At 42.1% G+C, this 144,179-nt stretch overlaps 1 protein-coding gene across 1 annotated transcript; it reads right to left on the bottom strand.

The window, feature by feature from the left end:
- Nucleotides 1–68,335: 68,335 nt before the first annotated feature.
- gabra2a (gamma-aminobutyric acid type A receptor subunit alpha2a) lies at nucleotides 68,336–141,702 on the bottom strand. Its single transcript, XM_058616243.1, has 10 exons — nucleotides 141,575–141,702; nucleotides 141,373–141,446; nucleotides 137,397–137,509; nucleotides 130,457–130,524; nucleotides 82,858–83,078; nucleotides 82,273–82,355; nucleotides 80,739–80,882; nucleotides 80,478–80,630; nucleotides 76,238–76,440; nucleotides 68,336–69,902 (listed from the first exon to the last, which is right to left on the bottom strand). The coding sequence occupies exons 2-10, from the start codon at nucleotides 141,435–141,437 to the stop codon at nucleotides 69,600–69,602; spliced, it is 1,353 nt and encodes a 450-aa protein (XP_058472226.1). The 5' UTR covers nucleotides 141,438–141,446; nucleotides 141,575–141,702; the 3' UTR covers nucleotides 68,336–69,599.
- Between the last annotated feature and the right edge of the window lie 2,477 nt (nucleotides 141,703–144,179).

The following is a 144,179-nucleotide window of genomic DNA, read 5'->3' as shown; positions in this document are numbered from 1 at the left end:
TGTAACATGTGACCTCCTAAGGCTGCATTACTTATTGCATTAAACAATGATACCAAAAACAATAATTTGACACAATGAAATTAAGCTTCCTAAAATTAGATATATTTCATTGTATGACAATATATTCCAAGTTGTTTTTGTCAGTAAGTAAACTTCAGTGATGTGATTTTGATGTGGTTTATGTTATAGGAGCAATGTGCAATAAAGTACATTGTAAAAAAACAGAGTTAAACTAGGGCTTTAACAAAAAAAAAATGTCAGTTGAATTGAATTTGGCTGTTCAACATAACAGTTGGAATATTTGATAGTTGCCTTTCTTTGCTTTTGGTGATGGCAAAATTTAAAAATGTGCATTTGGTCAAAAAGTGAGTATCCTGTTCATAGTTAAATTAAAAAAAGTATACCACAAAGCATTTTTCCAGCCAGGCTGCTATCAGCTGAACAGTCAATCACAGTGGACAGCAGTAGAGGAAGATCTTCCATTATTCCATCCAATTACCTAATTTCCAGAATTAGGATATTGGCTCTATAGTTGCCTAACATGTTGTTCTAGTTCACCATCATCTATTGCAGACAGCATACTTCTAACAGGTTTACCCATCAACTTTGACTTCTTGTACAGAAATGATGAGGAGCATCCTAGTATTTCAGCAGTTTTCGCAATTGTGTGGCCTTGCTTCAGCAGAAATTCAATGTGTGCTCTGGTAACATCAATGGCTGGTCGGCCTCTTTTCCCTACAAAAAGAAAAAGTCAACTAAGTTCAACCCTCCTGTCGTGTTCGGGTCAAATCTGACCGATTCACAACTTAAAACACAAATAAATATTGTGTTTTACATCTGATTGCCTCAAGGCCTTATGATATCCTCCACACTATGCACTTGAACATATAAAAGTGATGATCACCTCTTTCATTGAATTTTGAGTGTTTTAATCAACCTTGTTACACCTGTGGTGTTCCCGGTCAAAAGTGACCGCCATAGGAAATTAATGGGTATCCAGACTATATTCATCCATCAGACAGAAAACATCCCCAAACACACCACCCCAACTCACTCACTCATTCACACACACATTTCAGACTGAACAATGTCTTTATGTGCCAATCTTCCCACGTGAACCACACCTTCCAGACTAATCAATGTATCATCTTCACACAGACCCCATATATATAGCTTGATGTTTGCCTTGCACTCCATTTACTCTGCGCACAATGAGCAGGCGACTGACCAAGCGGTTCTCTGTCGAAGAGGTTCTGGTCCAGCTTTTTGGATGAAGAGGGCACTGAAATTGAACCAGAGATAGAGGAGGATGTCTCGGAAGTAAGAAAACATACACCTGCAAGCGAATGACAGCCTGCTGGCCTGTGGCACTGTTCCACAACATCCTTGATGTGTCTGCTTTCAACGCATATGTGGTGTGGACAGCCATCGACCCAACCTGGAATCAGGGGAAGAGTTTCAAGAGGAGACTTTTCCTAGCAGAGCTGGGGAAAGCTTTGGTGACTCCTCTTATTCAACGGTGCCAGCACATTCCTCGCACACCAGCCTCTGCCAGTCTGGTTAGGAGTGTGCAAGACCCAGCCGCTGCCCTGGCTGCTCTCCCTCAACAAGGACATGGGCAGAAAAGGAAGCAATGTAAGCTTTGTGCCCCAGAGACAACAAAACAAGCCTGAGATGCTGCAAATGTGATGCCTATGTTTGCAAGGCCCACTCTGACCTGAGTGTCACATGCCACTTGTGCATGAATTCACACACACACACACACACACACACACACACTTCATGATGAGTTTGGTCTTTGGTTTTCCATTTATTTATTACATTACATCAGTCATGTCAAAGTCAAATACACAGGGGGCCAAAATAAAAAAAAATGGTACAAGTGGAGGGCCGGGCTGGTTCAATGTTTATTAAAACTCAATTTATTGCACATATTGAACCAATACCAATAACACAGCCTATATTGCACTTAACATTAAATTAAATTAAATTAAATTAAATTAAATTAAATTAAATTAAATTAAATTAAATTAAATTAAATTAAATTAAATTAAGCAAAACATAAATAAAATCAGTTGCAATCTTTTCTCAAGGCTCTTTCAGTAACAAATTGAAAACGTTTTTTCTTCTTCTTTTTTTAACAGGTAAACAGTAAAATGGCAAGATAAATGCAAAAATGAAACATGCATTAAACAAATCAGTGTGCTGCTCTGATCCTCACCAATGCCTGTCTTTTATAATACAATTAGAAAAGTTAGTGTAAACTTGAACAAGTGCAAAACAGTTGTATTAACCTCTTAGGCAAGATTTCCCTGGGTCCATTCAACTGGAGAAATAAATAATAATTCCCTTCAAAGAAATATCAAGTGCAACTTTCTGCTCACTTGTCTGAGGCTGAGCTCGATACTTGGTGTCTCATCTTGAGTACAAGTTCATCAATATTTGCTCGTCAGGCTCTGAGCTGAGAAAATCCTCAGAATTGAGTTCAGGTGTTCATCAGTAAGACGACTCCTATGTGATGTTTTGTTTAGTTTCATCAACGAAAACAGTTGTTCACACAGGTATGTGCTGCCAAACATAGACAGCGTGCGAGCAACTTGGGTGCGCAGCTCAGGCATTGTGTCGGGGATGAAACGCGCAAACTCTGTTTAGAGACCAGCTCGTGCATGGTCTTGCGACACGAAAAATGGGCAAAGTTATTTTTTCGCATCTGCGTTTCCCACAGGCTCAGCTTGGTTTTAAACGCCCTCACAGTAGAAAACATGTCAGAGGTGACATGGCGCCGCCCCTGCAGTAGCAGGTTCAGTTCATTCAGATGGCCAGCGATGTCACACAGAAATGCGACTTCACACAGGAACTTTTTATCACGGAGCTCTGTAGTGTCTTTCCCTTTGCTTTCCATGAACACACAGATATCCTCACGCAGCTCAAAGTACCTTTTCAACACCTTTCCCTTGCTTAGCCACCGCACCTCTGTGTGATAGGGCAGGTCACCATACTCAGAATTTAACTCCTCCAGAAACGTCTTGAACTGGCGGTGATTTAAACCTTTTGCTCTAATGAAGTTAACTGCTCGTGTTATGGTGCTCATTACATGTTCCATTTTCAAAGCTTTGCCACACAACGACTCTTGGTGTATGATGCAGTGATAAGATATCAGCTCACCCGTGCCGTCGTTCTCCTTTTTTCTCTCCTGAATCCTTGCCACCAAGCCACTTTTATGACCGCACATTGCGGGCGCTCCATCTGTTGTTAGTCCCACAAGTTTATCCCATGGCAGCTCCATGTCATTTACACACCCAGATACCTGTTCATACAGATCCTTTCCTGTAGTTGTGCCATGAATCGGACATAATCCCAACAACTCTTCTGTCACGCACAGGCTTGAGTCCACTCCTCGGATGAAAATTGACAGCTGAGCAATGTCCGATATGTCGGTGCTCTCATCCACAGCAAGGGAGTATGCGATGAAATGTTTTCCTTTTCCCACAAGCTGTTCTTTAATATTAGTGGAAAGCTGGTTTACACGGTCAGCAACTGTGTTTCTGCTCAGACTCACATTTGAAAATAGCTGCCTTTTTTCTGGGCACACGACGTCACAAACTTTGAGCATACAATTCTTTACAAAATCTCCCTCGGTAAATGGCCGGGCTGATTTTGCGATCTCTTCTGCCACAATAAAACTGGCCTTGACTGCAGCCTCGCTTTGTGATTTGGCTTTTGTGAACAAAGCCTGCCGGGACTGAAGATTTCTTTTTAACTCTTCTACCTTCTGTAGCCTTTGTTCTATGTTCATATTCTTGTATTTGTCTTTCTGTGCGTCTGTGTGTTTCGTTGAAGTTTCATAGTGCCTTCTTAAGTTATACTCTTTCATAACAGACACGCTGTCTCCACACACAAGACACACAGGCTTTCCTCTTACTTCAGTGAACATGTATTTTGCCTCCCACCTGTCTTGAAACCCCCTGTTTTCAGCGTCTACCTTTCTTTTTGCCATTTTGGGGGAGAGGGAGATGAAAATTGACTGCGATGTTCAGTCTTCCACTGTGACTGTGCTGCTCATGAAGAGAAGACGCGGGATCGCGCTCGCTTGCAGGCACTCGGTACTCGCAGTGCATCTTGGGATTTGTAGTATTCCTACCAGGATTGGCCTGGCAAATGCTAGATCGCTAGCGAACAAGACTTTTATCTTAAAGGATTTCTTCTCATCCCGAAGTTTGGATTTCTTCTGTGTGACTGCAATGTGGCTGAGTGTTGGTGAGTCCAGTGCTTTTGCGGACAATCGTGGGTGCTTTTACCCCACGATTGCGGTTATTTTAACTCCCCGTGGATGTTGGGCCGAGGAGGAGGAATAGCGACTGTTTTTAAGAGTAATTTTAAATGTAAGCAGATTTCACCATCAGCCTCGTTTACCAGCTTTGAGCTGGGTCGCACATTGTTGTGTGCTGTGGTCTATCGGCCTCCCAGATACAATAAGGACTTTTTAAATGAATTCTTGGCTGAAATAATGCCTAAATATGACCGTGTCCTTATTGTCGGAGATTTTAATGTTCATGTGTGTTGTCCTGAAAAGCCAATGGCTAAGGAATTCCTGCACCTCATAGACTCTTTTAATCTTGTGCAGTCTGTGTCTGGACCCACACAGGAACGTGGACACACACTTGATCTTGTTTTGTCATATGGTTTGCCTGTTTTAAAACCTTGAGACCTTTAGATTTTTGACCATGAGAAAGGACTTATGCTGTCAGACGCGAGTGCCGTAGAGCAGAGCGCAAGTGGAAAAAGGACAAACTCCAGGTGTCTTTCCAAACATTAAGGGACTGCTGGCGTCACTATCAGACAACTGTGAAAGATGCTAAAAGAAACCCTTTCTCTGACATTATCCTGTCAAACAGTCACAAGCCCCGTATTTTGTTTGACCTCCTGCATATGACCCCTCTGTCTCTGTTCCTGCACTGCTGTTTTTAACCAGTTTGAACATATGTATTGTCTTTTTTGCAGGAAGTTGTTGGTCGACTGAAGCCCTCAGGTTCTCCAAATGATGCTGTCCCTCCTCGACTACTTAAAGAGGTTTTCCACACTATAGGGCCATCTATTAATCTGGTTTTAAATAGCACTCTGTCCTCAGTTGTGGTCCCCAAACATTCTAAACATGCAGTAGTGCAACCTCTTATCAAAAAACCTGGTCTAGACCCTGCAGTTCCTGCAAATTTCAGGCCCATCTCCAAACTGCCTTTTTTCGCAAAAATCCTTGAGAAGTTAGTCCATGGTCAAGTAATGGCCTTTTTAGAGGAAAATAATATCCTTGAGGTTTTCCAGTTCGGTTTTAAATCACTGCACAGCACCGCATCAGCACGTTTAAGAGTTTTTAATGATGTCTTTTTAGCTACTGACTCCGGTGACTGAAGTCTTTTCGACTTATCTGCTGCATTTGATACAGTGGACCACGAGATCCTGATCTCACGTCTGGAGCAGCAGGTGGGCATCATGGCCACAGCTTTGGAGTGGTTCAGGTCATACTTGGCTGATCAAACTTTCTGTGTCAGCATCAGTGACTCGACATCCTCTTCGGCTCCTCTCACCTGCGGGGTCCCACAGGGCTCAGTTCTGGGCCCCCTTCTTTTCTCTCTCTATCTGCTCCCACTTGGCTCCATTCTTACAAAGTATGGCATCTCGTTCCACTGCTATGCAGATGACAGTCAAATCTACATGCCTATTAAAAAGAATGATGCATACTCTTTTAAATTTTACTTGAGTGTCTTGATGACATAAAGGCCTGGATGACTCTGAACTTTTTAAATTTCAATGACAAAAAGACAGAAGTGATGGTGTTTGGTGGCACCACTGGGACCCTCCAAGTAGATCTGGGCTGCTTGGCACCGCTTTTATCCACTATCACAAACCTGGGGGTTAAAATCGACTCTGATCTGAAGCTTGACAACCAGATCAGGTCTGTTGTTAAATCAAGCTTTTTTCAGGCAGCTGGCCAAAATAAAGCCAATTCTTTCGAGGCAACATTTTGAAATGGTAATTCACGCCTTTGTCACCACTCAGCTGGATTACTGTAATTCACTTTATGTGGGGGTTTGTGCTTCCTCCATTGCCCGTCTTTAGATGGTACAAAACGCTGCCGCATGTCTTTTAACTGGCACATGTAATTTGAGCACATTTCCCCCATTTTAGCCCCACTCCACTGGCTGCCCATACACTTCAGGATCGATTTTTAAATGATTTAATTTGTTTTTAAATCCCTGCATGGCCTTGCCCCGCCCTACCTCTCCGAGCTTCTACATCCATATTCACCCACTCGTTCTCTGAGGTCAGCTGATCAGCTGCTCCTGAGTGTGCGGAAAAGAAATAGAAAAAACTTATAAGAATTTATCATTGCCTGTAATAGTAAATGTTTATGTTTTATATATATTGTATGTCTTATAAGACTTATATGTCTCATACTATGATTTACTCATGAAAGTGGCCCCTTTTGCATTTTTTTCATACAACATAATTATAAGAATTTTGTATGAATCAAGTAAACATTAGATATATTGTTTATAAGGAATGTGCATGGCACATTATGTTTTCCATATATTTTCAATATAATGTTTGTACTTTTTAATTATATGTCTCAGTTATAAAGACATGTGCTTTTTTATACAAATATATGATATTAAATATATGAATTTTGTGTGTAAAGTGTATTAAATTTAAAGGGAAACTATGCTTTCTTTATATTTTTCTTATACAACTGTTATATGTCAACCAATTAAAATAACCATACCAGTACAAAAAACATATACTTTTTATATATGAATATATACAATTACATATACGTTTTTTGTTTTTTTTATGTTTTTTTAATAAGATTCTCATATGTCAGCAAATGCAAATTACCTTTACAGAATAACAAATATATGTTATTTATGTATTAATTTATAACGTCTCATACAAGTTTCTATAGTCAAAAACATATGAATCACATATTAAAATGACATGACTTCATTTGTTACTATACTGATACTGTCTTGGATCACACAAGTTTAAAACTGGCAAGACATGGTTTGCCTGGTCATTACCCAGAACAACTAATTTCACCATATAGTGATATAAATGCAGTCTGTATAGATCTGTTATATTGAAAACATGGCTGCAAACTTTCGAGTCAGCAGTCTTTATTAACAGTGGAACTCTACTGCCTACTATTTAGCATGCTTCACTGATGTAATCTACCAGCACATCTACAGTATGGTGATTTTTTTCCCTGCACACCACATATCTCACAATAAACATGCACTAAGCAGTGCGTAGTATGGTTAAAAGGCTGTACATACTTCCAGCAGACAGTAGTCAGTACCAGTATCTGCTCAGTGTCAGCACCGGTCGGAGCAGGGGCAACCTGCCCGGCCGGCATGGGGGAGAATTAACCCATACGCAGAGACCCGAGGTTGGTGAAACTCAAAAAATGGTCTTTAATTAACATAGCCATAACAAAAAGCGCTGGTCAAAGCAAGCCAGGAACATGAACACAAAAAAAACTAGGAAACACCGAATAAGACTATGACTTTGGACTATGACGCGAAACATACAGTGAAACATGCAGGGAAACAAGCACAAGACGTGGAACAAACATGGGACATCTACAGAAACAAGCACGTGAATCTACAATGACACGACCAAGACAGAACAGAGAGCACGGCTTAAATAGACATGAGGGAGGGGCACAGGTGGAAACAATCAGGGAGAAGACAACCAATCAAAGATTTGGGAAAACAGACAAAGCAGAATGTAAAACTAGAGACAAGACAGACAGGAAGTAGACAGGACAAAACCAGAAGTGACACTACCAAAATAAAACATGAACACCTAAACACAACCATGACCTAATACAAACAGAACCACCACAACATGAAACAGAACAAGACCATGACAGAACAAAAACCCAACCGTGACAGAACAAGATTTGGCCGTCATGACACTCAGGGCCAAAGCCTATATGATACAAACAAACTGTACAAACAAAACAGCTTAATGGAGAGCTGTGGACACAGCAACGTTTTTACTTTTTGACCGGAGCTCGGTAATCTTGGCGTTGATCGTGCTTCCAATGCTGGAGAGCTGGGTCCCTGGCCACTTCTCAAGAGTTGCACCTACATATGAACAAAAACAAACAGAAAACAAGAATGAAAACCTTAGTACAGTAGGCTGAAATCAAGAAAAACACAAAAGTAGAGACTATTGGGGAACCACCTATTGAATCTGAGGTGTATACCTATGTAGATACAGGCTATATAATTAAACTGTAATAACTGTATATATTGTTTTAATCGTACGTACTGTAAATGGCATCCACTTTATTTTTGACTATCTCCTCCGCCTCGTTTGTTCCCCCGAAGATTGCTCACCAGCAGTATTTCTACTGGGAAGACTGCGGTGAGCAGATGTCTTACAAATACTGAAGCCGAATTTGCATTGAGGGCATAGGCCCATGCCAGTTTCTCAACCATGACTCCGGTCCCAGGATGGATCTCAACCTGTTTAGACAAGGACACAAGGTGAGCATTTAAAGTTAGAACATGTATGATTTGTTCAGCCCAACAGATTTTAGACATAAAAGCACATTAGATCTGCCATACTCATTAAAAGGTCTATTTTCTGTGCTGTATTTATTAATTCTTTATAAAACAATTACCTTAGAAGACTGGGAGACAGGCAGTGATGGAGTCAAAGATGCAGACGTGGAACTGGACAGCGTAGATCTGGGCACGGACAGCAGTGAAGTGGCAGATGAAGAACTGTGCCTGGACTGCGGAGAACCTGGGAGGGCCAGCGGTGGTGTGGTAAGCTCCAACCTTGATCTCTTAGGAGATGCAGCCGAATCAATTATATTCCTCATGCTCTGTAGGAGTCCTGGCACATCTAGACATAGTATATCAAAAACAAACAATTAGTTATCAACCTTCTCCTTTGGTCAAAGTAGCCTACTGTTTTTGTTCAAACACTGTTTGAACAACTGACAAATTATTTTGAAATGCTGTTAATTAAAGAGGACAATACGCCATTAAAGCCATCGTAACTCTATCTTACCACTAACAAAGATGACGGTGCCTCTATAGTGAGGCCACCCTCCTCGTTGTTTCTTCCCATGGCGCCATTCAATAACAGCTGAGTAGTTGGAAATGGGATTCCCGTCGTGATCCATCTTGGAATCATCATACCGCCTTATGGCATCAGTTTTGATCTCGCTGAACTTCCCCAAATCCTCCCCTTCACTCCACTGCACCACGGCAAACTTCCTCTCCATGTGTCCTGAAAAGATCAAATAAATTAAATCTTTGCTTAGCTTAGCAATTAATAAATAGAGTAGACAGAAAATATGAATAAGCTAATCATCCTTTTTCGGACAAAAAACACTTCAGGTATCTGCAGGTTTAGGCTAGTTAGATTCAAGCTTTTTTGATTCAGCTCGGAATTAAATTTAAGACAAATGATATATATCCTGAAATACAATTATGTTGTCTAAATTGAGAACACCAAGCACATATTAACCATAATTTCTTCCAAAATTTGATCTGAAATATTTGAAGGAATATAATTGAAAATTGCGCCACTTTGGGTAATGTTAGCGGTTAAAAGTGACTGTTGGGTTAGCTAGCTAAATGAACACTAAAAGAAAATCAATTGTTACATGAATAAATCAAATTTAAGCTACAACATTTTAAAAAATACGTTAATTCACTTACCTCTAACGTTAAATTCCCCCAACGACGTTGTAGAAAAATCTGGTGGCCGCCGCCGTCATGTACAGCCGTTCATTCAAAGATGTAACGTTAGTTGTGTGAGATCTCGCGAGATCTCGGACAATGTCCCTTACCGGGCACCGTACAGTCCTTCTACTGAATGTGAAGTTATCGGTAGCTTGCTAGCGGTAAAATTAGGCTACACAAAATATTACAACGTGTTTACAGCATGGATGCCGAGGACATTGAGGTGAGATCACGTTGCTTCCCCCAGTCCAGTGACTAACGTTAGCTACCCTACAAGAAAGTAACGGTCATAGCTATGTCGAAAAAGAAAACACAACGTTACTCTCAACACGAAAGAAAAAGATTGGTTGAGAGAAAATGTTCCAAGACGTACTTTCACCAGATGGAAAAAAAGGTTTGCGCTAACGTTACATATATTTCTTAATGCAGCTGTAATTAATAATTACAGTGATTCTTACCCCGTTACTGTCGACTGTTTCCTCAGGAAAATCAACAGAACTTTGACTGACATTGAAAAACACACTGCGCAACGACATGTAAGTATAGCGTCGTATCGTGTAGTGTCTTGTCCTCTCTGTTTTACGAGCTTAAGGTAACGTTATACATTTTAACAGTTATGTATAAGATAACGTTACTATATTACTTATAGCCTGCCATACACAATATCATTCAAGCCCTGACATGTGAGGACATACTGCAACAGTTAATAATCTGAAAGGATAGCTTCACCAAAATGTGCACAGCTGGCACAGATGTTTACATGTTGTTTAATCATAACGTAAATGGTGTTTAAAGACCTTAAGGCTGATGTAACATCATGTTGAAACGATAGGGAATGTTACAGGATTTACAGCAACTACTGTCAGCCAGCTATTCACCTCGTTCCAACAACAATGTTGCCAAAGCATCAAAATACAAGTTGTTCAAATATTTTAACAGTATACAATAACAGTAATATGAACATTAATACAACATTAAGATTAATATGTATTGCATACAGTATCCTATGTATGTTTGAGTTGAACTTGTTAAAGTACATCTTCTCTCTCTCTCTCTCTTTCGCACACACACACTCTTAAACTACAACTACTATCTCTGCCTCTGCCCCTACCACATCTGTCCCCCTCTTTATCTTATATTTGTGATGAATAATGGACTTGTGTTCTTCTCAGGAAAGCGATGAAGATGCCAGCCAAAGAGAAGAGCAGAGAGCTGAGCCTTTCACATTAACACAGGTGAGACAAAACTACAGTAATATACAATTCTCTCACTCACTCACTCACTCACACTTAAACTACAACTACTATCTCTGTCTCTGCCACATCTGTCCCCCCGTTTATCTTATATTTTTGATGAATATTGGACTTGTGTTCTTCTCAGGAAACTGTTGATGATGCCAGCCAAAGAGAAGAGCAGAGAGCTGAGCCTTTCACATTAACACAGGTGAGACAGAACTACAGTAATATACAATTCTCTCACTCACTCACTCACTCACACTTAAACTACAACTACTATCTCTGTCTCTGCCACATCTGTCCCCCCGTTTATCTTATATTTTTGATGAATAATGGACTTGTGTTCTTCTCAGGAAAGCGATGAAGATGCCAGCCAAAGAGAAGAGCAAAGAGCTGAGCCTTTCACATTAACACAGGTGAGACAGAACTACAGTAATATACAATTCTCTCACTCACTCACTCACACTTAAACTACAACTACTATCTCTGTCTCTGCCACATCTGTCCCCCCGTTTATCTTATATTTTTGATGAATATTGGACTTGTGTTCTTCTCAGGAAACTGTTGATGATGCCAGCCAAAGAGAAGAGCAGAGAGCTGAGCCTTTCACATTAACACAGGTGAGACAGAACTACAGTAATATACAATTCTCTCACTCACTCACTCACACTTAAACTACAACTACTATCTCTGTCTCTGCCACATCTGTCCCCCCGTTTATCTTATATTTTTGATGAATAATGGACTTGTGTTCTTCTCAGGAAAGCGATGAAGATGCCAGCCAAAGAGAAGAGCAGAGAGCTGAGCCTTTCACATTAACACAGGTGAGACAGAACTACAGTAATATACAATTCTCTCACTCACTCACTCACACTTAAACTACAACTACTATCTCTGTCTCTGCCACATCTGTCCCCCCGTTTATCTTATATTTTTGATGAATAATGGACTTGTGTTCTTCTCAGGAAACTGTTGATGATGCCAGCCAAAGAGAAGAGCAGAGAGCTGAGCCTTTCACATTAACACAGGTGAGACAGAACTACAGTATACACATTTATGAAGTTGGTAATTTGGGATGAAATTAAATTCTCATAAGACAACCACTGCAATGGCAACATTCACACATTCATTTCCGCAGTACATGTAAGTAAGTGTACAGACACTTTCTGTCCTTCCTCTTTTTTGATTCTTTATGTGTTGTGGCTTCCATTAAATGTTTTGTGCTAAGCCCTGTACACCAAAACAAGGTTATGTAATGGAAAAATAAAAACACAGAACCAGATTTTAAAACAATGCTTCTTTTTCTATGATTTTAGGAGTGTGTACCTCAAGCAATAGAAGATGTCCACTCCCATGGACTAACGGAAGGCCAAAGTTGCATCTCGATTCTCTCCTTTGCATTGAGACACAACACTACAGGTGTATTGATGGAAGACTTGCTGAAACTTCTAAAGTTACATTCTGCTGGGACAAGTGCAGTTCCAGCAAGCAAGTATTTTTTGGAGAAACCATTAGCTGGTATTATAGATCAATTTGAACACCATCATTACTGCAGAGTATGTACTAAGTACCTGGGCACTTCACAGTCAAAAGAAGAAACACTTACATGTGTGTCATGTTCCTCATCCATAACAGTAAAAGACAGTTTACAGGAAGGACATTTCTTTATCAGTATTCCATTAAAGGAACAACTGAAAGATATTCTTGAGAATCAGGGCATGCATGATCTCTGTTTTCCTGCTGATGACAGTAGTAGGCATTTTATAAATGATATATGCGATGGCACCTTATATCAGGCCTTGCAGTCAAACAGTGAAGGGGATTTCTTGTCCCTTACATTTAATTGTGATGGTGTACCAGTCTTTCAGTCCTCTAAATTCAGTATTTGGCCAATACTGTGTTGTGTTAATGAGATACCCCCTGAGAGTAGAGATAAGCATGTACTTTTATGTGCTTTGTGGTTCGGTTCCAAAAAGCCAGACATGACCTGTTTCTTCAAACCATTTGTAGAGGAATGTGCCAATCTTTCACAAACTGGTTTTGAGTGGCATCATCCTATTGATCAGTCATGGAAACATGTGAAGGTGCACCCATTGTGCTGTGTGTGTGATGCAGTAGCGAGGCCTTTACTACAGAATTTTAAGCAATTTAATGGTGAATATGGCTGTGGAGTCTGCCTTCACCCTGGAGTGCAAACAAGGAAAGGACAAGGAAATGCAAGGGTTTACACATGTTTAGATGAAAAACCAAGTGACAGAAATCATAAAACCACAGTAGAAATAGGACAAATTGCTGAAAGAGAAGGGAAGACTATATTAGGCATAAAGGGCCCATCTGCTATTGTAGATTTTTCAAAGTTTGATCTAATCAATGGGATGGTCCCTGACTATATGCACTGTGTGTTGCTTGGCGTGTGTAGACAAATGGCGACTTTATGGATGGATTCTAAGAGCAATTCTGAGCCGTGGTACATTGGCACACAAACAGCAATCATAGACAGACACCTCTTGTCTATAAAACCTCCAGGTATTGTTGCTAGAGTTCCAAGATCTCTCACTGAATGCAAATTCTGGAAAGCCCATGAGAGGCAACACTGGCTTCTGTATTATAGCTTGCCAGTTCTGAAAGGCATACTTTCACACAAGTATTACTCTCATTGGGCATTACTGATAGAGGGCATAAGCGTTCTGTTGGGATCTGAATTAAATACAGAGCAGATAAATCATGCCCATGACGCATTAGTGCACTTTGTTGGAGGTGTGCAATCGCTGTACGGGGAAGGGCACATGACATTCAATGTTCATTCACTTCTGCATTTAAGCCAAAGTGTTGTGCATTGGGGCCCATTGTGGGCCCACTCAGCCTTTATGTTTGAAGATTTCAATGGATACCTCCTGAAACAAGTAAAAAGTAGTCAAGCTGTACCACAACAAATATGCAAACGAGTGGTGTTATCCCGTGCTTTTCCCCGTTTAGCAAAACAATTCCTAACAAATGCACCAGCAGAAGTTAAAGATTTCTGTAATGAAATGAGAACCGAAAAGCATCTTGTCAAGAAGTTTGCAATGTTCGTTGAGGTGACTGCCCTTGGTCCACCAAATGTAAGATTAATATCTGTTGGTGATCAAGCTGCCCTCCACACAGTGAAAGAGGTTCCCACAAACTATGTGGTGAATTACTACAAGAGAATTGCTGTAAATGGAGAAGTTGTCCATGGTCATACCTACAGCAAAACAAAACAAAGAAACAACTCTATTGTGCTTTTGAAGGATGGGAGTATTTTTAGAGTCTCCCACTTTATTGACATGGGTAATCAGTGTTTATACGCCATAGGAAACTATGGCAAATGCACAGTGCAGAAGTTAGCCAGAGGTTCTCTTATCAAAACTCCACTGAGCTACATGTCAACTGTCTACTTTCCCACAGGCTTTCACAAAGCCATAAACACTACTCAGGTAGTTAGAACATGTATGTATATTCAGTGTCCACAGTCCAGCTCGATTGTATGTCGGCTACTGAAGACATATTACTGTAAATGAATGATTGTGAACTAAATGTGAATATGGTCACCTATTAATTTAGTTTAAGTCACTGAGCTTGAAAGGAACTAATTGCTGTTACTGTAATTGAATTAATTGAATGTAACTGTGCTGTGATTGAACTATAAGTTCTTTAAATTTAAATTTTAAATATGCAAGTCATATGCTAAGTTTGTGAGCAAGTAAAACTTTCTACAGAATGAAAGGAGTGGGTCTTTTTTAATTTTGTTCTTATTTTGCTTGATATTGAATACACAATTTTGAATATTTGCTGCATACAGAACTTTAAAAGAAAATCTGTGTAATTAAAAATTAATTTTGCCTATTTTATTAGATATAATTTATCATAAAATTATAAATGATAACAATTATTCCCCATGTGTGAGCTAAAAACCTGGGTTTGAGAAAATGCTAACCTTAGCAAAACTTTAACATTCTAATGTTATCAAGTGCCATAAAAGGTTTTTAAAAAATACCTAAAATTCATTTGGTCATCTCATGTCATTTTCATTGTAATTTTATTTTTTTTATATTTTATTAGAAGATAAGGTTATTTTTTATTGTCTGTTTCCTATATGTTGCATCTTACATGTCTTGTAAGTTTTTTATACAACACTTGCAAGATTTCGGTTTCAATAACAATTGCCCAACTCATATAAGTTTGATTTTACACATATCTAATATGGATATTGTATGTGGATTTACTGTCATATATAGTACTTATAGGTTCCCAAATTATATAAGTTTGATATAACAAAAATTTACTAAGGATGTTGTACTTGATTTGACTGTCATATATATTACTTACAAGTTTCAGACAAAACATGTAAAAACTTAGCAAAATTTATCTATATCTTTTCCATATGGGTAAAACCAAGCGGAAGCTCAGAGGGGATCGTGCCTTTGCTGTCGCAGCTCCAAAACTTTGGAATGATCTGCTTCTGCACATAAGACAGGCTTTGTCCTTGTCTTATCCCTCCTTAAAACCCATGTTTTCTCTTTGGCCTTTGACACTTAATGAGAATTTGATTTTTTATTTTTTATTTTATATTATTCTTATTTTAATTTGAATAGAATTTATTGTTTTTTATTGTATGACTGCTATTTCTTATTGTGTTTTTTTATGATTTTTAATTTATTGTAAGCTATTTTATCTCATTTTGAACCTTTTACTTATTATGCCTTTTATTTATTCTGTACAGCACTTTTCATCCATTGTGGTTTGTTTAAAGTGCTTAACAAGTTTCACAGTTTTCAATAGAACTCAGTTAGAATTCAGTTTTGCCTAGTCAAAACTGAATTACAGATATCTCGAATGACAATTTCTACTTTCCAAAATGTAATTGCGACTAGTCAGAAAGACGTTGTTGATATCTACAATGTTAATTCCGGATAGTCAAACTAAGTGTTTAAATGTTAAAAGGGCTTGCCATAGAGTCATGTTATAACAGTATAGTACCTAAGGCAAACAAGAGTTCCAGTCCCTCTTTTTGGAGACGGGCAGTATGCGCAGCGAGTTGTGGTGCATGCGGTTAAACCACTCACACTGACCATTCCCCTGGTGCAATGGTAACTTTTTTGCAGTTATTTCATTTTTGTATGGATTAAAATGGGATAAGGAAATGTTTAACTCAAAATTCAAGTCCCATTTTCTCAAACTTGAAACTGGTCTTTGTGTTTTGTTACAAAACAAACAAACATAATAAATCATGTCCCAGGAGACTATAAAGCTGCAAAAAAAACAAAAAAAAACGAACCTAGACACTAGTCCACTACTCGCCTAACTAGTCAAAGCTTACTTGTGGTTCTCTACCAGTACAGGTACGTTAGCGGGGTTACATATGCATGTCTTTTTTTATCCAATTATTAACTCGATTTGATATGACTTGGAAAGGCACAGTCAAACAACAGGACTAAACTGAATGTCTTCACGTTGACTGACACACACACAGTTTGTCATGGCTTGTTTAACAACTCAACTTTTCTGGTGTACAGATCCAAGTGAGCAGTTGAAAACCTGACAGTGTAAGGTTGATGTTGATGTTTCTTTCTGTTTTCAGTCATGCTGCAGCTTGGATGAACACCTTGCAGACAACCATACATCCTTGCTGTTGGTCAAACCAGGAACAGGATTGACACTTTCTACATTGTTGTGGACAAACAGCTCATCCCCTGCCAAGCAACTAGCTCGTTGGGTGCATTTGATGAACTGTTTAAATCCCACTACGTGTTCAACATGTCATACGATGAGTATTTATTTTTTTGAATAAAAAACAAAACAAAAAGACATGTATGTTTGAATGATGTTATTACTTGATCACTGTTGCTGTTCAACACATTTGAACTTATGATAACTTTATGTAGCCTTGCAGATGACTACAAGAATTTTCAGATTTGGTGACTTGTATGTTAGGCTAGTAAACACAGAATGCACTTGTAATGTGAATGATAATAAACATACTAGAGAAAGTAGAGGTCGACCGATATGGGTTTTTTATGGCCGACGCCAATTCCGATTTTTTTGACATCAGCCTTAGCCGATTGGCTGCCAATGTTTTTAAGCCGATATTGCTTTTTCTCCCTCCCCCCATGCTGACCAATGAATTACAAAGCTTGCACCGAGCCTTGCCTGGTGTTGGCTCAGTACAAAAGCCAGTGTTGCCACACTGGGTTGCCTTTCTTTTCAGCCATTTCTTTAAAAAGAAGAAACAAGAACACAAATTCAGTATTTTTTTATCTCATGCTTACATCTTGAGTTTGTTACGGCCTCCAAACAATTAAATAAATCAATCAGTGGCTCAAATTGGAGACCTCAACATAAAAGAAGGACACCAGAAAGTTATTTATTAACCAACCTTTCCCACAAGGAAATGAACATTCTTTAAGAAAACCATACATACATAATATAAATACTTTACCAAGTAAAGAGGTCAGCAAACCAAACGAGACCTGGAGATGCCGGCCAAACTCAGCAAAATGGAGGGGGGACCAGGCCACCCCCTATAGAGACGTCGAAGCTGGCCCCCCTCCCTGCCTGACAAAACCAAATTATGAACTAAAACTAAGCGAAAAGGTAGGACTGCCGTCCATCCAGGCAAAAATAAAATAACAACTAAATCAAAGAACCAAAGTGACCAAAGATTACTGAAAGGAAAAGGTATTTAACAAAAAATGCTCCAGTTTAAATACAAAGGTATTTAAACTGGAGCATTAGTTAACAATTCTTTTATACCATCAAAAGAATGCTGACAGCTCGGAGACCATTTGCAACGTACTTTTGGGCTCAACAGGTCGGTTAATGGGGCTGTGACGGCAGTTTTTTAGTCGCCCATGAATTACATCACTGGATATACCTACAATATCATCTTGGTCATCCTGGGATTCAGGAGGAGGAACTTTACCTTGTCACCATCAGCAATTCCTACACTGGACAGCTCCGGTGCCAAACTGACCTTTGGACCATCAGAAGGGGTGGAAACAGACTGAGACTCCCTGTCAAAATAAGACTTCAACAAATTAATATGACACAGCCTAACATGCTGTCGACGTTCAGGGGTGTCAATGATGTAGTCTTGATCGCCCACCTTCTTTTTGACTTGGTAGGGGCCACTATAACGTGCCTGCAGAGAAGAGCCAGGAATAGGCAATAAAACCAGCACTTTATCACCGGGACTAAAACTCCTGCTTTTTGCATCCTTGTCAAATCATCTCTTCATTTTGCCCTCTGCAACGATCATGTTTTGCTTTGCCAATTTTACAAGCGCGGTGAAGTTTGAAACGAAAATTTGACAAATAGTCGAGTAGATTTTGAGGTTTGCTATCACCCAGCCACTTCTCCTGCAAGAGTCTAAGGGGTCCTCACAGTGTGTGCAAACACCAGCTCGGCGGGACTAAAGCACACATTCAAAGAGAGGAGCTAGTGGCAACTAGCAGCCTCCAGTTTTTTCTGCCAGGCCATTGCCCGCGTCACGGCACAGATGCCAAATGCCAAATCTTCAGAGTTTTGCGGCAGAGGAAAAGCAATTACCTCTGGATTAATGAGCATTTTACCACCAGCCAAATCATTGCCCAAGAGCAGAGTCACCCCCTCGATTGGGAGAACCCACCCCTTGACCAAATCTGACTCAAGATAGATGTTATGAAGCGGCAGGCCCACACATCGCATATCAAAACCTCTAACGAGGTATGTTTTTGCAAACTTTCAACATCATGGCAACCTGTGTGTTACAAAAAGGTGTGTTTAATTTAGGCCTACATTTATTGAATGTCTTATTAGTCTGTAGTTTGACATGTTATTCAACTGGATAGAACAACGATTAGAACTAATAAAAGTCTACTTGATCATGTTTTTAACCTAAAAGAAACCTTCTAAAATTCTGTGCTGGTGTGATCCAGCTGTTGGTAGACAGATGTTAAGTAGACGAGATCTGCTCAGTACGTCATTAAGGAGATGTTACCTATTTCCAGGAAGAAATGTGAAACATTGTTATCTGAATCAAACCCTGCCAGTTGGACATCAGTAGGTATTTTGATGAAAATAAAACAAAAGCACTGAAACCCTTGATTCTATATGAGTAATAAATCATATATCGTTTTTATTTTATGCACAGCAGACAATTCACAATCCAGGGATTACAGGCGCCTGAGAAATTCCTCACTCTCCAAGGCTTGGTGGAGTGACAGTGGCTGCTGGGGTCACTGTGGATGGTGGGGTCACTGTGGATGGTGGGTCACTGTGGCTGGTGGGGTCACTGTGGATGGTGGAGTCGCTGTGGATGGTGGGGTCACTGGATGGTGGAGTCGCTGTGGATGCTGGGGTCACTGTGGATGGTGGGGTCACTGTGGATGGTGGATTTGCTGTCGATGCTGTTTTGCAGCAGGTTATGAAGTGCTGGACGAAATATTATTTTCTAGCAATGATTTTGATGATGCAAAACTAACAGTGGTAGTGGCTGCTTTTCACACAGTCAAGGTGGCATCTGTATACACTATATCCTAAAAGACAGATAGGAAAGTGATTCAGAAGTTTAAAAAAAACAAAAAAAAAACAATGTTTTTTTAACCCTGTCTGTGAGGCAAATTGTTACATTACTTCTTAGATCAATCATTATTATCAGGGGCATCTATAAAAATGCAGGAATCTTGAAACCTTTTCTCAAAATCTTGATTCTCAACAAGAGTGAAAATAAAATACACATGGACTAAAGATTCTATACACATGAAGTACAGTACACATAGATGAAATGGCTCCAGCATTAGTTTACTTATTTTGAGTTTCTGATACTCAAATGGATGAGTTGAATAGTTTGTTGTTCACAGTTCACAGTTCCATGGTTAGGACAAACAGACATAACATCATATTTCATAATATGTAAGGCTCATGGGGAAATAAAGCCTTTCAGCATTGAAATGAAACAATATTTGATAATATATATGGACTTACCACCGTACTCTTTCCCTGCAGATGAGACACAAGCTTTGTGTAGCTCCCCTTTGTTTCGCAGTCCGAGTCGCATCTCCTCAGCTCAGGGCCTGCTCCAATGGTCAATGTAGTGTTGCTCTATAAGAGAAAATTTTGAAAAAATTGTATTTTGTATTTTTAACATGGGATCAAGTAGTAATGAACTGGACTGCATTTGCCTTTAAGACTTTCACTGTCCTAAAATATATGCAGGCTAACTGAAATAAATCAAATCGAATGACACTGTTGACCGTGATTAAACAGAACTTTTCATTTCTAAACATGAAAAATATTATTCATCATCAAATCTTTTAGTTTAACAATTGTAGAACTGAGGTCACAAGTTTTCAAATTAGCAAAGCGGTGTGCAACTTCTTAGAGTCATTTAAAGATTAAAAAACAGATAAATACTAATATATAAAGAGCATATAGTTTATCTTATATGTTTCTTGGTTGAAAATGAAACCCTCTGTCTCAATGTTATAACCTGTACATATAAATAAAAGAAAAAAGAAAGAAAAGAAACAAACAGACCAGGAAAGTCAGTGGCGCTTATTCAGATGCTAGTTTAAATAGCATACTTTTTTACTTTTACTTTTTACTATTTTTTTTACATATCCTTCTAATTTTGTCGAAAGTGTTGGTGCACTGTTTCGTTCTTCTTCTTCTACTCTTATCTTTTCACTTGCACTACTAGAACCGTCCTTTAATCTCATTGTACACTGTAATGACAATAAAGGTGATTCTGATTCTGATTCTGATTCTTAAGGGCGCACACTTGGCCATAATGTAGCCTGTGCACAACAGGCATCCACTTTGCTTCTCTCATCTACATGGAAGCCGTTCCCATTTTTGCAAACAATACATAATTACAAGGAATAAACAATACATAAATACAAGGAATAAACAATACATAATTATAAGGAAAAATATCACCATGCATTCATAACCTTGTGATTCAGTGAGTGACATTTCTTTATTTACATTTTGTCAAACACAAAAATCAATAGCAAACTGTTCGTAAACGGAAAAAAAAATACAAACGGAAAATGAACAGTTGAAAAGATTTAAACAGAAGAACTAATTCTTTTTCCCTCTGAAAGGCATGCGACACGCGAGGGTCCGGGAGTGTCAATGCGCAATGTGCTCCTGGTGGAGCAGGTGGATGGAGATGGAGTGGGGGAGGAGGAAGCGGCACAACAGGAGCAAGTGGTGCATTTGGAGGCCCACGCTCCATGGCTGCAGCAATCCTCTCCAAACTTGAGGAGATGCACCTGAGAGGCCGCAGCAACATCGCACCCGGTCAAGACGGGCATTAAGATCTTGCCGCATCCCGGACAGCTCCCGCTCCAACATGTCAAACCCGGTTTGCTGGAGCTGCAGGAACGGATGGTCCTCCGGTCTGACGATGCTGCCACGTCCAGTGGGTCTGGATCCTCTCCTCTGTGTTTGCGCTGCTCCCTCCTCAGCTGGCCCGCGCGCACTGCTCCGGAGGCCAGGGTCTTCTTCCTGCGAAGCTGCGTTACATTGTTTTGATTTACTGTATGGCTGTGTTACATTTCATGTGGATAATGATTAAAAAAAATGTCATGAGAAATCTGAAGTTGATTTGTAAGTGTACCTTGACGTCGGACAGCTAGTGTATTGGGTTGGGTGCCGATTTCCAAGCCCCCAAATCCCTCAAAGCTTTCAGCGTTGAGGGTGGACGCAGCGATGTCCTCTGCTGGCGTCAGGTCCTGAATAGAGGTAGATCCACCTCCAGTTACACTGCGTGTCTGATTGTTGCCAGCAAGCTTGGACTTCCCCCGTCTTCTGACATCATTGTAGCGCTTGCGGCACTGGTGCGATTCCTGGGGATGCCAGCCGTAGATACAATTGTTGCGATTTCCTCCCACGCCTGTTTAACTAAAACTAATTTGGGTGGGTTTCTCCCATCCCCATACAAAGCCACTTCTCTTTTACGTCTTTTACGGCCCTGACGAGGATGTTGCGTTTCAGATCGGCAAGATAGTGTCACTCCGGCAGTTTGCCCCGCCCCCTCCTCTGCCGGCCTGCTGGCCCTGATTACACACACCTGCTGACAATTAAGCCATGTGGACTTTAAAAACTCTCTGTTCCCCTGTGTCAGTGCCAGTGTGTTTTCGCCCATGCCTTATCACCCGAGCTCCTTGTCACAGCCACAGATGCCACAAGTTTTGATCCTCTTTGTGATAGTTACGCAACGTTTCTTTTGAAGAGCGTTGCGCTCCCAATTGGTTATAGTTTTTTTATAGCCACGCTTTGTTTTCCCTCTGTAAGAGGATCTGCCTTGTGCTTAGTTAAGAGTGCCAATAAAGACAATAAAAGGCCTCTGCGTCTGAGTCCTCTCTGATCCGTCTTGTCAGATAGAGCCCCATGCCTTTCGAAGGACTATTGTATATAAATAAAGTACATTACCTGTATATTTCTTAGTCACAGAAATATTGTGTAATTGGGCATTTTCAATTGTGATGTTGTTCCCCGTGTAAGTTCTCATTGCTATAACACATTTGATACTGTACCTATGACTGCTCTGCAGAGCATCATTTCACCAAAAGCCAGCTTTTGGCCAGAGCCCTGCCAGCAGAATTGCTGGGCCAAAGAGGTGGTCAACAGGCACAGAAGCATTCGCCTTGTAGTGGCAGATGGGGTGGAACCCCATATTGTTGAAAGATACCTTGTCTAAATTAAGGAAATAATATATTAGAGTATTCATAACACAGTAACAGTGTAATAAACTTGTGATCCTAGAATATGGTATTTAATTAAACCAAATGTACCATTTCATTGTAGCAGGCCTCTTCCTTCATCCTGCTTTCTGCACTTTCCAGCTCCAGCAGAGTGCCAAGGGGCAAATGTATGTGCTCTGGTACGGTGTTCATTTTAGGACATCCTCAGACTCAGGTGTCAGACTCAGAAAAACATCCGTCATCTTCAGACAAAACTGCCTCAGCGTCAGAAAAACCTCTGTCATCGTCAGATAAAACTGCTTCAAACCAAACGGCCTCAGAAAAACATCTCAAAGGAGTCAGGCCTCAGAAAAAACACTGTCAGAAAAAGTGGAGTCAGGTCTCAGAGTCAGATGAAAAAGTCTCAAATGAAAAGTTATCAGAAGCTGAAAAAAATCACGCATCATCACGACATGATACGTCATCAAAATGTGACCGCAATACAACGTAGCCTCATGCGTATTAGCCTACTGTGAGAGTGCGGGGAAAGAAGAAGACAACGGATACAGAACGGTGAGTTTAATATTATGCTTAATACATTTATTCTGTCACTGGCATGTTATATTTGGTGCTTGGTTAGATGTAGAAATTATAAGTGAAGGTAGAAAGGGATCCAATGGTATACACATTGTAGGCAATCGATGTACAGCAAAATAATTTGTTTTTCGTAGGACTACGGTACGTTCAATGAGCTAGGGAAAAGTGGTTTAAACATTTTTCCACCACAAAAGTTCTGAATGACACCTGAACCATTATTTCTGACTTTTGCTAACCGTTTCCCAGTTGTACACTACCTACCAGTAAGAAACCTGCAGTCATCACTGGGAATGTTCCCATTATTCCCAGACCCCCATAAAGACAAATGTGCTATGCCATGATGTAATACCATATAAAACCATTATAATAACACATTACATGAAATAGCAGGTAGTAACAACATGCAACGGCACATTTCTCTAAATAAGTTAAGATAACATCTCATAGCAAATTAATTCAACAACGCTGCAGTTATTGTCCCCTGGGGATTACATTTCAAGTACCTGTCTATCTTTATGTCTGTCTATTATTATTGTGCAATGACATTTGCTTCTTTTTTTTTTCAGTTTCGAGATGTCCACTGACAACAACACTGAAAGAAGTATCCATAAATAACCATGTACTAATGAGGCCCAACTAAGTTGGCGATAACTTCTTACTCTTTTTACTAGGTTAATGTTGTTTCATGCCTCTTGATATCCCACAGCTAATAAGACTCTGATGTACTGTTGATGTGCAGTTATCACCTTAGCAGTCATTTGTTTTGATTGATTGACATTTCAATTCAGAAAATCCATTTGATCCTTTGTAGTATTCGCACCTATATATACAGTATACATATACATATATATATATATATATATATATATATATACATATTGTGACGGCCTCCTGCCTGTGGATGTGTGTATGCGTGTATGGTGGCCTCTGCTTTGTCAAGCTGCAGGTGATGAGCTGGTGGGCGTGGCCAATTCCCAAACCTGTGTTAAGCTGGTCCTTCCTCCTGCCTCAGGCGGTGCCTGACATCGCCTGGCTCCGGAGGGAGAGCGGTGTGCCGCTCCGCCGCAGCCCCTCGTTTTCTATGGTGTTCTCTTTGTTTGCTTTGCCGTTATTTTGGTCCCTTGTGTTAGGGAAATAAATTATCATTTTGTTACTTTTACCTGCGCAGTTCCTTTTATTTGTCCGACCATGAGCCGGGTCGTGACAAATGTGGGGGCTCGTCTCGTTGTCCGTGTGCGCTAGTAAGCCAGAGTTGTGAATGAACTCACGGGAGTTTGTGAATGGAACCGTTTTGGCGGCGTTACTATTGAGTAGCGTGGGATCCCGGAAGTCGCGAGGGCTTGTGTGTGTGGTTTGTATGCCACGGTTTAGCTGTGAACTTCGAAGGTAAATTTTGGGCCATGGTTGTGTTGTTTCTCTGGGTCACTTGGCTTTTGTTGCTGCTTAAAGATAATTGTTTTGTCCGGGCATCCTGATCAGTTAGCCGCTGGGTGAGCAGATCTCGCCACTTTATTATTTTGCCTTTTTTGTTTTGGTCGGTAACCCTGAGGAGGGAGTGCGCTGGCTTTGGGTTGTTGCAGCTGGCCAGTCTCGGTCAGATGTAATTTCCTGCGGTTGGTGTCACTTCGAGCTCGGCAAGCCGACGAAGACTACGTGAGGTTTTGTAAGTATTGTGGTAGGTAGTTAGGGGTTGGGGTGTCTCGGCTTGTGTTTTTTCGTAGCTCCTTGTTTGGGAGTTACCTGGTAAGTAGCAGCAAAAGTAAGTGTCCTGGAGTTTTGTATTACTGTGTGTAGAGTATGGCGGATGTGGCGTTTTTTGTTCAGGCTCCGTCGGAGGAGTTGCTGGATAAGTGCACGCGGGAACAATTGTTTAAAATAGCGGAGCATTATCGTATCGATATCCCAGATAGAAGAGTGAAAGACGCGACAATTCAGAATGTTTTGTTTGCTGCATTATGCGAGTTGGGTATATTGTCGGGTGCTGCGCGTCCTCCCCAGGCCAGGGTGGAGAGTTTGGCTCCACTGGCTGCGGGCGCGAGTGACGTCACGTTTGAGCAGCAGAAAGAGTTACTGTTGTTGCAGTTGGAGCATGCTAAGACGTTGAAGTCAGTTGAAATAGAGAAGCAGATTGCAGTGGAAAAACTCCGCTACCAGACGGAGCAAGCGAAGCTGTCGGTAGAGCAGTCTCGGCTGGAGTTGCTGAGGGCTGGATTTTCGGGTGGAGCCGCCTCGGGAGCGCAGGAGAGTTCCTCCGTTCGTCCCGGGGGCGGAGGTGAGTGTTTTGATGTGCTTGGCAATCTGCGGTTACTTCCGAAGTTTAATGAGCGGGATCCAGAGTCGTTTTTTTCTTTGTTTGAACGTGTGGCTGAGTCACGGAAGTGGCCTGAGTCAGCCCGCACGGTGATGCTCCAGTGCGCACTGACTGGCCGTGCGCAGGAGGCTTATTCTGCTCTGTCGGTGGCTGATGGCCAAGATTATGAGTGTGTAAAGTCTGCCGTATTGAAAGTGTACGAGCTCGTGCCGGAGGCTTATCGTCAGCGCTTTCGTTCATGGAAGAGAGTGGAGAAGCAGACGCACCTCGAGTTTGTTCGTGACCTGACGGGTCATTTTGCGCGTTGGTGTGCCGCGTTAAAAGTGGAGACGTTTGAGGATTTGTCCGAGTTAATTGTGTTGGAGCAGTTCAAAAATTCCATACCTGAAAACATTGCACAACACATTAACGATCTCAAGGTAAGACGTGTGTCTGAAGCTGCTTCAGTGGCAGATGACTACGTGTTGACGCATAAACGCTCTTTTGGTGAGTGGCGCGCGCATAGTGGCAGCCGTGGTGGACCGTTTGCAGAGCGTGCTGAGGCAGCTCTGGGGAGTTATGTTGGTCGTTCAGGTAAATCCGACGCCAGGGAACGTAACTTGAGGGGTTTTGAAAAAACCTGCAGTTATTGTCATAAAAGAGGTCATTTCAGAGCTGATTGTTACGCACTTAAACCCAGGGTTCCCCAGGGGGGTCCCATGGCGCAGCCAAAAGGTGCTTGCTGCGCTGTCTCGTTGCCTCGCGCACCAGCGGTGAGTGAGGTGGGTGTGCCAGCTCGGGGTGAATCCGTGTCTGTGGGGTTGGCGTCTTTTCTGCCGTTCATTTCTGGTGGCCATGTTTCTCTGGTGGGGGGCAGGTTGAAGGTGCCAGTTAATATACTGCGCGACACAGCGGCCTTTGATTCCTTCATTCAGGCTTCTGTGCTGCCTTTTTCCGCTGAGACTCACACAGGTTGTTGGGTGCCTGTTGTAGGTATGGAAATGAATGTTTTGCAAGTCCCTCTGCACAAAATCACATTACACTCTGATCTCTTCCAGGGCGAGATAGCTGTGGGTGTGAGGCCGGCGCTGCCTGTTGAGGGGGTCACTCTGATCCTAGGTAACGGTGCTGCAGGTGAGCGTGTGTGGGGTGATGTGGCCCCGTCTCCAGTGGTTTCCTCAGTTCCCCTGGTGAGGAAGCAGCCTGATGAGGATGAAATAAGTTTCCCCGAAGTGTTCACAGCGTGTGCGGTGACGCGGTCTATGTCCCAACATTCTCCACCAGAGCCGCCTGAGTGTGGCGTATATATATATATATATATATATATATATACACATATATATATATATATACATATATATATATACACACATATATAGTATGTGTGAGTGTGTGTGCCATTAGTACAGATGGAGTTGGTACACGAACAGTCATCTTGTGTTTGCCACACTTAACCTTTTGGTAGATGCAATGATACAGTTTCTATTCTGTAATGGGTTCAAACAGAGGGACATTTGCCTTCTGTTGGTTTCAAATGGACATAAAACAAGGTGTGTTGCTTTACTTTAACATATTTTACTTTAACATATTATTGCTGTTTCTGATGGGCTCTCACAATTTAAGTACAGTCTGATGCTAAAGAGTGTGCTCTTATGTATATTGTGGTTGTTTTGTGACCTAACAGTGACCGACACTTAAGAAGACTATTGAAATTACTGGGGCTGAGGAGGCAAAGCCCACAGAGACCACTTCGAGAAATCCGTGAAGCTGTGCTGGTAAAACAGCCACAGTGACATTACCTTACCGTAAATCCTCAAATTGTGGCCGGGATCTTTTATTTACTTAGGCTACGCAAAGCACAGGCCTTTATTTGGGGTGGACTTGTATTCGAGGCAGACTCTTATTAGGCTTCTGTTTTTTTTAATTCAAGCCTAATTGTAATTTTATTCTTAGAAATAAAGTAAAAGGCTACTCATAAAATAACAACTTGCCAGATAACAAATATTGTAGATCACAGCAAGTTTTCTAACATGCATTTTATTGTGAGAAATGTGTTTCATTCAGAGTGGATTATATTGCTAAATGTTGGGGCTGATGGGCACTGAAATCTTATAGGACTTTGCTTATTTCCCTAACAAATTATATGCAGTGAGACTGTGATGCTGTGACTTGGTGCAGCGTGCAGCGCAGCGGCGTGTGTGTGTCGCTCTGGATGGTTGCCGCGGTGACATCGGTGCCGTTGTATGTGTGGGAGACGAGTGCTCACGCCAGCGTACTGTACAGCGGCAGTGAGTGGCCAGGACGGTGTCGGGCATCGCTCAGGGTGGGTGGCGTTCACGATCAAGATGCTGTTTAGAGGAATGGTTCACGATCACGATGCTGTTTAGAGGAGTGGTGAAATTCGCCAGTGACGTCATTAGTCAACGGAAGTGCATTTCCGCTTCGTAGTGCTCAGGAAGACAATCAAACCCTGCGCTCTCAGCAGTGGCTGAACTGATTGTTATGGACTTTTAAGGCTTCATAGACGAGGTAATGACGCAGATACCAGTGAGACGCGTGAAGACAATTTCAACTCAAACACAAATGAAACTCTAGTTAAGTTTATTTTTTACTAGAGAATAATACTTATCTTTGTTTTTGTTGTTGGTCCTTGATGTTCGTCCTCTTGAAGGTCGTCTTCCTTGGATCTGTTAATACACACAAAATCAAAAGATACCAGTGAGACAATTTCAAGTCAAACACATGAAACTTTAGATACGTTTTTTTTTTAAAATAGAAAATAATACTTATCTTTGTTTTTGTTGTTGGTCCTTGATGTTCTTCGTCAAAAAAAAAGTTAAAACAAATGTGTGTGTGTGTCACAACCGAACAAGGACTTGAACCCAATAGCACGACTCAGAGACAACTTCCAAAAATATTCCAATTTATTGGACAAAGTAACAAATAAAAATCACTCTCAAAAGGAGGAAAAGTATCAACAGAAAATCACTCTATCGAGGAATCACTAGATAAGCAAAAGGCAAAAGTAACAAATTATAATCACTCACTGGGAGGAGACAAAAGGTCTGGGCAAGGTGCCAAATCAAAATCACTCTTCACGAGGAAAAAACTCTGATGGCTCAAAAAGGGACAAAACAAAGTAGCAACTAAGAAAAGCAAAAACCTTACAAACAATTGACGTGGCATGGATTGGCGTGGGTTCTCTGGCATGACAGACAAGACGAACTGACACAGGGTAAAGGGAAGCACAGGCTATATGTGAACTCAATGTAATGGGGAACAGGTGGAAACAATCAGGGCGGGGAAGATAATCAGACTGGGGGAAAACTACAGGGGAAGGGCAAGTTAGCTAAAACAAGAGGAAAGAGAGATGTCAAAATAAAACAGGAAGTCACAAGACAAAAAATAGAAGGCAAAACTAAACATAACTTAACACAACTTTCTAGATATGACAGTGTGTTACCTGGACTTCTTCATGGAGGGTCCAGGTTCCTCCTTCGGCCAGTCTCTTCTCTTGTCGCCGATTCCCTCCCGACCCCCACTCCCCACACAAGACATTATATTACCGGGCCAACACAATTTGTCATTAAACACAACATATACACACACACACGCTATAACCAGCCAATACATACCAATACATGGTCAATCACATATTTACAATCATCAACACAAATAAGTTCGTTAAAAATATGTGAGCAATGGAGGACATGCCAGATGCCTCTACTTGCACCCATACACAATGATCCACATTTGTGGATAATAAATAAATAAATAAATAAATACACATACACAATAAATAGTTCATATAAAAACATGTCGCAGTATGTATTGGCTGGTTTTACACATTCAGAACACAGTACACTGGCTGGTGATAACTGTAGTATGTCTGCAGTACACCAGCTTGGAGGCATGTTTGTGGCTCTGAGATGTAGATGTGATCGAGCAGTGTCTGCTTTTTTTACGTCGTTGCCGTTGTTATTAGTTGGGTAAAGCCTCTGGACTGAAACACCTCTCTGATGGATTTCTTGCCTCCCGAAAGTAGGTCCTCGTTAAAGTCCCCACAAACAATGACAGGCTGGTGATTCATCATGTCCAAACTGTCCAAGAGGCTTTGCAAGTTTGGCAGGAACTTGGCCAGACTGTAACTTGGAGGCTTGTACACAGTCGCGATTAACGCTTTGACTGGTCCCTCAACTTTGACGACAACAAATTCCAGATCTGTGACGTTTTGGATTTATCGACGGGCCTCGGCCCGAAGATTGTTCCGACAGTACACTGCGACCCCACCTCCATCCTTTGTAGCCATGTCTGTGTAGTGTGTGTGTACGACGTGTGTCTGTTACGCGTGAACACGTTGTACCCGTCCAAGTGTAACGTCTGGGGCACAACGGATCCGGACAAATGTGTTTCTGTCACACAGAAAACATCAGCGAGCCTGAGTTCATGATGGGCTCTGATGTCGCCCATGTGACAGGTCAGTCCTTCTGTGTTGTGGTGGATGACCAGTTGGAGTCCAACAAGCATCACGGTCGTCTTTCCGTGCGATCCGGGTCTGGTCACAATGTGTGCGATCGTTCCAAACGTCCCATTGACGAGTCCATCTTCGACGTCGAGATTTCTCGTGACCATGACGCGCACTCCTGCAGCAGCTTGCAAGACGTCAGGCAGGTCTCTTTTGCCGCCCTTGATGGGCTGCGCATAGGCCTGCATGCATCCAGTCCGGGGATCTTTTTTGTAGTCGTCTGACGGAATGTTCACGATGTCTCGGTGGAAGGCAGCGACTGTGGCGGCATTGTGGGCGTCCACCTCTTTGTTCGTCGCAAAAATGTGCAGCGCTTGAGGTGGACAATCACTGACGTCAGCGAAGACTGTGGCGAGCAAGGCTCCGTCTTCACTGGCGAGTGGCTCCATCTTTGGCTTCACCCTAATCCTGTTGAGCAGTTGTGCGAACGCGAAGTCGTCTTTCTGGCGCATGATCTCTGTGAGATTGACCATCTGGAAGTAATCTGGAAGTAAAAGTGATCCAACACAGTCTCCTCATACACGAACAGTGGTTTGGCTTTACCGGGGGGTGGCAACTGGTAAAAGTCTCCCACTGCCAGAACAGACATCCCTCCAAATGGTTTCCTGTTGCCTTTGATCTGCTGGAGTCTCCAGTGGACGTAGGCAAACAGCTCCTTTGAAACCATCGAGACTTCGTCGATGACTAGAATCTCCGCGTTTGCCAGCGTTGCTCTCACCTCGTCCAGTGCATTCCCAAGGCCCTGGTATGGCGGCTTCAGGTTCCTTGGCAGCTTCAGGAGGGCGTGCAAGGTTTTACCCAAGATGTTGAACGCCGCCGTGCCAGTGAATGCTGTGAGCAACACAGTGGGCTGGGACATGTCGGCGAGGTCGCAGATTTTGGGCAGCTGGCACAGGATTTTGGTGGCTTCCTGGTGTATTGACTTGATGAAGTGGGATTTGCCACAGCCAGCTCCGCCAGAGACAAGGTAGAAAAACTGTTCGGGATCGTGACCCCAAACACGTTTCAGGCACCACTCGCGCACAGTGTAGAAGACGGAGGCTTGCGTTTGGTTGAGGCTTTGGTACATTTTGCGCACAAAGTCTGGGCTTTACTTTGGCGCAACTATACCCGGGACGCCTGCGCTGCTCTTGGGGTCGACGTGGTAGTCAGGCACCCCGTCCTTTTCGTCCTCGTCGTCGCCGCGATCAATGTGCTGCCGCTGCTCAATGCACTGCGATCGACTTCAACCTCTGGCGCAAAGGTGTTCCATGCGTTCAGAGTCAGGCCCATCTGTCGCATCTTGTCCAGTGCATTGTTCACTTGCCTGCCATAGCCTTCGTATCGCTTCTGGTTGTTGTCCACGATACTCTTGACTCCCAGATCCCACTTGCGGCCGCTTTTGTAGAAGTGCTCGTACGTCGGGCACGTCTCGCTGGTCAGGTCTTTGTCTGATCGGTGAGGAAAATACAGTTTGAGCAGGCATCTGTAGTGCTTCTCGGGTTGTTTCTTCTCTGAGAAGCGAGGGAACCTGATGACTGCACACTTGCCTTCGGTCCGTTTCTGAATGAAGCCTTTGTCTTTTGGAGAGGAAGTGCTCGTTTGCCTTCAGTCTGGCGGCCGTAGAGAATTCTGTACTCTGAGGCAAACTCTCAGCCAAACACATGAATTCAAACTCAGGTGCAGCGGGTCTTACCTCGTATTTCTCTGGCACACCAGACATCCACACTTCCTCTGCCTCTGGTGACATGTTCTTTAACCGGCTCATCGGGTGACTCATTTTCAGAGCATTGTCATCAGTCTGGACAAAGACAACATTCCGGGTGCATTTCTTTAAAGGCAAGCTGCATGTCCGTGCCACGGCCTCTTGAGCACTGACCTCTCAGTGTTTGGAGTAGGCCTGCATGATCAGCTTCATCTTGTCGCGCTCGTTGACGTTCCTCTTCTTCACGTCACTGACGACTGACTTGAGGTGCTCGGTCATCTCATGCTCAGGTTTGGACAGGTAGGACATCATGTATGCCATACATCTGTAGTCGTCGATGACATACTGGATGTCCATGTTGGCGTTCCATGCCCTGAGCAACACTGGATTGTATGCGTTGATGCAACAATCATTGGGGCGGCGTTTGATGTAAAGCACACTTCCGATTGTCAGATCAAACACAGCATCCAAGTATTGCTGATGAGTGAGATCGCATTTCTCAAGCAGCTCCGTCAAGGTGTCGAATGAAGCATTGGGATCACACAGCAGGTTCCTCAGTGGCTTCAGTTTGTCCCGGGCCTCTCTTTGTTATTTCACAAGTGCGGCCTTCTTTTTGCCAGCACTTTTGGCTTCGTTTCCACGCCTGCTCTGCTCCTCATGGTCATCCTTTCCACCGTCATTGTCATCGTCTTTGTCGTCCTTTTCGTCGGGGTTGGGGGTGTCAGAATGGTTTTGTCCATGGGCAATTTAGGGAACCCAAATCTGCACTCCGCATTGCCCTTCTTGCACGACTTGGAGTGGTTTCTGCTGTGCACTTGCACCTCAGAAACAATTTTGTGCAGCTCGGGGTCCGTGTCTGGGTCGGGCTTCTCACACAATATGTACCGGTCGACGAATCGGTACACATCCTCGTCCATGCATTGTCCCAACACTGGTGCGTCTTTGATCCACACCAGCATGTGAATGTGTGGGCTTCCTCGGGCTTGAAACTCCACACGATAGAAGTAATCCTTCACTTCACCGATGGGTTGAGCAGGAGACATGATCAAACATCCGCATGACAGTGACAGGATTACTCCGGAGAATGTCACACTTGGCGTTCCAGTCCAGCTCAGAAAAATGCACACCTTCACCCTGTTGAGCTTTGATCCCCTCTATGACTTCAGGCCATCTCATTTCGGCAGCTGAAAACGTTAGGAAGAATGTTGGCTTGCCCCCCAAGGGGAAATTGTTTTAACATAGCAGCAATGCAAACAAATATTATAAACATTAAATGTAAAATGTGCAACAGTGGGAAAAAATAGTGCAATAATGAAGGAGTGGCATAATGGAGTGCAATGTCATACTGTATGTCACAGAGAGAAAATGTCCATTGTGCAAATGAGCAATTTTTTTTTTTTTTTTTTTTTGTACTATTACAGAGAGTTATTGTAAGTTTTGATGGCAGGAATGACTTCCTGAATCTGTCCTTGTGACAGCGGAGCTGTCTGAATCTGGAGGATGTGGTGGAGAGGATGATCGGGGTTATCCATGATGGAAAAAAGTTTATTCAGCATCCTCCTCTCCACCACCGTTTCCACGGTGTCCTGTTTGCAGCCGATGATGGAGCCGGCCTTCTTTATCAGTTTGTTTAGTTTGTCAGTTTCACCGGCTCCAATGCTGCTCCCCCAGCACACCACAGCAAAGAACAGTGCACTGGCCACAACAGACTTGTAAAATAACTCCAACATCTCGCTGCATACATCAAAGGATCGCAGCCTCCTCAGAAAGAAGAGCCTGCTCATCCCCTTCCTGTACACAGCACCGGTGTTAGCCTTCCAGTCCAGTCTGTTGTTCAGCCTCACACCAAGGAATTTGTATTCCTCCACCATCTCAATGTCCTCCCCCGGTACTCTCAAAGGTTGTGGAGCTGTCCTCTTCCTCCTGAAGTCCACCACCATCTCCTTGGTCTTGGTCGCATTCAGAATCAGGTGGTTCTCACTGGCCCACTTCACAAAGTCAGATACAACTGTCCTGTACTCCCCCTCTTGTCCATCCCTCATACACCCCACCACTGCAGAGTCATCGGAGAACTTCTGCAAGTGGCATGACACAGAGTCATATTTAAAGTCTGAGGTGTATATGGTGAACAGAGGTAAAAAAGCCTACGGGTCTGTTGCCTTGGGCGGGGGCACTACTAAATATCCCACTACCGTAGGAGATTATTTCCTGTGCCATGTCAGGGGGCTGCATGCAAGTGTCCAGGGCCAACCCGGGTCTGAGCTGCTCCTGTTCACCTGTCGCCGAAGTGGGTGCAACGTCTTCCTTTTCTCCTTCTGAAGCATTGCTCTGCTGGGGCTGTGCAGCAGCTTCAGACTGACTCACCTGTACTTGGTCCTCTTCTTCACGGTCATCGTGGAGACTTTCAAAGGTTGCACTCTCGTCGATATTGATCTCATGATATTCAGAGTGCGTCTCCTTCAGTGTTGCTAGTCCAGCTAGCACATTCTTCATGTTGACTGTGTAGAAGTGTTGATGACCTTTGTACCTGATGTGTCTCTTCAGCTTGACCTGCAGCAGCTGGGCTTCAGGGTTGGGTCTTGGGAGACAGTTGACTGTTGTTTCCACCTCTGACGGCACACACACGACAGCACCGCGTACTGCTCTTTGCTGACCTTTGGGCAAGGCAACAATCTTCGCAAAAGGCAGGATTTTTGCAATCAACTGCCTTTCAAGCACATTCAGATCAGCTAGCTCTGGGGGGATGGGTGCTAACTCCAGCTTGTTGGCTACGGCCATGGATGGCATCTGTCCTCTCGTCAGGTGTCCGTCACAAGTCGGGCAGATCCACGCCTGCAGTCTCTCCTCTGGAACGGTGCAAGGCGCTGAGCATTCGCCACCACACACGTGAACATACTTACCCGTCAAGCAAGCAGATGCCACATGGGTGTTTTTCACATACTTGGATCTGTTGCACTGCTTGACTTGATTGGGAAAAAGGAGTCGGTGGCAGACTGTGCAGACATGTGTGGGTCCCTGGCGAATGGTTTCGCGGAATGCAAATATCGCCACTTCCATCACAAGGTCGACAACAGACTTGGCCGCTTTCTGCTGGAGCTTTATGAAGCGTCTGTATTTAGCTTTGATCCTCTGTGCACGCTGCAACCTGTAACGTATTTCAAAGGTTGACGCCAACTTCTTCCTTCTGTGTTGGGCACAGCTCCGTATATGGTGCAGTCTGAAGTCTGGGTCACTGTGATATCTGGTGTGAAGAGTTTGCATCTTTTTGAGCCTGTACTTCTGGTCACGTGCATACTTTGTTGTGCTGTATGCTTTCTTGCTCTCGCTGACATCAGGATTGGTTTTGTATGTCTGGGCCACATGTTTTTTGTGTCTGCTCTGAAAATCAGGATCTCTGTCTCTACGAGCCATGAATTTCTTCTGTGTGCTCTGAAAATCAGGATCCATTTTGTATCTCCGGACCATGTTTTCTTTCTTTTTGTGTTGAACATGACACTTGGCATAGTACCTCTTGGATGACAACAGTCTCCGTTTGTGGAAGTGACGGTCTTCCACATACTTGGTTTTCGTAGCGTGCTTTTTTTTCCCTCGAAATTCTGGGCAGGTGGCATATTTGGTTTTTTTACTTTGACATTTTCTTGTCCGAGCTGTGGACTTTTGAGGTTGTGCTTGTTCCTCTTGGCCTTCTTTGCATGCTTTGCGTGTAGCTTTCCGTCGCCGTTGTTTACTGAGTTTGGTTACATTTGGTGCTGCCTTTGATGTTTTGTCTTCCACCACATGTGGCACATTAACATCCATTTTTCCTGGCTGTTCTTTACATGTGCTGCTCTCTTGGTCGTGGTCCTCCTCACACATTTTGGGTGCTGCAGATTGAGGTGAGTCCTCCACACTGCTCACTTGGTCTTGGTCCTCCTCACATATTTCGGGTGCTTCAGGTTGAGGTAAGTCCTCCACACTGCTCACATGGTCTTGGTCCTCCTGACACAGTTTGGGTGCTGCAGGTTGAGGTGCGTCCTCCACATTGCTCTCTGTGACATCTGCTGTCACGTTGCTCTGTGGGGGTGGTCGTGGTGGTGAGGCCACTTAAATTTCAAAAGAAAGAGGCACAAACTCATAGCTGGCATAAGCACTGCGCTCCCTGAAAAGCCTGTGGATGTGGTTGACCAGACCATGGAGGTGGGTGAACGTCATCCTAATTGCTCTTCCAGTTGGGGAAGGCAAACCTCTGGCACTCCTTGAATGAGAATCAAACATCCCATACTTTTACATTACATTACATGTCATTTAGCAGACGCTTTTATCCAAAGCGACTTACAATGGAATCAAGTACAATACTTACCTGATCTGGTGCGAAACACCGCAAAGCACTCGGGAGAGACGAGGAGCAAAGCGAGGCTAACATCTCTAGAGAGACACTTCAGCTGTTTAGCCAGGGGCAGCCACCATTGCTTCCTTCCTGGGCTGTTGACTTGTGCCTTCAGATAGCCACACCTCACATCAGACAAGCGTACACCATAGATGTTTTCATCTGCGAGAACTTGGCGGGGCAGTTCTTCAACAGCCAGGTGGTTGCTATGGAACCTTTTCTCGAACAGGAGCTGTTGCTTAATAGCAACATAGAGTGAATCTCCCTGTTCGAGAACTCGGTCGAGGTGAGGTGTGGTGAAGTGCACGTCTTCACTTTGGAAGGCCAGGAAGGTTAAAGCAATGCAGGTACACTGATGATTTCTAGAGAACGACGTGTACCTTGAGTCGTTCTGAGAATGTGTCGCCCTCAGGGAATGCTCCTCCCGCCTGGCTGAAGCCTGAAAAGAAATATGGAGGATTATTATAATTACAGTTATAAACATACATGGTTAAAGAAAGTCCAAACTTTTACCAAAGTAAATTATCCCTCTGCCATAAAAGTGATTTATTATACAGCATTTATTTAACAGTGTTACAGTTTCTTTGCAATCTGTTTTTTATACACAAGTGGCTAATACTCTTCTGTATATTTATTTGTACACCTTTATACACACACTAGATGTGAATGCAAGCATTTGTGTGTGCGTGCATCAACTGTGCATGATGGAAACTTACAATTCAAACTGGGTCGTGGGAGCAGGAGGGTTCATCGTCCAGCAGGATTGATGATTTTCCTGGTGGTGTTCCAGTTTTCATCATCTGATAGTGAACAAAAGCAAGTTTAGAAAACATGGAAGTGACACAGTGATGTCACTGAGCAGGAGGTGAGAAACATACTGTACCTTTCTAGCTGGAGACAGTAAGGGGCTGAGTCCATGTGTCATTGTCCAGGTCGGTGTGGTTGGTGAAGGGGTTTCAGGCAGCTGTTGACACATGATGTTCAATATAAGAGAAATGAAGCTCGCCACCTAGTGTTTTGTTTTAATACATAACCTTTCGTTTAAAGACAATGTGTTGAGTATGCTGCAGGTGTTTGAAATGACTAAACTGTGTCAGAAGAAACATACTGGTTCAACAGGAGCAGGAGGCTGCATCGTTCACTGCGCTGGGCTCTCCGGTGGGTGCAGCTGCCTGAGTCACCTGTGAACACAATAAACCAATGAAACCAAAGGCTTTTAGTGACACAATTTACTCTGTTCATATTTTTACTTGTACACCTTGAAAATACAGAAGTGCATTGCATTCATTTGAAAAAAACAGACCAAAAAATTAATTACTCAGAAAAACAGAAATATTTACTCAAAAAAAAGTTTTGTTTTTATTTTTTTCTAAGTGACTGCAATGTGCTTCCATATTAACACACACACACACACATATACACATATATACATATATATATATATATACACATACATATGTATATATACATACATATACATATATGTATATATATACATACATACATACATACATATATATGTGTATATATATATATATATGTAACCAGGTGAACATACGGGAGTGTGTTTTTTGGTACCCGTTGTGTATGTCACTTTAAGAACCACCTGACAGGGAGACTCGCGAGACTGACCAAAACACGGAAGTCGGGAATCCCGCTAGAAAAATAGCGGTAACGGAATGAGAGGAATGACAGCGGTGTTGTGGGTATGGTCACTGTGAAAATAAGAGAGCTGATTTCGTGCCTCCGTGAGACGAAGTAGCATTAAGTCCATAGACGAGACGGTCGAGTTAAGCGGCTGACCAGAGTGTGCCTGCTTGGGTGTTGCAGAGGATCGGTGAGGGATCGGTTAGCGTTTTATTTCCCTCCGTGCCGAGAGCGGACGCAATACGGCAGCGGGTCAGCGTAAGTCATATAAGTTGGAATATGTATGTGAAATGATTGGGATCGTTCTGTCGTCAGGCATTGTTTAATTTATGAAACTGTTTATTTTGTTTTATCTACCTCACAGAGGGGAGAGAAAGCTGAGTGAGCTGCATCGAGTTTGGGGCCAGGTTCTCAAACTCTGTGTTAGAAGTGAGTGAAGCCATTTTTTAGTTAAAGCAGAGTTGATAAAATTGCATTTCGTTTACAGTTGTTAATTGAATTCACCTATATGGGTTATCAATCAATGCATGTTGTTACTGTGAATTATGTGTTATTGAAAAATTATTGAACTGAGTGTGGCTAGAAATGTGCATTTTGTGTTTCTTGTTTAGAAAAGGAGACAGCCACTACTGTTGTTTGTTTTTTTTAGTGGTAAAAATTTGTAAAAGTGAAGCCAGAGGGAAAACTGAATTTCATTTATTTCAATTTTTGTATATGTCAATGTCACCCTCAAAATTAAACCCTTAATGCTGGGCTTTCTTTTTATTATATAAGTTCAGTCACGGAATAAACAACCCACAGGAAAAATTATTTTAGTGTCTGGTCGTCTCATTCATGATTTGGCCACATTAATTGGTGTCAGAAGTGGGATTCCCTATTTAATTTTGAGATCTTAGTCAGATACATAAAGTATTCAAACAACAGTAGTGGTGAAGATTGGACCGGCGTGTGGTGTCCTTGAAGTGGCTGTGAACTGGTATTCTGCGCCGCCGTCGTCGTCTGCTGGAGGTGCTGAACGTCCGGTGCTTGTCTGGCGTTGCCGTTTCCGAGACGGCAGAATTGAAGGACATTGAACTCAACGCTGACTGTGTCATCTTCCTGCCGTAGAGACATTGAAAGAGACTTGTCAGAATGTCAGAGCACAACGAGGGAGCAGCTGCTCTTAGCCCAGAAGCCAGTGATGGAGAGGACGGCTCTGTTGTCTCCGTGCCAGGGGAAGAAGGTAACCCTTTGGTACAGCTGCAAGTAGAAAACACGATGCAGTAATGTCCAGTATTGCTAACCTGGGTGATGTTCAGACAAGATCTATTGTTTACATTCCAAGAGAAAAACACATTGTTCCGTTTAGTGGTGAACCGGGGAAAGACGTTCACACTGTTGATGAGTTTATAGAGGAGGTAGAGAGGGCAATGAGAGCAAGGGGTCTACGCGATGAGGAACAAATAGATTTTATTCTCTCGCTGCTTAAGGGTTCAGCCTTAGAGGAAGTCAAGCTGTGTATGAGGGGAAGGGTGAGGCAATCCAGTGATCTGTATTCTTGTTTGAGGGAAGCCTTTAGAGAAAAGCGCAGTACTCCACAACTGTTACATGCTTTCTATGCCCGTTCTATGCCATGCACTCTCACAGCTGCTGAATTCTGCCCTCCAACAGTCTTCTGATGCAGTAGCTAACGCACAGGTAGCTCTTAGAGACCAGTTCATTGAAGGTGTGCGCGACTCTGCTCGCCGTGAGCTGCGAAGGCTCCTTAGAGAGAAGCCTGAGTCCACTTTGTTTGATGTGCGTGAAGAGGCAATGATGTGGGCCCTGGAAGACCGCCCCCGGAGCTCACAGGTGGCGAGAAGTAGAAATGTAGTTGCCAGTCCCGATCAGGTTTCAGAGAAGGTGACCTTGACTAGTGACTCACCGACTGACTCGACGGTAACCCTGCAGGAAATAGTTAAGATAATTGCTCAACAGGGTAAAGCTATTGGTGAGTTAACCAATGCAGTTTGTGAGCTCACTACACAGAACCTCAGCTCAGGAGGTGGTTATAGGAGTAGTAGACCTAAAGTCCAGCCTAAATATACAAGTGAGGGTCAGCCAATCTGTTTGCGGTGTGAAGGGGTGGGGCATATTGCAAGACATTGCACTGCACGGCGTAAACCAGGAAGCCAGCCTAATGTTACGCCTTCTCCTGGAGTACAGGGAAACGAGAGCCCTCCATTGCTATGAGTCGGGCAATGCGGGGAAAGTCAGAAGGCTCAGCAACTACTCTAACCAAAGAACGGTTCTTGAAAAATGCTGTAGGTGAGTGTCCAGAGGTAGACATCCAGATAGATAGTGTTTCTCTTAGATGTTTATTAGACACAGGAAGTAATGAAGACCACCTTCATGGAGAGGAAGAAGACATGCACTGCACTGCTAAGTGGCTAAAGTTAACAGCTGCAAACAAGTTACCGCTACCATACTTGGGTTATGTTGAGCTTGACATACAGGTAATGGGGCTTACCATCCCAGAGTGTGGTTTCCTCTTAATCAAAGATGATGACACAAATGAGTCTGACTCATCTCTACCTGGCATCATTGGGATGAATATTGTGAAACGGTGCAGAAGGTTAATGCTTTCGGAGGTTGACACAACCCTATGTGGTGAGTTGGACTCTGTGTGGAGAGAGGCCTTCAATCGAGTGCAAGAAGCAGAGTTAATTGAGAAGATGTCCACAGCTTGTGTTGCAACAAACACAAGGTACATGTACCTGCTTTGTCCGTTGCCACTGTTTATGCGAGGGGCCGTAAAACACAGTCCGAGGCCAGGACCACCATGTTGCTTGAGCCACGGAACACACCGCTTCCTGGTGGGTTGATGGTGGTTCCTACGGTGATACAGTCCAACAATCCTATTTTTCCAGTTCAAGTTGTCAATTTTTTAGCAGAAGATGTCTGGCTTTCCCCCCAGACTAGGCTTGGTGTTCTGAGCCAGTGTCAGTGTGTCGAGGGTGAACCTTATGAGGTAAAGTTTCAACGTATCTCTGCTAATCATGAGGAAGTGGTAATTAACCAGAAAGATGATCGGGGATCTGACAGTCACAAACAGGCTTTACTTGACCGCTTACACTTAGGAGGTACACCGGACCAGCAGACAGAGCTAGGGGCAGTTTTGATGAAGTACGCAGATGTGTTTACAGCTAATGACGAGGACCTGGGATATACCCAGCAAGTGAAGCACGAGATCCCATTGATGGATGACACACCAGTCTCCCAACCTTACCGCCGTATACCACCTAACCAGTACAAAGAGGTTAAAGAGCACATTTCTGAACTGTTGCGAAAGGGAGTGATCCAGGAGAGTTCAAGCTCTTATGCTTCACCAATCGTCCTGGTGCGCAAGCCCAATGGAAGTTTGAGGCTGTGTGTAGATTACCGTAGGCTGAACTCAAAAACAAGACGTGATGCATTCCCACTCCCACGCATCGACGAGAGTCTGGATGTCCTGAGTGGTGCACAGTTCTTTTCAACCATGGACCTTGCAAGTGGATACCATCAAGTTGCAGTACATGAGAAGGACAGGGACAAGACAGCATTCACAACACCATTTGGCCTATACGAGTACCTGCGTATGCCTTTCGGTCTTTGTAACGCCCCTGCAACTTTTCAACGTTTAATGCAGGCCACAATGAATGATTTAGTTTTTCAGATTGTGTTGATTTACTTAGATGACTTACTGGTGTTTTCTCCAACATTCCAGGATCATCTGGTAAGGCTTGAGATAGTCTTAAAGAGGTTGAGGGAGACAGGGTTGAAAGTTAAAGTGGAGAAGTGCCATTTTCTCCAACCTGAGGTTAGGTTCCTTGGCCATCAGGTCTCAGCCCAGGGGGTAGGAACTGATCCAGAGAAGATAAGTGCTGTGAAGCTGTGGCCCATTCCTAGCACTGTAAAAGAGCTCAGGTCATTTTTGGGTTTTTGCAGTTACTATAGGAGGTTTATGGAAGGGTTTTCACAGATTGCAGGGCCTCTCCATGATGTTGTAACTGCCTGTGTCAGGGAGGGTAGCCAGGTCAGGTCCAATCAGTTGTTCAGGTCAGCCTGGACACCAGAATGCCTGCAGGCTTTCGAGCACCTGAAGGAAAAGCTGACTACTGCACCCACACTAGGCTATGCAGATTTCGCTCTTCCATTTACGCTAGAGACGGATGCTAGCAACCTGGGTTTAGGGGCGGTTCTGTATCAAGAACAAGGGGGAAGGAAGACAGTCATAGGCTATGCCAGTAGGAGGCTCAGAGGGGCAGAAAAGAATGATCAGAATTACAGCAGTATGAAGCTTGAGCTCCTGGCCTTAAAGTGGGCAGTCACTGAGAAATTTAGGAGTTATCTTTTGGGGTCAAAGTTCACTGTCATAACAGATAATAACCCCCTGTGTCACCTCTCCACTGCCAATCTGGGAGCCGTTCAACAACGGTGGGTTGCTCAGTTAGCCGTGTTTGATTTTGATGTAAAGTATCGCCCTGGCCGGTGTAATACTGCTGCTGATGCTCTCTCCCGGCGACCAGCAAACGGTGAGCCAGAACCTGATAGTGAGGATGCAGAGTATGATGGATGTATAGCCATATGTAACACTCTCCGGCAAGGCACAGCCTTAGACCTAGATCTAGTGGCAGCAGGGGTTGAGTGTTGTAGGCTTAGAGAGGTAAAAGCATCTGAGGATAGTGAGGCAGTGACCAGTGAGGCAGTTCAGGATACCACCCCTACTCTCCCTGGATATTCCAAAGCAGAGCTCCAGAGCTTTCAGCAGTCCGACCCAGCACTCAGAGTTTTAAGAGGTTTCTGGGATAAGCAGAGGAGACCAACTTACCAAGAAAGGAGAGGTCTGACAAAACCAGTACATGCTCTGTTGAAGCAGTGGTCGCGACTCCAAGAAAAAGATGGACTTTTGTACAGAGTGATTGAAGATGCTCATATCGGAACCTGTCATCAGCTACTGCTGCCTGACTGTCTCAAGGAACAAGTGTAAAAAAGTGTACACGAAAAAAGTGTACACGACCAAATGGGACATCAAGGAATAGAGAGGACATTGGGTCTGTTGAGACAGAGATGTTTTTGGGTGGGTATGCATGAGTATGTTGATCAGTGGGTGAAGAGATGTCAGAGGTGTGTGCTAACAAAAATGCCGCGACCAAAGATTCAGGCACCCCAGACTCCATTTTTGGCCCACTTGAGGTGGTTGCTGTAGATTACACAATGCTTGAACTTGCCACAGATGGTCGTGAAAATGTGCTTGTGGTGACCGATGTGTTTACTAAGTTCAGTCAGGCCTTTGCCACACGAGATCAGAAGGCAGATACCACTGCTAAAGTCATCCTGAAAGAGTGGTTTCTAAAATACGGAGTACCAGAACGCCTGCACTCTGATCAGGGCAGGAACTTCGAAAGTGCAGTGATTGCGGAGTTATGCAGATTGTATGGAGTGAAGAAAACCCGAACAACACCACATCATCCTCAAGGGAACCCCCAGTGTGAACGGTTTAATCGCACCCTACATGAACTTCTGCGCACACTTCCCCCTGAAAAGAAGCGGCATTGGCCGGAACACCTGTCAGAGTTGGTGTATGCGTATAATGTTACGCCACACTCTACCACAGGGTTTTCACCCTATTATTTGCTGTTTGGAGTTCATCCTCACCTCCCTATTGATGCATTGTTGGGCCATGAGCAGGAGAACAGTGATAAACCAGACTGGTTAGCTGTACACCAGGAGCGTCTTCATGAAGCATGTGCCAGAGCGAGAGAATGCATGGAACGAAAGACTGAGGAAAGGGCAGCTCAGCAGCAAGGGCGAGTGTATTGTCCGTCTGTTGAGGTGGGACAGTTGGTGTATCTCCGCCATAGACCACCAGGAAGGAACAAGATCCAAGATGCTTGGTCAGCCACGGTGTACAAAGTCGTTGATATCCAGGGCACCACATATACCGTGGAATCGATAGGGGGTGGGCCAGCAAAGAGGGTGCATAGGTCTAATCTGCAGCCATGTGTTGTACCTGTGTCGGCACCAAGGTGGCGTCACTGTTCCCCTATCCCCAGGGATGAAACTGACCCAAGTCTGGAATCCGACGTGGAGTTCATAGATCCCGAGTTCATTTTGGAAGAGAGAATGACATGTCCAGCAGCTGGGCGTGTAGAAACTCAGGAACTCGAGAATGTGGAGCCAATGATTGTTGGGACAGAATTCCACCCAGATGAAGAAGCTGACAGTATGGTGGAGAATGAAGATGGATTTGAGATGGAGATCAGTGATGTACCTGATACTCTTTCCACACCTGCAGAGAGAACGCAGGATAGGCCTGTACCTGCTACAAGGAAGTGGAAGGAGGAACCTCCCAGGGGTGACACACTTATTCCTCCTCCACGTAGGAGTCAGAGGTCAACAGCTGGAAAAAACAGAAACCCTTTCAACTTACCTGTGTCTGCGTGCAACGTGGTGTCCGTTAGCCCAGACTTATTGTCCTAGGTATTAGCAGGCATGGTCCTTCATTCGTCACACCTTAAAGGGGCTATAGATATATAAGTCACCGAGGACGTTGACTTGTAGCAGGGGAGAATGTAACCAGGTGAACATACGGGAGTGTGTTTTTTGGTACCTGTTGTGTATGTCACTTTAAGAACCACCTGACAGGGAGACTCGCGAGACTGACCAAAACACGGAAGTCGGGAATCCCGCTAGAAAAATAGCGGTAACGGAATGAGAGGAATGACAGCGGTGTTGTGGGTATGGTCACTGTGAAAATAAGAGAGCTGATTTCGTGCCTCCGTGAGACGAAGTAGCATTAAGTCCATAGACGAGACGGTCGAGTTAAGCGGCTGACCAGAGTGTGCCTGCTTGGGTGTTGCAGAGGATCGGTGAGGGATCGGTTAGCGTTTTATTTCCCTCCGTGCCGAGAGCGGACGCAATACGGCAGTGGGTCAGCGTAAGTCATATAAGTTGGAATATGTATGTGAAATGATTGGGATCGTTCTGTCGTCAGGCATTGTTTAATTTATGAAACTGTTTATTTTGTTTTATCTACCTCACAGAGGGGAGAGAAAGCTGAGTGAGCTGCATCGAGTTTGGGGCCAGGTTCTCAAACTCTGTGTTAGAAGTGAGTGAAGCCATTTTTTAGTTAAAGCAGAGTTGATAAAATTGCATTTCGTTTACAGTTGTTAATTGAATTCACCTATATGGGTTATCAATCAATGCATGTTGTTACTGTGAATTATGTGTTATTGAAAAATTATTGAACTGAGTGTGGCTAGAAATGTGCATTTTGTGTTTCTTGTTTAGAAAAGGAGACAGCCACTACTGTTGTTTGTTTTTTTTGTGGTAAAAATTTGTAAAAGTGAAGCCAGAGGGAAAACTGAATTTCATTTATTTCAATTTTTGTATATGTCAATGTCACCCTCAAAATTAAACCCTTAATGCTGGGCTTTCTTTTTATTATATAAGTTCAGTCACGGAATAAACAACCCACAGGAAAAATTATTTTAGTGTCTGGTCGTCTCATTCATGATTTGGCCACATATATATATATATATATATATATACATATATGATATGGAACACAAACTTTGATGTCACAGCACCAAACACTACATGTTGTTCATGGCCAACCAGGCACACACAGATTTATCCAACTAAAAATTAAACTGTACCAAACTGGAACACATGTTACAAAAGACAAATCAATATATTGATACATTATGAGTGTGAATGTTTTTAGTGCTTGTTTTAGTGGATTTAGTTGTTGTCTAGATGTAGATAAGGTGACTTGTGAATGTGTATGTGTGTCAACTGTGCGTGGTGGAAACTAGAGTTGTTCCGATTCCGATACCGGTATCGGAAATGCCTCCGATACTGCCGAAAATGTGGGTATCGGTATCGGCGAGTAGTGGAGTCCATGCACCGATCCGATACCACGTTATTTAATAGAGCTCCGTTAGCTCTGACACAGTTCTTCTTCGCCGCTCTTGAAACAGTTGCGCTGTGCTGTTTTAGAGGCGTGAAGAAGAACTGATCACCCGACACCTGTAGACAAGGAGCTAACGTTAGCTCATCATGTCGGCGGTTTGGCAGTATTTACCAGTTAGCTCCGTTAGCGTTGTTAGCTGCGCTAGCTCCGTTAGCGCGTCTAACGTCAAACTGGAGCGGCCCGTTTATTAAACGAAAAGAGCAGCGCTACAACTAACCAGCGTACCTGTGTCCTGCGTATGTATGCCTCTGTTTTTAAAGTTTAACGTTACTTCAGAGACTCATTTTAACAATCTGGAGTCGAGTAAAAATGATGTCACGCGCGTCCTTGCCCGGTCAGTCGTCATGGAAACATGAAGCTCTGCCAGTGCTGCGGTGTTTGGACCAGAGTGAAAACAAACGTACAAGCTGAAAAACTAAATAACATATCACTGGTAAAAATAAATGATGTCCATTTGCTGTATTCGTTCATGTTTTACAGAGGGTTTAACCTGAGCCAAACCTTACCACCAATGATTTATCTATATATGTATATATATATATATAAATATATATATATGTTTATTTCGGTCATGTCAGTTAGATCACTCATCATCACACATCATCTTAGTGTAGTTTACACAATACACATAACCAAAAGGGAAAGCCGGAGAAGCAAAAGCTTATCTAGTCCCGTCCCCATTACCCACAGAATACATATTTTCATCATACAATACATCATTTTTCTTTTTCTTATGACATTTTGACAAAAACATGTTTCAGCATCAGGTAGCACTCAGAGATGCAGTCTAGCTCTAGACAGTCAATCAGACTCCATGTATGTCAGCTGTTGTTTGGTTACATTTGCTTCCACTGCCGTATCCTCACGGTGTCTACAGATTTCTGTCTCTGACCTTTGTCATACTTTCCTCCTGGGTCATTCTGTATCGATTAATGGTCATCTCTACATACTTCTTTTTAAATACACTCCGTTTTGCTGATTTTTTCATCTCCTCATCCAGATTATTCCACTGTCTGACACCCGTGACTGATACGGTAAAGGATTTGGTGATGATAATCATATCACAGTCATGCAGGCGTAGTATGATATATATTTTTTTATAACACACTGGTATCGGTATCGGTACTCGGTATCGGCCGATACCCACAGCACAAGTATCGGAATCGGTATCGGGAGGGAAAAAATGGTATCGGAACATCTCTAGTGGAAACACACCTTTCCAACTGGGTCGTGGGAGCAGGAGGGTGCATCGTCCAGGATGATGGAGGATGTTGCTGGGGGTGGTCCAGTTTTCATCATCTGATAGTAAACAACAGCAAGTTTAGAGAATGTGGAAGTGACACAGTGATGTCACTGAAAAGGAGGTGAGAAACATACTGTACCTTCCTAACTGGAGATTGAAAGGGGCTGAGTGTGTCTGCAACCGTCCAGGTGTGTTTGGTGGGTGAAGGGGTCTCAGGCAGCTGTTGACACATGATGTTCAATATAAGTGAAATGAAGCGCGCTACCTAGTGTTTTGTTTTAATACATAACCTTTTGTTTAAAGACAATGTGTCTGCCCACAATGTCTGCCCACCCGGATGGTATCTTCATTATAGCTGGAGAGTTTAACCATGTGGATTTAAGAACTGTGCTCCCTAAGTTTTACCAGCATGTTACATGTGCAACAAGAGGTCCTAACGTGCTGGATAAGGTTTATAGCAACATCAAGGCCGCATTCAAAGTCTCCCCCCACCCACATCTTGGACAATCGGATAATCTGTCCCTGTTTCTCACCCCATCATACAGACCTCTAATCCAAAGAACAATGCCTGAGGTGAGATCCATATGGGTTTGGTCCGGAAATACCATCCCACAGCTCCAGGACTGCTTCAACACCACCAACTGGGACATTTTTGCCCAGGACAACCTCACAGACTTCTCATCCACGGTTCTGTTTTACATTAAAACGTGCACGGATAATGTCACAGAGGAGAAGCTCATCAGACATTATCCAAATAAAAAACAGTGGATGAACTGTTAGTTAGCTGCTGAGGGACAGGGGACTATGCGTTCAGGTCTGGTAACAAGGAACTGTACAGTTCATGTAGGGCCAACCTGAGAAGGGGCATTAAGCGGGCGAAAGCAGCGTACACCAGGAAAATCGAGGGGCACTTCGCAGAGGGGAACCCCCGACGTGTTTGGCAGGGCATCCAGGACCTCGTAATCATTAACAGCTCCAGTGCTCCCACCCCTAGCACTGACCTTGCAGAGGAGCTGAATCAGTTTTTCGCAAGGTTTGAGGTCAGAGAGGTGGAAGATGCCCCCACGCAGCTGCCCGCTGACAGCCTGGCCCTCACAGTGACAACGGAGGAGGTAAGGAAGGTGCTCCGGAGTGTGAACCGGTCTAAGGCTGCTGGTCCTGATGGCATCCAGGGGAGGGTACTGAGGGGCTGTGCAGACCAGCTAGCGGGGGTTTTTACCACCATTTTTAACCTCTCGCTGGCTGCTTGCAGTCCCCAGCTGCCTGAAAACCGCCACCATTGTACCCATCCCCAAGGGGCCGTCGGTCAGTGGCCTGAATGACTACAGACCTATGGCTCTCACTTCAACTGTGATGAAGTGCTTTGAGAGACTGGTTCTGAGGTACATAAAATCCCTGTTGCCTCCCGGCCTCGTTTAGCACCAATTCGCGTACAGAGCCAACAGGTCAACAGGGGACGCCATCGACACAGCCCTCCACACAGTGTGTAAACACCTTGAACACTCTGGAAGTTACGCGAGGATGCTGTATGTGGACTTCAGTTTTCAACACACTTGTTCCGAGCAGACTGCTGTCCAAGTTGCGCGGTCTGGGAATCGGCGAGCACACCTGTAGATGGATCAGAGACTTTCTCACTGACCGCCTGCAGTCAGTCAGGCTAGGGGACCACCAGTCCTCAATCCTGTCTGTGAGCACCGGGGCTCCCCAGGGCTGTCTGCTCAGTCCAATCCAATCCAATCCAACTTTATTTGTTAAGCACTTTAAACAAACCACAATGGACCAAAGTGCTGTACAGAATAAATAAAAGGCATAATACATAAAAGGTTCAAAATGAAATAAAACAGCTTAAAATAAATTAGAATCATAAAACACAATAAGAATTAGCAGCCATACAATAAAAAACAATAAATTCTATTCAAATTAAAATATGTAAAATAAATAAAAAATCAAACGTCTCATGAGGTTTCAAAGGCCAAAGAGAAAAGGTGGGTTTTAAGAAGGGATTTAAAAACAGACAAGGACGAGGCCTGTCTTATGCGCAGTGGCAGATCATTCCAAAGTTTTGGAGCTGCGACAGCGAAGGCACGATCCCCTCTGAGCTCCGCTTAGTTTTAGGCACACTCAGGAGCAGCTGATCAGCTGACCTGAGAGAGCGAGTGGGTGAGTATGGATGTAGAAGCTCAGAGAGGTAGGGCGGGGCAAGACCATTCAGGGATTTAAAAACAAATAAAATCATTTTAAAATCGATCCTGAAATGTATGGGCAGCCAGTGGAGTGAAGCTAAAATGGGGGAAATGTGCTCAAATTTACGTGTGCCAGTTAAAAGACGTGCGGCAGCGTTTTGTACCATCTGAAGACGGGCAACGGAGGACGCACTAACCCCCACATAAAGCGAATTGCAGTAATCCAGCCGAGTGGTGACAAAGGCGTGGATGACTATTTCAAAATGCTGCCTCGAGAGAATTGGCTTTATTTTGGCCAGCTGCCTCAGTTGAAAAAAGCTGGATTTAACAACAGACCTGATCTGGTTGTCAAACTTCAGATCAGAGTCGATTTTAACACCCAGGTTTGTGGAAGTGTGTTTTAAAAGCGGTGCCAAGCAGCCCAGATCTACTTGGGGGGTCCCAGTGGTGCCACCAAACACCATCACTTCAGTCTTTTTGTCATTAAAACTTAAAAAGTTCAGAGTCATCCAGGCCTTTATGTCAAGACACTGAAGAAAAATTTTAAAAGAGTTAACTTCGTTCTTTTTAATAGGCATGTAGATTTGACTGTCATCTGCATAGCAATGGAATGAGATGCCATACTTTCTAAGAATGGAGCCAAGTGGGAGCAGATATAGAGAGAAAAGAAGGGGGCCCCGAACTGAGCCCTGTGGGACCCCGCAGGTGAGAGGAGCCGAGGAGGATGTCGAGTCACCGAGGCTGACACAGAAAGTTCGATCAGCCAAGTATGACCTGAACCACTCCAAAGCTGTGCCCCTGATGCCCACCTGCTCCTCCAGACGTGAGATCAGGATCTCGTGATCCACTGTATCAAATGCAGCAGTTAAGTCTAAAAGCACAAGAACTACACAGTCACCGGAGTCAGTAGCTAAAAAGATATCATTAAAAACTCTTAAAAGTGCTGATTCGGTGCTGTGCAGTGATTTAAAGCCGGACTGGAAAACCTCAAGGATATTATTTTCCTCTAAAAAGGCCATTACTTGACCATGGACTAGCTTCTCAAGGATTTTTGAGATAAAAGGCAGTTTGGAGATAGGCCTGAAATTTGCAGGAACTGCAGGGTCTAGACCAGGTTTCTTGATAAGAGGTTGCACTACTGCATGTTTAAAATTTTTGGGGACCACACCTGTGGACAGACTGCTATTTAAAACCAGAATAATAGATGGCCCTATAGTGTGGAAAACCTCTTTAAATAGTCGAGGAGGGACAGCATCATTTGGAGAACCTGAGGGCTTCAGCCGACCAACAACCTCCTGTAAAAAAGACAATGTCACGGGTTCAAACTGGTTAAAAACAGCAGTGCAGGGAACAGAGACAGAGGGGTCATATGCAGGAGATTAGAGCCCTTACAGAAGAGACTCTGTCAATAAAAAAGTGCATAAAGTCCTCACAAACAGTGGTGGAGGCCTCCATATAGGCAGTCTGTGGGGCATTAAGAACCAAGTTCATGGTGTCAAACAAAACACGGGGCTTGTGACTGTTTGACAGGATAATGTCAGAGAAATGGTTTCTTTTAGCATCTTTCACGGTTGTCTGATAGTGACGTCAGCAGTCCCTTAATGTTTGGAATGACACATGGAGTTTGTCCTTCTTTCACTTGCGCTCTGCTCTACGGCACTCGCGTCTGACAGCATGAGTCCTTTCGTTCAGCCAGGGCTCAGACTTAGTTTCAGGCTGCCTGGTTTTTAGTGGAGCCACAGCGTCCAAAACGGTTTGGCAGGTAGAGTGAAACCATGAGCTCAGCTCCTCTGTATCACACACAGACCCAGTTGAAACACACTCCTGATTAAAAGCAGCTGAGAACTGAACAGTAGTGGAAGGGTTAAAAATACGACAGCTCCGAGGAGCAGCGCCGCCAGATTTAACTGTGTTACAGGCAAGAGCAACTTCGAATAACACAGGCATGTGATCAGAAAACACTGCATCACAAGTTAAAAACAGGCAAACCATATGACAAGACAAGATCAAGTGTGTGTCCACGTTCCTGTGTGGGTCCAGACACAGACTTCACAAGATTAAAAGAGTCGATGAGGTGCAGGAATTCCTTAGCCATTTGCTTTTCAGGACAACACACATGAACATTAAAGCCCACATAGACCGGAAGCTCCAATTAACGCTGCGTTTGTGTGTGTATCTGCGTCATTACCTCGCTTATGAAACCCTAAAGCTTCAGAACAAACAGTTCAGCCACTGTTGAGAAAATAGTGTTGTATTGTTTTCCTGGGCTCTGCGAAGCGGATCGGCACTTCCGTAGTTTGATGTCGTCATCAAAAATCCTCACCACTCCTCTCACCACCGTAGCACCTCCCGGTGTGGGCACTAGTCCGGGCACATCCGATTGCGTACATTCAACCGCAGAAGAAGAAGAACTACTCTCGTTGTAGCTGCTGAGATGCAGAGCATCCACCGTGCCAGAGGGGGAGCTGTGTATCTGAGAGCTGGCCTATCTATTACGTCACTTCCAGGTACCTGGCCAATCACAGTACAGTAGGAAAGCTCTCGTTGGCTGGCCAATCACAACACAGTCCTGGTTCTGGGGGTGTGGTTTTGGTCTGAAACAGCGCGGCTGACGAGGTGAGGAGTGAGGAGATATTTTGATCGGCTCGTTTGCAGCGATTAGAAGGATTTTAACCATGAAAACAAGTTAATATATGTAAGTAGACCGCCATAACTAACATATATGTGTGATACAAGCATTCTATGTCGCCTTTAAAATCTCCGACAATAAGGACACGGTCATATTTAGGCATTATTTCAGCCAAGAAATCAGCAGTCATTTAAAAAGTCCTTATTGTATCTGGGAGGGCGATAGACCACAGCACACAACACTGTGTGAGAGCGACCCAGCTCAAATAAACTCAGTTCAAAGCTGGTAAACGAGGCTGATGGTGAAATCTGTTTACATTTAAAATGACTTTTAAAAACAAACGCTATTCCTCCTCCTCGGCCCAACATCCGCAGGGAGTTAAAATAGCCACAATCGTGGGGTAAAAGATCCGCGAAAGCACTGGACTCACCAACACTCAGCCACGTCTCAGTCACACAGAGAAAATCCAAACTTCGGGATGAGAAGAATTCCTTCAAGATAAAAGCCTTGTTCGCTAGCGATCTAGCATTTGCCAGGCCAATCCTGGTAGGAACCGGCGGGTCAACGAGGTGAGCTGTCCGGGCAGCCCGATACAGAGGCTGCAGGTTGCAGAGATTCACCCCGCGCCAGCAGGGACGAAGAGCGCAGCGACCACGGAGCTGAGACACTCGGATCGGGCTGATGACAGGAATCACACTGGCGTCCGTAGTCAAGTGGAGCCGGGAAGAGTGCCGGGAAAAGTTGATCCTACAATCTGACGAAAGACGCACAGGCCTTCAGCCTTACCAGCCGACCGCTGCGTTTTCCCCGGCGGCGAGTGCGCTTACGCCGCGGAGGTGAAGCAGGGGCGCTACAGAGGTAAGTTGGGATCCCCGATAGGAGCGGAGGCAAGGTTTTATGACCATGATGATCGAAATTTACTAAATCTTTCGTTTGTAGTCGAACATTTAGTAGAGTTTGGCGATCGTACACCAGCAGAGAGTTGACATTCAGAGCTAAAAGTGACACAAACAGCACAAACACACACAGCATTGGGAGTGACAGATGGCAGGCCATACACACAGGCGCCATCTTCTGTGTGATGATGAGTCCAATGCTGTACACCCTGTCCACCCATGACTGCGCACCAATCCACAGCAGCAACGTCCTCGTGAAATTTGCGGATGACACCCTGCGGTGGGGCTGATTGAAAACGGCGACGAGACAGCCTACAGGGAGGAGGTCCTTAACCTCGCTGCCTGGTGCTCCCTCAATAACCTGGCACTCAACTCCTCAAAAACAAAGGAGTTGGTGTTGGACTTCAGGAGAGGGAAGGAGGTTCTTGCTCCTCTTCTCATAGGGGGAGACCTGGTGGAGAGGGTCAGTGACTTCAGGTTTCTGGGAACGTACATTTCTCAGGACCTCACATGGGGGACTAACACCAATGCACTTTTTGAGGTCACTGAGAAGGGTCAACGTGTCCCGGGACCTGCTGCTGTCCTTCTACAGGTGCTCTGTGGAGAGCATCCTCACCCACAACATCTTGGTGTGGTTCAGGAGCAGCTCTCAGGCTGACAAGAAGGCTCTGGAAGGAGTCAGAAAGTCAGCACAGGGCACCAGCTGTCCTCTCTGTCAGACATCTACAACACCAGGTGTTTGCGCAGAGCCACCAGCATCACCTGTGACAGCTCACACCCTGGGCACAGCCTGTTCTCACTGTTGCCCTCAGGAAAGAGGTACAGGTCCATCCAGGCCCGCACCTCTAGGTTTGCAAACACCTTTTATCCAAGTGCAATAAGAGTGCTTAACACTAAGTAACTCTTCCAATCTGTTAGTGCAATATTCTTACAGTTCTTATCCGTGCAATATACACACCCCACATACATCCACTCTGCTGTACAATGAACAATGTACTGTATCATATACTGCATATTTCCCTTACTGGCTCCCACTGTAAATACTTTTTACTACATATCCTTCTAATTTTGTCGAAGGTGTTGGTGCACTGTTTTGTTGTTTCTTCTTCTACTCTTATCTCTTCACTTGCACTACTAGAGCTGTCCTTTAATCTCGTTGTACACTGTATAATGACAATAAAGGTGATTCTGATTCTGATTCAAAAAGGCAAAAATAATATAATGGTGAGCAAATGGAAGAACTGATAAAAATCAGTTCAGTGGATTCACTATCCAGCTATCTTACTAGGGTTTACTCATAACCTAACCCTAACTTAACAAAATACCGTAAATAGCTGCCGTTGAACAAAACATAAGCAGAGTGCTTCTTAAAGGGATAGTTCAAATTTGAACTGAACAGATTTATATGGCATAGACACCAGTAGTAGTCTATGCCATACAACATAATGTCTACAAATCCGAACTATCCCTTGAAACACATATGGCTCTGCTTACTCACATGAAAAGAAAAAAGTTTTACTTGTATGTTGCGTATGTGATGCTGCTGTGGCAGCGTTAGATTTGTTGTTGACGTGTTATTTTGTTTTTAATGGAAACGTTTTGACCTGACAGTTTGAAAGTTTGTATATTATTAATGTTTTATTTATTTTAACTTTGAATGTTAGATTTATATTAAAGTCGCACGGTCATTGTATCTGTATTTAAATATAATATGTAAATATTAGATATGTGTAGTATAGTATGTAGAGTAGTATATATTTGTTTATATATATTTTTTGTACAGTTTTTTTATTGTGTTGCTACTGTGTTGACGTCGTTTTGTTCTTGTAACGTAATTGTATTATAGTAGTGTTGTTGTTTTGTTGTTGATCTTTGTGTTGTGGATTTGTTGTCATTACAATCCATATTAAACCAGTATCTGTTTGTCAGTGGGCATGAGCAGGGCTTGCTGATTCATTTCTATTTGCCTATTCGCTGTGACATTGAGTAGGCTTGAGCTGGAATGTTACAGCAGGCAATCACAGAGAAGAGGGTTGGTGTGTGTGTGTGGGTGGGAGAGAGAGAGAGAGAGACTCACTTGTCTAGTTTAAAGTCAACATGTGGACGACTTGAGACTGCTTCTGACTCTACTTCCTTTGTCACAGGACAAAACATGCTAAGAAAGGATTACACATTTTAAGGAGAAGGTGGACTGATTTTTTTGAAAAGTTCTGAATTACTTCTCTGGATTGTGATTGCAGCCTGTACTTGCAGTCAGTAGCTGATCTCTGATTGGACAAGATGTCTGACAGTGAGCTGTAAGTGGTCATAAAGAGAGGATGATTTCAGGTCAACAACAGCAGTCGACCCTGGGTGAGCCTGCATGTCGTCCTCAGCGGCGTCCACCATCAACCCCACCCCTTCCTATCAGGACTCTGCAAGTCTTTGCTAAACAGCAAGAGGCATGTGTTGTGTTACGGGATCGTAAAAAGATCAGAAGTTGTAGGTCAGGTAACCGACCTAGTGAGTCGTGGCCCTCAGCCAGGTCAGTCAGTAAGATCAAAGACAGAAGCTGCACTCAATCTCAAGCTCACCTGACCTTGTCAACCCCGCCCTCGGTTCTGCAACAAGCCCACAATCCTTTGCTGCCTGCCGCTCCTCACTCTCATTGGCCAATGCCTCCTCCTAGTGGGTGGCACTCCGAAGCTTTTATGATATCACTGCTGCTTTTCTTCCACAGGTAACTATAGCAACCCAGTGAAGAGGACAAAGCGACAATGAATGAAAGATATTGATCAGAACATACGTGATTGCCTGTCAGTTTCACTCTCTCTCCCTCTCTCTAGTACTTCCAATAACAGCCTGGTTTCTATTGACAACAAAATTGAGCAGGCCATGGTAAGTTTATTATCTCTACTATAGCTTGACTGTGGTTTTACTGTAGTTTTACTTGGATTCTATTATAATCTGAAAGTTTTCCCTACTGTTTCACTGTAATTATATTGTAGATTAACTGACTGTAATGTAGTATGACTGTGATTATGCTCTAGTAGTTTAACTGAGATCCCACTGTGATTCTACTGTAGCTTGACTCTGATTTACTGTATATTGACTTTGATTCTACTGTAGTTTGACTGTCATACTTGCATTTGACTCTGCTGTAGTAGCAGTAGTTTCTATTTCATTAATAGTTTCATTGTAGTTTGACTATGATTTTACTGTAGTTTAAACATGATTCTACTGTAGTAAACTTTTATGACCTGCATCCACCCAACCTGTTAAGAAAGCTCAACATGGCCTGCAAATATATGTCAATTACGTCCCAAACCTGACATATTTAGCATTCATTTATGCATTAAGACCTTATCTTATTTTAGACCTACAATTATCAAGAGGTTTCACTCTGAATGCTGCCCTGGTTCCTGATATTTCCCTTTTCACATCCTGGCCACAGGTGTAGGAAGAGGTTAAATAAATACACAAAATAAACAGAGAAATAAACACATAATTCCAAACTATGTAGAACAGAGTATACAGTTCCAGGATTTAGTTGTAGTTTAGTTTAGTCCAGTCCTATACATGATTCCTGCACATGAACAGCTGAGCTAAATGTGCGCTCTCTTGAGGCGTTGGTTGCTGGAAGACACAACACTGCTGTGGCCAGCATGGAGAGGAGTGGGTATCCGGGGCAGTGATCCCTCCAGAAAGTTTATTTGGTCCCAGTGGTGTATTCAGACAAAAGCTACTGTTAAAGCCCGGCTCTTAGGCTGCAACAAAAATAGGGAGAGAAGACGAGGACTAGTGCAAAACAATGATTTATTTACAAATTTAGGATTAAATATCAGTGTCAGTGATCAGTAGGTGTAGGCAGGTATGCATGTATGGTATGTGGATGCATAAAATAAAACAAAACTAAACTAAAACAAACAGCTGCGCCAAGACCCATGCTGATGGTGTCTGTGTCTGTGCGAGAGAGGCCAGCCAGAGTCTGCGAGAGAGGAAGGAAGGCTTCTTAAAACAAGTGGTGTGTCCATGTAGCTCATCCCTGTGACCCCGGCTTCAGATACCCCTTTAGAAAAAGATAACATATAAGTGTGGCTGGGGAGAGAGAGGAAAAGGCTGTGGAAACTATAACTAACTAACGGACATCAAGTTGCTCATTATTTATATTATTTTTCTTTTATATCTTTTGACTCACCCACACAAACCTGATGTATATTTTTAAAATCTTTCCTTTAGCGGGATTTTGCAGTTTGGCTGTCACCATAGCTGGATGGTGATTCCACTGCAGTTTAAATCAAATTGCTTTTTTTATTTTATTGTATTTTGAGTGTGTAATTCCTGAAATTGAATCTATGAATCTGAATCTATGACTGATTCAGCTGTAGTTTGACAGTGATTCTATGGTAGTTTAACTGTGATTTTACTGTAGTGCTACTGTTAGACTTTGATTCTACTATTGTAGTATTCTTTTAGAAGAAGCCAAGACATGAAAAAGAGAGTCTGATCAAGTTAACTTTGTGAAGGTGTTCAATTGATGACTACATGTTATTCAAGGTTGCTGAGTTTGGCTTCTTCCTTCTGGATTAGTAAGTACATGCTTTGTTTTGGTTTAGGCAAGGAAATTTAACTTGGGTTTTGGTAAACACTGACAGAGAAATGCAGCTGCTTCCAGTGATATTCAAGGCTCCAAGTGAGGGCACAAGATAGTTTTTTTTTGGTCTTGTGAGTGCTGTAAAATATAGCAATATCATTTTGGAGACTGTTGTGGGATATTCTGATGGTAGCATTTGCTGACATGACACTGGATTGTTTAATTTTCAGTTGTTGCACTCACTTGAGTTTGGCTGCTATTCAGGTTGTTGTTTTTATTATTAATTTCATGACTATGTTCATCATCATCAGATAAACAGGCTATAATAGTATTGCTCAAAAATTATTTAAATACTTTAAATTCTTTAGTAAAAAGTTGTTAAAATATCAGTGAATTGTACTAAAAAAATACACATTTCTATTTAAGGTACCAAAGTTACTTCAACTTTTGTCTGACCATGACCTGACGTTTGGGGGCACTATGGAGCAATAATGCCTCCCTTAACCACTTAAAAATTAAATGAGTCATATCCAATGACTGTGAGGAATTCCATGTAGTTCTGTTAATGTTAAAGCTTTCAAAAATTGGAATTTTATAGTTTTTCCAGTCACTTTAACGTCTACTTTTTAGGAGGCCATGCCTTTTGACATAGAAAAAATCCTTTGATAAATTTAAATCATTAACTTGTTGAGAGTGGTTTGACGCGGCTACCTCAAACGTGCTAGGACGAGTTTGTTCAATTGCATAGACTACCCATTTTAATTTTTTCAAAATTGCCAACTTATGGGTGGGCAGAGCTAATTGAAATTTGGAAGTTTGGAATCATGAGTGCAAAAAGTGTACCTAGTTTGGCTAAAGTTGGAACAACTATGTGTGACTGAGAAAAAAAATCCCAAAAACATTTGCAAGAAAATTTGAAGTAAGTCCGACAAACTCACTGAATCTTGTCCCGATCTGAAGATTTTTGTCTGACCATGACCCGAATTCTGGGGGCCCAACCTCTGTACCAAATTTGAACATTTTTAATGCATGGTAACCCCCTCAACCACCAACCACCACGCACGGTACTAGTAGTTTCCCTGCGCATGTCAGGCAGTGGAACCCCCACGACGTGTGCAACAACTGCATCAGAGTGAGTCCCATTCAAAGTTTCGGCAATGGTATGGTGCACTTCCTGTATAAAATTGTGACTTCCTTTTGGGACAAGGTCATGTCTGTAAACGTGTTCAGGGAAGTTCCCTTGTCTCACACATGAAGTTTTGTGCAGATATTTCAATGCACGGCAAAGTTAGAGGTTGGAGTTGGTGTTAGTGTTAGTTTATTTTATTTTATGTGACACAATGACTATAACTGTAAGAGATAAGTAATATTCCTGAAAAAAAAATGATTTTACCTTGTTGGATGACATAATTGGTTTCTGCAACGTTGTGCTGATCTGAGTAGTGGAGGAGGAGGCGTGTCACAGTCTCTGAGTGGTATTTACCAAATTGCACTCAGCAACGATGGAGTGCTTGTGAGTCGAAAATCGAAAATGCTGCCCTGTATTACTTTAAATGTGATTCTACTATATTGTAATTGAATTGTAATTCTGCTGTATTATATTTTGATTGTGTTGTATTTTGCCTTTGATTCTACTATAGTTTGACTGTGATAATGCTGTAATTTAATTATGACTCTACTGCAATTTAACTGCCATTCTGTTCTGTGCAGGAGCTAGTGAAGAGTCATCTGATGATGGCAGTCAGGGAGGAGGTGGAGCTTCTGAGGGAACAAATCAGAGAACTACAGGAGAAGAACAAGCAGCTAATGAGAGAGAACAACATCCTGAGAACACTCACATACACACAGTGATATACACACACACAAATTCATGCAGTTACCATTTTAAGACTTTCCATTCATTTGGACAACCCAAACAAAGCCATTTAAGGCCTAACCCTAACCTTAACCTAAACACAATTCCCATATTATCCCTGAACCTAAATGAGGTTCTGCCTTAATATGATAGGGTTTGGTGTTAATGACAGAAAAGGTCTTACAGAGGTGACAAAAAGTATAAACAAACAGGTCTGTGCACCTGTCGCTGTTTTCACTTAATGTTGACAGCCTAAACAAAACATAACCACTTAATGCCTTATCCTAACCTTACCTTAATCACTATAACAATATTTGCCATAAGAACAACCTCATATCTGAAGCTCTGTTTCATTTCATTTCATTTCATAAACAACTTTTTTTTATCAGTATCATAAGCTACTAATCAGATTAATGATAACATGACAAAAAGAACAGCTTACAACTGCTGTAACTGTAGTTTGCTGTTTCTAATAAATAAATTACTAATCTAATTGTTCTGGGAAAAAACATTGGTTTGAGTTGTCTGTTTCAATAATTACATTTTATGTCTGACTACTTAAACAATATTTAAGAATCGTTAAACATAAAATGTGAAGAAATAAGCTGTTATGTCAAACAACCCTATGGATAAGCACATACATAACAAGCTAATAGGGTTGTATTGCCTTGTAGGCTCAAGCTGATCAATTACTGTTGTTTGGGGCTCCTCCCTCATAAGCACGGCCTACATGGAAAAGCAAAAGCCTTACTCCATGTGAGAGGCAGGAGTTCAAACAAAGGGAGTCCTTTTTCCAACACAAAGGACTGTTCTAAGAACTGTTCCCAGGCCTGCACTTGCACTGACAAGCAGAATACTCCCATCTCATTGGCCGCCCTGTTGGACATCATTCCTCTCTGGCTGAATTTATAAATACGACTGCTTGACCTCAGCTCTTCCTCTTCTTCCTAAATCCGGTTGCAGTAGGAGCTGTCTCCAAGCTCCTTTCATCTGACTCCTCTGGGAGGTGGAGTTGGCATAACTCGCCTCGCTCCTGGTCTGATTGTGATCGCTGCAGCTTTAATCCAGCTCACAAAGGTTTTGGAGTAACGCACCTTTCCTCTCTCCAAACGGCCATGGTCATCCGGCACCATACTGAAGACACCAAATCCCCAAGATTTGGTGTCTTGACAAGAGATTGTGCCAGTTTCACCCTCGCTGGTCAAGTCAGAAACTTGTTTAATACTCTGATAAATATCAGTGTAATAATTTTCAAAATGCCAGTTCATGGTGAAGTTCAAATTTACAGATATAATTATTTGAGATAAACAAGGTATTAAAATGTATAAATAATTTATGTTTACAATGAATGCTTTAAAAAAAAGTTAAAAGTAATTCTGTTATGTTATATTATGTCCTGAAGTTCATGATCTGTTTTTTTTTTTTTTACACTTCCGGGGGAGAGACTCGAGAGAGGAAGAAGAAGGAAAACCGAGGAAATGATGAATAGTAGAGCAGAGACTCCGGAACAGTGTGTGTTGCCAGTGGGGAGTTTTTTTTTTCAAGCGACGGACTGTCAACTCTTACGTGTAGAGACAGGTTTTGAATGTGTGTTTTCTTGCATTTTAATACAGTTCTTGAAACTTAGAAATTTGTGTTGGGATTTATTATATTGTGTTTGTTGTAGAAGTGAGTTTACAGGTCAAGTGTGTTTCCCCAGTCTCCAACTGGTAAATGAGTGAGAATCATACGGTACCCTAGACTGATATATACTTTTTGAAATGTGTCTTTTACCATAGAATATTTAGGGTTTTAATACGTGAGCCGGTGGTAAAAGGGTTACACTTGTTTTATGTTCAGCCACACACCCCTCTGGATCTGCACCAGGAAGCCTCTTCAGCCACAAGCTTCCCCACATCCCTGCAAAACAAAGGCGACTCCTGAGCTGCTTTCCTCCACGATGGCACCAAGGATCAGCCGCTGTCGCCCCACTGCGAGCCACACAACAGCCCATCAATGCTCCATCTTGCGCTGAAAACGTGCACAGGCAGCCTTAGATCTGTGGCATTGTGGTGAATATGGTGGCATCCATAGGCGTGGGCCTAGAGTCACTGCTCCTGCTCACCCACCTGCCATTTTGGTTCCCGGAAGTGGGAGTGGTGTTTCTCGGTTACTTTCTTTTTCTTCTTTGTTTATCGCCTGTTTCCCCACTGACTCTCTCTCACACACTAACAATCGCACATAGCGTGTGCGATTGTTAGTTGTAGTGAGTGACATTTGTTAATTCAAATTACATGAATATTAAAAAAAATAATTATTTAATTATTATTAATCATAATTATTTAATATTTTTTAATAATCACATTTTTGTCAATAACATTGTCCCCCAACACTTTTGATCATGCATTTCAACTTTTTAGTTCACTCAAGTAGACTTGCTTTAGTTAATAGTGACACATATTTCACCTCATGTTTCACCTACATGTTCTTACTTTGTGCTATTAACCACAATTGTTTTACCAATATTTATTTGCGTTTGGGGCATTGAAAAATAAAACTTTCCATTGTTATGATATTAACTCTTTTACCTTTATTACTATGACTACAGTCTAGCATTGAACGGTAAGTGACAAAGCAAAATAAAAGTATGCAAAATGAATGTAATATAAATGTACACCAAGTCTTTCACATAATGCAAAAAGTCAGCAACCACTTGTATGACACACATTTAAGCTAGTGTATGATGACCTAAATAGTTATAGATTGTTATTATGATATTTGTGGGTGGAATCATAGTTCAAAATGAATTGATCCCTCTTTTGCTAGGGACACACTGTAACCCTTCAAAAACACCTGAGGGTTCATAGACTCCATTTTGAGAAATTCTGCATCTACAGAAGAAGTGGTACATGGAAAATGAGCTTGGTACACAGTGGTATACACTCTGAAATATATGAAAGCACAATCAAAGGCTTTGCTTATATCCCAGCTAAAAAACCCTCATATGAGAATGATAAAAAAGGCACATATGTATTGTTCCTACAGGTTATAGGATAATTTATTACCAACAGTAGTTACAGTATGAAATTTAAGGAACAGAACATCCAACACTAAAGCAGATTGAGTCATAAATGTACCCACTATTGACTCTTTATTCACACTTTATTCTACAAAAAAGAAACTGTGAACAGTTTGAAGTTCTCAGCGAGTTTTAGCTGAGTTCATTTCTGTTATGGTCATCTTTTAATCACAAGCCTAAAATGTAGTATTGACGTCCGAGACCACCCTATGCTCTGACATGTTCAGCTGTATGGTGTCAGTGTGACGGTAGATAGTGGACACAAGTGTCTTCAAGTCATCAGGTCTTTGAAAAGCACTCCTGAAGTCCTTTTTCACTCTGCAGCCTCACAGAAACAGTAGACCTCTGTTGTTCTGGATGTAGCTAGACGTTTTCTCCTTCACCTCTGTGACAAAATAACCATCAGATCTCTTTACTTTACTACTAAAAGCAGAAAATGGATTTTTCTGCTTTTTTTCTGAGTGAAAAAAGACAACTTTGAGGCTTAATTTCTCAAAAATTATACAGTTAAAATGTTTGATAATGAGTGAGGGAGTAGTCAGAATGCTCCTGAGGTCAACTGTACCAACCATTGGGCCAAAGTGATGTTACTGTATGGTAAAAATTGAGTTTTCTGCTTTTTTTCTGAGAAAAAAACCCCAAAAAACTTTGAGGCTTAATTTCTCAAAAATTATACAGTAAAAATGTTTGATAATAAGTGAGGGAGTAGTCAGAACTGTACCAACCATTGTCAGAACGTATGGGCCAAAGTGATGTTATTGTACAGTAAAAATCAAAATAAATTAGGGAAAATATTAAGTTTAATAGCTTCTGGACAATATGACCCAATGTCTTAAAATCAGCACGATTGATTGCACTTGTATTAGTAACGTCTTATTTTGAAAACCAGAAGTGATCTCGCTTGGTATCAAACCAACGCTGACATTCTCAGTCGACGCCCAGCATTGACCGTAAGTTCGACTACACGGGCGCACTTAAAAACGTTGGTGCGGATGGCTTGACCACGCGAAGACGAATGCCGGCTCACTTGACCGCAGTTCTGCCCCGCTCTCAGTCAGACACACACACCGCTGTGACAGCTCCCCCCACCCCCATACACACACACACACAGACAGACTTTTAAAGTGTAATGCAATAATACAGCTAAGTTAGACAGTTAAAAATACATTGAAAGTTGAAATCTTACCGTTCCCTCATGGAGGATAGTTGTTGTTGACAAGCTTCCAAAACTCCCAGCTGCTCTCTGCCAGGGAGGGAGGGGCAATGCATGCGCTTCAGTGCTCTCCAGCATCTCAACACAGCGCTATTTGAATGCGCAGGACGAAAAAAATATAGATCGGCGAACGCACCCGCGAATCGGCCAATGCCGATACACATAAAAAACGCAAATATCGGAAGTACCGAAGTACTGGTCGACCCTTAAGAGAAAGGAAATAACATGATTTTAATGTTAAAAATACACTTTAATGTGTCATAAAATAACACTGTGTATGTTAAAATTAACACTCACAGTGAAAGAAAATAACACAATTTCAGTGTTAAAACCACATTTAATGTGTCATAAAATAACACTGTGTATGTTAAAGAGGCCATAGCATGATCCTATCTCACTAATATGTGAGATATGGAGGTGTACTTACAAACATGAAATCGTTTTTATGGTCAAAAACGTCCTAGTCACTACAAACGAGCTGATGTAAATATCTCATCACTGACGCTCTCGTCAGCCGTGCTGTTTCAGACCAAAACCACACTCGCAGAACACGGACTGTCTTGTGTCTGAGAGCTTTCCCACTGTCTTGTGATTGGCCAGTTCTCTGGAAGTGACGTAATTGGTATGTCAGCTCTTAGACCTGCAGCTCCCCCTCTGGAAAGGCGGATGCACTGCTAGCAATTATAAAAACATTGAGTAATGCCGTAATCCCTTTCGCATTTGTTTCGGAGTCTGACCCAGAGTCAGAAGACACTGTGACAAGTGAACTACCTCCATCGCAAAGACTGCTGCAGGACGCCTGTAGCTTGGATAAAGTTGTGGTTAACGAGATGATAAACACACATGCAAATGAAACACAAGCGTAGTGTGTAGCTTAGCGTGTAGCTTAGCAGGTAGCCTATTAGCTATCGCTAATGCTAAACGACAAAACAAGCACACAAAGACAGTTTTACGGTTTGTAAAAATTGTAATATACATATTGTTGCCACTGCTCCTTCCTTTAGGTGAAGTTTGGTGCTGTGTCCTGCTTTATATTGCTACTTTCAACCGTAGAAGAAGAAGAAGAACTACTCTCGTTGTAGCTGCTGAGCGTATCGGTTGTACAGAGCTCAGCAGCTACAACGAGAGTACAGTAGTTCTTCTTCTTCTACGGTTGAAAGTACGTCACCGGATGTGCCCGGACTCTAGTGCCAGGATTAGGAGGTGCTGCTGTTTAGAGGAGTGGTGAAATTTGCCAGTGACGTAACTAGTCAACAGAAGTGCCGATCCGCTTCGTAGAGCTCAGGAAAACAATCAAACTCTGCGCTCTCAGCAGTGGCTGAACTGATTGTTATGGACTTTTAGGGCTTCATAAACGAGATAATGACGCAGATACACACAAAAACGCAGTTAATTGGCACTTCCGGGCTATGTCGCCTTTAAAAATTAACACTCCGAGTGAAAGGGAATAACACAATTTCGAGTTAAAAGTGCACTTATGCTGTGTCATAAAACAACACTAAGGGTGTCAAATTTTAACACTATTAAAGAGTTAAAATATTAACACTTTACAAAGTGTAATTTTAACTCAAAATCCGTGAGAACTATATACACTCAGAAAAGTGTTAAAATTAACACTGGGAGTTGAATTAACACTCCCGATTTTGCTGTGTATGGAAGTGAATCGTGACTTCTATTTGAATTAAAATGCATTTGCAGAAATGCTTTTTCATTTCAGGAATGTGGCTGCATTATTTGACTCATAAATAAAATTGACTTCTTTTGTTTGGGGGACCCAGTCAAGGTCAATGTTAGTCACTTTTCGCTTTCAATGAAGCCGATTACGGTGGAGGCAGAGAGCCTCCATCCTCCCTCGTAGCAAGTCAGTAAACCATCACAATCAGTCCTCAATAAATTCATAATTTAAATATCTCTCTGTTCCTCTACTTACCTCTTTTTTTTCTCTGACATCTCGATCTGCCGTTCTTAATAACATTCTTCTGCCGCCAACCGCGATGATGACCCGCCCTACTCTGCCTCGGATTGGCTTTGACCTAGGCGTTTAAGTGACCAATCAGAAAGGAGGGGGGGTTACGGGGCATTTATTCAATGCCCGCCCCCAGAGTGCCAAAACTCAGACCACGAGCACGCAGAGAGTGGTCTTTCTGCACGCTGATTATGGTTTTTATGCGCACGGAATTTGGCACTGTAATGACGCCATAGGTGTTTCACATAATAATTCATGTTTGTCACTATAGACACATTAATAATATTATTTTGAAACAATGTGATAAGTTTCAGAGCTTAATATTGCAGCATTTCCACCTGACAGAGGCTGACAAGAGTTTTCGGAGCACTCCGCAAATTCTCACGGCAGCTTGAGAGTTTGCACTGCAATCTGCAAACTTCTACGCCAAGTACATTTTCATACATGCCGTCTGTGCGTGAAAGCAAGTGTAAGCCGTCTTTTTGTGCATACACAGGGTTTATAGATGAGGCCCCTGGACCGCAAAGTGACTTGTGGGGGAGGAGGAGGATGTGGGAAGCAGATAGAGGAGGATGAGGAGGAAGTTGCAGGTGTGGGGGCTGAGAAGGATGGGGACTTGGAGGAAGGCTGATGTACTCCAAGGGCACCATAAAACACTGACCCAGATAGTAGACTAGACGGAAATATAGCCAAACATGCACTCGATCACCTGATGCACACCAGCAAGAGGTCAAGACTGGCAAGGAGGTGTAGGGTCTGCACTAGTAAAGGCAATATTGTTACGTCTAGGGGTCGGTGGGCATAACATGAAAGGTTGGTTTCCACTCCCAGGTCCCAAGCAGCCACAAGGCGAAGAGGTAGATGACAAAAATAAATATTTATTACATTAACTATTTACAGTGATTTACTAAATGAACGAAAATTGCTTCAGGGTGGACCAAGGCCAAAACAACAAACAAAATGTTTTCTAACTATCAAAAAAACCCTACTCCTATACAAACCAAAATATAATTCTAATCTTCCTAATCTAACAGAAACAGGAGAAAACAGGATCAACAGAAATGGCAGCCCACCCCTACTACGCACAAGATATCAATCATAATCCATTTAAACAAAACAGTCATCCGATCTATTTCTTCTACTTTCCTCTCTTTCTCTCTCACTTGCTCCTTCTCCACCAACTCACCAAGCTGGCAACCACCTTGACCTCATCTTCACCAGAAACTGCTCCACCTCCGATCTCTTTCTTCATATCCTACTCTCTCCCACTCTCCCAACCTGATGATCTCATCTCATCAGATATTGCACTTGTCCGTCGTAACATTCACTCTCTCTCTCCCTCCTCTCTGTTCTTAACTGTTCTATCAGCACTTCCTTCAGCTGACTCCTTCTCCCTCATGCATCCCAACTCTGCCACAGACACTATCCTCTCTACTCTGTCCTCCTCTCTTGACTCTCTCTGTCCTCCTACTTCACGGCGGGTTCGTAAGTCCTCCCCAGCCCCGTGGTTGTCTGACTCAGTGCATGCTGAGCCACGATACGGGCAGCAGAAAGGAAATGGAGGAAATCAAAACACCCTGACGACCTGCTTTCCAATCATTCTCTTCTCTCCACCTTCACTGACTCTATCTCTGCAGCCAAACAATCTTTCTATCAGACTAAAATTCAGTCCTCTTATTCTAACCCCAAAAAACCTTTCTCGATCTTCTCTAACCTCCTTGAGCCTCCACATCTTCCGTCGGCGACTAAAAACACATTTCTTCTGACTTTACCTCGACTAAGATGACGACAAAAAAAAAAAAAATCACTTGCTTATACATCGCACTTATGACAAGCACTTTATAGTTTGGCTTACTTGAAGCTCTTACTTACTTCTAGCTCTTGTTTGTACCCAAATGTTTAAATGCACTTATTGTAAGTCGCTTTGGATAAACGCGTCTGCTAAATGACATGTAATGTAATGTTAGCAACTATGCCTCCAGCTACTGCTGTCACATAAAACGGTGGTTCCCAGAGATGAGGTCAAGGGATTTTTTTGGGTCCCCAAACAAAATGGCTGAATTTTACTAACCTTTTCCTCAAGATGTATGTGTATATGTTTTAAATAACATACATACATTTAAGTTTTAATTAATTTACTAAACATCTCATCTTTGTTCAATTTGACAATTCTAAATTATATTAGGTACTGCAGATATGGCTGCAAATTAGTCGCAACATTATGCACAAATATGTTTTGGTCATGACTTATTGGACAGGAGTTTGCCATCTTTAATATGTTGCCATCTTTAATGTTATAATTTGCCATCTTTTAGAAGTGGATCCCTATTAAGGAAGTTTGGAAAACACTGCTGTATATTATTAGAATACTGACATTTCACATATACTATAAATCTGTGTTTGGTGGCCATAATAGCTTCACACGGGTAACTGAAGTTAAAAAGAAGTGTATCCAAGTCTGATTGAGTATTTTATTTTTAAAAACAGTGCAATGTCACATTCACAAGAACAATGAGGAATTGTGGTACAAAGTTGAAAAATAAATATGTGACTTGTGAAGAGCCACTTTTGTTAACAGTCAGTGAGATACACACATATAGAATTTTCTGAATGTGTAAGACTTCTCAATTCATTATTTATATTGTTCCATCTATGTATCCATTTCCAAAAATAGGTATACATATTAATATTTAGTGAGATAATGTGAAGAAGCTGAGCACATAGGTGGGTGGTGAGGAGTAGGAGTAGTAAGGTGCAGCAGTGAGGTATGGCTGACAAAGAACATTACATGTGCTGCTGGTACTGTGACAGTTCACAGCTGGTGACAATGAGAAATATGTGTATCTCCTCATTCAAGCTGGTGGTTGCTTTTTACTGTGAATGTAGTTTAGTAACTTAGCATTAGCTCGTGAAAATCAGACAAGGATAAATTTGCTTTGCATTTATTGTGAATACACCATTAATGTGTTTTGTGCTACATTACCTTGTCCACATATTTAGATAATATTCAGGCAATTTAACACAACATTTCAAAATACAAACACATTTCAAAATACAAACACACCATGTCTTGCCAAATGTGAAATGCAAACTCCATTGAAGTATGTGCTCACAGACTCATCAGAGGGTTGCAAAACCAATTGCTGCCAGTGTTCATTTGTCATCCATCTTTCTGGAGCCGCTACTGGAGAAATTATGGGTGCAACTTCCAAAGCACAGGTGGAAGCAGCAGTTAAATAGTTCTTTGGCGGCTGCAGCGGCAACATGGTTTCAGGATTGCTCTCTTCCTGCAATGAATGATCATCCTAAGTCTCTGACTCTGAGAAGACAGTGAATGATCACATCATTCCTTTTGAGGTGGAATAGGTTAATGTCCCCCACAGGTTAAATTTGCTCTTGGTGTTAAGTGTCCAGTTACCATGAAGTTACCAAAATGCTGGTTCTGCTTCAGTGATATAATTCATGTAAGGCCATAGGAACAAGTGGATAAATATAAAATAAAAAATAAATGGATTTATGCAAATTCAGGTATGTTTTTGGGCAATAACGCAGATCCTTTATTCTGTAAACCTAAAATAAAAGTTTATCTTAATGTGTGAGTGTGGATGCCCAGACCGGGCCTAAAGACTCCTGAGTGTCATGGAGCCCACTTCACTGATAGCAACATGTGAAGTGGGCCACACAAGACCAATGTCAAATCACATCAACATGAATTAAATGGTAATGGGTAGCCACCGCTGGCTGTCTTTATGGCTTAGTTATGGACACAGTGTGCACTGAGCACTCTCTCTTTCTCATTCACTTACACTTTGTATGCAGATGACACACCATATTGGTCCAGGCAATGACAGAACATAACCAAATATAGAAGCAAATTGGGGGAGTCATGGTTTCTATTAAAACACAATAACATTCACAATTCTACATGGAGTAGGTCTGAAAACCTGTGTCCTCTTATTTTGATTGATCAGCTGTAATCACAGCTGTTTATTTTCATTTGATAAGGTGGCATCTCTGTCTATACGACAGTGTTGTTTTCTAATATTAAGCAACTGAATGCACATGGACAACTAACTAAGTAAGGCTCTCAGGTTTATTGTAACCCAGTTATGTTGTGTACCTGAATTAATGCAAAATTGAGATAATTCATCCAATACCAATATAATATAAATCTAGATCTAGAATAGGCTTTGTGTTGAGAATTCATCCCTGCAGTTTATTTGGTAAGATCCAGATGTTTAATGACTGATTCTCTATTCAGGTAGGTGGCCCAGTAGACCAGGTTAAAGCTCCCGAACAGCACAGGGAACATGATGCGAGATATACGGTCTATCTTGCTAACACTGTTGAAGGTCTTCCTATTCTGCTCTGGCTTGGTCTCTGCCTTGGTCTTGTTGTGTTCATTCATGGAACACTTGGAGATGGTGGGTAGCGTGGAGTCCTTTGTAATTTTGGGAGCATAGTTAGCGACAGCTACAGCATAGGCATTGTTATTCTTCATGATAGATGCTTCTTTTTTCTGCAAAAGAAAAATGTCTCAGCTTTAGACTTTTTTTTTGCCAGGATAAAAATTAATATTGGCCTTCACTTATCATACTGAAATCAGGGCAGATCTGGACACAGAAATCACAGAAATGTTAGGACAATCATCAGTTTGGATCTGGAAATCAAAACATCACAAGTTCAGTTAACCAACCAGTTTCATTTAGCAGTGGGAAAAGTGGAATCTAATGTTTAACAGAGGTTTGAATATAGGTACACTGAATGATCGGTAAAGCTGATATAAATATTTTATTTACTAACTTAAACAACCTTTTTTTTAAAAACTTTTCTAACAATCAACATCATCTGATAATATTCAATTCATTTGCTGAGACTAAACTATTAACTACTCAATACACTAAATGTTTTTCCTTAAAAACTAAATGCTGTTAAGTCACTAAATTGTTTTTAGTGACTTTTTTTATTAAGTTTAGAAAGTTAAATTCTGTAATTTTAATCATTTGTTATGATTAAAATATCATTGTGACATTGTCTGAGGATCTCCATGAGGGAGAAGAGTTGTGTCTGATCAGCTCAGGTGTTTGATTAACACACATTTTTTGTGTCTTAGATGGTTATTTCTGCACCGAAATCAACTAGATTTTACAAAAATGGTGAAACCATGTAGTTCTTCTTCTTTTGGCTTCTCCCTTTAGGGGGTGCCTCAGCTGCCTCCATCTTGCCCATCCCTTGTGTCTATGGGGTTAATGGTTGGAATGATATCCAACATTTACTTGTTTACTGTTAGTTTGTAAATAAACTCTTTTCCATTCTTTGACTTAAGAGACGCAAGATTTTAGCTTGCTTATTCTATAGCTCAGATGTTGTGTTGATTACATCAACGACAAAAACGAATAAACAAGCTTACATCTCCATCATTTCAGTAAAACAATGGAAAAGAGTTTATTTACAGAAGTAAATACAAAAAAAGTTGGATTTTATTCCAACCATTCAGCCTTCAGATAAATGTTGAGGCCTTCGCTCAAGCTATTATCAATAGCTATAAACTGATGTATTAGCAACAGAGATATGTTTACACATCAAATTATAATTAAGGAATTGCTAAAACAATCCATAATTTAATCCAATTGTCGCTTCCATTTCGGAGGGTTGAGTTAATACAGCAGCAAGTTCTTCCTTTTAATTTGGATGCAGAGTGCAGACTATAGCTAAATGGTTTGTATTTATATAGAGCTTTTCTAGTCTTGATGACGACTCAAAGCTGCTTTCCACTACAGTTTTGCCATTCACCCATTCACACCCATTCACTCACACTTTCATACAGCACATCCATGTGCAGCGCATTTTCTATCACTCATCTTTCATACACATTCACACGCTGCCAGCACAGCCATCAGGAGTGGAGTTAAGTGTTTTGCCCAAGGACACAACGGCAGGTAGACTAGCGGAGCCAGGAATGAAACCCACAACCCTCAAATTGAATTGAATCGCTCTACCACTGAAACCATTCAACCTGAGCTATCCCTAAAATATGCTATTTTCCAATGCTGTCCATCCTGGTCACTCCAAGATGGACACCAATTAAATCTCAGGATCCTCTGCCACCTCCAGCTCTGCCTCCTGTCTTTTGGCCATACATCAGCCAAACATCATAGCAGGTTTCACTATGGTCTTGTAGACCTTCCCTTTCACTTTTGCTGCTATTCTTCTGTCATACATCAAGCCTGATACTCGTCTTCACCCACTCCAACCTGCCTGCACTCTCTTCTTCACTGCTCTTGTGAAGAAGTGCTCTTACTGTCCATTACATATTTAAACTCATCCACTTTGTCTACCTCTACTCGTTGCATCTTCTCCGTACCACCTGTCTCACTGTCATTCATATACAGCTGTTCTGTCTTACTCTTACGCTTATAAAAGCTGTTTGGAGAAGAACAGCTGATTTTGTTTCACTGAACACAGAATGTCTCTATAAGTCCACTCTTTTACAAAGTGATCAATGTCCTGCATTTGTCTGTAAAAGTCCACCATTATTATGGCCTTCATCCATGGCCTCTGTTTTCTTCTTCCTGCTGATGTAAATGGCCATCTTGGTCCGAGCAAGAAGTTTATTATCTGACATTTCTTTGCAGATTTTCTGTATTTAAATCCCAGGATCTAAACCTGTTTGGAGAAAGTATCCCCCAGTTGGACAAACAATCCCTCCACCAGAGTGAACAAGGGGGGACGACTGTGGTCAGAGAAACAGTGGTTTCTGACACCTGTCGTCTGTAGATGCACTGATCATACACAGGAGGCACTACTGGTCACTACTGGTCAGCTGTCTTTTTAGTGTAGTGACTTTCATGTGAACCTTCTGTACAGAGTGATGGTGAAGGTCTTAAACCAGAAGAGACTACACCAGAGGCCTGTAGTAGTCTCTTCTGGTTTAAGACCTTCACCATCACTCTGTACAGAAGGTTCACATGAAAGTCATTCAGTTAAAAACCAACACAGCCATCAAACCTTGGTCTAATCCTCAAGCTGGAATAGGATAGGATTCAGCCAGTCCTCCAGAGGACCTGTCCAACAGTGTGAGCTCCTGTGCCGCCACATGCAGTGTCTCCAGTGTCCCGGCATCCTGTTGACGATCTCAGCCCCAAACCAGCAACAAGAGCAGCCCCGCCTCCAGTCTGGTACCAGCTATGCTCACCAGTGAGCCCCAAGGTTAGAATCCGAGCCCTGCAGAAAACCTCCATCACTGCTGACCCAGCCCAACAAGGTGTGTTCATTATCCTCCATAAACCACCGGCTCCTTCAGCAGCCAGTACAATGAGTCGCACCTATCGGCTCTCTCCTCCACCAACATGTTCCACACTTTTTGGTAATAGGCTGGCAGAACTTTGACAGTTTTAAAATCCATTAAAAAGATTGTTTCCTTTAATCCAAGGCCGTCGACCTGTGTAGAAACAAGCAGACTAACAACCTCCACACCAAGTCTTTAGCTCCATACGATAGTTTCTGGATAAACTGGAGACGGAAAGCAGCCGTTCTACTAGGCAGACGTACAAGTCCCTGTCCTCCCTCTTCTTTGGGAACAGAATGGCCTGAGAAATCCAGTGTAGCCTGTCCCAAAAAAAGTTCACCAGCACTGCCTGGATCCTGGACAATAGATTAGGTGGAGGATCGGAACAGACTAATCTGTGCCACAGAGGACACAAGATTATTTATCACCAGTGTCTTTCCCCTGCAAGACATGCTGGGAACAAAATAGCTCTGGTCAACATGGATGACCTCACCTATCACCTGTCTGAGCCTCAGAGCCAAGGCTTTGGAGAGGATCTTATAGTCCCCACACAGCAGAGAGACCAGTTATTCACATTTTCATACTGCACTTTTAATATGTGTCCACACATTATTTCTTCTGCTTCAACAGAAGAGGGACTGAAGCTCTTTGTGAGCATCACAGCAACACCTCCACTGTTACACACTTTATGGCTGAAGATTAGCCCCCCACCCCCCCGGCACAAACTTTCCTCCATGCAAGCCTTTTTATTCACCCCGTGAGTTTGCTTCATTCATTCTGGTCGGTGTTTACATCACACCGCACGCCAGCGTGCAGGACGCACAGCGCATGCTCGCCGATCAGATACTGTGTGTGGAGCGGATCAACCCGGACTCTTTAGTTATTGTCCTAGGTGACTTTAACAAAGGAAACCTCAATCGCGAACTCCCCATGTACAGACAGTTTATTAAATGCCCGACTAATATTCTGGATCACTGTTACACCACAGTCAGGGATGCTTATCACGCCGTCCCCCGTGCTGCACTGGGACTCTCTGACCACGTCATGGTCCACCTGATTCCTGCTTACAGGCAGAAACTAAAGCTCTTCAAACCTGTAGTGAGGACATCAAAGAAGTGGACCAGTAAGGCTGTGGAGGATCTACAGGCGTGTTTGTTCTCTACTGACTGGGATGTATTCAGGACTGCTACCAACAGTCTGGATGAGTACACAGAGGCTGTGACGTCATACATCAGCTTCTGTGAGGACTGCTGTGTTCCATCATGCACCAGGGTGAGTTACAACAACGACAAACCCTGGTTCACAGCCAAGCTCAGAAGGTTAAGGTTGGATAAGGAAGAGGCCTTCAGGAGTGGAGACAAAGACAGACTTAAAGAGGCAAAGTACAAGTTTAGCAAGGCGGTGAAAGAAGGAATGCACTCTGAGAAGCTCCAACACCAATTCTCAGCCAACGACTCTGCGTCTGTCTGGAAAGGGCTTAGGCAGATCACCAACTACAAGCCTAAAGCCCCCCACTCCTTTAACGACCAACGCCTAGCCAACGACCTGAACGAGTTCTACTGCCGCTTTGAAAGACAGAGGGACAGTCCTGCAACCATCCCCCACAACACCTCCCAACACCCCCAGCTCCAGTGTTTCACCTCCAGCTCCCCCACCTCAGCAGGGGCCTGGGCATCTTCACCAATGCCCACCTTAAAGGTCCCCCCCTCCACCTCCCCACCCACCTCAGTGTTGACTCTTTCCATCCACGAGAGGGACGTCAACAAACTCTTCAGGAAACAGAATCCCAGGAAAGCAGCTGGTCCGGATTCTGTCTCCCCATCCAGCTTGAAGCACTGCGCTGATCAACTGTCTCCAGTGTTCACAGACATTTTCAACACCTCATTGGAGACATGTCACGTGCCAGCCTGCTTCAAGACCTCGACAATAATCCCTGTTCCCAAAAAGCCAAGGACCACAGGACTTAATGACTACAGACCCGTCGCCCTGACCTCTGTGGTTATGAAGTCCTTTGAGCGTCTTGTGCTTTCACACCTGAAAGCCTTCACCAACCCCCTCCTGGACCCACTGCAGTTTGCCTACAGAGCCAACAGGTCTGTAGACGATGCAATTAATCTGGCCCTCCACCACATCCTCCAGCACCTGGACTCTAAAGGAACCTACGCCAGGATCCTGTTTGTGGATTTCAGCTCTGCCTTCAACACCATCATCCCGGCTCTGCTCCAGGAAAAGCTCTCCCAGCTGAGCGTGCCTGACTCCATCTGCAGGTGGATCACTGACTTCCTGTCTGACAGGAAGCAGCATGTGAAGCTGGGAAAACATGTCTCCAACTCACAGGTCATCAGCACCGGATCCCCCCAGGGCTGTGTTCTTTCTCCTCTGCTCTTCTCCCTGTACACAAACAGCTGCACCTCCAGTCACCAGTCCGTCAAGCTCCTGAAGTTCGCGGACGACACCACTCTCATCGGACTCATCTCTGATGGTGACGAGTCCGCCTACAGGTGGGAGGTTGACCAGCTGGTCACTTGGTGCAACCGAAACAACCTAGAGCTCAACGCTCTAAAGACAGTGGAGATGGTTGTGGACTTCAGGAAGAACTCAGCCTCACCTGCACCCATCAACCTCTGTGACTCCACAATTGACACTGTGGATTCCTTTCGCTTCCTGGGAACTATCATCTCCCAGGACCTCAAGTGGGAGCTGAACATCAGCTCTCTCATCAAAAAAGCCCAGCAGAGGATGTACTTCCTGCGGCAGCTGAAGAAATTCAACCTGCCAAAGACAATGATGGTGCACTTCTACTCCTCCATCATTGAGTCCATCCTCACCTCCTCCATCACCATCTGGTACGCTGCTGCCACGGCCAAGGACAAGGGCAGACTGCAGCGTGTCATTCGGTCTGCAGAGAAGGTGATTGGCTGCAATCTTCCATCTCTCCAGGACCTGTTCGCCTCCAGAACTCTGAGGCGTGCAGGAAAGATTATAGCTGATCCCTCCCACCCCGGACAGAAACTTTTTGAGTCACTCCCCTCTGGCAGGAGGCTGCGGTCCATCAGGACCAGAACCTCAAGCCACAAGAACAGTTTTTTCCCGTCTGCTACTAGCCTTATCAACAAGGCCCGGAGCCCCCCCCCGACACTCTGACTCCTCACACAGCGATCATCATCGCCTGTCTCCTGTGAAACCACATGCTTCATCTCCGGAGATTTATAGCCCAACAGAAGCATCTGTATTGTTCACACAAGCTTTCCGTACCTGGACAACTCTCTATCGATGTCCTCATGGCCACATGCGGCCCTTCAATCAATTTCATTCAGCCTGCCACTTAATATCAAGTTATAATATGTTATTAACAGATTAATTTTAATAGTTGCTTTTTAACTGAAAAGTTGGATTTATCAGATTAAATGCTCAGTAATGAGTGGTAAATAAAAATGTAGTTTACTGATGGAATTAATTAATCTCAACCTGTCATCTTTTGTTCTCACTGATACAGACATTGATGATAAGCAGTAGCATTTAAACAGAGTGGTTCATTTGTTCTGAAAGGTGTGTGACAGCTCTACCTTGTCATTGACAACACTCTTCCCATCCCAGGCCCAGCCTCGCTTGGTGAAGTAGTTGACTGTCGCAAATTCAATGAGTGCAGAGAAGACAAAAGCGTAACAGACAGCGATGAACCAGTCCATAGCTGTGGCATAGGCCACTTTAGGCAGTGAATTACGGGCACTGATGCTCAGTGTCGTCATTGTGAGAACTGTAGTAACGCCTGAAAAGAGAGAAGAATAAATTGAATTCAGGAAGTTGAATTCAGTGTTAGAGAACAACATGAATATTCAATAAATGCTAAGAGTTCTGATGGCTGGCTCCAGTAAAGGTACAATCAAAAACACCACCAGCTCCCAGTGACAGTTCGGGAGGAGGACAGTCCTGTAATTAAAGTCTTATGGGGTGAATTTTCATTAACGTCAATGAATGTTACGTAAGTGTTCATTCAAATTCACATACAGGGATTAAAAAAAGTTTTTTCATGCTGGACACTGTCTTTCAACAATTCACTGTACCTTTCAGAACGTTATGTGGCTACATTGTTATTAGCTAGTATTAGTATTGTCATTTTAAAGGGGACATATTATGCAAAATCAACTTTTTAACCATTTTAATACTGATATTTGGGACTCTGGGGGCCCTACCAGTCGCCAAAGTGTGGAAAAACAATACTCAGTCATGTTTTCGTGGTTCCGCTTAGTGTAAGTATAGGCGATAAAACGCTCGATGTTGAATTCCCTGCGCTTATGACGTTAGCATGCGCATTTCACCGCGAATGTTACCGCCCCACCAGTACGTTTACTTCGCAAGCTCCACCTTAGCTCCACCTTGTCCCTGCCAGAGTGCAGGCGAGGGAGGAAGAGCGGTATTATGTCAACGTGGCGGGACAAGTGTGCTGTTGGTGGCTGCACAGTGGAGCACAGTGTTTTACAGAGGATTTTATATATGAAGCTAATGTGCCGGAAAAAGTCAGCAATCGTGTGTTCGTGTGTTCGCACCACTTCACATCAGACTGCGGCCAGCGGTTGCCGTATTTAGTCAGGGGACGTATTTCACCGACGTACAAACACACAAATTGTTAAGAAAAGATCACATAGAGCTCATAACTGACCATTCTGACACGTCCTAATTAAACATATTTGTTCAGTACGTCCTCCATGACCGGAGCACAGACTCAGTCTGATACAATCACATAAAGCAGCTGTTTATGCAGCTCGCCGCTGACGATCAGCGGTGCTGCACTCTCTGTGCAGCGGTGCTACACTCTCTGTGTCACCGATAGCCTAAACTGCCGCTGGCGATCGCTGATCGGCAGCGGCGCGCTGAATAAACTGTATGTTGCTGTATCAGACCGGAGACTGTCTGATACAGCGGTGGCGCGTTACACGGTGATCGCCAGCTCGCCGGAGCACCGGAGGTGGTCAGCGGTGGTGAGGTCTCCGGAGCACAGTCTCCGGTCTGATACAGCAACATACAGTTTATTCAGCGCGCCGCTGGCGATCAGCGGTGGCGCGTTACACGGTGATCGCCACCGCTGATCGCCAGCTCGCCGGAGCACCGGAGCTGGTCAGCGGTGGTGAGGTCTCCGGTCTGATACAGCAACATACAGTTTATTCAGCGCGCCGCTGGCGATCAGCGGTGGCGATCAGCTGATCGCCAGCGGCAGTTTAGGCTATCGGTGACACAGAGAGTGTAGCACCGCTGCACAGAGAGTGCAGCACCGCTGATCGTCAGCGGCGAGCTGCATAAACAGCTGCTTTATGTGATTGTATCAGACTGAGTCTGTGCTCCGGTCATGGAGGACGTACTGAACAAATATGTTTAATTAGGACGTGTCAGAATGGTCAGTTATGAGCTCTATGTGATCTTTTCTTAACAATGTGTGTGTTTGTACGTCGGTGAAATACGTCCCCTGACTAAATGCGGCGACCGCTGTTTGCAGTATGATGTGAAGTGGTGCGAACACACGAACACACGATCTGATACAGCAACATACAGTTTAACTGTTTAACTGATTTACAGTTGGACAGTGTTCGGCCCGATCCTTATGTAGGACGTCTCTTCCTGTGACGGCACTCTCGCTGACATGTTGATATTGTCAGAGAGCTAGTGGAGGGAGGGGGAGACGAATAGAGCTGTAAAGAGGACAAATCAGAAACCCCCTGGAAGAAGTGGGTGTGTGTTTGCCTGTGTCTCATTTGCATATAAAAGGACCTTGCACGAAAACCGAGCGTTCTGAAAGGGGCGGGTTTAGCAGGGTTATTGAACTACTATGATTCTTCATCCTTATGGTATTTTGACCAAAGCATGTCACTGACATGTTCATTAGGACACCAGGGAACTATTTTAATGGGGGAAATAGGGTATAATATGTCCCCTTTAAAATGCAATTGATACGCACATTGAAACGTCTGTTTGATCAGATGATCGTATTATAAACTGTAACCGGAGCATGTGAACATCTGCTATCAATATGATTAACAAACCAACATGATGTACTTGAATAATGTGTGAATGACACAGCTTTGTGTATGAAGTATTGACTGTGATGCCAATGATTTTGTAACTAGCTGAGAGTTAGCACATCATCATCATTCAGCTCATTTAGCAACAGACTGATCCATCCACCCTACACCACATAGCCACTTAAATGTATTGTATTTTACTTGATATTAGAAATACATATCTATTTTTGATCCTTCAAACTCTTAAGTACCTTTCTTGTTTTTCATTTTTATAAAGTATATATTTATATTTCATTTCATTTTTCTCTGGGAACCCCCTGGGACATCTTCATTAAACCCTCGGGTCCCTAGACCTGCTATTGATTGAAACTACCACAATAGTTTCTGTCCTGTGGTCTAACAGATATCAGATGTCACTGACAGCTTAGACCGGGAGGGGGTTGGACTATGATAATACTGTCTCTTGGCTCCCAGAAGGTGTAAATCTTTGAGGCTAAAATTCTCCCTAAACTAGTTTGAGGAGTGCCTACATTCAAATGGCCACATCTTCAAATATTTTCAGATTTCCATGTGTTAGACATTGTTGGAAAGCTTAGAAATGACACTTTCAGAATCTGTAAATAACAAAATGCCCCTCAGGAGACTTGTTCCTGATTTTCCCATGGCTGAACAATTGAGGAGTTGCAGCAGAACCCTTTGACAGAGTACAAAGTAATCAGAATATATATATTTTTTTACCCTGTACATGACCAATTATAACACTGTGTAGGAACTAATCACATAGGGTACAATCACCCCCATTTTTAGTCTGATGAACAGAACCATAGAACATTTATGCCCCTGATGCAATTTGTTTGGGATGGTATGGACACAGTCTGAGACCTCTGATGCAAACAAGACTCGTCCACTCAAAAAGGTGATGTTGAGCCCTAGCTAGTGAACTGTGGAGCAGTTCCTCTCTATCTTGTGTGTGAACTCTATCTTCACCTTTGACTGGAAACATATTATTAGCCAGTGAGGAAAAAGGAGAACCAGGAGGTGGGCTACCAATAGACAGAACTAAGAACAATCTGCTGTGTTTTGCAGTCCCCATGTCATCCTCCTTTACACTCAAATCAGAATGCCTTTCACATGACACTTCCTTTATACCCTATATCTCACACTAAAGTGGCAATAAAATTAGAGATTGAGTGTATGGTTTTCTGTCTTTTGGCAAAAAGAAGGATATGGCATCATTGCCCCTTGCTTAGTTTCCCCAGTGTGCAGTGGTGTAATAACCTATCAACATGAAAAACAGGACCCAAACCTGGGCAGAGAAAGCAGTGCAGATTTATATGACCACAGAATAGTTACCATTCAACATGGGGCTCTTTGGTTTTGTGTGCATTTCTGGTGTAGTATATACCTTGAACTCTAAAGTCAACCTGTTGTATTATTAAAGTTTGTTTGTTTCTGAAACACTTTTTGAAGTTATTTGTTGAAAGCATCCACTGATATGAATAGATATTGATTAATAAAGTTGTAAAAAAAAAAAGTCTGGTTGCAGACTTCACCATAGACTTGACAGCACAATATGGGTTAGAACATTTCTCAGAATTTCTGTGGGGATTCACAATGTCATCGTGTCACATGACATAAAAAAACATCAAGGGAACAGTGCAGGATCAAGAAAACATTATCCAGATGGCGAAGTGCTTGTGTGACTTTTTAACAAAGGCCTATGTTTTCATTACAAGAAATTACTATGCATTGCAATAGCAGTGGTGGAGTTTATATAGTTAAAGTGACTCACCAAAAACAGTTCTGGCTGGCACTGACTCTCGATTGAGCCAGAAGGAGACCTGTGAGAGGATGACTGTCATGATACAGGGTAAGTATGTCTGGATTACAAAGTAGCCGATCTTTCTCTTCAGATGGAAGTGAACTGTCATGACTGTGTATTTACCTAAAGACAAAAGAGAACATGCAAATGTATAACACTATTCATTCAGTCATTGGTCCAGATGCCTGTCATAGTTTCTTGGTTCTGTTTGTCTTGATGCACAGTGCTCACCAGTACTGGATTTAATGGTTTCCTTTCCCACACTCTGGCCCACTAAGTCATACTGGTTGAGTCTGGATCCATCAGCTGCAACATCCACTGACTGGGAGGCATTTCGAGTCCAGATGTAAGTGACCTCTGTCTTTGTGTAGGCATCTGATGCAGCCAGTGCAAGAAAACACAGATCACCGAATTAGTTCTACAGATAAGATGGGTGTAATTAAACAGGTTCAAACTCATGAAGGGGGTCATTAACCTGTAAGTGAGGCACTATAAAATGAACTTAATAATTGATCAATCACAATGTTAATCAAAGTTAATCTTTGTCTCACCAGTCCATAAAACTTTGTCCCAACATTTTGGAGGCTTGTCTCTGTACTTTTTGGCAAATTCCAGCCTGGCCTTCCTATTCTTCTTGCTAATGAGTGGTTTGCATCTTCTGATGTTGCCTCTGTACGTTTGATCAAGTCTTCTGCGACCAGTAGATTGTGATACCTTCACACTTGCCCTCTGGAGGTTGTTGCTGATGTCACTAACAGTTGTTTTAGGCTCTTTCTTTACTGCTCTCTCAATGTTTCTGTCATCAACTGCTGATGTTTACATGCTCGACATCTGTTGCTTAGTACACCAGTGGTTTCTTTCTTCTTCAGGACATTCCAAATGGTTGTACTGGCTATGGCCAATGTTTGTGCAATGGCTCTGATTGATTTCCCATCTTCTCTAAAATTCACATTTGCTTGTTTTTCACCCATATACAACTCTCTGGTTTTCATGTTGGTTCCACTTCTAAATGCAGTCTGCACATGTGAAACCTATCCTACCCAATCTGAAGCTGAGCGTAGACATTCAGTGCTATTTATTGTTTGAATAAACAATGTAATCTGACACACCTGGGCAACACAACAAACCTGCCAGTCACATGTTCCAATACTTTGGGTGGGTTTAAACAAACCCACTTGTCACTTGTTTGTGTGTGTGTGTGTGTGTGTGTGTGTTGCATATAAAACAAGTCACCGCAGTTTCATGCAACAACAGGAAGTTGTCCTAATTAAACAATGTTTAGTTGTTTCCTTTATTGATAAAGGAAGCTCAAATGACAGGAAGCATTTCAGCAGAACGATACAATCACATCTGGAAATGTACCAGACGTAATCAAGATGCCATTACTGTGGTGGCTTCTCCCACATTTTGAATTCAGCTACCTTAAAAGTTACCTACTGTAACTTACAGCTTGTTACAGCTCCAACAGTAGCAATACAAATTAGTTCATTAAGGCCTTACCCACACAGAAACAGGACTTTTCCTTTAACACTCTTTTTCTTTGTAGTTTTTAAAAAGTCAAACTTCATAAATGATGTGATGGTTTATTGACAGGGGAATTATCGGGTGAGTGTTCAGTGTTTGCACTGCTGAAGTCTGTGGAGAGATAGCTAATTTCACTTGACATTTGGTAGGGGACATGGTAAATAAAGAATTACAACTAAGTCAGGGAACAGCCAACATAATCCTGCTGACATGAGGATGATGAGAGTCTGACGACACTTACAACTGCCAAACTTAAGGGGACATGAGTGAGAATCCATGGGGAAGTCCTCTAGGTGCATGGGACATTCAGCTTGAACCGTTAGCCTGGCAATAAACAAACAGACAATAAAATTCTCATTGTTATTATTACGATTATAGACATAAATGTTTTCTAAACATTGTCTAATGTTTTCTACACTTTTATATCCCAGTGAAAATAATGCTGTGGTGAGCTGTTTGTGGAGAATAGGTCAGGCAGTGCTTGCCACTTGAATCTAAAATGAATTTAAAAATGATATCTTGGTAAATGTAAAATGTTGTTCACTGTTGCCGTTTCCTAACAAAACAACACACTTTTCATGATAGTAAATGGTGCTGAGCAGCCATGTCTGAGCAGAAGGGAATTGGGCTTGTCACTGGAAGGTTGCTGGTTTGAATCCCTGCCAGGTCATGGGCTGGTGTATCTCTGAGCATGGTACCCAACCCCCATTACTCATTGTTAATTTGACACTTTGGGACACTTTGGGAATTTGTGGTGCTTTGGAAGTAATCCGGAACTGATGTTCCTAAAAAGTGCTAGGTGTTGAAAAACGCTAAAATCGGGTACCTCATAGTGTAGAGCAAGGTTCCATCCTCCATAATTCTCAGTAGCTTGTTGGGCATGGTCATATTGTGCGCCACAGATTTCTTGCCATTGTGGAAGAAAGTGTCAGGGGTCCAGATCTTACTGGCCATCAGGTTGTTGAGTGGCAGAATGTTCATTGGTCCATGAAACTTCAAGCGTTCATCCTTCCAACTCTGACGGAAGAAAACATCTATTGTATACTCCTGGGGGAGGGAGAGAGAGAGAGAGCAGGGTAAAAAAGTGTTGAAAGGAACCACTGAAATCCATGTGTGAATATGTTGATTCAAGAAGAAGCATATGTCAATTTGTAATGTTTTCCCCAAGGGCTGGTAAGTAGTAGTGCTGGGTGGTATATATATTCATACCAAATGACAGTATTCATTTTTTTTCATATCCTACAAGACAGTGAAACAGTAGAACAGGACTGCACGGACAGATATGTACTTGCCAAGAATCTATGCAGTTCGGTAATTTGAAAAGTTGGTTGGTGCTTATTAGGGATAGGAGGAAAATGGTTTTCAAATTGTGGAGGTCAATGAGAAAAACCAACAGGAAAGTGAACTCTGAAGGTCGGATAGAGTGAGCTGTGTTGTGTGAACTCTGTAGGTAGTATAGGGTTAATTCTTTGTTTCAGTGTTTTCCACCCCGGCTTTTTAACCCTTAGTGCTCACAGGTAATTTGCCGTGGGAATAATACATAACTCCTTATATGGACATTGTGTTATTGAGTCAAAATTATGATTCATTTTATATTGCATTTTTAGTTGTGATTGTTCATAAAAACGAGCCAAGCGAACCTTGAACTGTGACATAGTATTTCCAAATTTCACAAATTCAATCTAAGTTGAAGACGTAAAATCAGAGAAGAAGAAAGTGGGCTGCACATACGAATTACTTAAACCTTGAACCCTAATAAACACCAGCGAGGAAGAAACTATATAGGTCGTGTATTGTGAACCCTGCAGTGTGAACTTAAAAGGTTCCGTAGAGTAAACTGTCATCTCTCAAAGTTGTGTGGTGTGAACTTTGAAGGTCATGTAATGTGAAGCGTGATAGTGTTGTCTGTAATGTTAACTTTGTAGGTTGGGTCGTAGGTTGTACAGTGCAGTGTGAACTGTATAGTGTTACCTCTGAAGATGTTCCTGACCTTTTAAGTTCATTACATGACCAACTGACTTTTCAAATGACGTAATTGCATACATTCTTGGCAAGATGTGTTTTCTGCTATCTAAACTGCTTGTGTTGCCACCTTCAGTAACAACTTGAATCCAATAACATTTGCAATAAATTGTTGTTTGTTCCAAAACCCTAAAACTTCCAAAGTCTCAAACTTTGAAGGTCGTGTTGTGTGAATTTTGAAGGTCATAAACTTGCTGCTTTTTAAAATGATTTGATCAGAGAAACACATGATATCCTGTGTATATTTGTTTTGCCCATTAATAAACAAGTAATTGAGGAGTAGTTGAAGGTGAAGTTTATAATTTCTAGTGACATCTAGAGGATAAGCTTGAGATTGCAACAAAGTAATGCTCCTCTGGTCACCCCTCCCTTCCCTGAGAACTACGGGGACTTTCATCGATCAAAATGCAGTAGTTCCTTCTATGACCATATCAACAGATGAGGTTCCTGTGTAAAGACACTTTTATACGTTTTACTTATGTATATTGTTATTGTATAGATTGTGTATGATAGCCAAAATTATTGTTGTTTTTCCATATCCTGTTAGCATTTGATCGCTAACCGCAGGCTAGCTGTTATCAACAAAATCGTTAAAAAGAAGCGATACATGTTCAGTCTGAACGAGAGACAGAGAGAGAGCAGCAAATGAGGAAGGGTGAGCGAACATCTGCCTCCACAGAAGAAAAGAGAAGCTCCTCACTGTTAAATTTTTTTCAGCCTTTTGGTCCAGGTCACGTGACTTTCAAGATTCCGGCCGTGAGAACAAAAACATGGCGGACATTTCTCTCATTTTTAGTGAAAAAAAATCAATATTTTGAATTAGATTCTGCATAAAAATGTGTTTTGATTAACTTTCTAGCGAGAAATATATATTTTATTTTCATAATATTCACCCTAGTGAATGTACATAATCACTCGCTTGCTCGTTGTTGCGAAGATTATTTAGATCTCGCCAGAAAAATGTGAAACTGAAACGTTCTTTTTCAACATTCGTTTCGGTATCTCACTATGGGACACACCCCTACGCGCTTGTCCCCCAGAAGCTTTTCTTTCATTACTCCAGTCCTGACTGGCCGGAAGACATGACGTCTGCCTCCGGAAGAGGGACTCCCTCCTGCTTTATAAGCCTGTCAAGTCATCTCTTCAGTTTAATACCTCTTCTCGCTCTCAGAAGCATCTCTTAGACGGCAGGTGTAGCTAACGGGATAGCATTGCAGTTCGCAGAGTGAGGTAACAACTCGTTCGCTGAACGCTACCTTAAACTACATTGCTGACTGAGTGTAGTAGCTGGGCTGTCACCAAACAGTAGCTGCTGCAGCTAGCCACCATACTAGCTGCTCACTGCTTCGTGTTTTAATTATGGAGCTTAATTGTTCTCTTCTCCTCACCATGGAAAAGGCAACTACTCCACCTAAGACTAATAAACATAGCTTACCAGAAAATGACTTCGGTAGAAGTTAAAGTAAAAGAGTAAAAGTACCTGACATTTACTGTACTTAAGTATCAAAAGTAATTTTCTGAAATAAAATGTACTTAAGTATTAGAAGTAAAAGTAAAAGTATTTAAACAATGTGAGCAATTTTCAATAAGACATTTATTGTGGCTTCTTAACAATAAAAGCACAATAGGTACAGGTGAACAACTTCAAACAACATTAAAATGAACCTTTAAATGAACCTTCTGAAGATGGTTAAGGGAAATGTATCGAAGTAAAAGTACACATTTTATTTAGGAAATGTAGTGGAGTAAAAATAAAAGTTAAATATAAATAATGAAGTAAAGTACATATATGTGAAAATTCTACTTAAGTACAGTAACAAAGTGTTTTGTATTTTGTTACATTACAACACTGGAAATGCTGTAGTGTGTTTGTGTGTGTGTTGCAAGATAGCCTGAGCGGACACCCATGCCACTTGCTCTGCGTGCCTCGGGCTACAACACGCCCAAGACGCCCTTGCATCTCCGGTTGCCTGTGAGCACTGCGCCCGTCTTTCAAGTAAGACCCGCCGTTGCCGGCTAGCGCGCCAAGCTAGTCTGTCGACCGCAGATCCTATGGTGGGGGTATCCATTCCCCCGCCACCAGAGTTAACGGAGAACACACAGGGAAACACCATGCCCGCGGGAGCCAGCTGGGGTGAACAACTCGACGCTGACGACCCACTCTCCGACCCCGATGATCACGTTCCTGACAACATGTTTATGGGACATGACATCCACGACAGTGACTCCGAGATAGGAGACGAGTCCTTGAACCTCGGCTCTGATGATGACGAGCAGGGGACCGGTCTCTTTTTCCTTTCACCGGCTACAAAGCCGGCGCTCGGCGATAGCACACGCAGCAGCTCCCCAAACCCGACTGACAGTGCGGACCTTCATGTAGTCTGTGAGAGGGCAGCTGCAAAGCTGGGCATTACGTGGCCAGAAGTCCCCGTGGAGACCTCCATGTCTCGTTATGAGGGAAAACAGCTACCTAAAGCTAAATCGGCCTCAAAACAGCTGCTGCAGGCATTTACGAGTGCCTGGAGGAGGCGACGCGGTCATGGAAAAACTCCCTCTCCACCAAAAACCCCGTCCAGGGAGGGTCGGTGTTGGACTGGGTCGACATGGAAGAAGATGGTTTCTCCCACTTGGCACAACTGGAGAAAATGTGACCATCGAAAATGTAGGTTTTTCCCTTTTTTCCCTTAGTTCTTGTTTCCTCATTAGTTATGTGGTAATTGCCCAGATTTACCATTGCCTTCTTCCCTTTTCATTTTCAGATTCCCTCATTCAAGATGTCTGAGACCTCTTGGGAAGTGGTCCTGAACAACCTCTCCCCTCGCCCTGGAGGAACAGGCAACCTTCCTCTCTGGAAAATTGGACAGTGATGAGGCCCTTCATGGTGAACAATATGTTGTCATCTGAGAAGCCCAAGGAGGGGGTTTGCCATCATTGTGGACACAAGGATGCAGTAGTGATGTGTAGGGACTGTTTACCGTGATCGCTCTACTGCACAGCCTGTGACCTTTCCACACATGAGGCCCTGGTGCTTCATAACAGAGCATCCATGGTGGAGGGGTTATTCAGACACCTGCCACCATCCCCTTTTTTCAGCAGCATGAGGGAGGGAAATTCTCCTATCATGAAAAAGGTAGTTTTTAAGTCTCAGGTTATATAGGCTGTTTTACATTTTACACAAACCCTGGTTTACTCCAACAGTTTTGTTTGATAGAAACAATCGTCACTGTTGAGTTTTTGGTTTCATTTACTCTAATGTGTAAACTTATTCTGCTTTTTAGATTGCATGTTACCAATCGTTCCTCCCTGCTGTGACTGCTCCACTGGGCAAACAAGCTTTTCCAAGGGAAAGCCAGTTATTTTAATTGGAATGAATGGTAACATTTTTGTTTTTATTTCTTCATATTGTGTTTTTTGTTTCTTGTGAACAAGAGATAATTGTTTTTCTCTGAAATTACAGGAAGATACAACCTCTTCCTTCCATTAGTAAACTGCTCCTGTGGAAAAACCTTGCCAGTGACTATAAGTGGTCTGGTTGAAAGTGGTTACTGGCCAGCCACTGTCAATTTTGAGACCTTGTACATGGTGGACTTGTTCTCCACGTATGAGGATCTAAAAATCACTGCCCCAGGGATGTCACGAAAAGTCTGCAAGCAAACTAGACGAGGAAGGTGTTGAAGTTGCTGTCTGCCGTCCTGGGGTTTTGCTGAAGGGACTGAATATGTTCTGTGGAGAAATATTTGCATACCCTTTATCTCCAGAAACAGCTAGCTTCACAGACCGTCCAGTATTTTTGCTCTGATGTGGTCTGCAAATATTGGCCATATCTGCAGAGTTGTGGACCACTGTCCAGAGTTGGAGGACTTGCTGAACATGCGTCCATTTCTCTCCATCATGCATGCAAAAGCGCATTCTTGGATGTGTGAGGTAATAATGACAATTAGATGTATTTCTTACCATTTGTACCACACATTATGATTGTCTGTCCTCTGCCCCTACTTTTTGTTTTCCAAATGATAACATTCATCTAAATGTATTACAGTTAAAATGGGGGGGACGCAATCAAGAAGGAGCTGGAACAACAATCGGGGAGGAGGTTGAACAGGTTAACCGCTTCCTCTCCCGAGCAGCCATCTGTTCCAAGTATCCAAGCATTTTTCATGTATAGTTGTGTCCAAATTGAGACCACAAGCTGACATTTTATTTTTTTTATTTTTTATGAATGTAGCACTACGTTTTTATTATCATCTTTGATCTTCAAGTGGTTCTGTCAGAGCTTTGAGGTGTGATTGGGGTCGTTATCATGCTGCAGTATGACTCCTTCTCCACATAGACCAAACCAGAAGGCGTAGCACCTCTCTACAATAGAGTGCTTCCTCGTGGTCAGGTGGAGTCAAATCTCTGCAGGTATCCAACTTTCCCATATTCTCCCTTCTGAAAAGGGGTTTGAACACTGATGCTCGGCCTTTGTATTTAAGATTTCCATGCATAGGTGCTCCCTTTGAAAACAATTGTGTAGTCAGCACTTTTAAACTGATCATTTAACTTCTGACAGATTAATTAAGTGTATTCTTTCCAGGTTTATATGACAATATTAGAGAATGATCAATGTAGTATCTGACCTTTGGTCCTCACTGTGAACCTAAATTACTGCATATACATTGTGTGTCAAGTTCGCACAGACATGCTTACAATCCAGGCAAGTGGCTGGAACAAGCGAAAGGCGGAAAACCTTGACCGGACACTGGCCAAAAGATACATCAAGGTACTAACTAGGCAAATATGTATAATAACATTTTTGTTTTTAAATTGTGTCTCAGCATTTGTTAACACAGAAATGTCTTACGGACAGACTGTACAAAGGATTACAGCGGCAACAAAGGACCTGGAGAAACTCACCACGGAGTTTCTGTACAGCAAGACATAGTCCAGCAGTGAGTGTCTGATGTTCAGCAGTGGACCTCAGGTACTTTGAAAAAAATATTTGATGGCTCTGCTCTTGTACAGTGGATCTGAAAAGAGGCTGATTGTAAACTGAGATAGGCATGAATTAATTTGTGTGTTGTCGTCCAAAGGAGCAACAACCCAAAATGACCTGCATAGGACCATCGAGGGGTTATATTTGGGCATCAAAAAGCGAACATTTTAGCTGTATCGTCAGCCTGGTGAGAGCAGAAAAGGCCACTAGTAATGCAGATTTCCCATTGGTGTCTTCAGTGAGCTGAAAGGTAAGCTCTTCAATCAGTCCAGCAACACTCCTCATGTACTCCATGTGCTGTTTGACTTCACGAACCACAATGGCTTCTTCTTCTTTCAGTGTAGCCAGCAGCATTACCTTGTCAAAAATATTTTTTTCTCGCCATATCACCATGACCTGCAGTACATTACATAAAGTGTTAAAGGACATGAAGGACTACTCTGTGTGCTGAAGAAAAGATTGTGTGAAGTTGAAGCACAACTGGCCACAGCACGCGCAACATACAAAAGTATGCTTGACTGCAAACATTGTCCTTTGATGACTTCTCTGAAGAGGAAGACTTGGAGAATACTTCTTCTACTGATGAGGGACTGGGAGATTAGTTATTAGGGAGATGATGTGTATCACTCTAAGAAGATGTCTTCACAGTGTGTTGAACCCAAACGTCAGTGCTGTAAATAACTTGTATGTGAAACCTGAGGCAATTTTACTGCTGTTTTTGTGTTTAGAGCATGTACTGCAAATTCCTCTGAAACTGTAAACAACCATGTGAGCTTCGCTGCTCACGGCGGGTTCAGGAAGGATGTAAGAGCCTGTGTTTCTTGTGAAAATATTACAGTTTATTGTCAACGGTGGCATAAACAGATAAAGTTCAACTGAAAAGTCTCAAAAAGTCTCAACAAAAAGCGCCGCCGTCACTCTGACGGCTGGGCTGCATCCACTGTGTTTCTCCCACCGTCTCCGCTCTGCTTCCAGTGTTGCCAGATTGGGCGGTTTTCCGCCCAATTGTGCTTCTTTTGTTTACGTCAGGCGGGGAAAAAATACATTGGGCGGGTGAATAAAATTTGGGCTGCTTTTGTCCACATTTGGCGGGTTTTTTAATATTGTAAAAACAGCTCTCTCTCTCTCTCTCTCTCTCTCTCAAATAAATAAATAAATAAATAGTTTAAATAAATAAATAATTGAGGTAGTTGTGGGCTATTCAATCGGCATGGCAACGTACCGGTCCGTGACGTCAGTTCAGCACTGTAGCCGCGCTAAATATGAAGCGGGTGACCTAGCTAAGCAGCAGCATCATGCCGAAGTGGGGAAAATATAAGAAATGCTACAGGAACGAATGGGAGACAGACCCTGAACTTAAGACCTGGATCGCGGCTGTCACAGGAGACGACTCTAAAGCCCGTTGCAAGTATTGTAACACAGAAATAAGAGCTCAGCTTAATGATTTGAAAGAACATGGCGCCACAAAAAAACACAAGTCCCGCTGTGCGCCGAGTGTGAAATCTTTTGCTGTACCGGTGGGATCTGGTGTCGGACAAAACACAGTCAAAGATGACCAAAAACGCCGTGAACTTAGGATTGCAACCTACGTTGTTTGTTTTGCAAGTAGTCCTCATACGGGTCATTTGTGATGTAAATAATTAAATATATTAGGCCTACACGGTTAAAAGTGCACCTTTTTACGTGCAGCTGTTATTATTACTAATCTGGGCCTGGCGCTAGGATGCCAGAGGTTCATCTTGCAATTTGTGTAGCCAATGGTTGATTTACTGCGCTCTTGTTGGTTGCATTAAACCTGTTAATCTATCATTTATGTGTGGCTATTTGATGCTATATGAAGCTCTGGATGTCTATGTGTTATGATTTTACGGGTTTACACGAGTGTCTGGCAACTTCGTGGTTTGGGCTGGTTTTTATTGGATTGGGCGGGTTCTACGATGTGATTGGGCTGGAAACTGTCAATCTGATCCGGCAACACTGTCTGCTTCTCTCTCTCTGGACCCAGCCTACTGCAAGAGACCAGAACCAGGTTACAAGTGTGCTTATATAGCTGACTGATTACCTGATTCTGTCCAGCTGTCTGATCACCGGCTGAGCCACTCCTCCCTCTCCTCCAGCAGCCTCCGCTCTAACCATACCCCACTGCCACAAACCATTATGTTAGTAGTGTGCACACCCAACATAGCTTCACTGTAGTTGTGAAGTTTACATAGCCTATTGTATTGTTACTCTCTCCAACAGTGTACTATTCGAGCTTATGTTTCCACATGTTAGTATATTAATACTCTCTCTCTCCCTCACTCACTCACTCTCACACACACATACACCTTCCCTATCTGAAGATATATAGTCTTTATTTTGAACAGGACATAGTCTCTTAGCTCTAGAAAGCCTGCTTTATTAATTTCACCCAGTAAAGTGAACTGCTGTTTTAACTATAGTCATGTCTCTTTTGTTTGTTTCATGAATAGTTTTTATTTAAGCCAGTTTCCTGTTTTATCCCATTCTGTGAGTTGTTCCTTTCAGGTTCTCTGCGGTTTTCTATCCACTGGAACGATCGATTAACTGAACAAACACTCGTTTTATTACTAATACTAGTACTAAGACTAATACTTTCACCCGCTACTTTTGCTTCAACTCTATTGTTTACGTAGATCACGTACCGTGTTTCTTTCTTTGCTAGCGTAAAGTTAGCTTAGCAGCGATGGCTTCTCTCTCTCCCTCTCCTTCTCCTGCTCTCTCCTGTGTTGTGTGCCACATGTTTAACTACTCCTCTGCCTCCTTTAGCGATAAAAGTACTTGTAAAAAGTGTAGCTTACTGGCTAGGGTGGAGGCGAGGCTTAGTGAAGTAGAAAGCAGCTCCCGTGCAGCCGAGAGACAAACAGGGCAGCTGGGTGACTGTCCGTAATAAGAGGCGTAGTGTTAAGCCTAAGATTCCTGTCCACCACCAACCTGTTCACACCTCAAACAAGTTTTCCCTACTCAGCACCACACAGACTGAGAAACCAACTCTGGTAATTGGTGACTCCATCCTGAGGAACATGAAAATAGCGACGCCAGCGACCAGGTGTTACATAGAGTCTTATCTGAAACTGCTGGCTACAGATAATGGTAAATTCAGTAAAGTTATTATTCATGTCGGCAGTAATGACACCCGATTACGCCAATCGGAGGTCACAAAAGTTAATGTTGAGTCTGTGTGTAGGTACGCACAATATATGTCGGACAACGTAATCTTCTCTGGTCCTTTGCCCAATGTAACCAGTGATGACATGTATAGCCGCATGTCGTCATTCAATCGCTGGTTGTCGAGGTGGTGTCCAGAAAACAACATTGGGTTTTTAGATAACTGGCAAAACTTCTGGGGGAAACCTGGTCTCATGAGGAGAGACGGTGTCCATCCCACTTCGGATGGAACAGCTCTCTTATCTAGCAGCTTAGGACATTTTATTAGAAACCCATGACAATCCAGAGTTGAGACCAGGACACAGAATTGCAGTCTTTCATGCTTCTTTTCGAGCATTCACCAATTAAAAACCCCATAGAGACTGTGTCTGTCCCTCGACCTACTAAAGTAAAAACTAAAGTAAATAAATCAATAACAAACAGAAGAGGAGTTAGACATTCTAACTTAATAAAGATTAATACCAACAATAACATAGAGTCAAATAATACCACTTTTAAATGTGGACTATTAAATATAAGGTCTCGCTCCTCAAAATCTGTTTTAATAAATGATCTAATTTCTGACAATTGTATTGATTTATTCTGTGTAACTGAAACTTGGTTACATGAAGAAGATTACGTTAGTCTAAATGAGTCAACTCCACCCACTCATGCTAATACCCATATTCCTAGAAGCTCAGGCCGAGGAGGAGGTGTGGCAGCCATTTTTAATACTAGATTATTAATCAATGTCACTCCGGCAGTTTGCCCCGCCCCCTCCTCTGCCGGCCTGCCGGCCCTGATTACACACACACCTGCTGACAATTAAGCCATGTGGACTTTAAAAACAGTTTCACTGTATCAGTGCCAGAGTGTTTTTGCCCATGCCTGATCACCAGAGCTCCTCGTCACAGCCACAGATTCCACAAGTTTTTTATCCTCTTTGTGAGCGACACTTTCTTTTGTAAGTTTTCTTATCATAGCCTGTTAGCTGATACCTTAGTTAAGATTTATAGCCCCTTTTTTGTTTTCCTCCTTGGGAGAGATTTCTGTTTGTTAATTTTCACAGCCTTTTAGGAACGCCAATCACTAGGATTGTGACTTACCTTTTATTAGTTAGATTGATTAGATCCAATCATTTAGATTGCGTTTTGTTTTTGACCGTGTTCTTAGTTAGTTAAAGATCGCCAATCAATAGGATTGTGCTTTTGAGTTAGTTTTCGTTTTGAAGTGTTTAGAGCTTTGTTTTCCTCCGTTTGGAGAGTTTTCTGTTTAAGTTTTACATTATAGTCTGAGTTTGTTTCCTCTTCGGAGTGATTTTTTGTTCCACGTTCATAGTTCCGCAACATTTCTTTTGAAGAGTGTTGCGCTCTCCATTTGTTATAGTTTTTAATAGCCACGCTTTTGTTTTCCCTCAGTAAAGAGGATCTGTCTTGTGTTTTGTTTACGAGTGCCAATAAAGACAATTAAAAGGCCTCTGCGTCTGAGTCCTTTCTGATCCGTCTTGTCAATCAATCCCAAGCCCAAACCAGGATATTCATCGTTTGAAAGCCTTATTCTTAATCCAGCTCATCCTAGTTGGAAATCACAGAAACTAATTATGATAGTCACAGTTTATCGTCCACCTGCACCTTATTCGTAGTTCCTATCAGAGTTCTCCGAGTTCTTATCTGAGTTAGTGCTTAAGACAGATCATATCATAATTGTAGGGGATTTCAACAGCCATGTAGATGTTGACCGTGATAGTCTTAGCTGCGCATTTAACTCGCTGTTGGAATTAATTGGTTTTATTCAACACGTTAATAAACCAACTCATCGCCCTAATCACACCCTCGATCTTGTTTTAAGTTATGGTATTGATATTGATAACTTAAACATAGTTCCTCAAAACCCTCTCCTTACTGATCATTATTTACTCACATTTAATTGTACAATAATGAACTACAATAAAATAATTAAGAAATACAGCTACAGCCAGTGCCTGTCTGATAATAATATTAATACATTCAAAGAGACAGTGCAACCTTTATTTAACTCGGTGCCATATGTCAGTACATCTGAAGGTACCTTTTGTGATTTTACTCCCACCCTCATAGATAACCTTGTTGATAGTACAACCTCACTGCGTACTACATTAGATTGTGTTGCCCCTCTGAAAAAGAAAGTGGTGAATCAGATGAGACGAGCACCATGGTTTAACTCCGATATTCGTGCTCTTAAACAGACGTTGCGTAGATTAGAAAGAAAATGGCGTTCCAATAACCTAGAGGAATTTTATATAGCCTGGAAAGATGGTTTTGTAGCTTTCAAAAAAGCCCTACACAAAGCTTCTTTAATTGAAGAAAATAAGAATAATCATAGATTTCTTTTCAGCACTGTAGCCAGGCTGACACAGAGCCACAGCTCCACTGAACCATCTACTCCTTTAACACCAAGCAGTGATGACTTTATAAACTAAAATAACATCAATTAGAGAAAAAAGTGATCATCTCCTCCCTCATATTGGGACTGACTCATCTTTTAGCACAAGAGCTTTAGAAGCACCAGGTGCACAGTTAGACAGTTTCTCCCCTATAGATCTCCCTGAGTGAACATCATTAGTTTCATCATCTAAGCCATCAACCTGTCAGTTAGATCCTATCCCCACCAAACTGTTTAAAGATGTGTTTCCTTTAATTAACAGCTCTATATTAACTCAAATTAATCTATCCTTATTAACTTTAATGTGCCCCAAACGTTTAAAATAGCAGTTATTAAACCCCTTCTCAAAAAAGCGACCCTTGACCCAGATAGTTTAGCTTATTACCGACCTATATCTAATCTCCCCTTTGTTTCTAAAATCTTAGAAAAGGCAGTTGCTAATCATTTATGTGAATATTTGCGCATTAATGGCCTGTTTGAAGATTTTCAGTCAGGTTTTAGATTAAACCATAGCACAGAAACAGCACTAGTTAAAGTTAGTAACGACCTTCTCTTGGCTTCAGATAATGGTCTAGTTTCTTTACTTGTCCTGTTAGATCTTAGTGCTGCATTTGACACCATTGATCATAATATTCTACTGCAGAGATTGGAACAGACTCTTGGTATCACAGGTGCTGCCCTCTGCTGGTTTAAATAATACTTATCTGATAGATTCCAGTTTGTTCATGTTAATGATAAAACCTCACTACAAACAACAGTTAATTGTGGGGTTCCACAAGGCTCTGTGCTTGGGCCTATACTTTTTACCTTATATATGCTTCCTCTAGGGAACATTATTAGAAAGCACAACATACACTTTCATGTTATGCAGATGACACACAGCTATATTTATCAATGAGGCCGGATGAAATAAATCAGGTTGTTCAACTCCAGGAATGTCTCAGAGACATTAAGTCCTGGATGACCTGTAACTTTCTAGGTCATTATACTCAACCCTAAACACCTCAGAGAAAAACTTTCTGATCACATTGTTACTTTAGATGACATCACCTTGGCTTCCAGTTCCACTGTGAGGAACCTTGGAGTTACTTTTGACCAGGAAATGTCATTTGATTCACACATAATACTAATTTCCAGAACAGCCTTCTTCCACCTGCGGAACATTATGAAAATTAGAAACATTCTGTCCTTTCAGGATGCTGAAAAACTAGTTCATGCTTTTGTTACATCTAGATTAGATTACTGTAACTCCTTATTATCAGGATGTTCCAACAAGTCTGTTAGAACCCTTCAGAGTTCTGACAGGAACTAGAAAGAGAGACCACATAACTCCAGTGTTAGCTTCTCTACACTGGCTCCCCGTAGAGTTTAGAATTAAATTTAAAATCCTCCTCCTCACGTACAAAGCACTTAATGGTCAGGCCCCTTCATACCTGAAAGACCTCTTAGGTCACAAAATACAGGTTTACTTGTGGTTCCCAGAGTCTTTAAGAGCAGAATGGGAGGTAGAGCCTTCAGTTACCAGGCTCCTCTCCTGTGGAACCAGCTTCCAATAACAGTTCGGGAGGCGGATGCCTCTCTCAGTATTTAAAGTTAGACTTAAAACGTTCCTTTTTGATAAAGCCTATAGTTAGAGCTGGTTCAGGGAAACCTGGACCATCTCTTAGTTATGCTGCTATAGAACTAGACTGCTGGGGGATTTTCCTGTGGCGCACTCACATTCACTCTCTCACCCTCAGGGTATGAATGTGACTTTCTATATGTCATTAACCTTGTCTCTTTCTCTCCCTAGTTTGTGTCTTTCCTTCCTTCCCTCTCTCTCTCTCCGTATTCTCATCTTGCAGGTTGCAGGATCAAGATCCAGTTTTCAAGGCTACCCACATCATATATATCATCACCAATATTATTGTGCTATTATTAAAAGTCGATATCATTGTGTGAGCTTTTCCCACTCACTGGGGTTCGGGAAGGACGAGGAGGCGGCGTTGAGGGAGTAAATAGACCGGTTTATTGTCAACTCAAAACAATCAACCAAACAAATAAAAAGAAGTCAGCTGTGGCTGCGATGTCAGCGCTCTGCTGCGCTGCGCTGCTCTGACTCTCTCTCTCTCTCTCTCTCTGACTTTCCGTGTCTCTCCGTCTCTCTCTCTCTCTGTGTGTGTCTGCGTGCGGACCCAGCCTACTGCAAGAGATCAGAACCAGGTTACAAACATGCTTATATAGCTGACTAATTACCTGATTCTGTCCAGCTGTCTGATCACCGGCTGAGCCACTCCTTCCTTTCCTCCAGCAGCCGTCGCTCTAACCAAGCCCCACTGCCACACATTGACTGTATAAACTTGTGACCTGATACAGTTGTTTTGTTTCTGCTCGTGGTCTCTCTCTCTCTTCTGTCTCTACCTCATCTCCCTCTTGTCCTTTCTCTCCCCCCTTTCTGTCCCCCACCTCTCCTCTGTCCCCCATTTTCCTTTCACCCCGACCGGTCGAGGCAGATGACCGCACATCTCTGAGCCTGGTTCTGTCAGAGATTTCTTCCTGTTAAGAGGGAGTTTTTTCTCTCCACTGATGCCTAGTGCTTGCTCATTGTGTGAACCGTTGGGGTTCTCTGCTCTCCTTGATGTTGTCTATGTGCCTTGAGATAATGTATGTTATGATTTGGCGCTATACAAATAAAATTGAATTGAATTGAATTGAATTGTCCAAGGGCTGGAATTTTTCTAGGCAGACACCATCAAGATTACGGTCGGGAGAATACAGAGTTAAAAGAAAAGAAGGCCAAGCTGCTAAATCTCATGTTTGGGACAATTTATGTGAGGTAGTTAGTGCAGTAGACGACAGCAGCATTGGCTACGTGAAATGCAATTCCTGTGATAAGCTGTATAAGCATGAGAGCCACAAGACGGGTACGTCCAGCATGACAAGAAATGTTTGCGGGGCGGGGTGGGGCGGGTTGTGTAGATGCGGTTGTGCGTGCGGGAGGGATCGGGTCAAATGATTAAATAAATGCGGGACCCGCGGGTTGGAAATAATCCCGACCTGCGCATCACTAGTGAGCTGCAGAGCAGCTATTGGTGTGGCCACCAAGACCTGCAAATATTGCCAGTCAGTACAACCAAGAAAGCAAAGACTGGCAAAAAAAACTTCAGAAATTTGAGGCCAGAAAGGAGATGTGGTTGAAAAACCAAAAATGTTATTGATGAGGCATCTGTCTTGGTATGTGTTTAACCTCTGTAGTAATTATTTACATAATTACAGCCCACAATGTTTCCGACATTTATAATTGCTTATATTTCTGTATATTTTTATATAATATATATCTGTATTTTCAGGTAGAAAAGTTAAACACATTGGGGTAAATGGCCATAGTCTTTCTTGGAAAGAAAGGAAGAAGCAGAACACCTGGTCCGCACAAGTCCTCCATCCAAAATGGCAGTTGTCAGAGCATTCTGAAAAATGCCTTGACAGGATGAAAGCTCTATATTAAGTGTTTATTAATGGTAAGTGTGTGCGATTATTTAAAATCTTACTCTACAGTCAACATAAATATAAATGTGCCACAGACACAGCAATTACAGTTGGGAATTTTCTTGGTAAAGCTGTCATGGGGCAAACCACAGTGGGCCAAAAATAGCTTTTCACCTGTTGCTTTGGTCTTTGCTTTTAGAGGTGCAACAATTAATTGATATTTGAGATTATTAATCAATTATACAATTAATCACCAACAAGTTTGATAATTGATAAATAGGTTTGAGTCATAAGTTAAGTTAAAAGATTCTCTGCTTTCAGAGTCGTACATATAAATATATATGTATACAGTATATACATTTTCTGATGCCTTTTGGACCAAACAACTAATCGATCCATTGAAAAAAAAAAATTGACAGATTTTGAAAATAACCATTGTTTGCAGTAGAGCTGAAACAATTAATCGATTACTAAATTAATCAACAACTGTTTTTGATAATCGATTAATTAAAACAAGATTTACGATTGTTTAAGCTTCTTAAATGTGAATATTTTCTTCATTTCTTTGCTCTTGATAACAAAGAAATCATTAAAAGTGAATCATTTTGGTTTGTGGACAACACAAGACATTTAAGAACATCATCATTTCCAGGTTTGACGAACACTGCTCAACATTTTTTAAGGTTTTCTGATATTTTATGGACCAAATGATCAATCGATTAATCCAGAAAATAATCGGCAGATTAATCGATTATGAAAATAATCGTTAGTTGCAGCTCTAGTTTGCAGACCTTGTTTCTTTTACTAGTCAGTGAGCCACATAGCTCACTGATTGTCTGCCATACATAGCAAAAGAGGCGACAGCAAGAGGCTTCAAAAACCTATAAACACATATCGCCACTTCACGAGAGCCTACAATTTGCATCAAAACTAGCCTCACCCCAGTTCTACAGAGAGCATAGTTCCATAGGGCAGCATTTATAGACAGAAGAATACAAAAGACATACATTTCCTTATGGATCACACTCACTGCTAGAAAAAAGGGGACATTTGTTCTTATTACAGTAGGTTAATACTTTCCTCTTTTTGTACCATTGAGGTTTTACTAACCAGCAGCCCACCATCCATCTCAACACCAGTCCTCCCATCCCCACCATGCAGCCCACCAACCACCTCAGCAGAAACACGGTAAATTCTGCTGATATTTTCAAATGGCATATAAATCAGCCCACATGGTAATATCCTTTACAGCAGTGATTCCGACTGTCACAAAGTGGGCCCATGACGCGTCAAACCCCATCAATGAGATCACACCACACAGGAAGTTACAGGATCCGGTAGATTTCAAAATTAAACACAGCGGACATTCGATCGTAACTCGTCACTTTGTCAAGATTAGTTTCTCCCGCTGCCACGGAATAATGTGTCGATCGGCAAATCAACCTCAGACGCAAGGCATGTAGTTGTCGAGGGTTTGATCCGTTAGACGGAGCGAAATCGCAAGGGTGTCCTATGTGTAATCTGGGGCCACAGTTTATGTTCCTGGGTTGCCTCACACACTGAAGACAAGTAACAGAGGTTTTTACTTATAATATTGTATGACTTACCTGGTCTGTTCAGTAACCATATAGATATATAGATATTTGTAGAACGTTAGCATCTCTGTCTATCACCTCATACTGTAAATGACGGTGTAATCTACAACATCACTTTGATGAACAGTTGTTGAGTATCTTCAGCTGATATATGTAAACCAGGAGGGAGAATTATGACTAATATTTATGTACATACCAAATTATGTTCCATACCTTTATGTTATTGTAATACTGAATAACCTACCCACTAACCATAACATGCAATCCATTGTTATTTTATCAACCAAACATCATTCAAACAAACACATATTTTATAATTGTATAAACTCTAATTCTTTGGAGGTTGCATCACCTGTGACAGCTCACACCCTGGGCACAGCCTGTTCTCACTGTTGCCCTCAGGAAAGAGGTACAGGTCCATCCAAGCCCGTACCTCTAGGTTTGCGAACACCTTTTACCCAAGTGCAATAAGAGTGCTTAACACTAAGTAACTTTTCCAAACTGTGCAATATTCTTACACTTCGTACCCGTGCAATATACACACCCCACATACAACAACTCTGCTGTACAATGTACTGTAAATACTTGAATACTTTTTTTTTTTTTACATATCCTTCTAATTTGTTGAAGGTGTTGGTGCACTTTTCGTTCTTCTTCTCCACTCTTATCTTTCACTTGCACTACTAGAACTGTCCTTTAATCTCGTTGTACACTGTATAATGACAATAAAGGTGATTCTGATTCTGATTCTGATTCTGACACACATCACTTTGTCACTGATGTGGTTAAGAATAATGGGATTCATTGTGGATCATAATGAGACAGGAATAATTCAGACCGAGAAGAACTGCAACAGAGCAGTGGTGTAACTGAAAAGACTAAAAACTAAATTATTCAACATCCTTTGCATTTCTATCCAGACAAACCTGTCCTATAGATAAGATATATGAGAGAGCAAGTGGTTTTTTTGAGAAGCAATGTTGTTATCCAGCAATGAGAATACCTTCACAAATAAAAAGGACTGGAGAGTATACGAGTGTGTGTGCGTGCGCGGTTGTGAGTGTGTGTTGTCTCTTATGGGGGATGGGTGTATGGACAGCAGTTAAGGTATTGAAGAGACAGACACATTGGTGGAGTGAAATTATCTGCAGCAAGTTTCACAGAGATATCATGAATTAAACATGACATCCTACTCTCTTTTCTCTTTCTTTAGAAGGTGCTGCCTCGATTATGACCACTTCCATCCCTCTGCCCCTCGCCTCTCCTGTGTCACTTAAATATTTGAGAAGAGCCAGGTGGGGGTGGGGAGAGGTTTGGTGGCTGGGATTGTTCTGGAAAAATCAAGCAAAGCTTATAAGGCAGGAGAGAGAGAGAGAGAGAGAGAGAGAGAGAGAGAGAGAGAGAGAGAGAGAGAGAGAGAGAGAGAGAGAGAGAGAGAATTTGTGTTTTGTATTTGTTGCCTCTTTTGGACATTATCTCATGGCACTGTACATAGTAAGGTAAAAATCTTTACAATTTATTATAGAGAGAATAGAAACACAAGTTCACATACACAATCAGCAAGCAGTCCATCGCAGGGCCAACATACAGTGACAAACAACCATTCACTCACACTCTTATAACTATCAATACAGTCAATTGTGCAATTGTGTGCACTTAATTGTTTGTGTCTCTTAATAAGAAAGAAATATCAGCAGCTTTAAAGCGGCCATAGCATGGTCCGGTCTCACTTATATGTGAGATATGGAGGTGTACTTACAAACATGAAGTCGTTTCTATGGTCAAAAACGTCCTAGTTGCTACAAACGGGCCGATGTAAATGTCTCAGCACTGGCGCTCTCGTCCGCCGTGCTGTTTCCGACCAAAACCACACCCACAGAACACAGACTGTCTTGTGATTGGCCAGCCAACAAGAGCTTTCCCACTGTCTTGTGACCGCTAGCAATTATCAAAACATTGAGTAATGCCGTAATCCCTTTCGCATTTGATCCGGAGTCGGACCCAGAGTCAGAAGACAGTGTGACAAGTGAAAGACTGCTGCAGGACGCCTGTAGCTTGGATAATGTTGTGGTTACCGAGATGATAAACACACATGCAAATGAAACACGAGTGTAGCTTAGCGTGTAGACGGCTATCGCTAATGCTAAACGACAAAACAAGCACACAAAGACAGTTATTTACGTATTGTTGGCACTGCTCCTTCCTTTAGGAGAAGGAGAAGTTTGATGCTGTGTCCTGCTTTATATTTACTTTCAACCGTAGAAGAAGAAGAAGAACTACTCTTGTTGTAGCTGTTGAGTGTATCGGTTGTACGGAGCTCAGCAGCTACAACAAGAGTAGTTTTTCTTCTTCTACGGTTGAAAGTAAGTCACCGGATGTTCCCGGACTAGGAGGCGCTGCTGTTTAGAGGAGTGGTGAAATTCGCCAGTTACTTAACTAGTCAACGGAAGTGCCGTTCCGCTTCGTAGAGCTCAGGAAAACAATCAAACCCTGCGCTCTCAGCAGTGGCTGAACTGATTCTTATGGACTTTTAGGGCTTCATAAACGAGGTAATGACGCAGATACACACACAAATGCAGCATTAATTGGCACTTCCGGGCTATGGGATCTTTAATTTCAAATTATTGACTAAGGTGACATACTGTATCAGAGTTAGAGCACTATAGGAGGAGGAGCCTGTCTTCTGCAAGGGTTTTGAGAGACAGAATCCACCCTTTTGATGAGCCTGATGTTTTAGGTTGGTACTGATTTCAATGTGACCAAATAATTCAAAATCCTGGACTTGCTTACTCTGACAATAGAGCTCCAGACATCACTTGACTTGGTTTCTATGAACCGCCATGTTGGCAGCATAAGATGCAACAAAAATGAACGGAACCCGTGCTGGATTCACCTGTCAAAGTTCACTGCACACTTTAAATCCACAGAGAACTAGCTGTATATTGCAAAACCTGACAGATATAACTATATCTTACAATATATCTGATACTTGTAATGCCCCTGTTTTGCAAACTGAGTTTGAAAACAGGTGGAGAGTGAATTATTCCAGACCAGCAGTATCCTGTGTGACGACCCCTTATTTGTGGGAGTGTTGTGCTGGCCTTCTTTGTTTTGTTTCAGACCTGGAGGCGGGGTCATCATCACAGGGATGAGCTACACCTGGACACCACTTTTAAGAGGCTTTCCTTCCTCTCTCTCTCTTCCTCTTAGACTCTGGCTGTTTGTTTTAGTTTAGTTTTGTTTTATGCATCCACACACACACACACGCATACCTGCTCACACCTACTGATTACTGATATTTAATCCTCAATTGGTAAATAAATTATTGTTTTGCACTAGTCCTCGTCTTCTCTCCCTATTTTTGTTGCAGCCTAAGAGCCGAGCTGTAACGTGGGGGCTCGTTGGTCTTTGGACTGTGAATTCCGTAGCGCAGGTAAAGGGGCCTGGTTGGTGGAGTTTCGTCCTTTATGAATGAATCCGGTGTCGCGTGGCATAGATGCACAGCTGATGTGAGTACGGCAGTGTTGTGTCGCAGATGTGTTTGGGAGAAATTGACGATGGTAAGTGCGTGTTTCGATCGGTTTTGCTAAATTACAAGTATGTTTGTAGCTGCCAGGTTTAAGGTGTCTTTGGCAGAGAGTTCAACAGTCCTGTGCAGCTTGTAAGTCACCGCTGTTTTCGTCCCTGTTAGGCTGAGGTGCGGACTCTGGTGTTCGTACGGGGGGCTGTGGTGTGAAAGTGGTTGGAGCTATATGCTCGGGAGCACGGCCGATTCTGCGGGCGAAGTCGGCAGATACTGGTTGCTTTGCCGAGTCTGCGGTAGTTACGTGCATAAATACCCGCCGCAACTAGCGCCTGAAGACTAGGTGGGAGTTAGTCTTTGGTTAGGCAGTTAGAGGGACAGGGCTGCGGTGACGTCACAGCTGAGTTCGTAGTACTGTTTTTTTTCGTGAATGAACATAGGGGATATTTTTTGTGCGGGTTGAGCTGAGAGGCTGAGCTATGGCGAGTGTAGAAGAGTTTCTGAAAGCGCCGTCAGAGGAGCTGCTGGATCACTGCTCACGTGAGCAACTGTTGCATACTGCAGAGCATTTTCAGTTGGAAGTCGGTGATAAACAGATGAAGGAAAACATTAAAAATATCGTTATGGCTAACTTGGTTGATTTCGGCATTTTTAAAGCAGAGACGCACGTAAACGTTCCTGTGGCCAGAATGTCTGGGTGTAATGATGGAAGTCTGACGTTTGAGCAGCAACTGTTGTTACAGACGGAGATGGAGAAGCTGGCATTGGAGAAACTGAGAAGTGAGGCAGAAATTAAAAGGCTGCAGCTGAAGGAGAGCAGGTTAAGTTTACAATGTGGAGGTGTCAGCCGCACCTCAGATTTTGCTAGTCGTTCGGTGCAATTTGATGTTGCCAGTAATCTGCGCTTAGTTCCTCAGTTTAACGAACGTGACCCTGACACCTTCTTTTCTTTATTTGAACGTGTAGCTGTGTGCAGAGAGTGGTCTGACTCAGATAGGACTCTTCTCCTTTAGTGTGTTTTAACGGGCAGGGCTCAAGAGGCATACTCTGCTTTGTCTATGTCTGAGAGCAGGATTTATTCCACGGTAAAATCAGCTGTTTTAAAAGCCTATGAGTTGGTTCCGGAAGCTTACAGGCAAAAGTTCAGGAGGTGGGAGAAATCCAGTAGACAGAGTCATGTTGAGTTTGAACTGGTCACATGTTTTAATCGTTGGTGCTGCGCTTTAAAAGTTGACACTTATGATGCTCTCTGTGATCTGATTGTTTTGGAACAATTTAAAAATTCACTTCCCAGTCACATCGCAGTTTACATCAGTGAGCACAAAGTAAAGACTGCAGCTGAAGCTGCTGCAATGGCTGATGAGTTTGTGCTCACACACAGGGGTGATAATGACTCCAGGTTCTCAGATGGTCCCGGTATGTATCGTTCCTCCAGTAAATGGGAGGATAAACCTCATCCACGCCTGGGTAAGTGGGAAAACACCACATGAAATCGGACACAGTATGACGTTTGTAACTTCTGCGGAGGTAACGGGCATTGGAAAGCTGACTGTCCCAAAGCTAATGCTAAAAGGGGTAAAAGCAGGGGTCAGGACATTTCTGGTGCTAGTGCTGTGGCTGCAGAACATGTTTCTGTTTTCTCTATCCCTCAGCAGGTCCTTCCTGAAGCCCCATGTAGGTTGGATGAGCCGGACTTTTCTGCTTTTTTGTCAGAAGGCTTTGTGTCACTGGTTGGAGGTAACTGTGTGCCGATAAAAATTCTGCGAGACACCGCTGCACATGATTCGTACATTTTGAGTTCTGTGTTGCCTTTTTCACATGAGTCTGACACTTGGGACTTTGTTTGTATGAGGGTGTGGCAGTGGGGTATGGTTAGAGCGGCGGCTGCTGGAGGAGAGGGAGGAGTGGCTCAGCCGGTGATCAGACAGCTGGACAGAATCAGGTAATCAGTCAGCTATATAAGCACACTTGTAACCTGGTTCTGGTCTCTTGCAGTAGGCTGGGTCCGGAAGGAGGAAGCAGGAGCGAGGACAGAGAAGGAGAGCGACGACAACATTTTATTTCTGTATGGTTGGTGGACTTTTTCTGTTGGACTCAATTAAAAGATTATTTTCCACCACCACCCAGGCTTTTTCCCTTCCTTTGAACGAGCTGTGAGTGGGGAAGCTCACAGAGGGTTATGGGACTGAGTGTTGTGTCTGTTGCTCTACATTCTGTTGTCCTTAACTGTGGCTTGGTACAGGGTAAAGTTACCATGGGGGTCCGCCCTGCACTGCCGATGAAGGGTGTGGATGTCATTCTGGGTAACGGGCTGGCTGGCTGTCGCGTGTGGGCTGAGGGTCCAGCGTCCCCCGTTGTATCGTCTTCACCCACAGTAACTGGTAATTCAGATGCGAGTGCTCAGCGTTTTACAGAAGTGTTCAAGGCTTGTGCTATAACACGGGTCATGGGTCGTGCACAGGAGGAGCCTAAGAAAAGTGAGGAGGTGAGTGAGGTGGAGGTTGTTCCCCTTAACTCACTGTTGTCTGTCTCTCACAGTGATCTGGTTAGGGAGCAGAGAGCTGATCCCTCCCTGCATCCTTTGTTTAATGCTGTTCTATCCACCGGAGAGGGGAAGACCGCTGCCAGGGGTTACCTGCTGCAGAGAGGCTTGTTGTTGAGGAAATGGTTGATACATGGGGACAATTTCTGTGGTAAAACTGTGTTTCAGGTTGTGGTTGCAAATAATTGCTGTTAATGTTGCTGGGCAGATTAGATCTTGGTGAATCTGATGATTTAGTCCATGATTTACCAAGAGCTAACCATAAAATCTGTTGCTTGTGGGTTCCCCTCACTCCATTTTCTTCTGTTCGCTGTGAACATTTCATAGCAGTGATTCACCTCCGCCACCTCTCTGGATCTGGTCAAATGTTCTATGTTCTAAAAGATTGCATAAGTTGGTCTGATGCAACCAAAATTGTATTTGCTGCAAACTAGTTAGTCATCCGTAAGGCTTTAGTAGTGGTTTGGTAAGAATTCAATCCTGAATTGAGTAGAAACATAAGCCAAATTGTTACATCCCCAAACAGGTGCCAATATTCCCCACTCCTCATGCATCACCAATCTTGGTATAAGATCTGATGCTCACCTCACATTTAAAGCCCATATGAAAACTTGTTAAGATTTTGTGAATTGATTTCAAATAAACATGTTTTATTTCTCTTTTTTATATCTTATATTGTGCATAAAAGTTTAAATATATGATGATTATTATTATTATTATTATTATTGTTATTAATGAGAAGTGAGATAGTTGTCCAAATGAGTTGAAGACTTTCCCTGTGAATGTTTTCTGTGATGTGCAAACAGCTGCCAGGTCTGTGTATCAGCTGCAGTGTACAGCACATAATGAGAGCATGGCAGAGGCGGGGGCGATGAGATGCTTCCTGTATCTTGTTACTGTGAGGGGGAGGAAGAATCCCCTCCAAGAAAATCACTGTAGATCTGAAGGAGAACATTATGATTTCAGGCATGGGGACATGAGATTACTTCAAAGTTGCTGCACTCCTCAGCAGCAAAAATAACAAGGCTGGATGGGGAGAGTAAGGACAAATAAATCACATCATAAAATCTGTAGACGGAGCTAAATGCTTCTCTCTAAACACCCACTCTGAAGCCAAAACAATCTCAACACACTCTAGATAGTGGGTGCCACATGAACATATTAATTGTCCACTTTCCTGCACTGATTGTCTTTTGGCTAATATTTCACTTAACCTGGTGAATTGTCTGAGCATTGTTACGACTGTCGGCGTTATGTTGCTGTGTGTGCTTTGTGTGTGTGCCCTGTGTTTTTTCTGTCAATCTCCTAGGAAAATTGCTGTGTGTCCTAGCCGTGCCAGGATTGGTGGACTGGTTCTGGGCCCTGCCGCTCGATTGGCTGCACTTGATTACCACCTGGTACATAAGGAGCCAAGATGGTGGACGATGGGGGGCAAAAGAGCAGCATGGCAGATGGCAGCACACACACTTCCTCCTCCTCATCCTCCTCCTCTTCTCCCAACCGGCCACACTTCCACCATAGTTTTGTCTTTTTGTATAGTTTAGTAGTAGTGATGGTGAGATGTAGCCTCATGAGGCATTGAACCACTTGAGCCAATTGGTTTGAGAAAGGGTTCATTTCTCGAAGCTTCACGTGCACACAAAACCACCTATTGGCCAAGTGTATAATCACAGGCAGCTGTATCTGAACCACATAATGTGTGATGCATTGAATTTTTGTGTCTGTTATGTCTGTTAGAAATGACTATGAATTACAAAAAATGTATGACCAAATAATTTCTGTACATATGTGTTTAATACATTTTTTGAATGTATTCTGTGTGTGTAAATCTTCCCAAAATGGTAATATCATAATATGGCAAGTTGTGCAATGTTTTCTGAAAATGGCATGGGCGTAATCAGGCAGAGGACAGTGAAAGTGCTTGTGGAACTAGGAAAAGGGCACAGATTATGCTTGTGTGACTTGGACAATGATGAGCCTCGCTGGCTCCATCCTATATCACCTATCCTACTCTCCTCACTCTCCTAAATCTCTCTCTCTCCCTAAACTCTTCAAACTATCTCCAAACAGGGCCGGTTCTAGGCAGGCATATATGAGGGGGCAGTCAGAAATGTGAAGAGGGCATCATGTGTACACATCATGCTCCAGCACCTTTTTTTCTGTGCTTATAGTAACAATGCTTTCTTTATTAAAAGGGGTCTATGTGTCCAACCCCAACCTGGAGAAGTGGATTGCACTTTGTCAGGCCTCTGCCTTCAGACCTGTCCAACTTGGGTGTCCCACCTGAAGACTAAGCTCCTGCTGGTATAGCTCTTAAGGTCACCGAGGCACCAAACCCCCTGACCACAATAAGGTGGCAATCCCTCAGGGGGGGAACTGAAAAATAAAAATAAAATAAATGAATAAAATAAAATAAAATAAAACATCCTTGATCCAGATTTTTTCAACCAACAACATAACATTTATCTTAAGTGGATGGCCTAATTCTCAAATAAATTTTAACCTAAAATAGGACTTCACACACTATAGTCAATAAAAACCGCTGTGATTATAAAAAAAAACCAGTAAACAACTACAGCCTGGGGCGGGGCTTTACGTAGGGGACAGTCAGACACAGGTCACTTGTCTTCAGTTTGTCACATGCAGTGGACATGGGCACTCATCTCTGTGCTTGTAACGCTGCTCCTTCAAAGTCTAACCCACTCCGTGGCACAAACTGTCAGGCTTCGTCTTGGCTCATTTCATACTGTGGGGTGTGTGCGTGTGTGTGTGTGTGTGTGCTGCGCAGCCTGTGAATACAAGCACAGCGGAGGGACAGAGACATGAGAGGGAAGCCGACACTGTATCTCGTGTGTCCCTTTTTCGGCGGATTTTTCCGCTACTGCAGATTATTTTGTCAACTTGTAATGTATATTAATTGTGTGAGTATATTAAAATGTGCTTTCTCAACTTCCAAAATTTCGATTTGAGGGGGCAAGACATTTATTTAAGGGGGCTCTGCCCCCTCTTGCCCCTGCGTAGAGCCGGCCTCGTCTCCAAATTATATAAACGCTATCCAAACTCTACAAACTCTCCAAACTATCCAAACTCTCAACTGACCACAACCCTCCTTCAAAAACCCACATTTTGAATGGAGCCTGAGGGGTCTATATAGCTGTAAAACCTCGCGGCAAAATCTGAACCACTTCACGAAGCAATCACGTGGTACAGCCGGGCAGCGAGGCTTCGGACGTCATCATTTTTGGCTCCTCCCCTAAATGACGCAAGCCTCGATACGCGCATCGCGGAAACGCCCCCTCCCCTACTCGGCACACGCTTCGAAGCCTCGATACGGAACGTCACATCACTATTTAGTAGTTTTGCAAACAGTAGGGGTGGACTGCCATTTTTGATTGGGGGCTCGTCCGTTTTCTTGTCTTGCTTGTTTTTCGAATAGATTCGGTGAGTATTTGTTTGTTCTTCTGGTTGGCGGTTATTTTTTGGTGTGTGGGGGGAATTATGGAATTTTCACTAGATGAGTTTGTGATCAGTCCATCTTTGGCAAAATTGGAAAAATGTAAGAAAGCAGACTTGTTGATTGTGGCAAGTTGTTATAATGTGCATGTGCCTTACAGCATCAGGAAAGCAGAGCTCAAGCAGTTGCTGTGGTCAAAGTTAATGGAGCAGGGCGTCCTACCTAGACCGGCTGGTGATGCGACCGACACTGCTGCTGCGGGTGACGCGGCAGGTGACGCACTGGAGGCGGACGTGAAAGCGGCAGAGGTTGCTGCCATGCTCGCTTCTGGTGTGGAGCCTGTGCCGGTCACAGATTCTCTTATGGGAGGTGGCATGACCACAGAGGATCTCCGCATAGCCCTCCAAATAAAGGAGGTCGAGAACAGAAACAAGCAGCTAGAGGTGCAAGCCATGTATCTGCGCATCAGGGTGCTTGAGCTGGAGAAAGGAGCCCCTGTAGCCTCCACCCCGGTGTCTCCTTTAGGCCGTAGCTCTGTTTCTGGACCTGCTTTTGATATTAGTAAGCACATTGCTTTAATCCCTCCGTTTCGTGAGTCCGAGGTGGACTGGTACTTTAGCGCTTTTGAGCAGATAGCTGCCGCCCTTAGTTGGCCCAAAGAGTTCTGGTCACTTCTCCTCCAGTGTAAACTAGTGGGGAAGGCCCAGGAGGTCTGTGCCAGTCTGTCCATTGAGGATAGTCTGGATTATGATAAATTAAAAAAGACTGTGTTGCAGGCTTATGAGCTTGTCCCAGAAGCTTATCGGCAAAAATTTAGAAATGGTGAAAAAACTGCCAACCAGACATACGTTGAGTTTGTGCGTGAAAAGAGCGTTTTGTTTGACAAATGGTGCCAGGCGTGTAAGGTCAAATCTGTGGCGGAAATGAGAGAGCTAATTTTGCTCGAGGAGTTTAAAAAGTGTTTGCCAGAACGAATTGTCGTTTATTTAAATGAACAAAAAGTTGCGTCGGTAACCATAGCAGCTGTATTGGCTGATGAATTCCTTCTGACACACAAAAGCGTTTTTTCTATGCCGACGGCACCTCGCGCCTCAAATGTAGTGCCGGAGTGCAGAAACCGATCGCCAAGGCTGATGCATAAAAGCCCCTCACCAGCTGCGGGTGAGAGCCGCGGGTGTTTCTACTGCCATGAGTCAGGTCATTTGATCGCTGTCTGTCCGGCTCTTAGAAAAAAAATGACAATATAAATATGGCAAAGCTCGAAAGGTGTGGGGTTTATTAACACCGCGTCCCCTCCTGTACGTCACGCTGAGCCTTTACCTAAACCAGAAATAAACGCAGAAATTGACCCTCGTTTCAAGCCGTTTGTTTCACTCGGGTTTGTTTCCTTAACCGGCGAGGAATCTGATAAAGTACCGGTGACAATTCTCCGTGATACAGCCGCTTATCATTCATTCATGCTGACAAGTGTCCTGCCGCTTTCAAAAAAGACTTAGTGTTTTTCTGATTTGCTAGTGTGGGGAATCAAAATGAGCGAACTTAACGCCCCACTTCACATTGCATTGAAGTGCCACTGACACTTGCATTCACCGCTCGTGTCGGGACATGTGAAAGTTGCCGTGCTCCCACGTTTTCCGATCAGTGGCATTTCGTTTATTTTGGGTAATGACTTGGCCGGAGAAAATGTGTTTCCTCTTCCCGAAGTCATTAATGATCCCATTTCGGTTGCGCCTGCCTGCTGCCCCGCCTCTGATTCTGCTGGGCCTGTGCCAAATGTGTTCCCTGTGTGCGCAATTACGCGCGCACAGGCTCGTAAATTGGGTGAAGTTGTACATTTGTCTGAGTCATTTATGGCTACATTAGATGAGAGTGAGTCCTTCTTTTCTGTGTCCCCTACTACTGAGTGTGATGTAGTAAAATGTGTCCCTGAGTACTTTCCTGCTGACGCAGACCTAAGTTTAAAAGTGACAAGAAAAATGTTGATTGATGCGCAGAGAAATGATCCGTCTCTAACTTTGTGTCTCTCCTCTGTCGTAGCCGCTGAGGAAGATCACCAATCTTGTGTGTTTTTTTTGGACAACGGTGTATTGATGAGACAGTGGAGTCCTAACTCCAGTAAAACACACGTTGTTAATCAGGTGGTTGTGCCAACAGATTATCGTGCGCAAATTCTGAGTCTGGCACATGACTCCAGCTTAGCTGGCCACCTTGGTGTGAAAAAGATGTACCACCGTGTGTTGCGCAATTTCTTTTGGCCCGGATTAAAATCTGAAGTGGTGAAATATTGTCGCACCTGTCACACATGTCAGGTGGTAGGAAAGCCAAACCAACCTGTTCGTCCAGCCCCCCTGCATCCAATCCCGGTGCTTGGGGAGCCGTTTGAACGAGTGTTGGTAGATTGTGTAGGTGTGTGTATGACGTGACAGCTAAATATACTGTCCAACTGCATTTTATCTTGTTAAAAATAAATTATAGAAAACTAAAATATACCATATATATTTAGTCACTATCCTCTATGGGTAACCACTTACATTTTTCAAAAATCATTAGGCATTTCATTTATATTGCTACTGAAAGTGTAAAAATATCATGTGGTGTGACCAGAAGACTGTGCGCCACAGGCAGCGTGTGAACTCTGACCCTGCAGCGAGGGCAGAGTACCTTGCAAGGAGAAGAGAAAGGTTTGTTGTAAAAGCTGAAAAAAATTAAAACTACAGATTGAAAAGTAACTTGAATTATATGAAGTTATATTGTGTGGAGGGCATTTAAAATATAATACACATTTTCATTGAAATGTCAGTCTGCTGAATCTGAAAAAAGCCAAACTGTATACACTGTAGCTTGACACAATACTAATACTAATACTAATAATACTTGTTTCAGCTACCAGAGAAGAAAGCAGCAGGGAAAGATTCCTTATGTAAGGTCAAGTGAGCTGTCAAACAGAGAGAGGAAGAAGCAGAGAGGGAAATGGAAGACTGCATCCAGTGAATACAGACACAGAAAAAAGATGGAAAATGCAGTGTCTGTTAGACCTAACACGGCTATCAACACTCCAACGATTGACGTAGCTGTAGCTCCAGAGCCTTCAGAAAAGGATGATCCATTTGTGGTAGTACCAATGAATGAGAGTTTTGGTCCACCATTGGCTTCCACACCAGAGAGGGTTGAGAGGCTTGATAGGAGTAGCTCAGAAGAAAAGCACTGCAGAAGGAGAAGGGAATTCTGCAAAAGCAGGTCGTGTATTTGAGGAAAAATTTGAGGAAAAAGCTGGTGGAGATGAAAAAGCTGAAAGACAAATATCGAAAGAGGGAAGGCAGAGTGATGGCAAGGCAAGGCCCAAGAGAAAAAAAAAGGCAAAGAGGAATCAGCACCTTTGCCACCTTGCTGATGATGGGTTGGCAGAGAAAAGTGGTTTAATGCCAGCCGCTCGTTTGAGGAATTCAGAGGTGTTTTTTGTCTCATCTGTCTGTTTCGGCCCGGGCAGATATCATAGCTTTGATTAAAGATAATCTGTTGCTTTTCTCTGATCAACCTCGCCAAACATCTGTCCTGTATCATGACATTGACGTGGAGGGCCACAGACCCATTAAGCAGCACGCATATCGTGTAAATCCAACTAAACAGGCCCTGATGCAGCAGGAGGTGGGCTACCTGGTTGAACATGGATTAGCTGTTCCCAGTACGAGTGCGTGGAGCTCACCCTGTCTAAGTTCCGAAACCTGATAACACCCCTCGTTTTTGTACTGACTATAGAAAAGTAAATTCAGTTACCAAACCTGACTCGTTTCCGCTGCCCAGGATGGAGGACTGTATAGATCGTGTAGGCTCCGCCAAATTTGTGACAAAGCTGGACCTGTTAAAAGGCTACTGGCAAGTCCCTTTAACACCGCGTGCCTCAGATATATCAGCTTTTGTCACACCCGACACTTTCCTCCAGTACACTGTTATGCCGTTTGGGCTGCGTAATGCTCCCACTACATTCCAGCAATTAATGCATAGCGTGTTATCTGGCGTTGATAACTGCAAAGCTTATTTTGATGATGTGGTTGCTTATTCCTCCTCCTGGTCCGATCATTTACACACTCTGTCCCTTATTTTCAGCCGTCTCCGTGAAGCTTCCATCACATTAAACCTTGCGAAATGTGAATTCGGCAAGGCAAGGTCAGGGGCAGGTGCGTCCGTTAGCTAAAAAAGTGCAGGCGATTATTGATTTCCCGGCCCCACAGCCCAAAAAAGCGCTGCGCCGTTTTCTTTTTTTGCCGTGTTTGCAAAAATAACAAGGCTGGATGGGGAGAGTAAGGACAAATAAATCACATCATAAAATCTGTAGACTGAACTAAATGCTTCTCTCTAAACACCCACTCTGAAGCCAAAACAATCTCAACACACTCTAGATAGTGGGTGCCACATGAACATATTAATTGTCCACTTTCCTGCACTGATTGTCTTTTGGCTAATATTTCACTTAACCTGGTGAATTGTCTGAGCATTGTTAAGACTGTCGGCGTTATGTTGCTGTGTGTGTGCTTTGTGTGTGTGCCCTGTGTTTTTTCTGTCAATCTCCTAGGAAAATTGCTGTGTGTCCTAGCCGTGCCAGGATTGGTGGACTGGTTCTGGGCCCTGCCGCTCGATTGGCTGCACTTGATTACCACCTGGTACATAAGGAGCCAAGATGGTGGACGACGGGGGGCAAAAGAGCAGCATGACAGATGGCAGCACACACTTCCTCATCCTCCTCTTCTCCCAACCGGCCACACTTCCACCATAGTTTTGTCTTTTTGTATAGTTTAGTAGTTTTGCAAACAGTAGGGGTGGACTGCCATTTTTGTTAAAGCGTTTTCTCCTGTTTAAGTAGGTAGGGAGGTAAGTTCCTGTCATTTGGTTTGGTTCGGGTTGCTTAGGTTAGATTTATTGTTTTCTAGACAGGGACCTTTGTGTTTGTTATTTTGGCCTTAGTCCACCCTGAAGCCTAGACCTCAGTTCAACCATTTTGTAGTAATTTATCCTACTTTTGTAAATAAATCATTCTTTTTGTGAATAAAACGCTAAAAATCGTTTGTGGTCACTTGGGACTTGGGGAAGATGAGGCCTTATAATGTTATGTCCTAGGCCCCCTAGACTGGGGCATAACAGCATTGTGAATAAACCCACTCATTGCATTTATCACACCCTCAATCTTGTTCTAAATTAAACCCTCTCCTGACTGATCATTATCTACTCACATTTACAAGAATTACAATTATATACAATAATAAACTACAATGACATAAAGAAAGTGGTGAATCAGGGTAGAACCATTCCCTATATCAAATTTTCACTTCCTTTCTGAAATCTTAGAAAAGGCAGTTGAAAATCAATTATTTGAATATTTGCCCAGAGCACAGAAACATCACTAGTTAAAGTTAGCAACAACCTTCTCTTGGCCTCAGATAATGGTCTAGTTTCTTTACTTGTCCTGTTATATCTTAGTGCTGCATTTGACACCATTGATCATAATATTCTATTGCAGAGACTGGAGCAGACTCTTGGGATCACAGGTACTGCCCTCTGCGGTTTAAATCATACTTAGCTGATTCCAGTTTGTTCATGTTAATGACAATGTCTCATTGCAAACAAAAGTTAATTGTGGAGCTCCACACGGCTCAATGCTAGGGCCTATACTTTTTTACCTTGTATATGCTTCCTTTAGGGAACTGTCAAGTTATGTGCTGTATTAGTGTGTATTTGTTGACCAAAGCTCTGCCCAACTTGAGAAACGGCTGATCAACTGTTGAAGGAAAACGATGGACAACTCAATTCTGTTCAATCTTCAGTTTTTTTTTTTTATTTTGGGGCAGAATGGGATGAAAAGGATGTAACAGAATAGGTTTATAACCTAGGATAAACAGAATAACAAAGCCATTAATAGCAGATAATTTCAGTTCACACTTCTTAATATAAAGAATAAATGATAATAATAATGTTAATGTTACTTGATAAACGAAGACTTGTTCAGATTAATTAACTCAAATCACTTCAAAAAGGTTAATCATTAAAGTACCAAAGTACCAGTAACAAAAGCACAAGTGGGGGGGTGGAGTGGCTCAGGTCCAATGATGAACTAGATTTGTACATATAGTCCTGTATTGCGCAGGAATTGCAAAATTGCCTTGGAGATCAGTTTATGGTTCCCACAGTGACCAGAGAAAAACAGAAACAGCGTGAACTCCAAGTCCTAACAGTATGTCAAGCAATGTTTGTCTTTCTGTTCTGTATTTTCTACACTCCAGAAAAACATGTTTTACTGTCTCAGGACTCCCACACTCACATAAACCAGACACCTGTTTTCCTACAATAAACAAATAGTGATTTAGCCCACAGTGACCCGGTCTTAATCTACACAGCTTAACTGAGTCCCTTCGGGACTGAAAAGTGCAGGTACATCTTTTTTTGACTTGAGGTTGTAAAGAGAAGTAGTGTCTACCCCTGCTTTCTTTTTCCCACCCTTTCTGCCATTCCTTCATTAAGCCCTCTTTAATTATTTCTCTCAACTCCACTCTCCCCCAGGATATATGGACATCTACCTCTCTACTCAAACTCTGTTTTGCAATCTGATCCACCTGCTCATTCCCCCCAACCCCCGCGTGTCCCGGAACCCAGCAAAAGGTGATGTTAGATCTAAACCCAATTCTAAAAAACACAGTTAGGATGTCAGTAACTATATCAGGTCGTGCCTTCGATTTCTCCCTTCTTAAGGCTTCCAGAGCAGCTGCAGAGTCAGAACAGATGATAACCTCTCTTGGTCTGGTTTCCTCAATCCATTTTACAGCCCATAAGATTGCCATTAACTCTGATGTAAAAGCAGAGCTCCCATTAGAGATGCGCCGGCCAATCTTCACACCAGGCTGCTCCACGTACATCCTAAACCGAGCTCTCCCACTAACTGGAACGCTACATCCATCTGTAAAAATAATCAAAACGTTATCTCTAATTTAATTTAGATATTCTACTATTTTTTCATTTACCAGCTTTTTATCTTTTTCCTGTAGATAGACCAGTTCAATGTTCAGCTCGGGCAGTACCCAATATGGCATAGGTAGCCAGCTTGTATGTTCCACTACATTAACCTGTTCCAAGCCCAGCCTCACAGCCCACTGATTTATATGTGCAAAGAATGTTTTATACTTATTGCCTCCGTCAGATTCTTGTAACAGGCACTTTGCTGGAAATGTTTGATGACACCCACTCAGTTTTACCCAGTACTATAACCCTAATTTAATGCGCCTTAACCATAAGGGCATTTGTCCCATTTCAATAAGCAGGGCAGGGACCGGGGACGTTTTGAAGGCCCCACAGCAAAGTCTCAAAGCCCTGGCCTGCAACACATCTAGCCTTGCCAGAACAGATATAGATGCAGATCCATACACAAAGCACCCATAATCAAGAGAGGATCTGATCATGGCCTGGTAAATTAGAAGCATTGTCTCCCTGTCAGCCCCCCACTCAAAGCCAGCCAGACTTCTGATAACATTCCACACTTTTTCACACTTCAGCAAAATTTTATTTACATGCACAGCCCAAGTCATCCGCTCTTCAAACCAAACGCCAAGAAATTTGAAAGCTTTAACCTTCTCCAGTGGAGACCCATACATATACAATCCAATATTAGGCAGCTTCCTTTTAAAGCCAAATACTATATATTTAGACTTAGAGGATGATATTTTGAAACCCCATGCACTGTAAAAAGGGATTGGCTCAATAAGCCATAATGACTTATTGCAATAATTTACTTCCACTTAATATAATAAGTTATGCCTTTTCAACTGAATTTTGTGAGTTGTAAGTATTTAAACGCAGGTTTGCAAGTCAGTTCAGTTTAATATAAATTTCAGAGTGTCAACCCAACTTAACACATTGAGTTATAATACGAGAACCGGATCTCGCTCTCTATCTCTCTGGCGTGGCGGCAATATCAATGCGCGGTGGGTGCAAATAGTCCTGAAATTTTTTATTCTGGATCTGATAAGGAATTGAGAAAAGTGATATGAGAATTTTATAATATTAAAGCAGGCGCTCCCCTCCGCTGCTATTCCCCATTAACAGAAGGAGAAACGTTGACTGAGCAGGTTGATATCAACAGAAAAGACAGGTGGCGGATGACTACTTTTGTCAGCGAGACCATTTGAAATCTGTTCACTAACTTCAATTGGCGTAGACAACTGCGGTGTACTTCGGTTGGGACACAGGTGAAACAAGGTGAGTAATTGCATTTATTAAACTTTTAAGCAAACCTACTTTGTAAATTATAAATTGCTATTACTATAAGGTCTGTAAACGATAGTTCAACGCAGCATGTTAATGCAAGTGGTGGATGCTAAGCTAAAGTTACAGTGTTGTAAGTATTTTTGCTTTCATTAAGAATAAAATATTAGCAGTATAACTCATTAACCTCTCCTAAAGCACATTGATGGCGGTTGGTAAAAGTTTTGTGTGAGAAGTTACTGTGCTATTTGTAGCCGCGTTAGCACTATGAAAGAGTATAAGTTATTAGCCGTGGCCCGTTCAATGTGCATGTGTGGCGTCGTGTCAGCAATTAACCGTGGCCCGTTCAATGTGCATGTGTGGCGTCGTGTCAGCAATTAACCGTGGCCCGTTTAATGCGTGTGTGTGGCGTCGTGTCAGCAATTAACCGTGGCCCGTTTAATGCGTGTGTGTGGCGTCGTGTCAGCAACTGGCCATGGCCCGTTTAATGCGCGCGCGTGGCGTCGTGTCAGCAACTAGCCATGGCCCGTGTAATGCGTGTGTCTGTGGCGTCGTGTCAGCAACTAACCATGGCCCGTTTAATGCGTGTGTGGGGCGTTGTGTCAGCAACTAGCCATGGCCCATGCTGTATCGCTAGCCAGCTTCGCTGAAATGGAGGATTTAAGGGTGTTTAATCTCCTATTACCAAAAACCAAAACAATTTTTATTGGCATTAGTGTAACATGTTGAGTGAATTTTGTGACTTTGGAGAGGTTGAGAATAATCACATTTTATTCTATATTGTCACTGTCATGATGAATTAAGAATATCTATATTGTATGAAATGTCTATTAAAATTCCAACAATGTTGGTGGTGTGTTGATGATGTCAAGGTGGAATCCACTGTTAAATTATAATGCTTATAAAGTGGCTACCTACATTTCTAAAGCTGGGTAAAACACCCAAAAAGTTTTTTTTTGTTGAGTATCAATGATGCTACCCTGGTTTCTGATCAATTCCCTTCTTTCCCTTTTCTAATAAGGTAGTAACTAATTAATGTCTTTGGGCTGGGCACATAATATGTGTATGAGAGGGTAATAAAATTCAACCATCATATACCATGTATTTGCATAAATGTGTGTGTTGACTTTATTGTGTGAATAAGTTTGCGGTGGTGCTGGGTGTGGTCAGTATCTCTGTATTAAGATATGTATTTTCTGTGTTTCAGGTGTAGATGGTCCATTTGGCTACAACTGTTGGTGAAGTGGACTTGTAAGTTGTGTAGTTTTGCTACTTACAGTGAAAAAACAATAGTTAATCATTAGAAAAGACAGTCATGGACGTGGAAGACGGGGCTTGTGCTGCATTTACCAAAACTGTCTTCGAGTCCTTCAATCCCATGTGGAACTTGGGAAGCACATAAAGGAGCACAAGAAAGGATCAAATCCAATAGCAAAAGTACGGTGTGAACTTTGTACTTTTTCAGCACCAACGAACATCAAACAGTATTTTCTTCATTTAAAGAGACATTTGAGAACTCGAGAGACTGTGAATTGCCCTTTTCTGGGTTGTTCTTTTAAGTCTAGGGTATTTTCAACTTTTACTGCCCACAAAAGTCGGTATCATCATGCTTCTACATTTGACGATTTTGGATCTGACCTTGTAGTTAGGTGTCACAGTCAAGCCTTTGTAAATGATGAACAGGATGACTTGGATAATTTAGTGTCACCAGATTTATTGTTGCCTGAACCCGATTCTCAGCCTGTGCTTAACTCCATTCAAAGGCGAATTGCATCCCTTTTACTTCGGTTGCAAGCAGTCCTTCATGTGTCACAGTCAGCAATTCAAGAAATTGTGGATGACTTATTTGATATTGGTGAATGTGCTGGACAAATAACTAGGCAGACAATTGAAAATGTATTGAAGGGGCATAATTGCATATCTGAGGAATTGACATCGTCATTGACTGAAACATTTCAGAGTGCAAATGCACTGACTTTACTTTCAAGAGAAGGGCCTCTAGGCACAGAATCGAAAAGGCAATCCTTTTATAGAAAAAACTTCACCGTCATTGAACCTGTTGAATATATTTTGAGTACACAAAACAGGTCTCATACCCTTGTTTATGTCCCTATTCTAAAATTACTTTCAGAAGTTCTCAACAGGGAGGAAGTACTACAATTGCTGGGGATAAATAAACCAGCTGAACGGTCTGGATACTACGGGTCATTTCTGGATGGTGACTATTTTAAAGGAAATCAGATTCTCTCAGGTCAAGATGTTCGTTTATGTATAACCTTGTACATTGACGATTTTGAAATTTGTAATCCTATAGGCACATCCAGAAAAAAACACAAAGTCTGTGGTGTGTATTGGGTCCTTGCCAATTTGCCAAGAAGATACAAATCATTACCGTCATCAATCTACCTAGCTTTACTGTGCAAGACTGAGCATATCAAGAGTTATGGGTATAACAGTGTTTTAGAGCCACTGATAAAAGATATTCAATATCTAGAAACGGTTGGTGTATTCGTAGAGAAACTTGGTTGTCATGTAAAAGGAACCATCTTGTATGTGGCTGCAGACTATTTGGCTGCTCACTCTTTAGGTGGATTCCAAGAGTCATTTAATGTGGACAAGTTTTGTAGGTTTTGTCTGGGTAATCGTGACGCTATACAGACTTGTGATGTTAGAAGTGGAAACTTTGTTTTACGCTCACCAGAGTCGTATGATGAAGCTGTAAATGTGTTGAATCAGAATGAACTTGTGTCTGTTGATGGTGTAAAACGTGAATGTCCTCTTAACAGATTAACAGGGTTTCATGCATGCAAAGGCTTTCCACCTGACTTTTTACACGATGTGCTGGAAGGCATTGTACCCATAGAACTAAGTCTGTGTCTGGCAGATTTGATTGCTAAGAGGTATTTCACATTGGATGAACTTAATAGTGAAATACAAGGCTTCCCCTTTAAATTCTCTGACAAGACAAACCGCCCGCAGAAAGTTCCACCAACTTTCCGAAAGAATAGGACTCTAGGTGGTAATGGGCATGAAAACTGGAGTCTTGTGCGTTTCCTTCCTCTCATCATTGGTCACTGTGTTCCTGAAGGCGATCAAACATGGGAATTAATCCTTGAGCACAAAGACTTGGTGGAGTTTATGTCGACCCCATATTTCACTTCAGACTCACTTTGTTGTTTACAATCAAAAATATCTGACCACAGACACTTGCTGCTGACAGTCTTCCCACATAACAAGTTGGGCCCCAAACATCACTTTATTGAGCATTACCCATATCTCATTCAAAAGTTTGGGCCCCCTACTGAGTGTTGGACAATTAGGTTTGAGGCAAAACATTCTTTTTTTAAAAAGTTTGTACCTGATGCCATCAATTTTAAGAACATTTTGCTTACCTTGGCTTCAAGACATCAGCTCATGTTGGCACATTACCTTGAAATGCCAAGCATTTTCAAGCCTGAGACTGCAAAGGTGTCTGATGTGTGCCTTGAAGTCTTAGACACTGGTGTCAGACGAGCTATTTTGAATGGATTCACTGATGTTGACAGAGTTGGACTGACACCGAACGTCACCTTAAATGGGACAAAGTATTCCAAGGGAATGATTCTTTCTGTTGGAAGTACGAGTGGACTACCAGACTTCGGAAAATTCCGGAAATATGCCTTGTACTGACTAGTCACGTTTGCTTCATTATTGAACCTTATACAACATACTATGTGGAGCGTCTGCGGAGTTACCATCTTGTGAAGAAAAGTCCTGCTGAATGTATTTTGGTGAAACCAGAGAATCTCAATGACTACATGCCACTGGTTTCATACTCCATTCAGGGCTGCCTTTTAGTCACTCCCAGGACATTCTTGCTGAAATAAAGAGCTGTAAGTAATTATTCATGTAAAGGCTGAATGAAATTGAAAAATGTGCGTTGACATTGGCCTGTCTGACCTAGGAGAAGTTTGGATAAATCCTATTTTGTGATTAAAAATGTGTAAAGACAGATGTGTGTGATTGGGAGACTGATCTGAACAGTTTATATACTGAATATTTATCCTTAAAGGTATTTGTTTTTCTCTCTTTTCAGGTAAAAGTGGTCAACAATGCTGCTACGAGTCATCATATCAGAGAATGAAATCCGACGTCTTTCAATTGAAGACATCCCCACAAGCATTGAGGAGCTGTACCAGGTGTTACGGTCAAACCTTGGCCTGAGAGGTGGATTCATTTTGCAATTTGAGGATCCTGATTTCAACAATCAGTTGTGCAACCTGACAAACATCAAAGACCTTCCTGTGGACCGAGCAACTTTAAAAGTCCTGTTCACAGCTGATAACAGCTCAGATTATACAATGGATACATGCAGCTTGCCATCTGTCAGTAGTGGGGATTCTGTCGAATGGCCTGACCCCTTCCCAATTCCACAGTTCTCACATGATGTTGAGCTCCAGCTGGCAGAAGCAAATTGTCAATATGCTAAAGATGGATCCGTTATGGTGATTACTAAAGGTTTAAAGACTGATATCCTTGACACACTTGCAGACCGTATGTCAAAAATAAGTGCTTATCCTGAGAGGCATCACTATGAGAGTGTAGCCAAAGCACTTGTGGCGAAGCATCCCAGTCTGAAGGAGCCAGGGTCTGAAAAGGGATGGTACTCCTGGTTTCACAGCCTGAAATTTAAGCTCGGAAACTACCGGCAAAAGTTAAGCGCAGCAGGATGCCCTGAAGTGGTAATTAACAAAAGAAGAGGAAGACATACAAAGGGCAAAGTTGTTAAGAAGTCAAAGAAGGGCAAGGTCAACTACTGCCCAGATCCGCCTGAAGAACAGAGTACTGAAAACATGGAGGTAAAGCGTAAGTTGATGGAGGTTGAAATGCTGAAAAAGGACCCTGATCACCAGCTGGTGGAAGACCTGATGGTCGCTATGTTTTCTCAGCGCAGAAAAGAGATTATTGGAGATCAACCACTCATCACAGAAGTCATATCTAGATGGCCAGCTCTGTTGCATGAGAGAAAGGTACTGAGTCACAATTGTACATTCAACAGAGGCAGAAAGCATGTTGTGCCAGATAATGTATCTGAAGCACTGTTACTGACGCATTTCATTTTGGCTTCATTAGAGCTGGTCTTGACTGTTCTCAGGCAGATGATTTTCTTGCATACATTGAAATGTTTTTGTTTGGTAAATACACTGGTGCAAACAGTCTCAGGATTTAAAGTGGTTATTGTTTATGGACCACTTGTAGTAAGAGTTGATGGGGTCAACTTTTCTTCAGGTAATAACCGTTTAAAATGTGTTGTCTCAGTCATCTGCCAAAAGTGTACTCAAAGGAGATGGAAGCTGCAAGTTGAGACAATTGTTCAAATAAATATTCTTTGAACAGAGGAGTTGTTTTAAATGTGATCTTTGAGGAAACTGGTGAACTTGTCATTTTTATTTGAGGTAAGGGTTAAAAATTAAAAACTAAATTCAATTAGTCTACTTAATTTGAAAACGCAAGTTCAATTGCTGCCTTAAAAACACGAGTTAACATCACTTACGAAGTTAACTGGTATGTAGTTAAATATCTGGACTTGAAAATGTGAGTTAACATGGTGTGGAATTGTATGTTTATTTGACAAGAGAAAGTAAGTTTTCTTAAATAGATAATGTAACATAATTAGTTGTCTTAACTCAAAGTATCCAGTTTAAACAATAAATCAACGGTAATTGAACAATGACAATAACTTACATTTGTGAGTTGACATGGTGTGGAGTTGTATGTTTATTTGACAAGAGAAAGTAAGTTTTCTTCAATGGATAATGCAACATAATTACTTGTTTTAACTCAAAGTAACACGTTTAAACAATACATGAACATTAATTGAACAACTTGCCATACTTTGGTTTGTGAGTTGAAACAAAACTTATCTTGAAGTTGAGTTTACTCACGTTTTTAAGGCAGCAATTGAACTTAGGTTTCTAAGTTAAACCACATTGAAATTTATTACAGTGTGTGTTGCCCCATTCCTCTACTGACACTAATGCTCTTTTGAATCAGCTTTAAAATAAACTCAACATTTAGCCCTCTTTTCCAAATAGCTCCATCATCAGCAAACAAGGAAAACCCAAATGCTCCCTCTACTTTGCAGAAAATGTCATTTATCATTATATTAAATAAAACTGGACTAATAACACTTCCCTGTGGGGTTCCGTTCTCTTTCTACACTCTTTGAGCTGACACCACCCACCATAACTTGTATAGTTCTATTCATTAAAAAATTCTTAATCCAATTAAACATCCGCTGCCTCACTCCTAAGTCAAACATTTTAATCATTAAACCGTCCTTCCACAAAGAATCATAAGCCTTCTCAATATCTAAAATACACAACACTTTCCTTATTGTTAAATGCCCTTTTTATGTCCCGATCTAAGATTGCAACTGAATCCATTGTGGATTTCGATGATAGGGACCACAACCGCATGTTTCCATTCCTTTGGCAAGCAACCCTCTGCCCACACAGTGGTAAACAAAGCCAAAAGGTCCTTGAGTACCATATCATCCAGATGTTTAAATAACTCATACGACAACCTATCTCTCCCTGGGGAAGTATTTGCCCCAGACATAATTGCTTCTTTCAACTCTTTAATAGTAAGGAACAGATTAATGGGATTAGCATTATCTAAACTCACCTCCAATTTCCACTTATTAGCTGCCATCAACTCTGTCCTCTTCCTACATCTCTCAACTCCCAGGCTCCCTGAACTGTGTACTGCTTGAAAACTTTCAACAAACATATCTGCTTTTTCTTTATTGGAAACTGCTACAATCTCTCCTTTCCGTAACACTGGTATTGATCTGCTTTTATATACCCCTGACATTTTATGTACAGCTGACCACAACTGCCTTACTGGAGTCTCAGGACCTAGTGTACCACAGAACTTCCTCCAACTACATCTCTTCGCCTCTTTAATAGCTCTTCTTGCCACTGCCCTTAGTCTTTTATACTCTGTCACATTAAACGTTATTGGATATTTTTTTAATCTTCTATATGCTACATTCAGATTCCTTACAGCTTCGTCACACTCTTTATTCTACCATGGAACCAGCATACGGGGCCTAGGTGCCTGCTTCACAGGAATGGAACACCGAGCAGCCTTGTGTAAGCTTAAGCTTTGAGCACTCTCCTGAAATGTAAAAATTATATTTAGGGACTTTCTCTTCCACTTCTCTCCTCAAATCCCTTCCAAACCTGCAAATAATTGGATAATGATCGCTACCCAGATTATATTTGTCCATTACATCCCATTCACCAATTCTGGATAAGTTTGAAGAAGCAATTGATAAATCTATATGACTACATGCATTTCTAAGAATATCATATCTAGTTGGCCTTCCATCATTTATCACTCCCAGATCATACTTATCTACAAAATATTCTATTGTTGCACCATTACTATCCCTGTGATCACTGCCCCATAGAGGATTATGAGCATTAAAATCTCCAATCCATATAATGGGACACCTTACCTTCTCCATTATATGATCAAAATCTGACAATATCACAGGTTTACATGGATTATAATAATTGAACACAGTTATAGAATTTTGACCGGTCCAAACCTCCACAGCCAAACACTCGCTACAAGAATAAACATCAACTTTTCTATATTGCAATCCCATCTTAATAAAAGTTGCACAACCCCCACCTGATCTATCAGACCTATCTAACCTCAGACACTCGTATCCTGGGATTACAAAATCCAGACAGGGCTTTAGCCATGTTTCTTGAATGCATATCAAATCTGGTGCCTCTTTAAAATCTTTAACAAATCTCTTTAACTCCTGGCCATTCGCAATCAGACTCCGGGCGTTCCATTGAAGAATATACCACATTCAAATGTTAAGGAATCTCATCATCACTGCTTACACCCTCCAAACTGCTGGTCCTCATCAACTGAGACATGCCCTGATTCTCTATCATGTATTGATGTAACTTTTCTGGGAGCTGCTTTGTTCCGAGGAACCTTTCAGTTTCCCCCACCACTATCCCGATGATGTCTGACCTGTTAGCTGCTTTTTGAGCTCCCACCAACACATCAGTAACAAAAGCCAAAAATTAGTCCTTATTGAAAATCAACATGTCAGAGGGAACCGCCGGCAACAGTTTTGACACATTTCGCTGGCTCCCCATCACTGCTCCTTCCCTGGCAGTGGAAGTGCCGTGAGGTGTCTCCAGGAGCAAGCAAGCTGACTGAACCAGCTCCAAATATTTCACACCATGCTTCCTGTATTCCTCAGGCACTTCCTTCCTGTTACCTGGGGCTCCACCACTGATGTGGTTGCCCCCTGCAGGTTTGGAGTGTCAGGGATCTGTTAGCTGGTGGGATTGTGGCTCTTTGCTCAGTGAACAGGAACATTATTAGAAAGCACAACATAAACGTTAATTTTTATGCAGATGACACTCAGCTTTGTTTATCAATGAGGCCGGACCAAATAAATCAGGTTGTTTAACTCCAGGAATGTCTCAGAGGCATTAAGTCCTGGGTGACCTGTTACTTTCTACTTTTAAACACAGAAACTGACCACATTGTCACTCTAGATGACATCACCATGGCTTCCAGTTCCACTGTTTGACCAGGATATGTAATTTGTGTAGAAAGGAACAAAGCACTTAATGGTCAGGCCCATCATACCTGAAATAATTAGTTTTACCTTATAATTCTAACAGTCTGAATGAGTTGAATGGAAGGCAGAGCCTTCTGTTACCAGGCTCCTCTCCTGTGGAACCAGCTCCCAGCAAACGTTCAGGAGGCGGACACCCTCTTTGTATTTAAAGTTAGATTTAAAACCTTCCTTTTTGATAAAGCTTATACTTAGAGCAGGCTCAGGGAAACCTGAGCATCTCATAGTCATGCTGCTATAGACCTAAACTGATGGGGGAATCCTGTGGTGCACTCACACAGGTTGTGAATATGACTTCATTATTATGAAGTTGTCCACTCATTCATGCATTTTGGTCCAAAATGATTTCCTTTTTTGCTGGTGATTACCACAGGACTTTTGATTTGGTGTGGTGATTTCCTGACAGACTCGCTCTTGCTGCCTTTGCACAGGAAGCATTAATATGGGCATAGTACTGGCAAAATTGTTTTGAGAATTTGGAAGTCATCCTCTCCACCATGCTTTAAAAAAAACTTACAGACTTGTTGCTGTCATTCATTTGGATGCAATGCACTAAAGCAACGGAAAATACCCAAGTAGTGCAAGAAACTGCTCCATGATCATTATGAGATTTTCCTTGATATAGCCCGCTGTGCTCATCATTCAGGCACTGGAGGGTCACCGTGAATTTGATAATACAAAGAAGGCTCTCACCTACATCCACTCCCTAGACTGGTGCCATCACCCATCACGGCCTGTCCACTGTGATGTTGACTTTTTTTTTCCTCTGGACCCTTTCAATTTACAGTAGTTTAACACAATGAAAAGCAAAATGTTTTAGATTACATTTCCAGCAAGTTGATTTTTTCTTCTTTTACCCTTTGGATTTGTATACAGACACCTTTCATCTCCTTCTCTTTACATTTTCTCTCATTTTGGAATTACAATTAGGTAACTTGAACATTAAAGAGTAACTAAACCACTAAACCACTTTTTTCAGGTTAAAACTAGTGTATATGGTTATCTAGAAATATTATTCAGTGATCCAAGTCCAACTCTTAGTAGTTTTGTGTAAAGTGTTTAAATTACATATTTTGTGTTGAAAATAGTGTATGTACTGCCTTCTCTGGCTTAACACCTCCCATTACATTTGAATTTTCTTATTAGCTGGCTCTTATTGGGCTTCCATCACTTTCCCTCACTTTTTTATGTGTGGTGACTTTTATGTAATGTGCGTGTGAGTGTGTGAACTTGAAATTGAAATACATGTGTCTCACACTGAATGCAGCTCTAAGCTGCCACTGGAAATACCACAGCAAGCTGCCCCTGCCACAATTTGTGCTTGCTGTCACTCGATCATCATGCCCCCTGCGTTGCTCAGTCACCCACCCCCCACCACCAACTGATAACTCCGTGCCCACTTTTTGTAGATTTTCAAAATCAGACACTGGGCGGAGTTAGCCTCAGACCAGGGGTTAATATAAAGGATATTTATCATTAAACGAGAGGAGAATACGTTAATGTTTATCCAGTAGATCTGGGGTTTTTTTCCCCTAGCCCTCTGTTTTTAGGAATTACTTTTGGGATTGCTGCCATGAATAGGATGGGACCTCAAATACTAAGTGGACGTTTTATTACCCAAATGATGGATATGTGGGATGAAAGGCAATATGTACTCAATATTTCCATTTTATAATTCCCCCTCACACATATGGACAGTGAAATACGCTTAATGATCATTGCAGAGGGGATTGTCTTTTCAGCATCATGCTCAAGAGATGCCAGTTGACGATAACAGGTCATCTGATGTTAATTTTTTATCCTGTTTTTTTTTACTTTTGTATGTTTGTTTTAAAGGAGACATATTATACCCTATTTCCCCAAGTTAAAATAGTTCCCTGGTGTCCTAATGAACATGTCTGTGACATGCTTTGGTCAAAATACCATAAGGATGAAGCACCATAGCAGTTCAATAACCCTGCCAAAACCGCCCCTTTCAGAACACTCGATTTTGTGCCTGGTCCCTTTATATGCAAATGAGACGCAGGCAAACACACACCCACTTCTTCCAGGGGGTTTCTGATTTGTCCTTTTTACTGCGCTCACTCGCTCAGCTCCTGTTCCCTCCACTCCATCCTCTCCCCCTCCCTCCACTAGTTCTCTGACAATATCAACATGGCAGCGTGCACGGAAAACAGCGAGGATGCCGTCACAGGAAGAGACTTTCAACACAAGGATCAAGCCGAACAGTGCCAAACAGTAAATCATTTAAAAACACTTAGGTACAGCACCGCTGATCGCCAGCGGCGAGCTGCATAAACTGCCGCTGTATGTGACTGTATCAGACTGAGTCTGTGCTCCGGAGACCTCGCCACCACTGAGCTGCATAAACTGCCGCTGTATGTGACTGTGTGCTCCCGTCATGGAGGACGTACTGAACAAATATTTTTAATTAGGACGTGTCAGAATGGTCAGTTATGAGCTCTATTTGACCTTTTCTTAAGTACGTCGCTGACTAAATACGGCGACCGCTGGCCGTAGTCTGATGCGAAGTGGTGCGAACACACGAACACACAAACACACGTTTGCTGACTTTATCCGGCACATTAGCTTCATATATAAAATCCTCTGAGGTTGGAAGTTTGTGTAAAACACTGTGCTCCACAGTCCCCTTTAATGATAATGATGCACCTTTCTTCATCAGCCATAGTGTTGCAGCATTTAAATACATGAGAATGCTGTTCAGTTCCATAGCGTAAAAAAGCTGTGTGATAAACCTAAACCGACAATTACCGACAATTAAATTCATCTGGAACTAATTTTATGAGCACACAATTGTTGCAGGAATAGCCACAAGGCTCAGTTTTTGGACCTGTCCTTTTCAGTTTATATGCCATCTTGCATGTTCTGAAGTTGAAACCCTAATGCACTTGCATGACACTGGCCTATAAACATAGTAAAGACAGACAGATTTCTGATTGACTCTTAGAGACTTGCCTGACAAATTAAAATGAAAGGATCCAGTCTTTCATGTATTAGCCGTTGTATATTGATGTATTCATAATTGTCTTTTAAGAGGCAAATGAAGAAGGTGTATAACACTGTAAAATTAATTTCAATTACCTTTACGATTATGACGTATTGTCTTCCCCAAGATGCTGTAAAACTGTACATGGACTCAATGTTTTTTTGAAAATATATTTATGATGCATTACAAGTTTCAGGCTGGAAAAAAAACACTAAAACCACTGAAAACACTTTACAAACAAATACTTCATATATAAGTCAATCAAGCTACCATCATTGTGGCATCATTTATAGGCAAAATCTTCTAACCTGAAGTTAATTTAGAATAAGTACATTTTGGCACACACAGCAATTAGTGATAGTGAATTTGTCCTCTGCATTTAACCCATCCTTATTACACACCAGCAGTAAACACATACAAGCCGGGCCCAGGAGCAGTGGCCACAATTACCTGTGGAGGATAGAATGGGGGATTGGGTGTCTTGCTCAGGGACATTTTGTACCAGATTTGAACAAGCAACCTTCCAGTTACAAGCCCAATATCTTTCCTCTTAGCCATGGGCTGCCCATTCAGAGCATCTGGCCAGTGTAAGCCTAAAGAGTTCGAAGAGTAATAAAAGGACTCAATAACATTTCACTTAGCACAGGTGCAGAGTTTGGAAAGTCAGTCATCTTTGTCTGGACTTTAAATTCATGATGAAATTAGTGTATAAAAAACCAAACCTAAAATCAATCCAGCTGTTATCCCATCACACAGTGTAAATATTAATGTTGTTAATGTTTTATGTTGTAAATGTGTGAACTGATCATTTTACAGTTTTCCAGCTTTGAGACAGCTATAAAACATTTTAAATAAACAGTATGTTGTTCTGCTGTGATATGGTGACATTATTGTCATGTGTTAAAAGGCACATTAAATTAGTTGATTAAAATCCATAGCCAGTCTGTAGTAAGTGTAAAACAATTGACAATATAAGTTGGGATTTCAAGCATGTGTTATGTGAACACTCTACAAAACGAAATGTCTCTATGAAATGAATAAAAGTAATGATTTGTTGTGTCTTTGTAAAGTATTAATTTCAGTTTATAAGATTTGTTTACATGTAAAACACAGTTGTCAGATTATAACATATAAGTGGGTACGGAATAGCACTCTGATTCAACACTCCTGTAATAAATGTTTTACAATAAAATCCCTATTAAGAAATTAGAATTTATGTTAACTACATACCAAAAGACTTATAATGGTGGAAAGTACTGTACCTACCTGACCTCAGCCTCTACGCTGTTGTTTGTGTGTAGTCAAGGCCTTTATTGATGCACGGTGAAAGTTACAGTGAAATGTGTGACTTACCATATCTGTGTCAGACACTGGGCCAAAACTGGTCACATAGATGTCAGTCTTCACCTCCGTTACTCGGTCTACACAGAAAAAGAATGACACTGTATTAAAAAAACATCAGAAGCTATTATGTCTTTAAGACAGACCATTTTAAAAATAAAGGTCAAAATTGAAACTGCCCCATGTGAATGAGGTTTTGCTCACAACTGGAGGATGGAGCGTGAGATCATTAGTCAGATTGCTGCAGTCCCATCAGTAACAGAAATGATTATGATCAAAGTAAGGGTAACTCTTCATTAATCCAACAATGGAAACAGAAATTGTCAAAAGTTTTAAAAATATGAAGTCTACAGATTCATCTGATATTGACATGAAATTGCTGAAAACCACAAAAGAATTCATAGTGCAACCATTGGTAAAAATTATCAGCCATTTAAAACAGGCATTTTTCTTGATAAAATGAAGGTAGCAAAAGTAATTCCTATATACAAACAAGACAAACGAGGCAAACTATAGACCAATTTCAGTGCTCTTTCAATTTTCTCTCAATTAAGTGATGATCAGTGTGGCTTTGGTAAAAGTAGTTCCACCTCAGTGGCAACTATCAAAATTATTGAAGACTTATCCACCACAATTGACAATTTTATTGAAATGAAGAAGGCATTTGACACAATAGATCACAATATTTTATTACAAAAACTAGAGGATAGAGATGGGATTTATGGCTCTTTGAAAGAAGCCAGATATTGAGGAGCCGTTCCTTTTGAAGAGCCATTCAAAAGACTGGCTCACTATTCTGGATCTTTGTATAAAATGTGTCTTACTGTAAATATAGCTATTTTGACTTGTTAATCATGCCACACCTTTTTATTTCAGGCACAATAAAAAACTAAGCAAAATTATACTAAACTTAAAATATATAAATATAGAAAACAAGTTTCAAGTATAACCCTGCAGAGGACTCCTGAACTGTCCTTGGTAACATTAGTACACATTTTAGTAAAACATATTTGAGACAGGCTTGAAAGAAATATTATTTTGGCATATGTTACATTTTGCTTTGCCCTTCTTTTCATCAGAAATGCTGCTGCACTCACTGCAGGAACTACCTTCCTGCAATGAGTCTTAACTACTTCTTTGCTTGACCCTTTAGTTTGTTGGTGTCTTGTACAATAACTGCAAACAAATTAAAACCTATGTCCCTAAATCCTCCATTTTCCAGAGTTTCTGATTCATCTTTTTTGGGGAGTTTTTTCTCTCCACTGATGCCTAGTGCTTGCTCATTGTGTGAACTGTTGGGTTTCTCTGCGCTCCATGATGTTGTCTATGTACAGTGCCTTGAGATAATGTATGTTATGATTTGGCGCTATACTACGACGGAGTATTAGGGCCACATTGAGAAAAAAAAAATCACAGACTTCGAGAATAAAGTCGTTAATTAACGAGATTAACAAGAGACTGTGTTTTTATGTAACTTCAGGGTCTGTAGATTCATCCAGTCCAGATTTGAGAAGTCCAGTTTAGAGAAGTCCTATATGCTGAAAAAACTGTGAAATGTGCCTTTATTACACTTTCACATATAGAATAAAGGTTTCACAAATCAGTGACTGTGTTATAATGAATCTGGGTCTGTAGATTAATCTAGTCCATATTTGAGAGGTTTAGGCATAGTGGTTTTTGATAAGGACCTGGTCTAATGAGGTCTAATATAAAACAAAAACGATGCTTTTAGCGTTTTCATAAATAAAATAAAAGTTTCACAAATACAATTGTGGGTGTCAGGCAAAGTTAATGTCTTTCCTAAAATGTCTGAAATGTTTTCACATCAAGAAGTGTCACAAAAAACAGTGGACAAACAGTCGCACTCCACATTAAAGGCGACATAGACCGGAAGCTCCAATTAATGCTGTGTTTGTGTGTGTATCTGCGTCATAACCTTGTTTATGAAACCCTAAAGTTTCAGAACAAACAGTTCAGCCACTGCTGAGAAAATAGGGTTTTATTGTTTTCCTGGGCTCTGCGAAGCAGATCGACACTTCCGTTTGCTGATGATGTCATCAGAAATCGTCACCACTCCTCTCACCACCTTAGCGCCTCCTGGTGCGGGCACTAGTCCGGGCACATCCGGTTGCGTACATTCAACCGCAGAAGAAGAAGAACTACTCTCGTTGTTGCTGCTGAGATGCAGAGCATCCACCGTGCCAGAGGGGGAGCTGTGTATCTGAGAGCTGGCCTACCAATTACGTCACTTCCAGGTACCTGGCCAATCACAGGACAGTGGGAAAGCCCTCGCTGGCTGGCCAATCACAACACAGTCCACATTCTGGGGGTGTGATTTTGGTCTGAAACAGCGCGGCTGACAAGAGCGTCAGTGAGGAGATATTTGATCTGCTCGTTTGCAGTGATTAGGAGGTTTTTAACCATGAAAACAAGTTAATATATGTAAGTAGACCTCCATAACTAACATATATGTGTGATACAAGCATTCGATGTCACCTTTAAGTTAATTTCCCCTTAACTTTCCCCTTAAGTGCCAAATCGGAAGCTAACTTCAGCGTTGTCCCATAAGTGCAGCTCATGGCACTGTGACATCCTAGTTACCAGCAGAGTTAGTTGAACGTAGCAAACTGCAGCAATGGTACCTGTACCTGAACCCTAACCCAGTGTATTTATTGTAAGTCGCTTTGGATAAAAGTGTCTGCTAAATGACATGCAATGGGTCAAAATCCAGCTCCCTTTATTACACTGTAAAAATGATTCTTTGGCCCACTGAACATTACTTTACCCACATAAATAATGTGTAAATTACACAAGAAACTACTGTTTCAGCCTATTTACTCAAAATTGTCAAAAAATCAGTCAGGATATGAACAGGACATTTATTCATTGTGCATTTTGTTGGATTTGGGCAGCGATACATGTGAGTATGTACTGTGCTTTTTGATGTTACTGTTTGTCAGCTAAAGTCAGTGTTTGGATAGTCGGTCCATTTAGCCGGCTAGCACGTTTTCACACGTGCTAGGTAGCTAGCCTGGCCTACACTGAATGTGCCTCATGATCATGACTTTATGGGGAAATTCATATTTTTGACTCAATAACACTGTACCACACTTTGACTGCCTGCTCATTGTAAAGTGACGTAGCCCTATTCGCACAGGATCAGTATCACCTGTGCAGCTTTTTTTTTTATTAAAAAAAACTAATTACCTCTGCATCTGTGTAAAGTGTGGCAGATTTGCATGTTTAGTTTAGATTCACCATGCTAATGCAATCTTAACACAACAACCTTGCAAATAAATCTTACCTTCACTGAGGTGATCTTGATGGTAATTTTGAATGCTGTATGTTGATACATACAGCATTTCCAGTGTACTGTTGAAATGGTACTGCATTATATATAAACATGTTCTAAGATTTCACATTGTATCACTGTCAGCATAACATAATTCAGCAGCAACACAAAATGTAGCCTCCAAAGTGACCAATTGAATCAATTGTTGCAGGATCAAATCAACTGAGCAGCCATGATTGTTGCAAAACAGCTTAAGAAATATGCTTTGATTTTATAACTATTTGTTTCACATCATGGAAGAGTTGTTTACATCCCTAAACTGAGGGAGATGTTTGGGACCAAAGGCGGAGTTGCAAAAAAAAATTAGGCCTATGCTCGACTCACTCAGTCAGGTAAAGTTACCTGACTTTAACATTATTTGTGTTTCTCTTTATGCATGAGTGAGTTTAAATTTGTACAGTGTAACTCTCCAAAAAATCATGTCTGTAAAAGCAGAAACAAATAGAGGATATACCATCATACGCTGCTTGATGGAGTTCCTTGGATCATCATTTTATCACAGTCATTTTTTTTGCATATGTTGATGTTAACCATGTCTACTCTTCAATTGCACATGGTGATCTTTACAGGTTAGCAACTCAAGCCAGTATGAGGAGAGGGAATGACTTGCCACACACTGGCTTGAATTGCTAACCTGTAAAGCAAGCCAGTATATGGTAAGCCCTTTTTAATTGCAATTTTGGAGCAATAGATTTACATTACATAGACCTACATTTAATATAATCAAATTGGCATTGAACAAATGTGAAATAATAAAAACAGACATATGTTTTTCTATTTAAAGTTTTTCTAAGTTTCCCCTTATTTCCCCTTTTAGTTTTTTAAATCCTAAAATTTGTTTTTCAGTAAAACATTACATTGAATCTAATACACTTGTCTGCTTTTACTTCCTCTAGGTCAGGAGATCAGAGGTAGACCATTTTAAATTGAACTGATTTAAAAAAAAAAGAAGATGCGATTAAAAAGTAAGATTAATAACTAATTTAGGCCAAGAAAAGGAAGTATATATTCCTTTTCTTACATAATAACATATCTTGTGCCTGACTTGTCTTTATCAAAGAAAAAGCAAAATGGTCATATAATTGCTTACTTAATAATGTTTTACTTCTGTTACATTATTGTACATACAGTCGACACATGTTTAGCCACTTTGAAATTAATAGTCTCTTTCATATTCTAGAGCTATAATGACAACATGTACCGTAACTGCAGCTGAGTGCTGATCAATTCATGTGTTTTGACAGGATGTCATCAACGAAATTGTCACTCATGATGCTTGTGTTTTTGAATCTGCAGCTCGTTTCTCCTCCTGCATGTGTTTTGGGTCGTGGCAGTGCGTTTGCCCCCGTCAGCCACCGTATATGAAGGCCCCACCCCTGCCAATGTGTCCATCATCATAGAGGGAACTGAGGTTCTTGATGACTGTGATAAACACTTGCCCTCTGCTCATGGGCTCAATCTATGCATTGAACTTAAGCTCTGGCGAGATTCCAAGCGAGCTGAGCTGATACTGACGTCGTCAGACTGCTGTGCAGTGATTGGTCAGAGTGCCATCACAGGAAAAGGCATGAGCAAGACGTTTGAAACAAGAATCAAAACGAACAATGCCGAATTGTAGATCACTTAAAAAGACTTAACAATCCTGAAAATGTGTGTTATCTCCAACATTTAGCATGGAAATGTCTAAAATCTCATCATTTAACAAAGGAACAGGGTGTATTTAGTGACAGCACTGCTGAAAGCCAGCAATTACGAGCATTACATTACATTACATGTCATTTAGCAGACGCTTTTATCCAAAGCGACTTACAATAAGTGCATTTATACAATTGGGTACAAATAAGAACTAGAAGTAAGTAAGAGCCAAACTTTGAAGTGCTAGTCATAAGTGTGATGTATAAGCAAGTTTTTTTTTTTGTCATCGCCGTCGTCTTAGTCGAGGTAGAGTCGGAAGAAATGTGTTTTTAGTCGGCGACGGAAGATATGGAGGCTTTCCGCTGTTCGGATGTCGATGGGGAGCTCGTTCCACCGTTTCGGAGCTAGGACAGTGAACAGTCTCAAGTTCTGCGAATGCCTCTGCGATCCTCTCAGTGAGGGGGCAGCAAGCCGGTTTGCCGATGCAGAGCGGAGTGGCAGTGGCGGGCTGGGGTGTAGGTTTTGATCATGTCCTGGATGTAGGCTGGACCGGATCCGTTTGTAGCATGAAATGCAAGCACTAGAGTCTTGAAGCGGATGCGAGCAGCTACAGGAAGCCAGTGAAGGGAGCGGAGGAGCGGTGTAGTATGGGAGAAGTTGAAGACCAGTCGAGCTGCTGCATTCTGGATGAGTTGCAGGGAGACCAGCCAGGAGGGAGCTGCAGAGCCTGGACCACAACCTGTGCTGCCTTCTGGGTTAGAAGAGGCCGTATCCTTCTGATGTTGTGCAACATGTATCTGCAAGATCGAGCTGTTGCAGCAATGTTGGTAGTGAGGGAGAGATGGTCATCAAGTGTCACACCCAGGTTCCTTGCGGTATGAGAAGGAGCTACGACAGAGTTGTCGAGGGTGATGGTTAGATCTGTGGTGAGAGAGCCCTTTCCTGGGAGAAAAAGAAACTCAGTCTGGTTGAGATTGAGCTTCAGGTGATGGTCAGACATCCAAGCGGAGATCCGTTCTGCTACATGAGCAGCGAGCCACATTGCAAACCCTGCTCGCTGAGGCGAGCTGGGACCATGTAGTGGAAAAACCACTAGTTTTGTAAAGTTGCAGGTTTACCTTTGAACTCTTCCATCGTGAATAACAGTTTTTGCCTTGAGAATTTCACAGGACAGTAGTACTAAACTTAAGAGAGAGTTTTTGGCAGCCCCAATGTAGGTGCAGAGTTTCTGTGGGAAGCACCTGACTTGATTGTGTTGTGTAAAAACGTAATAAAGGTGCTGTTGCTTAATACTATATAACTTTATTTTGCAGTAACTTTATTTTAATACATCTTTAAAAAAACACACACAAGCCAATGTAAGTCAGAGCAGTGATGTAAAATTAGGCAAAATATAATGTGAATAATACTTAATTTTTAAATCTGGATAAAAAAAAGCCATACCTTTTAAGAGATTTGTATTTAAAGTAAAATGTGAAGTGACAAATAATTCCAAATAGAGATAAATGGTGTATTCCAATATCAGTAATTTGTGTCTGCTTGTAGAATCTACTTGAGAATAGCTTTACAATTAAAAGCCAGTCCACGTAAAAGTTATTATTGATTACTGAGTAAATATTAGTGACAGACGGATAATTCTAAGATAAATATTTTAATATCAGTAATTAATAACTGCTAGTAGAGTTTACAGAGTTTAAAGTAAAATGCACTAAGAATGTCTGTATGGAAATTGTTACCTAGGTTTTTTTTAAGTATACATCACTCCAAAAAAAAATTCAGTGTAGGTATACAGTGTCTGTACAATTAAATGCAGTCCACTGCAACAGCTGTGGACTGCAACATGTGTCATAGACACATGTTGCCTGTCTTATTTTTTACTATTTTAGGAGTTGACTGTGAGTTAATGGCAACTAATTTAGTGATGCACATACAGCATACATGTGTGAGTAGTCATCCAGATCTTACCACCCAGGCCAGGTCTCAGTCTGTTGTCATATCCGTCCAGCAGACTGTCCAGGATCTTGGTGAAGGTTGTGATGTCTTTGGAGGTGCTTGTGGAATTGGAGTCTGCTTTAGACCTAAATAAAAGACACATGTGGTTATGGACACAGGCAAACAAAGCTACAAATACCAGACCCTGTAAAAATAATTTCTCAAGGAGTCTCCTCTGGAACAATTTGATGAAATTTGTAATGAATTAACTATTTCAGATAACAAAGTGAAAACCGATTTAGAAAAACAAAAAATCTGAGATTTTCCTTTTTTACAGAAGATGCAAGTTGAAATTTCAAAGAAGCCATTCCATGTTTCAAATGATAGTATTTTGGGTCTTAAAACCACAAACTTTGCATTTACATTAGGGTTTTTTGATCGCTGTGAACCACTTCCGAGTTGGGGTGTGCTATCACATTCCAGTGCTTTCGTTGTTTTTTCGGCCAATCAGCTGCACGTCAAAGAGCTATAAGAGCGAAGCAGCTCCTGCTGTGGAGGCTCTACCTCGAGAAGCTGCATGTGTTTTCAACATTGAATGGAAGTACAAGGAAAAAAGCATTGCAGAAAAAACTACATCGTGGCTGTTACAGCGCAAATCTTTGGCAAAGACAGATGTTTCTGGTCATGCCAACTTTGTCCAGAGCTTATGTACAACAAACGGATGGATTCTTGGCCAAAAGAGAGTGGCAGAGAATAATTGGACACCTTGAGGAAAACAGACATACAGTAGTTACTTCTGAGACCCCGCGATGAAAAGAAAGCACCCCAAACCTCTTATTAACCTCCTGTCTTCTTATGAGGTGAGTTTTTATTAACGTTGTTAATCTACGTTACGTTAGTCACATAGAGGGAATGTTTTGGGAGTTGCTGGTCTTTTGGGACTTGCCGGTGTTTTGGGACTTGCTAGCGTTTTGGGACTTGCCGGTGTTTTGGGTCTTGCTGGTGTTCTGATTGTTTGTGTGTGTTTTCTGTTCTGCATGTTTTGGGGTTTGTTTGTGTTTTCGCTTCTGTGTGTGTCTTAGTTTTCGTTTGTGTTTTTGAATCTGCAGCTTGTTTCTTCTCCTGCATGTGTTTTGGGTCATTGCAGTCGGCCACCGTACTATCCAGTTCTTATATTAAATCCATGATACACAGCAGATATCGCAGCAGGACCACATAAATTCAGCAGTATTCAGCACGAGCAGGAAAGGAAGTAGGAAAATAAAACATTTGGTTTACTTTTCAGAATAAAATATTCCATGTTGAAACCACATCTTATTTCACTTCACTACATCACAGAATTCGGTCAGTAGAAATACTGCTCTGTTTGTTGTGTTTACAACATTTACGCTGTATTTCCATGCGAGAAGAACACCAAAAAAAACTAGTCTTGCTAATTCAAGACAGTTGTATGAATGAACTACGCAGCACAATCTGCCTTCCCATCATCGATTCATAGATTAATAATTTATTAAGAAATGCGTGAGAAATGTCATATGTGGTGTGGGAGTGTGTAAATTCAACTAAATAGATTTTTCATCCTTCAGTCTTGTTTTGGTCGTAATACTACATATAAAACCTGTTTAATATTAACATGTTTACGTGGTCAAGTAAATCTCTTCATCTCGATCAAATAGTCCCTGCTTCTGTTCTCTTAACTGCTGGCTTTCTTTTTGCATACGTTCACCAGTTAGTCTTATGATCCCTGAAGTGACCCCTGAACTATGTGAAAGCTCTGTATTTTATGTCCAGATCTTTTAACCTAGGTTTACGACCAACATTCCTTTTTCCATTTGCATCAGGGTTTCTAATGTCTTATTGCCTGGGAAATTTTGGGGTCCAGGAGGAGAAACTGAGATTAGTTCTGATTCATTATTGATAATTCTGACAAAATAGTATTTAAATCTGAATACTGAATATATGACCTCATATTAAGGTGCAGAGAGAATAAGCTGCTCATGAAATTCTTCTGATTCAAAGCTAAACTCAGTAACAATATTATCCATCTCATCTCTTTTTATTTATTTACGTTTTTTATTTAATAAATTATTTATATATTATATCAGAGTTTCCGCCTTTTTCTGTCTCTTCAGTTCCTATACCGCTGGGTAGCAAGGCCAACTTGACCTTCAATGTGTTCCGGGCTTCACCTTCACAATTGCGCACAACCAGCGTAGACGGGAGAATTTATGAGGAAAACCCTTAGCTGTATCCTCCATCTCCAGGCTTATTTCAACAAGCTAGCTACCCTTTAAACCTATGCACAACCCTATATAACTCAACTAAATTCAACTAAATGCTCTCTCATTAAGTACTCCTATTTCAGGCAAGTTTCCTATTTAGTTGATCCACCTTTTTAACCTTGACCTCCTTTCCTCCTGTTTTAAACAGACAGGTCCCTCTCCAGTGAAAGGGCTGGCCAAGTTTTTAGAGGTCAGTTGCCTCAACCAAGCTTTGGATTCTAAATACTAAACAGGGCAATGTGTGGAAAATGAATGAAACAGCTCCCAAAAAGAAGAAATATGTGTCCAAATTAGTTACTATATAAGACAAATAAAGGACTATCTTATCTTATCTTAAATGTCAGGCAAATGTGTAATATATGTCCAGTTTTTATTTAGTTTTATTTTAATATGAACTAAACATTTAAATAAATACAGTATATGTGATTTTTTTTGTTGTTGATGAAAACTATAATGACGAAAAGGGGTAAAATATTTAATATAAAAATAGACAAAAATATTAGGGATGGACAAATTGGGAAGAGATAATAATAATAATAATAACAAGTGATCCAATCAGAACGAATATCTTTGTGGTTAGGTTGATCTAACCAGATGCCAACAAAGAGGAGGACACACGGTGAAAGCAGCAGAAATGACAGCATTAGCAAATGATTTTATGGAAGAAAGAAAGAACTGTTTGTAAACCAAGTGACATCTGGAGGCAAGTCATCCAGATATCCATGCAAAATATCAGTAAAGCTCACTCACTAATGCTCTTTTATCAGCTCAACTGTTGTGCTGTCACTAAATTAAAAATGTAGTTCAAACTAAAACAAGGGAATCAGAGATGGCAGACTTCACCCCATTCATGCAACAAGCATCTGTCAGCCTAGGTGTGTAACAGACTCTGTGGCACGATGGTGTGGTGTCTGTTCAAATCCATGTCAAGGTTAAAAATCTTACGCTCTGCCTCTGTTGCTCATATTGAAGCAAAGCCACACAGAGCCACCAAAAACATTACTTCTCGACTGAGGATGTGGTCAGGGTGACATGCTGAAGATAATAAGTCCAAGTCTAATGTTTTACTGTCTTAAAATTCAAACAAACATGTAAGAAATAGAAAAAATCTAAAGTAATTTACTTAATGTTCAATATGGGACCACACAAAAAAGTGTAATATAGATATGGTCATATGAGGGAGAATAGAGCTGAAATGTATGTGTGTGTACACATGTACTGTATACATTATTGTTATATTAATCTTTATATATTAATAATGGAGAATGATGGAGAAACATTTAATAATAATAATTTCATTAGATAGATAAAATATTAAGATATTTACTACACTAAACTAAAGCATGTCAGAAGAAAATATGACTGAAACGAAATGCCATTTTATTCAAAAAACTATGAGTAAAACTACATTTTGCTATCAAAATGAACATCACTAACCTCTTCTGGTATCTTTTATTTACTGAACATCTTCAAAATTATTTGTGTTTATTGATTTAGTAATACGGACAGACATACACACCTCATGTGTGATTGTATGAGTGTAACAGTGTGGTACCAGTAGAAGTAACACTTTTACCTCCGCAAAACAACAACAAAAACAACATTTCATATTGAACAATACGAAATGTCACGAGGGTCGTGTATCTCTGTGCTCCAGCTGCGCGTGCGCGTGCAGAGGAAATGAACGCGCATCGTCTGTTAATGTGAAAAAAACAGGTATCGCTCACCTTGTCAGCCACAGTGTGATCACAGACACCATCACATATCGAGCGCTCCATCCTTCTCTCATCATCGCTGAGTCCTGGAAACAAGACGAGAAGCGCTGTCAGATCTCGAACACGTAAATCCCTAACCCTAACCAATTAATGGCTAACCCTAATCTCAACCTGACTACAATTCAAATCTAAACCATAAACTTAACCTGAGTACCTGAAACGCGAGAGGGGTTCCCGTGGTTTGCCAAGAAAAGAAAGACGCGGTGGAGGAAAAAGAAAATGAGGCAATCCTAGAGAGGCGAGCGTGGTCACAGTGCGTCCATTCTGCCAACTCCCCCGAGAACAGAGTTCCCACAGCTGCAGCACACTCTCTGACCTCAGAGGGAAGACTGTTGCGAAAGATGCGCTCTCTCATGCGCACTGAGAATGAACAGTCGGAGTGGTCCGCAGGAGACGCGTCTGTCTCCCAGTCCCAGACCTGCACACATTCATTCAAAATCAGTTGATATCCATAGTTGATCCTATAATTTAGATATTCAGAGATTTATTCCTGCTATTGAGCGAAGTAAGCGTTTGAATGTAGATTTGAACCTTAATTGACGGACAACAACAAATTAAACTGAGGTGAAATTTACAGAAGCAATAAAGGGCAAGTAGAAGGTTAGGAATTACACCAGAAAACTATTTTCCTCACCACATGAGTTTCTGCATAAATGAGTTAAGATAAGCCCTTTTTGGCAGTAACTAACACTTGTGACAGTTTCATTCATGGTGCCATCATCCATTCTTACACACCTAAAACAATGAACTTGACAGAATGTGTTATACAGAATGTACAAATGTAATATTCCATTGGGATGCGGAGCAGTACATACAGAAACCCTTTTTGAATTGTCTTTTGCAAATTAATTTTCTTACAGCCATTAATGAGCCAGGAAAATATTATGTAGATAGTGAGTAAAGTTTATAATTTGCAAAAAGTAATAAAAGTGTGTGTACATTTCTTGTGACATATTTACAGCCAGGTTGCAAGATTTTTGCCCAAGGACTCAAGGACTATCACTTTAAAGGCAACATAGACCGGAAGCTCCAATTTGGTCTGAAACAGCGCGGCTGTTCTCTGTCTCCCTCTCTTTTTCTTGTTTGATTTAACGTGTTGTTGCTACTACGTTACTAATGTAACTTTATGTGCTAGTTTGAATACCCATGGTTATTGTTTTTGTTTGCTTGTTTATTTTATTTTGTTTTTGGTTGTGTGTGTGTGTTGTGTGTATTATTTGCCACAGAGTGAACTATTTTTAACATTGGTAGGTGAATTCTGTGCAGTGTCTGTTCCACTTAGCCATTGTTATTATGGAGGAGGAAGTGCAACAGCTTAGACCTGGTCAGCTCAGGGCCGATAATTAGCGTCTATTGCGGAAAAGGGCTGTGTCTCCAGTGGGTCCTATAGCACAGCTAACCGAGATTCTCCGGCATCTGAGACCTCAGTTTCAGGCTCTAGTGCTCCTGTTACAGAGTGGTTGGTGGTAGTGCCTATAGAGACCGTAGGTGTCCTATGTTCAATGATAGGACAGGGATAGGGATAGCCGAGTGGACAGAGAGGAGATACAGGCATGCATGCATGTCTGCTATCTTTCTGTTGTGGACCAGGCCATCTTTATTTTTGATCATAGAAGGAGAGGCAAGGGAAGAGATTAAATATCGAACCAGTGTGGAGCTTGGGGACCTCATTAAGGTTTAAAACATTTTAAAGGAGTTGTATGCGCTCATAAAAATGACTAATTGGATGAACTCAATTCAATTTTGGGCAGGTTTTCCATCCAATAAATATATGTTCCCATAATTGAGATTAATTAAATTAATTCAACGTAATTGTTTTGTGACGGTGTAAATTAAACAATATCCATTGATTGAATATTAAGTATTTTAGCTAGACCAACTAAATTTTATCTAATACTACTAAAGTAATAAACTTTATTTAACTTAATTAAATTCATTAATGTATACCTTAATCAATGTATTCTAATCAACTGTGTATAATACAATTCATTAATGTTTTCCCAAATCACAATAATATATATATATATATATATATATATAACATAATATAATATAATATTTAACCCCCCCACTGAATATACATGAAAAAAAATCTGGTCAAGATTTTTTTATTTAAAAACTTCTTAAAACCAAAAATGCTTCAAATCAAAATAGTGTCATTTTGAACAACATACACCAAAGAATTTGTCAAACATTGTTAATCAACGCACTCTTTGGGGCCCTTGTAAAGCTGTACATGTGCAACAACAGCCTAGTGTTGATATTATGACCATCTGATATGATGGTTGACCATTTGAACACATAATTCAAAGTACTTAACAAAACAGTCGAATCTCACTGAACAAATTAGGACATGAAGGTGAACCGGGTTTCGGAACATGAAACAAAAGTGTGGAGGCTGCCGCTGTGGGAACTGTCAGCCGGGTGGAAAAGAAATGACTCTTGCCGAGGAGCGAGAACTCCAAGTGGTGAAAGATGGTCTCACCTACGTCACAGGAGACGCCCACAGCAAAGAACCACACTGGCATACCAGATATCCATGGGTAGAGGACCCAGACTCCCTGCCGAACAATAAAAGGACTGTGGAGGCCACATTCCTCAGGACGGAAAAGCAACTGGCCAAAGAACCTGAATGGAAAGCTGCCTATACTGCTCAAGTCCATGACATGATAGATCGGAAAGCTGCAACCAAGTTATCCAGAGACACAGTGATCAACTGGCATGGGCCAGTATGGTACGTGAGTCACCTCATTGCTCCA

The sequence above is a fragment of the Solea solea genome, chromosome 18 (genome assembly GCF_958295425.1).
Source record: "Solea solea chromosome 18, fSolSol10.1, whole genome shotgun sequence".
NCBI lineage: Eukaryota > Metazoa > Chordata > Actinopteri > Pleuronectiformes > Soleidae > Solea > Solea solea.
This window is presented reverse-complemented; position numbering and strand designations above follow the sequence as displayed.

Bases quoted from the DNA above. Each gene is read 5' to 3' on its own strand.
- gabra2a (XM_058616243.1), bottom strand. From the start codon at position 141,437: ATGATGAGAGAAGGATGGAGCGCTCGATATGTGATGGTGTCTGTGATC. The intron at 137,510-141,372 runs GTGAGCGATACC...TCTTTTATTTAG, and splicing joins ATCACACTGTGGCTGACAAG to GTCTAAAGCAGACTCCAATT. The intron at 76,441-80,477 runs GTGAGTCACTTT...CTCTCTTTTCAG, and splicing joins GCCAGCCAGAACTGTTTTTG to GCGTTACTACAGTTCTCACA.